The sequence below is a fragment of the Zingiber officinale genome, chromosome 4B, assembly GCF_018446385.1.
Source record: "Zingiber officinale cultivar Zhangliang chromosome 4B, Zo_v1.1, whole genome shotgun sequence".
In the NCBI taxonomy this organism is placed as follows: Eukaryota; Viridiplantae; Streptophyta; class Magnoliopsida; order Zingiberales; family Zingiberaceae; genus Zingiber; species Zingiber officinale.
In genome coordinates, this window is record NC_055993.1 from 88102596 (window position 1) to 88245745 (window position 143150).

General features: G+C 38.6%; 10 protein-coding genes across 14 annotated transcripts; 4 read left to right on the forward strand and 6 right to left on the reverse strand.

Annotated features, from left to right (window-relative positions):
* Positions 1-3477: 3477 nt before the first annotated feature.
* LOC121977692 (geranylgeranyl pyrophosphate synthase 7, chloroplastic-like) lies at positions 3478-4615 on the reverse strand. Its single transcript, XM_042530140.1, has one exon. It carries the CDS (start codon positions 4589-4591, stop codon positions 3554-3556), a length of 1038 nt encoding a protein of 345 aa, XP_042386074.1. The 5' UTR covers positions 4592-4615; the 3' UTR covers positions 3478-3553.
* Positions 4616-26488: 21873 nt separating this feature from the next.
* On the forward strand, positions 26489-31417 carry LOC121975426 (4'-phosphopantetheinyl transferase HetI-like). Of its 3 annotated transcripts, none has more exons than XM_042527062.1 (8): positions 26489-26684; positions 27271-27446; positions 29073-29137; positions 29234-29335; positions 29442-29597; positions 30432-30542; positions 30759-30888; positions 30962-31417. In XM_042527062.1, the coding sequence occupies exons 1-8, from the start codon at positions 26596-26598 to the stop codon at positions 31069-31071; spliced, it is 939 nt and encodes a 312-aa protein (XP_042382996.1). In that variant the 5' UTR covers positions 26489-26595; the 3' UTR covers positions 31072-31417. The 3 variants fall into 3 exon arrangements, with proteins under 3 accessions (XP_042382996.1, XP_042382997.1, XP_042382995.1); XM_042527063.1 differs by having other exon boundaries at positions 26506-26684; positions 29068-29137; XM_042527061.1 differs by lacking the exon at positions 26489-26684 and adding an exon at positions 26765-27124.
* Positions 31418-46018: 14601 nt separating this feature from the next.
* On the forward strand, positions 46019-46366 carry LOC121978372 (zinc finger protein 2-like). The gene has a single exon (XM_042530726.1). The coding sequence runs from the start codon at positions 46019-46021 to the stop codon at positions 46364-46366; it is 348 nt and encodes a 115-aa protein (XP_042386660.1).
* Positions 46367-47034: 668 nt separating this feature from the next.
* LOC121975428 (26S proteasome regulatory subunit 4 homolog) lies at positions 47035-52340 on the reverse strand. Its single transcript, XM_042527064.1, has 7 exons — positions 51778-52340; positions 50769-51014; positions 49280-49449; positions 48974-49190; positions 48724-48864; positions 47755-47866; positions 47035-47305 (listed from the first exon to the last, which is right to left on the reverse strand). Exons 1-6 carry the CDS (start codon positions 52255-52257, stop codon positions 47783-47785), a joined length of 1338 nt encoding a protein of 445 aa, XP_042382998.1. The 5' UTR covers positions 52258-52340; the 3' UTR covers positions 47035-47305; positions 47755-47782.
* A 674-nt stretch (positions 52341-53014) lies between these two features.
* LOC121975429 (AFG1-like ATPase) lies at positions 53015-84007 on the forward strand. 2 transcript variants are annotated; one of them, XR_006110325.1, is made up of 16 exons: positions 53015-53185; positions 53436-53578; positions 53665-53914; positions 54096-54184; positions 54273-54373; positions 54485-54607; positions 76241-76310; positions 76464-76550; positions 76644-76709; positions 77028-77120; positions 77201-77257; positions 77338-77466; positions 77545-77635; positions 77852-77940; positions 83348-83501; positions 83687-83828. XR_006110325.1 is itself a non-coding variant. In XM_042527066.1 (16 exons), exons 3-16 carry the CDS (start codon positions 53683-53685, stop codon positions 83883-83885), a joined length of 1620 nt encoding a protein of 539 aa, XP_042383000.1. In that variant the 5' UTR covers positions 53016-53185; positions 53436-53578; positions 53665-53682; the 3' UTR covers positions 83886-84007. The 2 variants fall into 2 exon arrangements, 1 of the variants encoding a protein (XP_042383000.1); XM_042527066.1 differs by having other exon boundaries at positions 53016-53185; positions 83308-83501; positions 83687-84007.
* An 848-nt stretch (positions 84008-84855) lies between these two features.
* On the reverse strand, positions 84856-86705 carry LOC121978373 (cocosin 1-like). Its single transcript, XM_042530727.1, has 4 exons — positions 86372-86705; positions 86045-86313; positions 85520-85984; positions 84856-85448 (listed from the first exon to the last, which is right to left on the reverse strand). The coding sequence occupies exons 1-4, from the start codon at positions 86703-86705 to the stop codon at positions 85050-85052; spliced, it is 1467 nt and encodes a 488-aa protein (XP_042386661.1). The 3' UTR covers positions 84856-85049.
* A 2468-nt stretch (positions 86706-89173) lies between these two features.
* On the forward strand, positions 89174-91431 carry LOC121975431 (endoglucanase 16-like). Its single transcript, XM_042527068.1, has 4 exons — positions 89174-89536; positions 89609-90022; positions 90114-90368; positions 90687-91431. The coding sequence occupies exons 1-4, from the start codon at positions 89294-89296 to the stop codon at positions 91338-91340; spliced, it is 1566 nt and encodes a 521-aa protein (XP_042383002.1). The 5' UTR covers positions 89174-89293; the 3' UTR covers positions 91341-91431.
* Positions 91432-94572: 3141 nt separating this feature from the next.
* LOC121975432 lies at positions 94573-97482 on the reverse strand. The gene is made up of 3 exons (XM_042527069.1): positions 95912-97482; positions 95749-95815; positions 94573-95631 (listed from the first exon to the last, which is right to left on the reverse strand). Exons 1-3 carry the CDS (start codon positions 95963-95965, stop codon positions 94775-94777), a joined length of 978 nt encoding a protein of 325 aa, XP_042383003.1. The 5' UTR covers positions 95966-97482; the 3' UTR covers positions 94573-94774.
* A 153-nt stretch (positions 97483-97635) lies between these two features.
* LOC121975430 lies at positions 97636-103880 on the reverse strand. Its single transcript, XM_042527067.1, has 4 exons — positions 103729-103880; positions 103372-103548; positions 98465-99880; positions 97636-98052 (listed from the first exon to the last, which is right to left on the reverse strand). The coding sequence occupies exons 1-4, from the start codon at positions 103744-103746 to the stop codon at positions 98020-98022; spliced, it is 1644 nt and encodes a 547-aa protein (XP_042383001.1). The 5' UTR covers positions 103747-103880; the 3' UTR covers positions 97636-98019.
* A 29854-nt stretch (positions 103881-133734) lies between these two features.
* Positions 133735-139926, reverse strand: LOC121975433 (protein TIC 21, chloroplastic-like). Of its 2 annotated transcripts, XM_042527071.1 has the most exons (5): positions 139563-139926; positions 137856-138113; positions 136993-137193; positions 135101-135258; positions 133735-134026 (listed from the first exon to the last, which is right to left on the reverse strand). In XM_042527071.1, exons 1-4 carry the CDS (start codon positions 139863-139865, stop codon positions 135145-135147), a joined length of 876 nt encoding a protein of 291 aa, XP_042383005.1. In that variant the 5' UTR covers positions 139866-139926; the 3' UTR covers positions 133735-134026; positions 135101-135144. The 2 variants fall into 2 exon arrangements, with proteins under 2 accessions (XP_042383005.1, XP_042383004.1); XM_042527070.1 differs by lacking the exon at positions 133735-134026 and having other exon boundaries at positions 134997-135258.
* Between the last annotated feature and the right edge of the window lie 3224 nt (positions 139927-143150).

Below are 143150 nucleotides of genomic sequence, written 5' to 3' on the forward strand. Positions count from 1 at the left end.
CCTATATAAAGAGGATGCGGCCTGGAGTAAAGTATCAACTCACGACTACGTCTTCTGATGCTTGTGATCCTACTCTGTGCTCTTGCGACGAAGCTTCTCCAACAACGCACTAATTTTTTTTTCCTTACTTGTTGTCAGTATTTCATTTATTTTAGCATTTCTGTACTTCAAATTTTGTAATCATCTTTTCGAATTGCTAGTGGATTGTCCAACGAAAGCACTCGACAAGTGCGGGCCTTGGAGTAGGAGTCGACCAAGGCTCCGAACCAAGTAAACGGTTCATGTTAGCATTGTGATTCTACTTTTCCACTGCTTACTCAACGATAATTTTTTTTTTAATCGATATTCCCCCCCCCCGCCCCCCCCGGCCCCCCCCTCTATCGACTTTCACGATCCAACAAAGTCAATATATGGCTTGAAACAAGCACCAAAGTTGTGACATGAGAAATTTGATAATATCATGAAGGAATTTGGACTCAAGATTAATGAATGTGATAAATGTGTCTACATAAAATCACAGAGAATGACTATGTCATTTTGTGCCTATATGTAGATGACATACTTATTATTGGGAGTAATGATAACATAATCAAATCCACTAAAGATATGTTGAACTCAAGATTTGACATGAAAGACATGGGCTTAGCTGATGTGATTCTAGGAATCAAAATTCTTAGAACAACAGAAGAACTTGTTCTTAGTCAGTCTCATTACGTGAACAAGATTCTTGAGAAATTCACCAAGGGTGATACTGTATTGGCACGAACGCCGATAGATACGAGTCAGTATTTATCAAAAAATTAAGGCGAAAGTATCTCTCAGATAGAGTACTCTCGAGTGATTGGAAGTATGATGTACTTGATGAGTTGTACATGACCAGACTTGACCTACGTAGTAATTAAACTGAGTAAATACACGAGTAATCCCGGTGTTGAGCACTGGAAAGGGATAACAAGAGTACTGAGGTACTTAAAATATACTCATGAATATGGACTGCGCTATATAAGATATCATGCTATGATCGAAGGATACAATGATGTGAGTTGGATATATGATATAAAAGACTCCAAATCTACAAGTGGATATGTATTCACTCTTGACGGTGCAACTATTTTTTGGAAATCTTCTAAGTAAATCATAATAACTAGATCCATGATGGAATCTGAGTTTGTAGCTCTTGACAAATATGGTGAAGAGGCTGAATGACTACGACAATTCTTAGAAGATGTTCCACGATAGCCGAAACATGTGCCGACAATTTGTATACATTCGATAGTCAATCAGCAATTGGTCGGGTACAGATCCATCTGTATAATGGTAAGTCTAGACATATACGTCGTAGACATAATACCATTAGACAACTACTCTCAATGGGAGTTATCACTGTTGACTATGTGAAGTCAAATGATAACCTAGCAAATCCGCTAACTATAGGGTTAAATCGAGAGTTAGTTGCAAGCTCATCACGAGGAATGGGCTTGATGCCATTGTCAGCGATAAGTGCAGAGGAAACCCAACCTATGCTGACTGGAGATCCCAAGAACTAGGTTCAAAGGGATAACTAATCTGCACTGACTAGACACACTGTAGGGAATATCCCAATGAAACAGTGACTATACCAGGATAAGTCGATGGACTTTTTAATGATCGAGAAGAGTAGATGACAACTCTTGAGGGATCACCTATGTGAGAAAGAAGTAGGGCCGCTTCGAAGAGAATTGGAGGCACAATTCTTATAGCTTCTCACAGAACCAGACGTGTTCATAGCCAAGAACGAACATACTCATGAGAACTGAGTTGTATCAGGGAGAGTCTTGGGTGAGATTTGTCACCGCTTACATAGACGACAGTATAGTTCAAGGACATCATGTCTACTATCAGCTAGTAAGTAACCAGATCTTCACAAGGGAAGGTTCAAAGGGTAAAACCTACTTATCCTATACTTGACTCAACTGCTGAATGCTATCACATACTCTATCTCCATTCATGTGTGGGATTGTTGAATATGTGCCAATGGAGAAGAGGTGGAAGAGAATAGAAGCTCCATTGTGAATGAGACTTTAGTCCCATATTGAGAGTTTCATGATATGTTGGTTGGTTTATATTGATTTACATGCATTGAGGATATGAACAAATGCATGGGAGAGGCTCTCTCTCACGCATGGGTGCGCAGGGGGTGGGGGAGCAAATCCAGGGCCCGGATTGTATTGAACCATGTTGACTCGTGTGTGGGCACGACCTGCGCGCGCCGAATGCCGAACCAGTCGGGGTAAAATTTGTGCAAGTGGAATAACTCGGCAGAGTGCCCATGATAGCAATAGCAATCGGGTGCCACTCAGTTCCCGTGACCACCAGTGTTGAGTGGGGATCACAGTCAACCGTTATATCCTGGGAAACAGATGACCCAAGTAAGCCTCGAAGCACAGCCAAAGGTGGGTGAATCTGTTTTAAGGAAACTGTGTCAATCGCAGGCCTCGGTCAGCTCGCCCAATCTCTTTGTCCGCTGGTTGGCCTCTCGCTCGGCCTGTCTGTTTCACCCGACCAGCCTATCACTCGGCCTGTCTACTTCACTCACTCGGCATGTCTGCTTCGCCCGACCAGCCTCTCGCTCGGCCTGTCTGCTTGCCTGACCGGCCTCTCGCTTGGCCGGTCTTCTCGCCCGACCGACCTCTCACCCAGTTTGCTTTCTGTTTGGCCGAACTTGCTTGGCCTTACTGCCTGATGGGCCAATCTACTGATTGCCTGCCCGATCATTAAGTCCATTCAGAATTTGCTGTTCGAACTCGAAGTAAAACAATCCCAGTTTGAGATTATCCGTTCAAGTCATCTTGACTGTAAATTGAATATAGATAGAGATGAGACTTGGAGCTCAAAATGAGTAGTGTCATGAATTCATTTACCAATTTAGAGCCCGAGAGGAGTTTGGTAGACTTGCATTATAAGCTTAGGAGGATATTGGTAGCTTAATTAGATCAAGTTACAGTTGTCCAATCCACAACTAATTATTTCATCTAAAAGTTTTGATGGGTAATTTCAACTAGAAGAGGTTTCATTTTCAACTTAGAGAGGACCCCAATACGATTATAGTAATTCTCGGATCTTTGGAAAGAAAACTCCTTGATGGTCCTATTAAAAAATTTGTTCAAAACTATTGATAGCGATATTAAACTTAGATAGACAACCCAAAAAGATTATAATATTACACATGTATTATGACAGATAAATAATATATATACTAAATAGGTCTACCCATCAATTTTATAATATCAACTTTGAAGAAGTTTGGATAAAAAATTTTGATGAATTTTTTAAAGCTCAAGAACACTACATTATTATTAATAATAATAATAATAATAATAATAATAATAATAATAATAATAATATCATTCACATTAACTGCTATATTATGAACAAGCACAAGAAATCATGACAAAAAAGAAAAAAAACACACAAATTTATTGATTTTATTAACGGACATTTAACAAAAAAAAGGCACAAAATTATCATTTTTAGATTTTAATAATCGAAGGATTTAATCCAATTAGGGCATAATTCAGTTGTGGCGGTGGGCGATGAAGCGGGCGAGGTGGCGCAGCGGCCGCGCTCTGTTCCTGTCGAACCCCTGCAGTTCCTCCTCCGCCTTCGCCGCCAGCTCCTCCGCCAGTAATCGCGCCTTCTCCAACCCCATCAGCTTCGGGTACGTCGTCTTCCCTTTCGCCAAGTCCTTCCCGGCCGTCTTCCCCAGCTCCTCCGACGTCCTCGTCACGTCCAGCACGTCGTCCACCACCTGGAACAGAAGACCCACCGTCCGCCCGTACCTCCTCAGCCTCTCCACCTCTTCCTCCTCCGCGCCGCCAATGATTCCCCCGCACGCCACCGCGGCCTCCAGCAGCCTCGCCGTCTTGTGCAGGTGGATGTACTCCAGCACCTCCAGTCCCACCTCCTTACCCTCGCACTCGATGTCCACGACCTGCCCCGCCAGTAACCCCTCCGCCCCCGTCGCCTTTCCCAGCTCCGCCACCGCCCGGAGGACCCGCATCGGCGGGACCCCCGCCGTGGCCTCCGCCGCGTGCGCGAAGGCGAAGCAGTGCAGAGCATCGCCCGCCATCACGGCGACGCCCTCCCCGAAGACCACGTGGTTGGAGGGGCGCCCGCGCCGGAGTTCGTCGTTGTCGATGCACGGCAGGTCGTCGTGGACGAGCGACATGACGTGGAGCATCTCGACGGCGCAGGCGAAGGGCATGGCGGTGGATTCCTCTCCGCCGACCAGCTCGCAGGCGGCGAGCGTCAGCACCGGGCGGACGCGCTTTCCGGGGGCCAGGAGGGAGTAGCGCATGGAGGCGAGGAGCCGCTCCGGGTGTCGGAGCGGCAGCGCGCGGTCGAGGGAATCGTCCACGCGCCGGGCCTTCTCGGCCATGTACCGCTTCAGGTCGAACAGGTCGGTCTCGTGAGCCACCGCCTCAGGAGCAGAGGAGGCGCATCTGACTGCCGGCAGGAGGCGGCGCGGGCGAGCGGCGACGCCCCACGACGGAGACGAGCAAGAAATCGTCACCTGAGCAAAAGCCGGGAAGCAAACAAAGGCGTAAGCCATGATCTGATACCGCTCCTCGATCACTTCCGCTATGTTCAGATGGAGGAGCCTGCTGACGAATATATAATATGAAACCCCTTCTTCTCAATTAATAAAATAAAAATAAAACAAAATAAAAAGATAATTCAATTTTTTTAAAATAAAATAAAATGTCTCGTAGCTCGTGATTGGATACAATTGTAAAAAATTAAAGCAGATGGAAAATGAGAGGAATAGTAAATAAAGCACTGTCTATTGCAGAAAAGACGTAAGCCACAATTTCCCAATCTAAACGCTCTCCAGGCCGATCCATGTTCTGTAAGGTAACGCCAAAAAAAAACTGCTACATCCAAAACTGAACATTTTCAAGATAGTCAACGCAAGAATTTTAAACACAAAATTAAAATAAAAATGACTTAGAGATGACAATGAGACGGGGCAGAGATGAATTTGTCATTTCTATTACCGTCCCATTTTTATTTTTTCAGATTCGAAGATTCCCCAAATTTGAATTTACGAGGATCAAATCCCCATCCCCGTCTCCATCCCCATCCCCGTCTCATTACCAAATTTAATTTATATTATTATTATTATTTAATAATTATTATTAATGATAATATTAATATTAATATCAATATTAATAATAATATTATTATTATTATTTTCAAAAAAATTTAATATTAATATTAATATTAATACTATTATTAATATTTTTTAAAAATATATATATATTATTATTTATTAATAATAATAATAATAATATTCGGAGTGGGTTCGGGAATGGGGATAGTATTCCCATACCCGTCCTGAACCCGCCCTATCCCCGAAAAATCGAAGATCCCTATCTCCATTTCGAATTTTCCCCGCGGAACCCCAAACTCACAGGGAAAATTGTCATCCCTGTTGCAGACTTCACTTATAAACTCCGTCGTCCACGGTTCTTCCACGGCCGCCTATTCTGAGAAAGAATAAATCAGTTAATCCTCTCTGAAAATCCGAGAGATGACATGTTACATAGGATAGATTGATTATTGACTGAGAGATTTTTTTTTTCTGGGAGCAACTTCCATTTGATGTTATACATGAAGAGATGAGCTAATAAACTGTTAACATCTAGAAATCAAGAGGAGATTTTGGTGAAAATCTTTCGACACTCAAGTTAATATAATTTCGACTGGGTGAATGAAGAATAGTATGAATGTACATATAAAAGTATATTACAGATATTCAGATAACGTACATTTTCAAAGGAGAGGACTCATTTTATATACCACCTTTTATAACCTCTGTAATCATGATATGACAATATATGTCAAAAGTTGTTAGGTAAAGGAAATGGTACAATCTAGGCAATGTGCAATAATTGTCGGACCAATCTTTCATTTATCCACATGTATACCTCTTTTGTCGTTATAGCTTGCGTCATTGCTGAGGTTGTTGAAGGAATATGCTGTCATAAGTGGTCTGCTGAGAAGAGATAATAATCGTTGAAGAAGGTTCCAAAAGAATATTCTCTAACATATATAGCAATTATTCTGACAGGTTGTTAAAATTTTCTGCTCATGCTATCGGTTAAGTATATCTCGGTCAGTCTCGAAGGTCGGCCGTCTTTATGTATGTCCTCACATTAAACTGTTTAGTTATATTCTGTATAGTCTGATGAGTTATGTATTATGTTGTGTATATCTCGGTCGGCCTATAAGGTCGACCGTCTTTTATATCTATCCTTGGATTAAGCTATATAGTCACGTTCTACATAATATTAACGACCTGTTCGAAAAATAATATGATGCCCTGAGCATGCTAGAAGTCCGTTCAAGAAACCGTATAATGAACTATGTATGCTAGAATTCCATTTGGAAATCAATATGGAGCTAAGTGTCTTAGGCCCGGCCAACCTTTTATTTGACCGGATATTCTTATAGAGAGATTTATGAGGCTAAGGGCTTTAAGCCCGTTTGACCACTTATTTAGCCTAGCATGTATAGGGAGACTTATAAGGCTCACAGAGACTGACCCTTATCCTAGCCATATATATAGCTGATTGATCGTAAGGTGGGTCAAACATTCCGGAGGGCCCCTAGTGCTGGGCGAACAATCAAACCGGGTAGGGAATGCTCACGTCACCTTGACTTTGACCATCACATCACCTTGGCTTTGATCGTCACGCCATTTTTTGGGTCCACTTGTTACAACCCGTATCACCTGACCGACCTTTTATTTGACCGGATATTTATATAGAGGATTTATGAGGCTAAAGGCCTTAAGCCTGTCCGACCTCTTATTTGGTCGGACATATATAGGGAGACTTATACGACTCGCAAAGACTGACCCTTATCCTAGTCATACATATAGTTAATCGATTGTGAGGTGGGTCAAACATTCTGGACAACCCCTAGAGTTGGGCGAATAATCCAACCAGGTAGGGAATGCTCACATCACCTTTACTTCCGCATCACTTTGACTTTGATTGTCACGTCACCTTCTGGGTCCGTTCATTACAATCCGTATCACTAGTCTCCCCTTCAAGTCTAGTCGAAGGAGGTGTAGCCGACTGACTGGACTCAAGTTTAACTCTCATCTGTTCACCTTTCTTTGTTAAGGCCGCTTGAAAATTCATGTTTTCCTATGTGCCTTGGACACAATAATTTTTTTTTTCAAAAACTACCTGTTAGAGGTGCTTTGTTCAGAAGAGAATACCAAGGATGCACGAAGAGGTGCTTTGATATCAGAATGATTTGGTTGTCACTTCCATCATACATGCCCATTTATAGGTGGATGTCATGTGGCTCCACTCCTAGTCTTCTGAAACGACTTCTAACGCACGCTTCTTCGTATGGCTCAACGACACATCTTTCTCTACAAATCAACGATCCTTGGTGTGTTTACTATTTGATCGAACGATCGCAATTAAATCATACGTTATAAAAACCCTAAATGACACATGCTCTCAACACTTTGTTTTGTTTGTCTTCTCCGATCCCTTCTCCACCGAACTCTCTTCTGCAACTTTCTTCTCTCTTGCGCTCTAAGTGACCTAGTAAGTTGTTAGTTCTTTGAGTTTGCATTCTCTTATGGCTCAAGAATTCTTCGCCCCTGGTATACTTTTACCCGCTCTGATTTCGATAATTCTGATAGTGCTTACATATGCTCTCGATATGGAATCCCTAGGAGTTATCATATTGTCATTCCTTCCTCGGACGCCCATCCTCATTACCCTCTTGCTAACCACATTATATTCTTTAAGGACCAGTAGGTTTACGTTTTCCCCTCCCTCTCTTTATGTCGAAGGTGAGTCAATACTTCAATATTTCTTTGCAACAGTTTGCCCCAAACTCCTTTCGATACATGTGTGGGGTATTCATATTGTTCCACCTATTCGGCATCCCTCCTACCCCCATGCAATCTTTTTCTATTTGCTTATCCCAAAAAATTAAAACTAGGGGTCTTCCTTTTTCAATCATGCCTAAAGTTTGTTTTCTTTGAGGATATGCCCTCTTCGAATAAGGGTTAAAAATCTCACTTTTTCTTTCTAGAGATGCCTGAACCTACTATCTGGTCAGTTGAATGATAATTTTCTTTTCCTCCTCTTTTCGACCTTGGAAAGTTTAAGCAGGATCCCATTTTTATTTCGTATTCCACTAAGCTGAGTGACCATCATTTTAAAATTCACAAATGGTTGTGCGAAGGCCTTCTATACTTGTTTGGCTTGAGACCTCTTCAAAAGAAGCTTCCCTGCTCTTTTGGTAAGTTTTGATAACTTGGTCATTGCATTACCACTAACTAAGGTATTTTTTATTCCATACAATGGACGTCATTTATGAATCTTTGGTTGATACCGAGATCACCATAGAGGAAGAGGAGCTCCTTAACAAGGAGCAAGGCAGAATCTAGCGAGGCCACTGCTTCTGGGGAGTTATCTTCAGGCCCTCTCTCAGTATCTGAGGATTCCCCTATGGAAACTGATGTCTTCCCACAAAAGAGATGCAAAAGGCGTAGGCTTATCCACGCACATGTCCCTGAAGGATGGCCACCTTCCATGAAGTGTCATCTATTGAAGCACCCTCCACACACTTAGTTCCCGCCCGGGAAGATCCCGTCAGGGAGGAGGTGCCCGAGCAATCTTCCAAGTGAACTTTGTCCTCCCTTCCTTCTACCAAGCCAACGCCGACGACCATACAAGGAAAGCAGGTCACCTCTCTGTCTGACAACTCTTCAGCTCTTGTTTTCCACTGGACTCCCCATGGGAGGACCTATCCAATCTCTACCTTTGCTACACCGAAGAGGCCTTACCAATTTTCAACCACCTTTGATTTACCATTCGCCCGAGCTATAATCTCTACATTGGTCGTGTTGGGTTTTTCGGGCCGCAAAAACCGTATTTTCGCGTCGCAAAAACCCCGAAAGCCCCAAAGCCAACGGATCCGTGCAAAGAAAAATTTCGAAAACTACGAATACGAGTTTCTACCGAGATCTACTCCTAGATCTACATGGAAAAAGGGTTATACCTTTGAAGCGAAGCCCTTCGCGTTCCCGCTCGTCCAAACGGTGTCGGATCTCAAGAGTATCAAAATAGATACTCCTCTAAAAGTATCCACACGAACTAATTAGGTGGAGAAGACCTAAACGAAGGTGTGCTAGCACCTTGATAGGTCACGACAAGAGAGGAGAAGAGGGAGAGGGAGAGCTTGAGAGGAAGAAGATGGATTGAATTAGAGTTGAATGAAAATTCATTCCCATTAACCCTCTTGTGTGGCCGGCCACTTGAGTAACTCCCACTCATTTAATGTGGTCGACCACATTAATGGGAAAGGAGGCTTGTAACCTCCATGAGGTGGCACACCATGATGATGTGGAGCATCATCATTGGTCCACATCTTGCCATCTCACTTATGATGTGGCAATTAGTCAAGTCAAACTTGACTCTTCCTCTTCCTCTCAAGTCAAGTCAAACTTGACCAAATCTCTTCCATGGTTGATCTAATCTAACCATTTGATTCAAGCCAACTTAATATAATGAATCTAATTCATTAAATTAAGTTGATTTAATGAGTCATAATCTAAATTAGACTCATTGAATACATGAATCAACTTGAGTCCAACTCAATTAGCGCAATTTGGATTACTCTTAATCCAATTAGATTCATCAAATGAATCTAATCCTCTTGGTTCATCATATGAACCTAATCTCCATCTAATTGTCCTTAGTGTGTGACCCTATAGGTTCTTGTAACGTTGGCAATGCCCCTAAACCCATTTAGGAGCATAAGTAATGAGCGGTATCTAGCAACACATCATTACTACCCAATGTTACAAGAATGTTGAGATCCAACATCACCTTGTGACTACTAATTGTGACTCCTCACAATATATGACAAGTGTCCTTCTATCCTAGACATCTAGATTGATCAATGTGAGGCATAGACCGTGTCATCCTCTGATCAATCTAAATCTTGAACTCCAAGTAGACTCACTAAATCAAATGAGCTCAATATCTTATATTGACTCATTTGGGCATGGTCATGCACTTCGTGGTCTCACTCTATCAAGAATATCGATGTCTCTCCCGTCATATAGGAGGGATAGATCCCATCTATATGACTCACATCCCTCCGCATAATTTGTTACATACCCAGTAATCGCCTTTATAGTCCACCCAGTTATGGGTGACGTTTGACGAAACTAAAGTACATAACTCCTTATGTAGGGAACCATGGTGACTTCAGGTCTAAGGACTAGTAGTCATACTAATAGCCACATGAGAAAGTATATGACACTCATATAACGATCCATGATACTTTCTCATAGCGGGTCATTCAGTATACATTCTCTAATGCATACCCATGTGTCAACTTGATATCTCTATATCCATGACTTGTGAGATCAAGTCATCAAGTTGACTTACATGCTAGTCTTATTGCATTAACATTGTCCCTGAATGTTAATACTCGACTAGGAATGATTAAGAGTAGTGTTCCTTATATCATCTCACTATCGGTTCAGCTAACCGATTGATATAGGTAAGAACCTTCTACTCAAGGACGTTATTATACTTAGTTTATTTGGCACAAATACAAGTAAGTATAATAACCAAAAACCAAATACCTTTATTTATATAGAATATGATACAACAAGTCTAAAATACAATCATCAAATGATTGGCTCCAGGACTCTAGCTAACAGGCCGCCCCTTCACTTACCGATCATATACTACTAAGGGGCCATTTAACAAACTCTTGGGATGATATAGGAAACTAGCTCTGCAAGCTTACTCCTGTGGAGTTGGAGAACGAGTATTCATATGAGATAACCAAGGTAATATAATTTATTTATTGTTTTCCCTACTGCATATTTCCAACACTGTTTGTTTTCCAGTGCTGGGCAATTGGGATGAACCTCGCACAAAAATTGTCCGCCTTGGCTCAAGAAAATAAATCCTTGAGGCAGCATGTTTCTGAGACTGCTACTGTGCCCTCTTCTGATTAGTTGAGTTGGCTAGAGACCTAGCTCCAAAAGGCTCAAAAGCTGGCCAAAACCGAGCTTGAGAATGTAGCTAAATTAAAGACCATCCTAGAAACCTCTGAAGACCAACTCTGATCGGACACAACTGTAAGTACCCCGTAATAGTTTTGATGTGATCAACCAAATCAAGTTAGGTCCTGTTGTATTCTGGCACTTTATGTCTAAGTGTGTAGGAACTTAGGAGCACAAGAAGTCGAGCGAAAGAAGCCTCCAATGAGAAGGATAACACAGAAGAGAGTTGACGGGCTCGGTGTGTTCGAGGGATGAGGAACTACGGAAGAGCATGTTGGTGTGGTTTGCACTAATTGTCTAACTCGGGTTTTGATGAATGACAAGTAAGTTAAGTTAGACTTTATTGTGATCTAACCACTTAATTAAGTGTGCAAGAAATCCAGCTAGGTCAACGGGTCGACCAGATAGCTAGTATGAAATCCAGCTAGGTCAACGGGTCAACTAGATAACTAGTACGAAATCCAGCTTAGTCGACGGGCTGATCGGATAGCTGGTACGAAGTCCAACTAGGTCAACGGACCGATCGGATAGCTGACACGAAGTCCATATAGGTCGACGGGCTGACCGGATGTCTGGCAAACTAGTAAGTTAAGGTAAGTCACTGGAGGAAAGTGACCAAGTGAGGGCGCGTCCTAGTTAAAGGGACAGTAGGTGTCGGTCCAGTTTAGGTCCATTTGGAATCCCTAAGCTGAGATCTTGACTAGTTCCTGGTCCTAGAAGGACAGGAACTAATTACTACTCTATATTATTAAATTGTCCTAATACTTGTTTTGTAGGGTATTTTTGGACTAATATTGTTTTGCAGGGAAAAAAGAAGAAAATTGCCTTCGGATGAACAGTGTCTGAAGGCACCTTCAAGCAGTGAAGGTGCCTTTGTACTATTTATAGAAGGCGTCTTCCATGGCTATGGAAGGTGCGTTCCACAGGATAAACTTTTGGCGTCGCAGCGGATAAGTCCCGGGCTGGTCGAGATCAAACTTGCCTCATTGGAGGATGTCTCGAGAAGGCATTGAACAACAACTACTATACAAGCTACTGCACGTTCTTTTGAGGTTCTGATTGCTCTGAGCTCCTGCTACGACTCTACTGTAAAGCTGGTGTGCCCGATGACTGCTCCGAGGACTTCCAATCGCGACTGGTAGACCAATATCAACACGAGCTCTCCCACTTCGATCTTTAGAAGTGTCAGTATTTTTTTAATTAATTACTGCAAAAGGACAAGTGCAGTGTGTTGCCATTGTTCAATTTTCTTTGTACTCGATTTCCTCTTCCGGAGGTACCGGAAGAGATTTTTAGTGGATTACCCATCGATAGGTCCACGGGACCTGGGCCTTGGAGTAGAAGTCGTCGAAGGTTCCGAACCATATAAAACCGCCCATGTTTTTCTTGTGTTCTTTATTTTCATTCTCTTTTTCCACTGTGTTTGTATACTTTGATTTCAAAATGATAAAATGAAGTTTTAAAACCACGTGATTCACCCTGCCCCCTCTCACGTGCATCTCGATCCAACAAGTGGTATTAGAGCAGATTTTGCTCTGATTTAGTGCAACCACTAATCAAGCCAGGGGAATTGCAGTTTTTTGTTCTATCTGAATTGGTAAAACATTACCTATTCAGATAATGGTTTTCGTTTGATTTTAGTTTGATATTGGTGCAACACCTCTCAAATTTTGCTACATTTTTTATATTTTAAACACTGCTAATCCAAGGCCAAGTCTTGGTAACTCGTTTTAGTTTTTCTTTATACAGCTGTGAAATGGCACAACTTGAAGGGTACAACACCGTTCGTCCTCCTCTATTCAACGGTGATGACTTCCCTTACTGGAAGAAGCGGATAGAGGTATACCTGAAGACCGACTTCGACCAGTGGTTCAGTATTACCAGAGGCTACAAAGCTCCCGTTGACAATGCCATAATTCCAATGGACCCAGAACATTGGAATCCAAAAATGAAGAAAATGGCGTAGATCGACTTCAAAGCTCTCAACGCAATTCAGTGCAGGCTAATGAAAGAAGAACTGAACCGCGTCGGCCTACACGAAAACACAAAGAAACTTTGGGACAAGCTCATAGAACTGCATGAGGGAACCAACGACGCTAAGGTAACAAAGAGAGATTTATTTTTAAATAAATTGTTTAATGTCAAAATGTAGGAAGGTGAGACTGCCAGTCAGCTACACGCTAGGATAAAGGACATCCTCAATAGACTCCACACAATCAACCACCAATTAGAGAACCGTGATTTGATAGGGTATGCCTTAAACGCATTTCCTCAAAATGCACTATGAGCATCCATCATGGATGCCTATAAGATTTTGAGGAACTTGTCAAAATTAAAACTAGATGAATTATTTTGTGAACTAGAACTGCATGAACAGACTAACGCCAAATCCGAGAAAGGTCTTGCTCTTATTGCAGGGTCATCAAAAGACAAGTCCAAATCCAAATCGGAACCAGAAGTCAAGTCTGACCTAGACTCAGATGATGAAGAACACCTGGTGAACCTGGTAAGAAAAATATTCACCAAGAGAAAGAACTTCATCAACAAGGACTTGTAGAAGATCAACTCCATCTCCAACTCTAACAGTAGGAATGTGACCTGTTTTGGATGGAACAAGAAGGGACACTACAAGACCAACTACCTGAATATGAAAAAGAAGAAGGCTCTTAAAGTGACGTGGGATGAATCGTCAGGAGAAGATTCAGAGAGTGAAGAACCGAAGCACTCCAACTACCTCTCACTGATGGCGTACGAACCAAAATTGGAAAGTGAATCGGAAGACGGGTCCGAACCCGAATCAAGCCACGAGTTCGCACTCATTTTTGAAGGTTCCGACGAGGTATATTTTAGTTTAAATAAAAAGTTCTTTAAAATCATTGCATGCTTAAATAGGGAATTAACTACTTATCAAAATCAAATAAACGAACTAACAAAAAAATGATAAAATTAATGAACAATTAGAACTGAACTCAACAACTGAACCAATTTAAACTGAAATCCCAACTCAAGTTGCAAAACTTGAGGAGGATAATTTCAGATTAAAAAATGAAATAGTTAAACTAAAGGAATTACTTGAAAAATTTACAACTAGATCCAAGTACCTTGACATGATACTTGGATCACAAAGAGCTATGTACAACAAGTCCGGACTCGGATATAAGCCCAGCTCAACCAACAAATCTTGTATATCTTTAGTTAACCAAAATAAAAATCAAAGTAAAGCTTGGGTTCCAAAAACATGTCTAACCATGTAAGTATGACTCAATCAATATTACATTCCTAAAGATAAAATTTATTATATAAATTAAAATAAATCATCTCCTTTAAATTCTAAAGTTAAATCTTCAAAAATAAATACAAAAGAAAAGAAAAAACTTAAGTTATTCAAACTTAACTTAAACAAATACAATATAAACAAAAATTATAATCAAGTATATTATAATTATAAAAGTAATCGACATAAACTCAAAATGATCAATAATTCAGGGGAAGGCTCCAAATTAGTTAGCACCTCCAAAATAATAACTTACTCGGTGAGGTAATTAGAACTATCTAAAATAGGAACAACAGTTTAACTTGACAAAAGTACTGTTGAAGTTTCGGATGATAGTATGTTAAGGAAACTATGTCTATGCATGTCTAGTAAGATATGACTTCGACCTAATACATTTGGCTTAGTGAAACTAATTGAAGCTACCCCTTACGGATCCTAATTAGTTAGACCAAGGTTTTATATTAAGTTCAGTGGATAGGACTATTTGGAAAACTTGGACATCATTCCAAGTGACTCACCATAGTTCAGAAGTTTATCCAAGAATGTCTATTTGTTGAGCTCAAAATTAAACTTGAATCTAACACAAAGTTAAACCCAACCCTGAAATTGAACTTAATTCATCTCACAAAATCATATGATTCCCTGATTGAAAATATAGATCGAGTGAGATGACTAAAGAATTTAAAATCAAAATGATAATTTAAAATTAAATTAAAATTAAAAATTAAACTTAAAAAATAAAAATTAAACTTAAAAATTAAAAATTAAAAATTAAACTTAAATATAAAATAAAAATTAAACTTAAAAATTTAAATTTAAAAATTAAAATTTAAACTTAAAAATTAAAAAATTAAAATTAAAATTAAACTTAAAAATTAAAAATTAAAAATAAAATTAAAATTAAAAATAAAAATTAAAAATTAAAAATTAAAAATTAAAATTAAAATTAAAAATCAAACTTAAAAATTTGGAATTAAATTAAAATCAAACTCAAAATTTAAATTAACCATAAAATAAAATTAAAATTAAACTCAAAATTTTAAAAATTAACCATAAAATTAAACTTAAAATTAAAATTAAATTCAAGATTAAAAAAAAAAAATCTTGAAAGGCACCTCCTGAAGGAGCCTTCGACACCATCGGAGGGACCCTCAGGAGAGGCGGGAAAATTCCCGCCTAAGCGATGGAAGGCGCCTTCAGCCGCTTGAAGGCGCCCTGCATAACCGATGGAAGGCGCCTTCCATGAAGCTTGAAGGCGTCTTCGACCTTTTTTTTCAGCGAACAGAACCATGTTTTGTTCGTGATTTCGACAGCAATAAGGCGCCTTCTAGCCCGGATTTCTCAACCTTTTCGTCCCCAAAACCTTAAAGATGCCTCCTAAGTATATCTTACTTCAATATATCTCTTTAATCCTTGGTTTATATGTTTTTCCCCTTTATTCTTATATATGTGTCTAAAATTAGGAAAAGACATGCTATCCCTAGGCCTAGGAATACTCCATCTACTGATGTCAGATTCCCTACTGAGCAACTTAGATTATCCTTTTTACAACATACATATGTTCCTTTGAAATTTAGGTACTTGAATAGAACCTTTTTTACCCAGTATTGCGCTCCTATCACACAGGTCATTGAGCATTATCAGTTAGATAAATTGGTTTATTGTAGTCATGCAGTAAATCTCGATTTGTGTGCTCAATTCTATAACAACTAAGAAAAAATAGATGACCTGACCTACTCCACCAGAGTTGGTAGAAAGGATTTTCACTTTTCCCCTACCTTATTATATGATAGTTTAGGACTTAGGAGGTCAGCATGCTCATTCTTGTGTTACCCTAGTAGGGATCTGCCATTTGACGAGCCCTACTCCCATATTGCATTAGACACTATCTATATATACTTTTTTAGGGAGGAGAGACTACCTACAGTGACTAACTTTAGGTCACTCTCTCTTAGGGTCTAGGACTATATTCTATATCGAGTCCTGACAACCTGCATTTTTTGATCACATCCTACGACGTTGCAATGATGCGACCCTCCCATTGCTTCTTTTTGTATGCTCTTTGTCAGCGTCTAAATATAGACATCGCATTACATATGTTTCATAATATCATACATGCATCCAGTCTCATTACTAAGCGTCAGGTGCATATGCTCTATTGTCACATCTTGACATACATATTTTTAACCATAGGAGTATATATTACCCAGGGTACGTCTAGCTCCCTTAGTGCATATGACGAGTTTGGTCAGCATCAGCTAGCCCTAGTGCATATAGACATCACTGCTCAGGGGGTTCTAGCCTGGAGAGGTGGGTCACAGTCAGCCATGCCAATCGAGGCCGGGGATGACTTCCTATTCCAACCGAGGGAGAGGAGTGGCCAAAGTTTACGGCTGAGGAGATATTTGGGTATGCTCCAACTTTAGACCAGCCTTCGACCTCGACTCAACCCTCGACTTCTTTATCTATCAAGGATCAACTCGCTCGATTTCAGGAGTCCTCCGCACAACTTCGACAATCAGTCTCGGATGGATTCAGCACACTCCGGGGGGAGATGACCACTGGATTTACTTCCCTCTGAGATGACATGACCATCAGATTTGAGCAAATTCTTTAGGCTCTACGCGCTCCTGAGCGACCCCTACCACCACCTATTGACGATGATCAGACCTGATCATGTTACATTCATTATTATGTATTGTATATGACTTGACTTACTATTTTTAGTTAGTTGTTTTTCAGTCTGATTGCTAAAATTAGGAATGTGTTTCATACACTAGGATTATCATTTTCAAAATTACTTCAAAAATTTTAAAATTCTAGGGAAAAATTCTTTATTTATGTTTCTCAAAATTTCCTATTTTTAGAATTTTCAAAATCAATTTTAGCCTTAGTCTAGATTGAACACATATAAAGCATGCTCTTATAGATTTAGGACTTGAGCATCTCACCAACACATTAGGGCTATTTTGTTTATGTATTCCAAACTTAGAGAGGGGTGATATGCATAGGCAGCTTGTCTAGACTTAAAATGCTTATATCAGTGCATCAACTTAAGTCTGGACATTAAATATCAAATTTATAGTAATTGGGTTAAGTAATCCAGGTTAGTCAAATGCTAACTGGATAAAAAGACTTAACCTAACTAACCAAGTGAACACTGCTATTTTCTGATAGTTAGTTAGTAACCAACGGTTAGACAGTTAAGAATGATTTATAGCTGATTAGATTATTTTAAAGTACTCTCAGATTCAGGGGAGGATAAATAACTCCACAAAACTTTAAAAACATTTCGTTTTACTTTTTTTAAAATCCATTTTTAAAATTTTTGCATGTTTTTTTGAAAACGGTCTCAATTTTTTCAATTTTTAATTTTAATTTTTGTCTTGGAGAACTTTAACCTTAAATCTTTTAAAGTTTTTTTTTTTTTTGGAGAACTCATCATTTTTAAATTTTTTCTGGAAAACTTCAAAGTTTCTAAAGTTAATAGATTTTAAAAGTATTTTCAACTTTATTTCTCTTATGACAATACTAATATACGATTTTTTTAAATGTCTTTTAAAAAAATCTTTAAAATCTGCTTTACAAGATGTCATGAAAACACTTTGAAATTTTTTTTGAAAAGGTTCTTTTCAAAACTTATTTTTTAACTTTGAAAATTTCCAGTTGTTTTCTTTATCATTTTGAAAGGCTAAGTGGTTTCAAAACTATCTTTAAACATATTCTATAAAATATATGTTTTACATTTTTGAAAGGCTAAGTGGGTTATACATTTTTTCCTTTCCTCCCTCAAAAGAAATCCTGAGAATTATTGTAAAAAGGTTTCTTACTTTCTCTAAAATTTTTTTTTGTCTATTCATGGTTTTTTGATGAATGCCAAAGAGGGAGGGATAAAGGGTTAAGTTGAAACAAATTAAAATCCAAAAAACTTAAACCATATCATGATTGCATTTTTTTCCCTAACTTAACCCAAGTTGTCATTGCATCAAAAATGGGGAGATTATTGGTGCGGTTTGCACTAACAATCTAACTTAGGTTTTTATAAATGACAAGTAAGTTAAGTTAGACTTTGTTGTGATCTAACCACTTGATTAAGTGTGCAGAAAATCTAGCTAGGTCGATGGGTTGATCGGATAGCTAGTACGAAATCCAGTTAGGTTGACGGGCCGACCGAATAGCTGGTACAAAATCCAGCTAGGTCGACGAGCCGACCGGATAGCTGGTATGAAGTCCAGCTAGGTCAATGGGTCGACCGGATAGCTGGCACAAAGTCCAGACAGGTCGACGGGCTGACCAGATGTCTGGCAAACTGATAAATTAAGATAAGTCACCAGAGGAGAGTGACCAAGCAAGGATGTGTCCCTGTTAAAGGGGCAGTAGGCGTCGGTCCAGTTTAGGTCCATTTGATATCCCTAAGCTGAGACCTTGACTAGTTCCTGGTCCTGGAAAGACAGGAACTAATTACTACTCTATATTATTAAATTATCCTGATACTTATTTTGCAAGGTATTTTTGGACTAACATTGTTTTACAGGACAAAAAGAAGAAAATTGTCTTCGGATGAACAATGTTCGAAGGCACCTTTAAGCAGTGAAGGCGCCTTCCATGGTTATGGAAGGTGCCTTCCACAGGATTAACTTTTGGCGTTGCAGCGGATAAGTGACAGGTTGGTCAAGATCAAAGTTGCCTCATTGGAGGCACCTTCCATGGCTATGAAAGGCGCCTTCCATGCCTTTTATAAGGATGTCTCGAGAAGGCATTGAACAACAACTACTATACGAGCTGCTATGTGTTCTTTTGAGGTTCTGATTGCTCCGAGCTCCTGCTACAACTCTACTACAAAGTTGTTACACTCGACAACTGCTCTAAGGACTTTCGATCATGATCGGTAGACCAATATCGACACGAGCGCTCCCACTTCGATCTTTAAAAGTGTCGGTATTTTTTTAATTAATTACTGCAAAAGGACAAGTGCAGTGTGTTGCACTTGTTCAATTTTTTTTGTACTCAATTTCCTCTTCTGGAGGTATCGAAAGAGGTTTTTAATAGATTACCCATCGATAGGTCCACGGGACCTGAGTCTTGGAGTAGAAGTCGTCGAAGGCTCCGAACCAAATAAAACTGCCCATGTTTTCCTTGTGTTCTTTATTTTTATTCTCTTTTTCTGCTGCGCTCGAAAACTTTGATTTCAAAATGACAAAATGAATTTTTAAAATCATATGATTCACCCCCCTCTCACGTGTGTTTCGATCCAACAGAGTACACTGGCGGACAAGAAGGAAGCGCATGGTGGTTCCGAGGCACGAGAAGCCGGAGCAGAAGGTTGCTCGAAAAGGTCGAAAAGTGGGTTCAGGTGAGCCCTATTCCGGATGGTCGAAATCACCCAAGCAAGAAGAGCCGGAGCGAAAGACTTAGACTAAAAGTCAACACTGAGTTGACTCGGGTCCGGGCACCTAGAGTTATTCCGAGTGCCCGGACCTGGTTCGGGTGACCGGACCACCGGGGCTTGCCAGGGTGCCCGAGGCCGCGCCCTGGTCGAAAGCTGGCTCATCTCGGTCTGGGCACCCGGACTTGGTCCAAGTGCCCAGATCAGAAATCTTATCAAAATGACACCTGTTGTGATCCGTTACGTCATGGATAAAATTCTATCCACACCCAGGTGCCCGGAACAGTGCTATAAATACATCCTTGATCACAGTAGTTCAACACAAACCTTATAAACGATTCTCTTTCTGTTCAATTTTGTATTTGAATGCTTTAACTACTGTAAGAGGCTTCTTCGCTTGAAGGAGATTTGTTAGTGAGGTTTCAACGTCTTGGATTAGTAAAAGATTTGTCTCTTCTTTCTTTTTGTTAATTAGTTTTTTTACAAGTGTTTGTATTAATTAGGCTATAAGTCAAGAAATGTTTGAGTTTATTTGTGTAGGGTAATTCACCCTCCTTTTGCCAGCCGCAAGGGACCAACAAGTGGTATCAGAGCCCAACCACTTTCTAAACGACGATGGTCGGACCGAGCATCTATCCGCCAAAGTTCGAGGAGGAGTTCGCAATTTGGAAGAAAAAGATGAATGTATTTTTTAAAACTGACTTTGAATTATTAATAATAATGAAGTATGATTTGTTAGCACTAAAGGACAAAGAATAATATCAATGGACGAAAAAGGAGCAAGTCGACTTCGTGGTAAATGGCAAAGCAGAATTTCATCTACTAAGCATCTTACCACCTTAAAAAGTCAACTGGATCAGAGCCTATGAGTCAACCAAGGAGCTCTGGGAGAAATTCTTGGAACTACACGAAGGGTCTCAGAGGCAAAACTCGCAAGATGGAACCTACTCCAGAACCAGATCAGCAACCTCCAATTAGAAGAAGGTGAAATTGTCGTACATCTCCACTCAAGGATCAAAAAACTCATCACCGGACTCACGAATGTTGGAGAAAAGGTAATCAATAGAGATTCGCTAAGGTACGCGCTTAATGCATTTCCTAGAACTCCTGAATAATCAACCCTAGTAGATACATATTTCATCTCTAGGGATTTAGAAGTAAGTAATTTAGAGGAAGTGTTTTCGACATTTGAAATTCACAAATTTATATATGCAGATCTAAAGACGATGACAATGTAGAACATTGTCCTAAAGGAAAACATAGATGAACCAGAGTCCGAAACATCCCTTGACGATGACGAAATGATGTTCATGGTAAGGAAATTCAAAAAAAAAAATTAAAACTAATAAGTTTAATCAAGTGTAGGGTAAAAGAAGGAAAAAAAGGTAAAATGCTACCACTGCAATAAAAAAGGATATGTAAAAGACAACTACACAAAATTAAAGAGCAAGGACAAGGACAAGGGCAAAAGCAAGGATAAAAGACCAATCCAGAAAATGCACAAGAACCTAAAGGTGACATGAGATGAAACTTCATCAGAATCAAAAATCAAACCCTACGTTGGACTTGCACTGATGGCAAGTCACCAAGAAGAAGAAGACGAAACAAGTTCATCCGTAATGAGCATCGAGAGCATCAATGAAGGGAGAGCAATGTTAGAAGAGAGCAACTCTATAAGGGGAGTCTTATATGATGAGATTGATAAGGTAAGTCAGGTACGATTTCTTCCTCCTGATAAGTTATTTAAATTTATAAAAATATTATCAAAAAATTCTTGTAAATTAGAAAATAATAATATAAAATTACTAAAAGAAAATAATAAATTAAAAGGAACCTTAGCTACATCTTTTAGATTCGAAGATTTCGATAAAATAAAAATAGAAAATGAAAATTTTAAAGAACAAATACAAAATTTGGAAAATTCTGCATATTCGAATGATATTTCTTCAAATTTTAGAAAATTTCAATGACTCAATTGACATCTTAGATATCTGAAGGGCCAAATTAGAAAATTATCAATAAAATATATCCCTAAGAAAGTTTTGATTAACCTAATTGGAAGGAACCTATATTGGGTTCCAAAATCATACTTAAATTAAATTTTTATACATGTCGTACTTTTAATTGATTTAATTTTTGTTATTTGCTTAGAATTAACAAATAAATTATTTTACATAATTTCTATTAGAAATTAATTATAATTGAATTTTTTTCGAGAAAGAGGATTTCATTACTTATCTATAGAAAAAGTTTTCAAAATTTTTAACTATTATATTATTTTTCTATGAATTTTTAACAAAATTCATACATCTTAATTTAAAATTATTTCGCAGAGTTATTTTTACAAACTTTATTTTTCTGTGAAACTTTATCATCTTCTCTATCTAAAGAAATTTGACTGAAATTTTTTTACTGTTGGTGAATTTTCTATTAATTATTTATCTAAATATAAAAATTTGTAAAAATTAAATTCTTGAAAATTTATTTTTTCTGTAAAAATACATGTTCTATTACATTTTTAGAATTTTTTTCATGATTTTTTAAGCTTAGAAACTATTTTTAATTTTTTTTTTAAAATATAACATTTTGTAGAAAATATTTTATTTCTGCTTAAATTAATTTCATAATATAGTGAAATTTTTTCACAGCTTTGATTATATCGGTTTTACCACTATAAAAAAATTTAGAATTGTTCCATAATTAAAAATATTTTTCAAATTATTTTTTTCAAAAATTAGTTTATAAATTATAAAAATCCAGATTTTTTGAAATTTAAACTTCATGATTTTTTGGATGATAATCATTATAGTGTTGTCCCTTAGACTCTATTTTAAATTTATTTCAAGTTATGTTAATAACTTACTCCTATTTTTAATATGATCAAAGGGGGGAAAGTATAGGTTAAGTCTAGGAGGAGGGTAACATTTTGATTTTTGCACATTTTTTTTAAATACAAAATATGTACTTGCTATTTTTACTGCTATTTATTTATTTTTATCCTAACTTAACTTAGGTTGCTCACATAAAAAAGGAAGAGATTGTAAGTACCCCGTGATAGTTTTGATGTGATAAACCAAGTTAAGTTAGATCCTGTTATATTCTGATGCCTTATGTCTAAGTGTGCAAGAACTTTGAAGCACAGGAAGTCAAGTGAAAGATGCAGCTAGTGAGAATGATGGCACGGAAGAGAGTCAACGGGCTCGATGCGTCCGAGGGATGAGGCGTTGTGGAAGATAGGGCTGTAAATGAGCCGAGCTTTGAAGTGTTCAAGCTTGTTTAATAAGGAAACCGAGCAGAGCTGAGCTGAGTAAAATGAACCAAGATTTTGAAATGATTGTTCAAACTTAGCTTAGTTTATTTTCTATAAGCTTGAGCTTGTTTGAAGCTTGGCTTGAACTTGGTTTATTTACATGTTATCGAGCTCTCAATTCAAGCTTGGCTTGAGCTTGGTTAGAGCTTGACTTGAGCTTAGTTTGAGCTTAGCTTGAGCTTAGTAAGCGCTATCTAACTCGCAAAACTCGGATATGCATGTGTACAAAAGAGAATCTAGAAACTGAATGCTTTAAAAGAAAAGCTGCTCATGCTCATCTAATAGCAAAGGAACCGAAATCAAAGAAATCAATACTGCAAAGCTAAAGGACCGACTGGTCATACCTATCAAGCTAACAGAGGAATCAAAACAGACTGAAATGCTAAACATGTAAGGTTGCTCATGCTTGCAAATAGTAGTAAGAAAGTCTAAACAGCATGCTAGAATAAAAGAGCTAAACTTGCTGGTTTTTTTAAACCTATGTGAAGCTTATTTCATTTATTCCCAAATTTATACTCTTATACTTCAAAATAATAATCTCTTGGGCTCAGGCTTAGTACCATTGCGCGTTCCCTAACAGAAACTGAGGTAGCGAGCCACCAGTCCTACGAGGGTAAAGACCTTCGTCTTACCAGGGCCAAGACCTCGGAATTGGTCACCTGGATTTATTTAACGACAACCTCGGAAGTCGGGTACTAGCCTTTTCAAATAAAATACATATTATCTTTAAATACTCCTAAAATGAAGTGCCTCGGCATTTCTTCAAACACTTGGTGTATGTTTGATCTCAAATTCTGGAATTTGGGATTAAATTAAATCTTTGGTCTTTTCTTACTTATAACTACTCAAATATGTGATCTGTTCATGCTCGATCACTCAACACGAACTAAAAACAAGCAAACTGGGATGCTAAAGGAACATCTAAAACTGCATGCTGGAGCGTAGGTAAGGTTGTCCATGCTAATTGGAAAGCAGAAAAGGTCTAAACGGCATGGTTCAAATAAAGTTGTTCTTATTCATTGCAGTAACAGAGCAAACCAACATGGTATACTTAAAACACAAGCTATTCATGCTCCCTAAATCAGTAACAAAATTAAAAACTGAAATACTAACATGCGCAATCAAGAAGCAAGAAAACTCAACTAACGTTCTAAGGGTAAGGGGTTGTTCATATCCCATAAATAGCAAAAGAAAATCTAAACTTACTGGAATTAGACTTCTATTAATTGTCTATTGAAAAACTCAAACTAAAGAAGGAAACAAGGATCCGAAAACTACTCCTACTGCAGGCGAGAGCACTTACCTATGTGTTCTTGAACTTACAGCCGAGAAGAGAAGCTTCTAGGGTTTCAGAGGCTTGAAATCTCGGCCTCTTCTTCGTGTCTACGGGTTCTCCTCGACGAGAGGGTCTCGAATTTGTGAAGAGCTCACGGAATTACCCCTTGGCCGGCCGTCGGAGACGAAGCCCTAGCTTCGGCTTCGTTTTTGCCCGAGCAGCGCCGTCGCACACGAGAAAGGAGAGGATGAGAGGGTTTTGGTCGTGAGGAAATAACCCGATTCCTTTTTATACCAATGGGTATTCTCGGTTTCGATTATTACTTAAATTTATTTCGCCATCACTTTGATCACAAAACACCTGCTTGAGCGCTTGGCTATCGCGCTTCACTTAAGTCTTGGATCGGGTCGGAGGTCGCGGGTTTGAACCTCTTTATTTTTTGCAACTTCTTTCTTTTGGTAAAAATACCAAACGAACTCTGAAAATTTCATAAAAATACTCTAAAAATTCCTAAAAATCTCTAGAATATTCCTAAAGCATTTCTAAATATTTATAAGCACTTTTAGAACTCCAAACAATGAAATTTGGGGTGTTACACCTTATATGTACTAGAAGAAAATAAGACACAAACAAATATATACAAGATGTAGAATTTGTAAAATAATAAAATATCTTCTTCTTCTTCAACACGATTGGCATAAAATTTAAGCAACTCCTTAATTCTTGATCTGGTAGCTTCTTTTTTATTTGAGAAGTAAGTTAGAAAGAGGTCACCCGATGCTTTAGTCGAATTTATCGGAACCGAGGCACCACGGTTTGCAATACCAAGCAATAATAAAACGTCTCTTTTTGTGAATGCAACCGGTACACCTAAATATCAGACCCAACATTATATATGATAATATATTATATATGATAATATCATGGCAAATAAGAGTCTGAAATGATTCCATATCAGGCCCAACGTTGGACCTAATATTCAGTCATATCATAACCATATTGGGTCTGATATGAGATCATTTCAGGCCCTTAGTTGCCATGATTTACCAATAACCAGGGTTACTAGTGGACCAACATAAATAAATATTAAGATTTTCAAACTATTTTATTTTAATAAACTACTACTTCGTGCTTAAAATTCACAACTATAAGTTGTACCTGAGAATCTAAAGGTTTGAAAAGTTGAATCTCAATTTTTAAATATATTAACCAATATACCATGGATATGCTGCATATCTTGTATGTTCAAGAAAATAATAAAGGGGGAATGTTTGATCATGACTACATGTCGATCATGTAAAATAATACATCAATGATGTCTTCCTTTCTTTGTGGATTTTTCAAAAAAAAATGTTAAAGTGACCTGACGCGCTGTTCTAATATAGTTTATGTCCAAATTGGTTCAGGCTTTGCAAATCCGATGGTTTCAAAGGTGATACCTTTATGGATAATTTAACAGCAGAGGATGAAACACTCAGCCCACTTCGTTCTGCCATTATGAAAGGAGAGTATTGACAGACTTCACTGCAGAGATGGGACCAGTGTGGATTTTCATCGAAAACTCTTGATGTCGCTTGACGAACACACGAAGACGCTTACGTACTCTTTCGTTGGGGGAGGGGGGGGGGGGGGGGGGGCGCGATCTCGCAACTAAAAATATGTGAAAGTTTTTCGTAATCGGAGAGTTAGAAAAGTGCGAGGCTTGCACGCGTTGAGAGAGGGAGGGAGAAAATGTTGACGTGATCAACATCCTAACCATCAATGAAATTTTTAAATCTAAATAATTCAAATGTACTTCGGACGCCTTGAAAAATGGGATAGTAAAAAATGATGTTAACGGGAGGAGTATACAAGGACTTTCATATTTATTAATACATCTTTTGATAATTATAAAATCATAATATGTCTTTTTGATAAATATGTAATTCTATCTATGTCTTTTTTACCAAAAGCTGAAAATAGATTGATGCCTCTGTTGTGGCTCGTTGAGGGTAGGGTTAGGATTTTGAAGGTGAGAAGGGGGAACGCGCATCCGACGGTTGGTGTTGCAGCCGGCCCATAGGAAATTGGGCCGAACGTGGCCGAGCATACGTAAACCTAATAGGGCTTTTCCAGATTTATTTTCTCGATCTGTCTCCTGCCCCAATTCAAGTGCTTGAGGTTTGAGAGGAAGCTACCAGTCGGTGGCTGGAAGACCAATTGGGGATCAGGATCGAGTAGGCGCATTCTTTTCGCTCTGCCGACTATGTTGCAGCTGCCATCCAATTTGGTCGCTCGACGTCTCGTACCGTTCGCTCTTCCGTCTTTGCCATCAGCGCCGCTTCCTTCTCCGAGGTTATCTTCACGACTTTCACTTTTTTAGCCTTCAGTTGAATCTACTGTGGTCAATTTTTATAGCGATTCTTATATTGCAAAGTAAAATCTTACATTCAGGACAACAACTTTAACTTTGGTCTATTATTTGAAGGAATTCACTCTGCTAATGTGAAAATCTACCAATTGCCTAGTTTTTGGATGCCTCACTTTCTGAAGGTCTATGTTTTGATCATACTCTCACATATAGCTTTGCTTTGTGAACTTGTGAACTTGTTAATTTTATCAATAAGACAATGGTTTGAGAAACTTAGATAAGGCTTTACCTGGATTGTGTGGAACAGGATGGATGAATGTCAGTTGTTAAGAATACCAAATCAGAATTCCTACATTTTTCCTTGTTGGAGAAAAAAGATACAGTGGATGAGCTTATTTTCAACAACTTTCTCAACCTGCATGCAGTATATTTTGATCTTTTATCACATTTCACTTTTGGCTATTTAATCTTTCTCCCTTCTTTTATTGATTAGTTCTTTTGATAACGCCAAAAAATGATACAAAAGTAGTATGCTGGTTTTATTATAGGTATTTTGTTCATTACTTGCAGGGAGGCACATCTTTGGTGTGTAAAACCTGATGAGCTGAAGGATGCTTCCTTATTGCAAGAGTATATGAAAATTCTCTCTCCATGTGAAAAGGAAAATGTTTTATCTGTAAAAGGAGAAGTGCTGCAAAAATGTGCTCTGCTTTCTCGTGTACTTGTCAGAACTACACTTGCAAGATGTATGCTTGATTTTCTTCATGCTATTTATTTATTTAAAGGTGTAAAAATCTCCATGCACAAGCTTCTTATGGGAAGATTTTAACAAAAATGCCATGGTAAAAAAGCTAGACAATGTGGTATCACTTCTTTATTTTCCAAGATTTCTCTAATTGAGGTCTAGATGTTATCTAATAAGTTGTTACTTGTAAGTACCTCTGAACAGGTAGTAATAGCTGTACTGAAGTAATCGTGGAAACCTGGTGTTGTGCTTCCACAAATTTTGTTTTGGCCTAAAATTTTGTAGTTGAGCAGAACTCAATTATAGAAGACAATTGCTCACAATTACTTTTTTGTTAGATTAATCTTATAAATGCAAGTGCCATGACAAATCATTAAGCCAAAGTTAACATCATTTTTTCCTTTACAAGTAATAACACTTACGATACCTGCCTAACATCAAAAGAAATCTCTCAATCACTAGTTTTAATGGTAGTTCTAATATGGTCCCCGAGCAAAAGTGTCTCTTCATTTTATTTTGTGAGACAAAATATTGTGGTTTTTTTTTAACTCAAATATGCTATATGATTTTGTATAATACATGTACTCACTGACTAGTCACTACTGTTTGTAGCTTGCTGGCTTACCTAGAACTTTTCAGTTTTTCTTCTTTTAATTTTCCCCTCTCCCTTCAATGTCAATTATCAATATTATATCTTTTTTTGTTGAAAATAGGTACAAAGTACATTTATTTTTTACTTTCAACAATTTTTTTAAATGGCTCTCGATTATTCATGTGTCACATACAGCTTAGGGATTGTCGACTTTGCTCAAGGCTGTTATGTGTCTCATCATGAATGGTTTAGTTTCAATCGTTTATACTAAGCTCAACATGGAATCACTCTGAAGCATAATGTATATTATCTATGACCATTTACTAGGTTTTTAATTCCAACATAGCCCCTATTCTAGTTTGGTGATCCTGTGGTTTCCAGGTTTATGGATTGAAGGGTTATCTTCGGTATCATTGTAGACATTTATTAGCACAATGTTTTACTTGCCAATACTCTAGGCAACTGAACTAACTATAACTTACAGACTCACCATTGCAAAACCAAATTGAAATATGTTCTTTTCTTGTTACTTATTCCTTGTTTTTCTCCTTTCGTCTTGTTTGTTTTTTTTTATTTTCTTCTTGTTTACACATAGAAGGGGAGCCTTGGCGCAACGGTAAAGTTGTTGCTTTGTGACCAAAAGGTCACGGGTTCGAATCTTGGAAACAACCTCTTGCAAAAAGCAGGGTAAGGCTGCGTACAATGGATCCTTCCCTGGGACCCCGCATAGCGGGAGCTCTGTGCACCGGGCTGCCCTTTTTTTTTCTTGTTTACACATAGTTTTCATAAATTCTAAAAAGTACCTTTTTTTCTTTTTGTAGATACTGTTCTCTCTCGTTCACAATATAAATTGTGTATCTTACATCATCATTGCTTCTCTGGTATATGCAGATTTCAAAACATAAATATGAAAATTTACATTCACTAGAATTCTAAACAGGTTGTTTCTTTCATGTTAGAATGGATATGTTGATTGGCTTTAAGTTTGTATTCTCTGCAATACTAAACAGGGTTGTCTCTTCCATGCTAGACTAGATACTGATTATCGAATCAATCCAAGATCATTCAAGTTCAAGAAGAATAGATTTGGAAAGCCTGAGGTAATGGATGAGTTGACTCCTGGCTGTCGTTGCTAAACTTTTTTTCATTGAAATCCATGTGTAATTAACTAATTGTAATTGTGAATTTCCAAACAGGTAGAATGGCAACATAATGATGTCGGTTTTCTGCCATCATTGCAATTCAATGTTTCACATACATCCTCCTTGATTGCATGTGGCATTACAGTAAATGATCCTGTAAAATTCTGATCAAATTCTCTTACCTTGTTTCTTTATCTCGAAGCTTTGGGTATTGTGTTTCTGGTCTTGTTAAGACAAATTGATGGTTGCTTCTGCATTACAGATTGGAATTGATGTTGAAGAAAAACAACGGAGACCAAATGCCAATGTTCTATCTCTAGCTAGCCGTTATTTTTCTCCTCCTGAAGTTCAATATTTGAAATCTCTGGTGGACTCTGATAGTCAGAAAATTGAATTTATTAAACTCTGGACCCTTAAAGTAAGACTTCTCTTAGTTGACTTTTCATCTTAAACATTATGACTGATTTTTTTTTCCTTCCAGTTTGCATGCGTTGCTTTTAGGGTCAATTTTAACAACTTGTCTTGGATCCTGCAGAAGTTTTTAGGGCAAGATGATCCTATTAAATTTGATTCGATGTTCATATCCAAAGCTTGTTAGAAATCAGCTTGATCTTTTATAATATATGAGTTTCGGATCATAGGGACCATCACCCATTGGCGTATTTTCTCTCTATTACATTAACTAAAACAAAATGCTAGATCTTGAAAGACTCGCAATTTGTAAATTTTCTTTCTTTTACAAATGTGAAGTTATAATTTTCTTCTAGGGCTTGCATGATAATATTCTCACAAAAGCTTAGTTGCTTAGTGTTTCCCTTTATGATTCAAATGAATTGCTTTTATGCCCAACACAGCTATCGTAGAATCTTAACGTATTGACATTAGTGGATAACTTTTGTCAACATGTTCTCTCAGTCAAGTTAGAAAATTTGCGGTCTTTGTTCTATTCTTAATGGCAACCAAAAGGAAAAAATGTAATATGTTTAAGACAGCACAATTAATTTGTTCTCAAAAGTTCAGATCTTTGTACAATTCTGAATGCTGTGTTTGTTTAGTGCATGTAATAACTGTCATTTTGCCCTCCGGACTACAGGCTGTATGCTTCATCTATTATTATGAAATATTTGAATGGTTACTGCTCTTGTTTATGTTTCATGTCAAACCTACAAACTGATAGAAATATCGAAGATAAGCATACAGTAGGAAAAAGTGCCGGGCATATAACTGATGGAATTGGTTATCTTACTTGCAGGAAGCCTATGTTAAAGCCCTCGGGAGGGGATTTTCTGGTGCACCCTTTCGGAAATTTACTATCCGGTTTGAAACAAGAGGAGACCTTGTTTCTGAGAAGCTGAAAACTGGAGTATGTGCCAATTATTCTATCTGCAAACTGCTCTTCGGTTTCTTATGCATTTAAAAGTGTAAACTACGTGAGAAACACAACAACAAAGCCTATTCTCTACCGTATTATTATTAATATTTAAATAAATTTTATCTTATTTTATTATTACTAACTTTTATTTAATCTAGTTTCATATCATCTAACGATCTAACAGGAAGATCTCTGATATTGTTTCAGGAATTCAGAATAGCTGTCGAACCAGTTTCTGATCATGAAACCCTGACTGCAAACTGGCACTTTGCGTTGGCTGAAATCACCGGATCACACTTCGCTGCAATTTGTATGGGAATTGATGAAAACGACACAGGTAAACGAAACACTCGAACAACTTCATGAACTAGATTTTTTTTTTTTCACTAGAAGGTTTTTTTTTTCTGTAGGTAAAGAGCATGATTTACTCAAACTAAAAGTTTGGAAGACTCTCCCTTACATGGAAGATGAATGTTTATCAGACTCGGAGGCAGTCATAAAAATTAGTGGATTGTCTTGATCATCGTTGTCGTCAGACTACGGCGCCGTCTTCGCCATCTCCTCTGTTCCCCTGCTGAGCTCAAGAACGTTCTTTTTCCCTCCACATCATCCTCGACACTATGATGCTGACAAACTCCAAAAGCTCTCCATCCTCCTTGCCATCCTTTTTCCAGGTAGTAAGGCGGGATCTCTATCTTAAGGTTCCTTTGCCCGATTCAGATGAGGGCGGCGGCAGAGGGTCTCTGACAGCGGCGGAGAGGGTGGTTGATTAAATGATACATCAATAAATTAAATGTGGTTAATTAAATAAATAAAAGCAAACGAAATGTGTCAGAAAAAATTCAATTATAATTTTGCACAATTCATTCCTGAATGCAATTCATAGAAAAGAAAAATTATAATACACTTTATAAGATAAAAATTATACAATGTATACCCTTCAATGGGTGTCAACTAATTTGTATGTTTGATTATTTTTTAAGTCAATTTTTATTACGATTATGTGTAATGGTGGTAACTCTAACTCTAGTCCTTCACAAAGAAGGAATAAAAGTATCGAAAACAGAGAAGTGGATGGACTTCTTCAAGACTCACAACCTTCATATAAGATTGTCAATAAAAATTTTATTTAATTTAATGAATCGATAGTTTTTTAATAATAATCTATCCGATATATTAATAAAAGGGGTATATAATTTGAAAATTTTGAAAAAATGAGATTTTTTTTAATTATGAGTTAATAAAAATTTTTAGTCAAAAATATCTTCTCATTTTTATATTTCGAGATAAAAATATTCCTAAAATTTTTATAACTAAAATTTTATTTTAAATTATAAAAAATTATTAATTTTTATAATTGAGGATGATACAGTAAAATATTAAATTACGTTATATATTAAAATATTCAAATAAATACATTTTTATTGTATTCCTTACACTCTGGACCAATAATATCATATTATATTTTATTTTTTATAATCTTGATTATATGATTATCTATTAATTATATAACTAATATCATATATAATAATTTGATCCAAGCACATCCTATAATATCCATAGCCATTGAATTACTTAATTTATTTCCATCATCTAAAACTCTATCAATCCATTCAGCTGTCTCATAGTTGGAGATGTTATGAAAAGTACAAATTAAAACTCCTAAACTTCTTTTCTTTTCACTCACTCATCCCCGGAGCTATGGTACAATAGTAGGATATTCAGGTTGTTACCTAATTACTCACGGTTCGAGCCATAGTTATGATGAATTTATAGGAATTTTTCTTCCAAATAAGACACGCAACTAAAAGATATTGGGCTCCTGAACTGTCCACTACGAACGCTTCTCGATTTATCTTGATGATCGATAAAAAATTTTCATGAAATCAAATTGATCATCCTAAACGATCAACATTATCCAACTTAATTAATATTTTTTTTCTTTTCATTCACTCGGATGGACTAGATGACTTTCGAACATACTGACCTCTCAATTCTCGATGAGTATCATGAACGGAGGAGGGTTGGGCAACATAACACTCTGTGTTGTGTGCTGTCCATTATGATTGGGACATCTTTATTTTTGCAACCATTTTAGGGATAAAATTATAATTCTTTTGCCTTGCAAGCAATGGACAGTTGAGGATGGTGCAGCTGTACGTGTACATATCCACCAGCATCTGAATTTAATTAACTGTCAAAGTTTTGTAGAAAGTTCTTGCACAGTTTTTAATATTATCAGAATGTCCTTAGATCTGCTACAAAGCGAAGTTAAAATAATCGATTCCAATATGATTTAAGAAATACTACTGAATGGGAATGTAAAATGGATCTTATCCATCAACTCATTCTGAATTAATCCAAAAAACATATAGGATTAGAATTAGGGGTTTTTGATTTTGAATTGAGTTAGGATTGGAGGTTTTTTAGATTGATTTAGGTTTGGATTGGATTGGGATTGAAACCTAAATTTAGGATTTAAAATTTTCGGATTGAATTCGAATTCAGAACAGATTCGAATCAAGATTTTTTTTTTACAATATTCGTTCCATCCAATCCAAACTCATATGATCCATCCACATTCCTTCAAGTAAATTTAACAAATTTTAATTTTTTTTATAAACTGGGTGTTAAAATTTCACCAAATTAATTTGTAAGTAGATAGTCTTCTCTTAGCATATGATCATATCTAAAAGTAGTGAAGTCCCTTCGGATGGGTCTAGTAGCTAGTGCATTAGGTGTTACCACAATGAGGTCTGGGGTTCGAATCTCGACAAAGCCGAGGTAAATACCTCCCTTATGTGCTAGTCACTATTCCAAAGGCTAATAGCCGCCAGTGATTTACCTCCTCCGTGTTGGCCCTGGGACGGGTTGACGGGGGCGCTGGGGACGAGCGTATTCTCCTTTTGCCACAATATCTGAAAGTAGTGAAGGTGGCTAGTTAGGAATGCGACTCTGAGCTATCTAGCATAACACAGAGAGCATTAGTGTCAGGCCAAGAAAGGGGTCTCCCACGTTAGCTCTCCAACGCTCAAGTCAGTGTCAGTGATTGAGTCAAGTAGATGAATAGCCGAATGAACAGTAGTTATGAGCATGTAAAATTATATAACATCGTATACTTCCGCCTGTAAATAAAGATCTCTTTTTATAGTGTCATTATTATTTCTATGCACACATCTCAAAAAATTTACACGCTTTCCAAAGCACTACTGAAAAAGGATAAGTCATAACGTGACTCTGACACTTACTTTAAATAAGCCTGCAAATCTTTGTGATTTGATAGGATGGAAACTTTGGAAATACGATTTGTCTGTAGGATATTGTCTTTCATGGCACAAACTTCTAAAAAAGAGTATGAAGACATTAGGTTTGGGGCTCACACTGGGTCGACCGGCCACCATTCAAGAGTGCTAATAGCTCGGCCTTGAATAATATGGGCATTGACCCGATTTGCATTCGACCTATACAATGGCTTCAAAGGAACGCTATGTCCGATCGGCCACAACCCCGATCGGCAGAGCAGTTGGTCAAGTTACTTAATACTTAGCAATGAGGTTTACCCGATTGTCCCGGGTTGAGGCACAAAAATAGACCGATCTGAAGGTCCGGTCGACCAGGTTCTCGCTACTCCGTGCACTCTACCTACACGTAAGATGATATGTGCTCAAGCTTCAAAGCCCGATCGGCCACTCGTGCCCAATCAACAATTCAAGGCCCGATCAGCCACGCATTCAACAAGCAGTTCAAGACTCGATCAACCACGTGGGCTTTCAGGCACACCCCTGCTCTTGTTGGTGGCATTGACCATTTCTTGACTTTGACTGCCACATCAGTCGGTCTTTCCTACCTTGACTTGCTTTTTGGATATCTATGCTGAAACTAATAGATAGAGGAAAGAAATAGTGCAGAAAATAATTCTTTGATCTGTAATTTACTAAAACCAATAGACTTATTTATACAAGTTATCCAAATAATAATGAAAAGATTAAATATGACATACAATTATAAGCATGCAATAAATATAATAGATTTGGGAGTATTATTTTTGTTATTTGATTCATGTCGATATTGATTGTAATGTTGATCTTGATTGTAATGTCAAATATAATAAATTTCAATTGATTAAAATAAATTCGAGATTATTTTTCATTATTATCATTACCCCCAACAAACTCAACGGGAGTGTCTTAACGTTGAGTTTGAGTGCTAACTTTGTAAAACATTATTTGGATAATGGTTTAGTAAATATATCAGCAATTTGATCTTCACTAGAGATGTAAGAAATTAAAAGTTGTCAAGTTGTCATACGCTCATGAACAAAATGAAAATCAGTCTCGACATGCTTAGTACGAGCATGAAAAATAGGATTTGCTGTAAGATAAGTAGCTCCAATATTATCATACCAAATTTTGGGTGTAGCAGTTGGGGAAAAGTGTAATTCCAAAAGAAGATATTGTAGCCAAATAATTTCTGACGTCGCATTAGTTATAGTTTTAAATTCAGCTTCAGTACTTGAGTGAGAGACTATAGGTTACTTCTTTAAAAGCCAGGAAACAAGATTTCACCCAAGAAATATGGCATATTCACTAGTAGAACGTCTATCTTCGGGAGATCCAGCCTAATCTGTATCACTGTAGGAAATCAATTCTTGTGAGGACTGACGATATAAAAGAAGACCATCTAAAACTAATATCTTTGAGATATCGAAGAATTCTCTTAACACATTTCCAATGGTGTTCAGTAAGAGTATGCATAAATTGACAGGCACGATTGCAGCGAAAGCAATATTGGGTCTTGTAATGATGACATATTGTAGGACACCAATAATGCTTCGGTAAATCTAGGGGTCAGTCATTGAAGAGGATGATGAATGTGCAATGAAACCACCTTCAATGATTGGTGAGGAGATAGGATGTGCACCATCCATTTTAGCTCGTTGTAGAAATCTAGTAATATATTTACTCTAAGAGAGAAGACAACCTTCAGAATGTAAGAGAAACTCTATGCCAAGGAAAAAATGAGCATTGTCAAGATCTCGAATAGGAAACTCTTGACACAGAAAATTGAGTAAAGTAGTAATGTCATTTTGATCACTACCAGTTATTAAGATATAATCCACATAAATCAGAATAAATATTGAAATTCCTCATTACATTTATAAAATAGGGAAGAGTCAGTTTTTGAGCTAGAAAATCTTTGAGTATGAAGCCAGGTAGATAAACGATGAAACCATGCATGAGGTGTTTGCCGAAGATCATATATAGATTTCTGAAATTGACACACATGTGTTGGAAGTTATGGATGGATGAATCTAGGTGGTTGCTCTATAAAAACAGTTTAGACGTGCATGATAAGAAAATTTGTCTGTGTGTTCCCCAACAAAGGTTTTGAGAGAGGTGGGTTGAAAATGATAAAAATTATTTTTTGAGTCCCCATAGAGTTTAATAGTTCCTATCACAAGATCCTTCACAAGACAATGATGAAGATGAAATTCAAAAAATATATTATTATCAAGAGCAAATTGACGTACGGAAAGTAAATTTTTAGTGATAAAAGAAATATGAAGAATGATGCGTATGCGAAAAGTATGACCACATGAATGAAGGAATGTATTTCCAATGTTGGATCCATGACAAGGCGAAACTTCTATAATACTCAGGTGTAACATGATGAGTCACTCTAGATCCAAATGTCATCTTGAGGTTTCAGAAATTAATGACGTTACATTAGGAGGGATGAAGAGTGAGAATGCTCCAGAATGAGATGATCAAGTACGAGATTGCCAAGATAAGGGAGGGGTCGATTTGATAATACAAGTCCTCCTCAAAAATTTAAATCACATCTTTTATAACAATTTTGAGCATAATGACCATAAACGTTGTCAACCTCGACTTCGGCCTCTGAAACCTCAAATCTGATTTTGATGACCATATTGGAGAAGAGACTGATTATATTAATCAAGTTGTAGAGCTTTGCTAATCATGTGTACTGATATAGGCAGAATCTGACATCCTTTGAGATTGTATTTGTAAAAGCCTTTCATGAGAAGATAGCATACTGATCCTGTCCGAAAATGAGAGGGTGGAAAGTTGGGGATGTGGCTGCTACGCTACCTGCTGTAGAACGTGCTCCACTGTAGAAAACAAGTAACGTCAGTGCCGAGCTAGGGAATGGATCTCTAGCGTTGGCCCTTTGACGCTCAAGTCAGTCACCGGAAGTATAGAAGGAAGCGGAGCAACAGTAACACAAGCGTAAATAGTAATCATGCGTACCTCCGTCGGTAATGGACCCCTCTTTATATACAGCCCTGGTGGGTGACATGCACGCTCCTCGAGGCGTGCATACGTTCTCTAATATGTCCTATGAAGGGACCCGTCAGGAAAGTACCTCTAACACCAAACCTTAACAGGGCATGCATATCCCTAACAAGACAGTAAAAACTTCCATCGTACGATCTGCCTATCGACCATGCCTCGTGTCAGCGGCACTATCTCTCATAAGGATATCGAGAGATACGACAATGGTCCCGCTACTTGGCCGAGCGGGGTGGCCGCTCGGCCGAAACTCCTCCGCTCTGTTGGCTTCAGAGAGATGATAAGGGTCACGCTTCTTAGCTGAGTGAGGTAGTCGCTCGGCCGGGATCCCTCTGCTCTGTCGACCTCAGTTGCTCTTCCCTGCAGTGATTGAGTGTAGTAGCATGCCCTCCCCGTTCGAACAAGCTCTCAGGTCTCCTTAACGTCCTGTTGCTCCACACTAAGCGTTTGGCTGTCTTACCGTATTATCCGACCTAGACAATAAGCCCGCCCTGACACTTATTGCTTGACCGACTTTTGTAGCCTCTTGCCGATTAAACCCTGATTACCCCGACCGACCGTTGTAGCCGGCCTCCTCTCAGCCACCGTAGGCGAGCCTTTTGACACCTTCGCGTTGACCACCTTGACTTTGGCCTCCACCTCGGCTGTTGACCCGTGCTAGGTGAAGAGTTTCGAGTGATACTTGATCCATCACATTGAGAACAAAACTATCATATTGAGGACCCAAACCTGTAGGAACATGCATTAATAGTTCTGGATCAGAGACCGGATGTCTAGTTGCAACTAGTTTGTTGGTAATAGTCTCGACTAATTACATATAGTCATTGATAGAGACATATGCTCATTGCACATATTATAATTGTAGACGAAGTTCGAGAATCCGTGCTTGAGAGTGGGATCAAGAGCTTTCCAAACTTGACGAGAGGTGTTGAGGCCAATGACCATAGGAAGTATAGACTCAATAATTGATGACATTAATCAAGTCCAGACTAATTGATCTTTCTTAAACTCAATAGTAGAATGAATCATATTTTTAAGGTGGAGATGAAGTACTATCAACATGACTAAATACGTCATGAATATAAAGTAGCAGAAGAAATTATAATTTTCATAGTAAATAATTATCAGGATCAAATTTAATAAAAAAAATTATATGAAAAGGGAAAGAGGTTTTTTTTTTTTTTTTTATGGTGCAAGGATATCCGTAGAATTCAAAGAAGATGTTTTTTTGTTTTGGCACTCTGTTTTTTTGTCTTTTTTTTTATTGGTTTTTTTCCTGCGTTTTTTTTACAGAACGAAGATGGAGAAGGGGAAAAAAACAAAAACGAAAAAGGAAAAAACGAAGAGATGAATAAAGCAAATAAATAGTAGCTATGTCTTACCATAATTAACGTTGCTAAAGATATTATTGTCGACGAAAAGAGTTATTAATGAAAGGAGAAGAAAAGTTGTTGCTATCGAAGATATTGTTGCCATCGTCGAAATTGTCGAGGTTGTCGTACTATAGATAATGGTATCAAATTAGCACGTAGAAACTTTATAATTACTGTAATAAAAATTCTATAAAAAAAATTAGAAGGAAAAGAAATGACTCTAATATAGACCCGACCCCGGGCCGGGTCTGGCCCGGACCCGGCCTGGGCCCGTAATCGGGTCAACGGGCCGGTTGCCCGTTGACCCGGTTCGCCGGGTCGAACCGGAACCGGCCCGGCAAACCGCCGGTTCAGCCGCAATTTTTTTTTTTTTTAAACGGCTTGAACCACCGGTTAACCGGCGGTTCATAGCCGTTGGAACCGCTGATTAACCGGCGGTTCGTAGCTGTTGGGAGAATTTTTTGGGTATTTTTTTCAACGGTTAGGATCATTTGATCGTTTTTTGATCAATGTCTATGATTTAGTGTCCGTTACTATCAAAACTCTATAAATAGAGAGCTCATTTCATCATTTTTCACACACATCTTCTCTACTCTTAATCTCATTTTCGTATTCTCTAATCTCTACACGCTTTCGTTTTTAATTTTTAATTACAATGGAAGGAGGCCGCGGAGGTACATCATCTCGAGCTCGGAAGGGAAAGCAAATAATGAATCCGCGGGAGGAGGACCCCAACATTCAATCCACCGATGATGAGATCGAGCATCTTCCGAATCCGACACCCGAAACACAAGGAAGTACCGATGCAATTACTTCTAAGGTTCGGGAACTTCCTCCTCTAAAGTCTTCTATTTTTACTAAACATTTTGAGAAGGTCACTCTTCCGTCGGGAGAAATGCGTGCAAAATGTAAGCACTGCAATGCTCCCTACAAATTCCAAGTCGGCGGCGGCTATGGGTCGTTGAAACGACATGTAGAAACGAAGCACCCGAAGGAATATGGACTCGACCGTTCTCAAACACAATTATCAAGATTTTCTTCAACTAGCGGTAGTACCATTTCCGGTTTATTTTTATATTCGAATAATAAATTAAGAGAATCATTAGCTAAATTTGTTTCCGTAGAACATCTTTCTTTTAGTTTTGGATCTAAATGCACATTTGAAGATTTTTTGTAAAGAATCTCTTAATCCATGTGCTAAACGTGTTCCTAGGACTACACTTACTCGTACAATTAAAAAATTAGTAAAACAAGGAAAAAATAATTTAATTGATGAATTTAGTAAATTAGATAATAAAATTTCTTTATGTTCCGATATTTGGAGTGATCATTGGCAAACACATTCGTATATGGGTGTGACTTGCCATTGGATCGATAACTCTTGGAACCTCCAAAAAAGATTATTAGCTTATAGAGTCTTTGATAAATCACATAATGCCCATAATATCGCACAATTATTATGTTTAATTTTAGAAGAATATGGCTTAACTCATAAAATATTTTCAATATCATTAGATAATGCTAATTCTAATACCGTTTGTATAGATGATCTAAAATTTGTTTGTCAACCTATTATTGGAGGTTTATTTTTTCATATTCGTTGTGTATGTCATGTTTTAAATTTATGTGTTCAAGATGGTTTAAAAATTTTAGAAAGTTATACTAAACCAATTAGAATTGCAATTTCTTATTTATGGTCTCATCCATCTATAATGAAACAATGGGGTAGGTTTTGTAAAATTAATGGAATGAGACCTAAAAAATTTCCATGTGATGTACCAACACGTTGGAATTCAACATACCAATTATTACAAGATTCATTTCAATATAAAGAATTATTATGTTCAGTTTTTTGCACAAAACACTAATACTAATATATATTTATTTTCACAACAATGGAATATTTGTAGTAGTATTTGTGAAATTTTAAAAGTATTTAATGATACAACCGAACAACTTTCCGGTGTTTATTATCCCACTGCTCAATTAGTTTTAGAAAAATTTTCTAATATAGTATTAGTTTTAAATGAACATATTAATAATGAATCTTTATCTCCTTGCATCTTAGCTATGAAAACTAAATGGGAAAAATATTTTTATTTAATTCCTGAAATTTATTTAATTGCATTTGCTTTAGATCCTAGATTTAAATTAGAAGTTTTACAAGAAATGCTAACTTTATATTATGACGCTTTAATTCCAATTAAAGATTCTTCTTACCCTGATCCAGTTAATATTATATATAATGTTAGAATTTATTTATATGATATTTATAATCAATATTATGCAAAATATGGAACATAAATTAATATTTCTGAAATTCAACAAACTACTAGTAGTAATTTAAAACTTACAAAAGCACAACTCTTATTAAAAGAACGGACAAAACGTCCACGAGGATCCTCAAGTTCCACACAGGAACTTGAGAATTATTTTACGACTTCTTTTGATTTTAATGAAGCAGATAGCGAAAACTTCGATATCTTAAAGTGGTGGTCACAGAAGACTCAAAGTTTTCTCGTTCTTTCGGTGATCGCAAAAGAAATTTTAGCTTGTCCAGTGTCAACTGTTGCTGTGGAGCAGACGTTCAGTGCCGGCGGCAACATATTAGATGAACGACGATCAACTTTGTCTCCCGACTCATTGGAAGCCCAAGCATTACTGGACGATTGGACCAGAACGGAGAAAAGAATCCAAGGAATGCAACTTTCAGATGACGAAGTTGAAGATTTTGATACTGAAGGAACAAATACGACAAGAACAGGAAATGGAAGTGAATGAAAATGTAAAAGGATAAAAATATAAAAGAACTACGTGGGCTTTGATTCCCCTAAAGAGATACGTAGACAACTTAAATAAGTGCAAGTCCTTTTTTTAATAAATTTTAATTTCTAATTTTTAATGTTTAATGTTTAAATTTAAATTTTTAATTTTTCTTAACATATTAATCTTGAACCGTGGCGAACCATGACGAACTGTGAACCGAACCGTGAACCGTAACCATCTTGGGCGGTTAAGGTTAAGGGTCGACCTGCCTGGAACCGTCGAACGACCGGCGGTTCCGAACCGTCGAACCGTCGGTTCCGAACCGTGGTCAGATCTACTCTGATACCATAATAAAACTAAGAGATAGATAAAAGAAATAAGAGACCTGTTTTTCCCCCCTCCCGTGACACATCACCTCTCGGCCCCACCCATTTTTTTTTTTGACCTTTATACCCCTTATTAAGTGTCCACATTTTTTTTTACAAATTTTTATTTCTTTTTAATCAGTTTTTATCAAATTTTTTTTAACAGTTTTATTTTTTAAAATCCGTTTTTATCAATTTTATTCTTTTTAAATAAATTTTTATCATATATTTGTAATATTTTAATTATTTTTAGTGGTAGATTTTCACATTTCACACACTCTCTTCCAGCTCCATCATATTATTTACCTTTATACTATTTTTTATTCTATTTATTTTTTTTTAATTTTTTTATTAAGTATTTTTTCCACAAGAATATCATATTGTTTTTATATTTGTAATATGAAATCGAATCCTATGTCCTCAATTTTCTCTCTCCCCGTGTTCCACTCGTCGCCTCCAACCCACTACCGACGACCTCTGGTCGTCGTCCCAATCAGAACTATACCATAGGGGGAAGGTAAACCGAGGGGGATCGCCATCGACACGATCGACATCTGAATTTGACCGAATCTGAGCAGGGACTCAGATCGATAGTGAAGGAAAGTCTGCTCAGATCCGGCCAAATTTCGGCACTAATCGCGTCGATGCGACCCCACTACGTTCATCTTCCCCCTAGGATATAATTCTAATCGAGGCGACGACCGAGGGCCGCCAGTGGTGCCGCCGACGGTAAGCTAAGGCAACGAGTGGAAACAGAGGCAGGTGATATTGGAATTAGGGGTGAGCAGTCAACCCGCCAAACCGACCAACCCGCTTATACCGACCCGAACCGAACCGAAAAAACAAAATTCGCCGGATATAGGGCCGGATGTAGGATCATGATATTACATTATCCGATCTAGTAGGGCCGGATAGTTTTTTATCCCAATAACCGAACCAACCCGATCCGCGATCACCCCTACTTGTAGCAACTACTGCCGATAAGTTGTTACACGTTATAGTAGCTACTGCGGATAAGCTGTTACACGTTGTAGTAGCTACTGTCGATAAGTTGTTACACGTTGTAGCAGCTATTGACGATTAGCTACTACAACGTATAATGAGTAATGTCTATTATCATTTTAAAATATTTTATTTTTTATTATTTTATATTTATATTTTATATTTCATTGGATATAGGGTCGGATATCCAAATAACTGACAACCCGTCGGATATTTAATACATAATAACCGCCGGATATAGGGCCGGATGTAGGGTCATGATATTACATTATCCGATCTAGTAGGGCCGGATAGTATTTTATTCCAATAATCGAACCAACCCGATCCGCGATCACCCTTAATTGGAATAGATGATTAGATCTCTTGTAATTTTTTTTTAATAGTAAATTTTAGGGGTTATTATTTATAAAAAAAATTAAAAGTAAAATATGGATAAAAAGAAATTGATGAAAAAATAATAAACAAAATTTATTAAAAGAAATAAAACTAAAGAAGTAAATAAAATTGAAAAAAAAAATTAAAGAGGTAAATAAAATTAGAAAAAAAATAACTTATTATTTAAAGAAAGAGGGGTTAAAAAGGTCATTTAATAAGGGAGAGAGATGGGATGTTCGAAGGGGTGGGAAAAGTAATTTACAAGAAATAAAATAGAGAATAATTCTTTGATCTATATAATATACTAAAATTAATAGATTTATTTATACAAATTTATTATGTTAAAACTAAGAGATAGAGAAAAGAGATAAAATAGAAAATAATTCTTTAAAAAGGTACTTCGGTACACGAAGCTCCAGTCTTACCTACTTTTTATAAGAGGTTGTTTTCAAGATTTCAACTCATGACTTTTTAGTCATATGATAATAATTTTATCTTTACGTTAAGATTTCTTTTAAAATAGAGAATAATTCTTTGATCTATAATATATAAAATTAATAGATTTATTTATACAAGTTGTTTAAATAATAATCAAAAGATTAAATATGAAATATAATAATTATAAGTATAATAATAAATTTAAAAATTTTAAAAGTATATATATATATATATATATATATATATATATATATATATATTTGAAATTAAAATTTCTGGTCCTCGTGATATTTCTTGGAGGCAAAAATTTAATTTGAGGGACAGAGGGGCATGTTGGGATATGCCTTGCACATGCATCTTTTTGTTTAGTCCAAAATGCCAAAGGGCACATGACACAGATCCTGTCCGGCTCTTTGCCTACAACTTTTAATGATCGACATCTCTGTGCATTGCATATTTCTGTGCATGAATCCATCCACACCTTATTAAAGCATCCATTTGGGTATCATATAATCAATTGCATCCTCTCTCTATATTTTATATATATATAATCCAAATTTACCATTGCACGGATCAATATCAATGACGAAGCTTGTCCAGCGATATGGTCAGACCTACGTTAATCAACACATATTCGAAGTTTTCCTTAGTATGGCTCCTCTAATGTTTAAGTCATCTAGGATCATGAAAAATAGACTAGTATTAAAAAATATAAAAGAAAAAAAGACTAAGAAAAGGATTCAAACCATATAAAGATTGCTCATGCCATGGACTCAATATTTATAGAGAATTGTTGTCCAATAACTCTAATGAGTTATTAGATCTATCTCAGGGTTACGAATCGTGTATGAGTCACGCCCAATTTTGATCTGGAGTAAGGTCGTTCGCATGTACTTGATTTGTTGAAGTGGTGCCGGTGGCGACAGTGTATTGCAATAGAAGGGGATTATTATACACATCATAATTTCCAATAAATTTAAATTTGTGTACATTATCAAACCATGGATATTGCATTATTATATTCTAGAATTAGCTCTACTAAAAACTAAGTTACTAACTCAATTTAAGCCAATTAAATTTGTGTAATATGTTTACATTTCTCTACTCTATAAAGGATCTAATATTTGTAACTATTAGTCTAATTAATCAATCTATTTATCCATTGTGTGCCTCCACATCATCTCAATCATAAACATCCAATTACACAAGGACTAACAATATTACAGAAGGGATGTTTGTTTGGAGGGTTTGAAATAAGAATGGAATGAAACTTGATGCTTAGTTTGGGGAAATAATGGTGCGATCCACGGATTCATTCCTCTAAATATAGGAATGAACCATTACTGAGTAATATAGGGGTATGAGAATAATTCCCATTTCATTAATATTTACAATCATTCATATTGTCATTCTCATTCCCTTACCTGAACCAAGCGCCCCCTAAAATTTCAAAAGGACCGCATGCTATCAGGAATAGTCAACTATAAATTAATCCTACAATTTATTTTCCTTCACATAATCTAGAGTCGGACATAATCTAGAGTCGGACTATAAGGGATGCATGCGCATACTTTTGTTACAATAAAATTTCAAAAGGACTCGATTTGATTTTTTTATTTTTTTATTTTTTGATAACTTATACATTGATTTCCTTAACACAATAAATTAAATACAAGAGTAACTAACTAATTTCCATTAACAAAGAAACAAATACACAATTACAGTTCATCTTGTTCGAAAATCTTGGAAACGACTAGCTGAGGATGTGACTTCTATATTGACTGGATGTAGACTCTACTCTACTCTGTAACACAAGAAACGTCAGTGTCGAGACAGGGAAGGGGTCTCGACGTTGGCCCTCCAACGCTCAAATTAGTCACCAAAACAGTAAAAGAAAGCGGAACAACAGTAAGCTCAAGTATGAATAGTGAATAATACGTACCAATGCATGGACCCCTTTTTATTTAGCGCCCCAACGGGCGACGTGTACGCTCCTCAAGGAGTGGTACATTATTCTCCAATTTGTTCTATGAAAGGACATGTCAAGAAAATGTTTTACACCATACCTTAACAGGACATGCAAATCTCTAACGAAACAGTAAAAGCTTTCGTCGTGCGATCCGCCTGTTGACCATGCCTCGTTGTTAGCGCCGTTATCTCCCAAAGGGATATCAAGAGATATGAAAGGGGTAGGCCACTGTTTGGCCGAGCGAGGGAGCCGCTCGGTAGGGGGTCCCCGCCCGATGGGCCTCTGCTGCTTCCTTGCAATGACTCAATTCGATAGATTGTTTCTGCACGACCAGACTAACGATCTAGTCGTCTCAATGTTCCTCTACTTCGTGATGAGCGCCTGATGATCTTGGCTGTACGAGCATTCTGCTTGGACTAGCTCTTTGTCGGTTGGGCGTTTCATGCCCGATCGACCACTGCAATAGAACTCCGCTCGGCCTCCTTTGATGGGTTCGTTGGTTCTCTAGCGTTGACCTTCTTGATTTTGATCTCCATATTAACTATATATTGTCTCCGTCCTTTGACCCACACCTGATAGGCCTCTTTTTATTACCGCATCAACCGTCTTAACAATGTCAAACTCAAAGACTGAATAATTATATATATATATATATATATATATATGAAATTATGAGAGAAGTGATGGTTCGGACACAGTTGAATTATGAAGTTATCTACCATCCATAAACATTGAAAGCCACTGCCACCATTGCAGTTCCTGCTCTATATATACTCTTGCAATATGCACTTCAGCTTTTATCTGAGCTTCTAAAGCAGTCTTCATCTTGATCGAGATATATAGATATACATATCGCTAGCTGTGAATGGATAGGTATATCTTGGAGGGAGGAGGGGAGGAGTGCTTGAACCTGGAGCTGGGGCTGCTGCCGTCGTCAGCGCCAACGCCGGTGCCGGGGTTCACCTGCACGTACTGCCGCCGGAGGTTCTTCAGCTCGCAGGCGCTGGGCGGCCACCAGAACGCCCACAAGCTGGAGCGCAGCATCGCCCGGCGGAGCCGCGAGCTGGCCGCCGCCTTTGCTGCCGTGAGGAGCGCGCGGACGGGACCCCTGCCGCAGATGCCGCCGGCGTTCGAGAGGAGGGAGGAGGTGGGTGAGGATAGGAAGAGGCGGCAGCCGGCGGAGCAGGATATCGACTTGTCTCTCAGACTGTGACACAGTGGCTAATTAATTACTAATTAGTTATATGCATAATTAAGTGGCAGTTGATTAGTTAATTAACTACGCGCATGTTGCTAATTATATTAATTAGTAGAGGTTGATCGACTTAAATGTATTATGTGCCCTAATAATATTGTTGTGGATGAAACTTTAACGGTGTGATCAATTCAATGTATTATATTTACTAAGTATGTAATCAAGGTTACAAATAGATAAATTCAAATTAATAATTTTAAAATTATTATATTATATAAGTTATTGAAAGGTTGAATTAATCGAGATAATGAATATTTATAAATTTTGTATAGTTCTATTAATTAGTTACCACATAATGAAATTTGTTTACATAATTTTGTTAGGAAGCTGGTGCATTTTTAAATATATTTTCCTAAAAAATTTATACGATTATTTTATTAATATATTTTTGGGCCCTTCAGTTAATTCTTTAGCTAGTTAGCTATTATAATATTGATTTACTGGCAAAGTTTGCTGCTCGATCATTTAAACAATACAGCAACAGCAAAACAGCAAAACAACAAAAGAACTTACAATTAATGGCACAAATTAAAAATAGAAGAAATTTTGTGGATTAATTCATTTATTTATTAAGGCAGATGTTTATTTATCATATAAAATCTATCCCTGAATTCTACAATATTATCTAAAAACAAGGAAAACTATAGAATCTGATTGAATCAAATATCAACAGCCAACAGCAGTAGTTGTCGGTAGCACAGGTTAATTGATTCAGAAACAAAATTTCCAACATTCATAAAGTTGTGCAAGTGTCAAAGTTGAGAACAAACAAAGAAAACCATCGAGCTCGGAGGTCCAATGAAAAGGCAGCTCTTAGCGTGTATCGTGAATCGATAGACAATACTTCTGTAGGGAAGAATTTTCCTTTCGGAGATTTGAAGCAATGCGAAATTTCACCTGACGCCATAAGAAATCGAGTCAATGATAATAAATGAACATTGCTAATCAGGGACAGTCCCCCAAAATGATTAAGAGACAACAAAAGTAACTAGCATGTTCCCAGATACACTTAAAATTAGGCATTCTAACGATGGAGTGGTAATGTAGCTTGCAAACTGTTTATGAAACTATCTATTATAGGAAGAAAGGAGTTTGTATTTGGATTAGAGATTCCAAGAAACTAAAACCAAGTCACCCATACTCTTTAACTTTATAATAGACAAAATACGAGATCAATTTGCCTAACATTGCCATTTATACTATTTATCAGTATTTTTTTTTTAACCTTCATGCTTGTATCATTTAGCTAATGTTTATTATTGTCATATGCTAATAGAGAGATACAAAAAAATGTTTAAAGAGGAAATGACATAATCATGACATTAAAATTAATAAATAAAGTTAACCTTCAAGTCAAAAGATTGAAGATGAAAGTCACATGTAGAGTCCCTCAGGCACTCCTTGCTTCTTCTTATACATAATTTTTTCTTTGGCCTTTTTAAAGTCTACATGAGTTACCTGTACAGAGAAAAATGTGTTCAATTATATGCCAATTGAAACAAAGTCACAAGGAAATGAAAAAAAAAAGAGAAAAAACTTCAGATTTTTGAAACAGATTAAAGTTCTCAATCCACTCGAGGTTTCAGAAGTGTCGTGACAAAGATGTAGGACAAGAAGAATAAGATTTGATCCCAAGGAGAAACAAATTCAATGGAACAAATTTCCACTCTTCTTTGATGAACTCAATGACTAAAGGACACAAATAACCACATAGCACCTAAGCTATTGAATGTCTATTTCCTAAACTTCAGTTTCAAATTAAAAAAAGGAAGACATGATATATTGGATACGTTTCTTGATGCAAAATAGGTTCCAAAATAAAATAATGCTTCTGTCTGCACTCAAAGGAACAAGAACACTGGATCACAGTCCCCATTAGAGGTTTAATGGGAAATATTGAAGGCAAAAATTGGAATCAGCAGACTATCTAGTTACAGAACTGCAGCAATAGGTGTTATGAACAACAGAAGCAATCAACAGAATGGAGTAAATAGAGCTACTACCCACGAGATAAACAAAAATTTACATAGATAAGTAACCAACAAAAAAACGTCACCAGCAATAGATCTTAGCTGTTCAGCATTCAGCGAGTATAGGTCCTTTAATATGTCACAGTAATCAAAATTAGTATCCTTTAAAAACTGAAATCTATTACAAAAAACATGCCATTGAGAAAGGCTTGGCATCCTTGAGAAGAGTATGATTAACAATTTATTCTATTGCCTTTTCCCTTTTCTTTGGGATGTATAGTGCGCGGATCCCTAAGGGAAAGAAATATACATTTAGCAATTTGACAAAAAAAAAGTTTTAGTTACCTTCATCCTACGCTCTCTCAAAGCAAGCAGGCCAGCTTCAGTACAGATTGCCTTGATATCAGCTCCAGAAAACTCATCCTTGGTCATGACAAACTCTTCTAGGTTGACATCATCAGCCAGAGTCATTCTGGATGTATGAATCTTACCAGAATATTTAAAACAAGAGAAGATTTAGCGAGAATCTACTGAGGCTAATAAAATTACGATCTACTAAATACAGTCCTGAATCTATTCATGAAAAATAACATACCTGAAAAATCCGTCTTTTTGTCTTAATGTCAGGCAGAGGGAATTCAATCTTTCTGTCAATACGGCCAGGCCGAAGCAAGGCTGGATCAAGGCTTTCAATTTTGTTGGTTGCAAGAATAACTTTAACATCTCCCCTTGAATCGAAACCATCTAACTGGTTCAGCAACTCCAACATGGTTCTCTGTATTTCACGTTCACCACCTGAATGAGCATCATATCTGGAAAGAACCATGATATTTTCTTCAATAGGATTAGTCATGATTTACAACATGGAATAAGGTGAATATCATTTCTCATTGTTTAATACCTTTTGGTGCCAACTGCATCTATCTCATCAATAAATACAATTGAAGGAGAAAGTTCATCTGCCACTCTAAACAATTCTCTCAGCAGCTTAGGTCCATCACCCAAGTATTTCTGGATCAACTCACTTCCAACAACACGCAAGAACGTTGCAGAAGTTGAATTAGCTACAGCCTGATAATAGAAAAGTAATCAGAAAAAAAAGTGTTGTACATACTAGTGCAGCAGTCAGTAATCTAGTGAACAAAATAATAAAGGAAAGAAGGTATAATCTCAAAACTACAAGAAAGATAATTTTACTACTACTAAATGCAGTCAATGATCACTTAGCCAAAGCGCTCATCTAACACAGCTATTAAAAAACATGAATTGGTGTAAACACTGAATATATTTTGTTGAGCTTGATATCTATCTAAAATAAAATATTGTTTCTATATGCCTAACAACTTTAGAGATCTACTATGTGAGGTAACATTTTCTATCCTTGTTACTAAGAGATAATTGAGTGTCATATCTATATCACTTGTGACTTTGTTTCATGAAGATGGATGAACATGAAATTCTTGAAAGTAGGACTTTGTTAAATATCATTCATATATTAAACAAGGAGGTATTGATGAAGATATTATTAATAGGATAAAGGTGAATGATTAAAATGGATGGAAGCTTCTACTTGTGACCTTTAGGCTAGAAAGAAAATTATATAACATTGTGGTCCAATCAGCCATTCTTTATAGATCAGTGTGCAGAAGTTTAGGGGAGAAAACACAAAATGCTAATTTAAATGTGTTGGATTACTAGAAAAATAAAATAACAAGCATTACTATCTAGGAGTAGGCTGATAGCTTAAATAAATGATAAAATGAGAAAATAGATTGAGATGCTATGGACATGTTTACAGGCAATCAACGAGTTGAATCAATTAGAATTGAAGTTGAAAAGGACGGAAGAAATCAAAGATAGCTCTAATAAATATCATCAAAGGTGATTTAATTTAATACTGGTGTAGAATCCTACATGGAGTTCAATGGAAGGATAAGATCCAACCTCAAATAGCTAGGACTGACACAACCTGATGATACTTGTGACTTTATACGTTAAATGGCATGCACATAGGTATATTTACACGCTAATACTATATAAGTAAGTGCTCCACTTTTTACTAATTTCACACTTGTAGTTACAAACCTGACTTCTTAAAGCACAGTGCTCAAAACTGATAACCAAACCAATAATCACAAATATCTGAAAAGATACAGATATTTATAGGTATATGCTTATGAACATATGCATGGTGATAATTTTTTTGATTTCCAGATGTATGTTGTTTAAAGAAGTTTATATGACTCAGAATATAGTCAAATTGACAAATATCCGCAAAAAGAACAAGAGGCAAAAAAAAATGTAGAAAAGTTAATGTTACAAAAATTCATATGCTAACATCACATTTACATTTATCAAAATCAACAATGGTGAAATAAAAATGCTCTCACCTTGGCAAGTAAAGTTTTACCAGTTCCAGGCTCACCGTATAATATTACTCCCTTGGGAGGCCTAATTCCAATATCCTCATATAACTCAGGATGAGTAAGTGGAAGTTCAACAGCTTCTTTAATTTCTTGGATTTGAGCATCTAAGCCACCAATATCAACATAAGACTCCAAAGGAGCCTTTTCAACTTTCATAACAGAAACCATAGGATTCACTTCATCCTGAAGTATTCCAACAACAGATAGAACCTGCAAAAGATTTAGCATAATCAGCAGTGTAAATTGTAAACCACGTTATACAAACTTTGGAAATTTTCATTACAATAAGATAAAACAAGAAGTCCAACGCAAAAATAAGACAAATAAAAAAGGATTAGAAATAACATAGACATGAAGATAACAGAAGGAAGAATTAGATACAGAAAAGCAGATGCGAAAACAAGAAGAAAGGGCAGGAACACATTCTAGAATGGAGTCAAATATGTTGCTCGAGAATAGAAGGTAAAAATTCTAAAGCAAAATTTTTTCTTCTTTGAAAAATAGTGAGGCAGATGTGTTCTAACAGCTTTCTTCTGCCACATTCATGGACAGACTACATTGCATATTGATTCTGTCAAACAGACAAGTCTAAGATAGACAAATGCTTTGAAAGCTAGGAATAGAAAAAAGATGAGAGAAAAGCAGGCAAACAGGTGCCAACAAGCTACATGAGAGACCTCTATCTGTTGTATCATTTTCTCCAGCAAACAGACAAATAAATCATTGGTATCCTCGAACAAAATATAGGGCTGAAGGTAACATAAGCAAAACGCATGAATGAAAACATTTGGACACGCGGACAACGATACCAGGAGCAACAAGGAATACATAGAATTATAGATGACCACAACCAAGATTACGATCTGAGGAGCCATAAGGCTTCTCCGTTTCTGGTCGTTCAACCGCCCATAGCAATATAGCAATTAGAGCAACACAAAACACATAAGAAATAAAGGGAAAAAAAAACGATCACCTTGTTGTGCATGAGGATTGCGCAGCCCGGTTCCAACTGATCTTTGTCAACAAGCGACAGTATACCAACATAGTACTCCGGACCAACCGAGGAAGACACGATGGCATGGTTCTCGTCCATGAGCTCCTTAATGTTCCCGACGCTCATCGGCGAACCACGGAGGTCGTCGAACTTGGATCGGTCCTCCTCATTCTTCTCCTCGTGGGGGCGTAGGCGCTCCTGGTTAGCGACGAACTCCTCGTCCATGAGGAGGTAGTCCTTGATGCGCTCCAGCTTGAGGAGGCGAAGGCGGAACTTGGAAAGCGGGGTGACGGCGGGAATGCGGCCGGCAGCCTCAGGTCCCTTCTGCTTGCGCTTCTTCCGGCCGACCCGTGACGGCGGAGCCGCCCGCTCGAACTTCTTCCCCTTGTTGTCGCCGTCCTGCTTGCGGTCGCCGGGGAGCTCCTGCCACCCCATGCCGCCAGGAGTACCCTGCCCCATGGATCCTAAAATTTGGAACAGGCGAAGAGACCGAGTACAACAATGTCGGGGAAATGATAGTCCCTGCTTCGTGCCTTCGTAGTTGAACGGTAGGTAAAAGCAGAGCAAGCTTCCTCGGTCCTCTTCTTTTATACACGCAGATCACAGGTGACTTGAAGAACACGATTCACACGAAGCTACAACGGCCGCTGTGCTGGGGATGCCATCTCGGATGACCCACGGGGTCTCAATCTTATTTATCACGCTGCAAAGGTTGGAACCGCCAACCCAGCGGCCCCCTCAACCCGGCCCCACAAGTATGAGAGGGAGTAAATCACGGTGAATACGGGCCCGGCTATGACATGGTGGTCTTAGGCATTTTAGCACGGACAGATATTGATGTTACCACATGCTCTTATCACGCTGCAAAAGGTTGAAACCGCCAACCCAGCGGCCCCCTCAACCCGGCCCCACAAGTATGAGAGGGAGTAAATCACGATGAATACGGGCCCAGCTATGACATGATGGTCTCAGATATTTAACACGGACAGATATTGATGTTATCGCATTTGCTGCCACATGCTCTTATCACGAATCTCTCCGAGGAGGAGAGGGGACCTACGCAAAGCTCTCCTAGTTACTTGATTAGTTTAAATCATAATGTCGCGTAATCTACACGAAACACTGGATCCTGTAAACACCCCGTATACATTAAGACCACTGCTTCAGGATCAAATTTTAGCCGTTCAGTTAAGCACAGTCAGTGGCTCCCGCATGATACCGTATCCGTGTGATCAGACGTCCCTCCTCGTCGTACGATATCATGTCGTATAACAGACACTGTACGCGAGTACTCGCCGATAAATGGAGAAGCTCGAATCTGGAAGCGACGTCGAGTTCCAGTGGCTTCGGCCCAGTTCCTGTGCAAGTTGACACGGCCGACCTCAAAGTAAGAGTAATCTTGATCTTTTCTCTCGTTGCTGTTGGGATTCGGAAGTTTAGACATTTGGTTGGTAGTATTTTGATTGGTGATGATTAATTTTTGCAAGTATTTTCATGACATATGTCAAATTTCAGTGATATTGTTGCGTTCCCTACTTTATGGGAAGTGGTTATTTGTTTTTAAAAGTTTGGATTTTTTGTACTCTCAGCAAAACTCGATCCGTTCTGATTCATCTTGTGTTTGCTCGATTGCACAGGAGAACCCATAATCAGTCTTTTGGGGGTTTCAATATTCTGAAATTGGGCGGATAAGTTCATGGTTTAGATCACTGAAGAGTTCGATTCTGCTTTTGCCTTCTGGTTTATTTCCCAGTGGCTTTGTTATTGCTTTCTTTTCCAGGTTATTGTTTTTCTTTGGAAAATCTGGATTTTCTTTGCTTTCTTATTTTAATGTTCTAACTCATATTTTACTCGGTGTTTTTGTAGCTGAAATATTTTAGATCAATGAGGAATTCAGCTCGGCCTCTTCAACAAATCCGATATCTTTACTGTTTTTACCGAACAGACATTTCATTAAACAAAGCAGGGAAAATTGATAAAGCTTCTATTTTTGTTAACCCTATTGCTTGTCATCCAAATGGGGTCATTTATGGTAGAGAAAACAATAAAGACCTGACTTACAGTATGCTGTTTTCCAGGGCTTTATGCTCTACCTCAGAAAAGTTCTCTATCAGAGGTTTACTTTTATCGTCATTGTTTATTACCATGCAGAAGAGCCTTATTGTTAGTCATAGCTGAAATTCTGTTTTGCCTTTACCTCAGCAATCATAGTTGTATACTAATTAATGCTATATGAATATACAAAGTATGGATTTTATTTATATTTTTTATTTTGATATACTGTGTACTTGAAATAGATTCTTCTAATGTTGGAGGAGTTGGTCCTTTGTTGGAGTATGAAAAGAGAATTGTCATGGGAGAGCTTGTTGGTGGAGACAGCTTCCAGGTTTGGGTCATTGCTCTCTTGTATCAATGGTGCCTCTGGGCTGACAGTATCATTGGGTGATCTGAGATCTCTTTGATTGTGACCACAGATAGAATCACTTCGAGCACTACAAAGGCTTTATGAAGAGCTCGTGGAGCATGAAGATGATTACCAATTGGATAGGTATCTGTCATCAAAAAAATCTGGGAGGTAAGTGAAATGCACAATCTATTAGTGGGACATCTCGTTGAGCTTCTACTCCAATCTATATTTATATATTGTTTAATTGTTTTTTAATGTGTGAGTGTGATTATTGTGCAGGAGTAGGTGGTTGTGGTCTCGTCTTATGCCTCGGTCTAATTATTCACCAATCAAAGGACTGTACCTTTATGGAGGAGTAGGCACTGGAAAGACAATGCTTATGGATTTGTTCTACAATCAGCTGTTTGTCTCCTCTAAGTTCTTTGTTGTTATGATTCGGAGAATTCATTGCTTGTAACAATCTTTTTTAGTATATAACCTATCAGTTGATTATAGGAATCTACTTGTATATATATAGAGAGAGAAATGATAGCTTCCACACCCTTATCCTGCACATTCATGGGCAACGCTCACAGGGCGCCCGAATTCTCAAAAGTGAATCGGAGCACCCAGAAGTGCCTTCGGGCACTCAGACCTATGAGAGTCGCCCATGATGTGCAGAATAAGGGTGTGCGGGCTAAAAACTTCCTATATATATATATAGTTGTCATTTTTTTAGTAGGTTGATTTTCACTTATGAGGAACCTGTTGGTTGGTCCAAGGAAGATCGTACCGGTTCCACTGTACAAAAATTTTGTATAAGTCCTGAACCTTTCCTAACAACCTATTGTGTTATTTAGAAATTAAATTCGGAATCGCAAACGGAACTTAACATTATTGATTCCAAATTTAACTTATCTGTTCTTAATGGTTTAGACTTGGATCGCAAACGATGCTTAACATTATTGATCCAAATCCACCTATGCTATAAATTCAATTAAATATTAATTTCTATTTCCAGGACTGCATGGCGAGACACTAGGCCTTCTTAGGTATGAGATCATCCACCACTGCCTAGACAAAGCCTTTTAAAAAAACTTAATATTTAATTTCCTTATATAACTCTAGGTTTAACCAAAAAGAGCAATCGAATCACAAATTCGAAAAAACAAAACAAAAGAAACACAACTTCGAATATCTAATCCGAAAATCTAGAATCACTAGCCTCTTGTGTTTGGAATTCATACAAAGAAAACTACTATGATGCGGAAAACAATTACTAGTTATACCTTTCTTTGTAAGCAATAACCTCTTGATCTTCTACCATATTCCTCTTCTTATCTCAGACGTTGTGTGGGCAACGATTTAACGAGATGAGAACCACCAAGCCTCCTTTCTTCTTAGCAAGATTCGGCCACCAACCAATGAGCTCCAAGGGATGCAAGAGCAAAGCCTCCTTTCTCTCCTTCTTCTCCTAGCTAGAACCGGCCACCAAGGACTCCTCTTGTGTTGATGCCGCCGGCCATCAAGGAGGAAGAGAAAAGGAGAAGAGCAAGGACTAAGAGCCGGCCACCACCAAGGAAGAGAGGGAGGAAAATAGAATAGAGTTGTGTTTCATGAAGGCACCCCCTCCCTCTCTTTTATAATCCTTGGTCTTGGCAAATAAGGAAATTTTAAATAAAAACTTCCTTATTTTCTTTGCCATGAAAAGGAAAATTTAATTGATTAAAAATTATTTCCTTTTCTTATATTAAGTGGTCGGCCACCTCATAGCTCCAAGCAAGGAAAGTTTTAATAACACAAGAATTAAAACTTCCTAATTTGCTTCCGAAATTTTAATAAAAATTTCTCTAATAATTTTTTCCTTCATGGTTGGTTATAAAAGGAAATTTTATAAATTAAAATCTCTCTATTAAAACATGTGGATGATTTCCAAAAAGGAAAATTTTCTCTAAAATTAAAATCTTCCTTTCAATCTACAAATAAGGAAAGATATCAAATATTTTCTTGATCTTTTGTAGAGACTTATAAAAGGAAATATTTAATTTTAAAACTCTCTTTTAAATCATGAACATGGTTACAAAGAAGGAAAGTTTTATCAAAAATTAAAATCTTCCTTTTAACTACAAATAAGGAAAGATATCAAATCTTTCACTTAATCTTTTGTAGAAGGAAAAAATTTAAATTTTAAACTCTCTTTTAAAACCATGATATCCACATAAGAAAAGATTTTAAATAAAATCACTTTTATTTTTCTAGTGGCCGGCCACCTAAGCTTGGGATCCATGCTTTGGCCGACCACCTTAAATTGGCTCCACCCTTAGCTTTGGCCAGCCCTAGCTTGGGCTCCATGCTAGCTTGGCCGGCCACCTCAAGGTGGGTAGAAAGGTGGATATGCGGTGGGTATAATTCTCTATATACAAGAGGCTACGATAGGGACCGAGAGGAGGAATTGGTTTTGGTCTCCCGATGAAATTAAGCTTCTCGTGTTCGCCCCGAACACCCAACTTAATTTCATCAATAATAATTCATACCACTAAAGAATTATTATTGAACTACCGCACCAATCCCAAATTACATTTTGGGCTCCTTATTATGAGTGTGTTAGTCTCCCTGTGTTTAAGATGTCAAATGTTCACTAATTAAATGAGTTACTGACAACTCTCTTTAATTAATATCTTAGTCCAAGAGTAGTACCACTCAACTTTATTGTCATGTCGGACTAAGTCCATCTGCAGGGTTTAACATGACAAACCTTATGAGCTCCTCTTGGGGACATTATCAACCTAGATTACTAGAACACAGTTTCCTTCTATAATCAACAACACACACTATAAGTAATATCATTTCCCAACTTATCGGGACTTTTGATTTATCGAGCTAAATCTCACCCTCTGATAAGTTAAAGAAATGAATACTAAATATATGTGTTTGTTATTATATTAGGATTAAGAGCACACACTTCCATAATAACTAAGGTCTTGTTCTTCTATTAAGTCAGCACAAAAAGAACTTACCTTAAATGGTCCTGCTTAATAACTCAGAGTGTACTAGTGTAATGTTGGATCGAGACACGCTCGAGGGGGGGTGAATAGCGCTCGCGGCTTTCACACTTTTCGAATTCGTACGAGTAAAAACAAACGCAGCGGAATTAAAGAACAAGCAGATGAACACAATGGATTTACTTCGTTCGGAGCTTGTGACGACTCCTACTCGAAGGCCCGCGATCTTTGATCGCTTTCCGTGGGCAACAACTATAAGCACGAGAATTATTACAATCTACGTACAAATTAAAACAGTAATTAAAAATACCGACAACACTTAGAGAATATGAATTCTGGAGCTCAGGGTCGTCGGAAAGTAGTCGCAGCACTTCGGGAACCTTTCGTTAGCAGCTAATCGCGTATAGGGATCGCTTGGAATACTTGTGATGAGCTGCTGGTCGAGATCCCTTATAAAGGGTGTTCAAGGCGCCTTCCACTGTTCACCAAGGCGCCTTGAATGAGCCGAGTCAGCCGCGGAGATAAGGGCTGAACTAGTCGAACCTTATCAGGTTCAACGCGCCTCCAGCCTCTCCAAGGCGCCTTCATCAAGCTGTCCAAGGCGCCTCCACGCTTGCTTCGCAGCCAGTTCAGGTTTTGCACCCGAGGCGCCTCCAAGCTCCATGGAGGCGCCTCGGTACTGTTCATCCGAGGCCAATTTTGCACTTTGGTCCCTGCAAGATATGTTAAACACAAAAATACCCTGCAGCACAAAGTTAGCTCATAACACATAAGTGATAGTATAAAAGAGAAAGTTTGACAGTCTCCGGACTGTCCGAGTCTGACTTCGGGTTTCCACCCTGAAACCCTAGGTCGACCCGACGCCTACTGTTCCCTCTGCGGGGAACGCGTCCTCACCTACTCCACTAAGGAGATTTACCTGCTGCCAGTGCGATCCTCCAGATCGACTGGACTTTTGCTCAGCACTCGAAGCTTCCGGATTTCTGCTGGACATCCGCTTCCTGGCTAGTCCAGTCTTTCACCTGGTTCGCGACACCAGGACTTTCCACCTAGGGTTATCACCCCCTAGGACTTTTGCCTGAAGCCTTCGACCTGCCAAGACTTTCCGTATAGTGTTACCACCCCCTAGGGTTTTTACCTTGCCTAATCACAGTTAGGTCTTTTCCTGAAACGCTTAACAGATTTGTTAGATCACTAAACATCTTAACTTTGAATCCTTTGACATTATCAAAATACGAGTTCGATCGTCGGATGCTTCCCGCACCAACAATCTCCCCCTTTTTGATTATGGCAACTCAAATTCAAAGTTAAGTAAACAGATATGCAAGTAAAGCGAGCATAAAGAAAAAGATTTTTAAGGCGAGCAAAAATGATCTTCTAAAGCTCCCCCTTAAGTATTACTCCCCCTTTAAATAATATTTTGCGATTAATTTTGAATTGGCTACTTTTGAATGGCTTTTTGCTACTCTCCCCCTTTGCCATATATCAAAAATAAGTAGTGGAATACTTAGCTTTGGTAGAATAGACAATGATTTTCCAAAAACAATTGTTTGTTAGAAAGATAGCCAATAGATTTCTAAAGAGAGAAAGAAAATTTTCAAAAACGCTTAGCATTTTATAAGTGATTTCATCGTTTAGCTAAGTGAAACAGGGATCTTAGGCTAAGTGAAACAAAATGAGTAAGGGAGATTGACTTAGCTTAATGTTGAAAACACCTTTTAAACAATTAAAAATATTCTTCAAAATTGACTAAAGTATTTGCTAAGAGATTTGAAGTTACTTAGTTAAGTCTTTTGCAACTGTGTTAGTTAAAAACATTGAATTTTGGATAAAAGACAAGTGTACCTAATTTCTTTTTGAAAGAATAAAGAAATACCAAAACTACTTTTCATTTTCAAAATTGTGAGTGAAAATATAAGTCAAAAGAGAAGTTTTTGAACTAAATGATTTTTGAAAGAAAATTTTGAAAGCTACTTTTGCTTAGCAGAAATTTTTAAAGTTTGCAAAAATATGCTTTTTAATACTTTTAAGTAACGAATGATTCTGTGAGAAGCCTTAGCTTAACAAGTTTAAAAAAAATGAAGGTTGCTAGGTCTTTTGCAAATATTGAATTTTGAAAATATAGCTTAAGTTTTTTAAAAAAAACTTAGCTTAACTTGAATAACTTGATTTTGAAAATAGGAGCAAAATTAAGAATTTTAGAACAAAGAGGGAGTAGCTAAAAATTGAGGTTAATTATTCAGTTGGTCCTTAAGTCCAAGCATGAGTCAAATTATCGAATATGATTTGGTCAGGTATCAGAGCCCTAAAGTGCAAGCATGTTTAACCTTAATAGATCCATTTCCTTCACCAACTGTCTAACCTGTAGCTACTTGCTGATTGCCTAGAGGACAACAGCTTTCACTTGGTTAGTCGAGTTAAGTCATTTAGTCCAGTTAAATTTGACTAAGACGGGAAGACTTAACTGGATTACTGTTAATAAAGTATTTAACGCCCAGACTCATATTGATGCACAGAAATAAGCATTCTTGAGTTCAGGCTGTACCCTATGCATCTCACGTCGTTCTATGTTTTACAAACACAAGCAAGGTATACCTAGGTGTTTGTCAGATGCTCTGGCTTAAGTCTAGGGGAACATGATATCTAGGGGGAAAGCCTAGTCTAAGTTCAATTTTTGAAAAATCTAATAAATTGGGATTTTGAAATAAATATTTTCCTAGAATTTTTTAAAATGATAACAGTTTTGAAATAGGACAATGAGTTTGAAAAGCAATTTTTATTCTACCCAACACATTCCTATTTGTCTTCTAAGTGAGCTGAACTCAAGTTCAGGTAAGGGCTTTGTGAAGATGTCAGCTAGGTTTGATTTTGACTCAACATAGTTGAGTGCAATATCACCCTTAGCTACATGATCCCTTACAAAATGGTGCTTCACTTCTATATGTTTAGTTCTTGAGTGATGAATTGGGTTTTTCGTTAGATTTATTGAACTTATATTATCAATTGATATTTTTGTTTTATGATATTCCAGTTGATAGTCTTTAAGAGTATGCATCATCCATAGCAATTGAGATGCGCATTCACCTAAGGCTATATATTCAGCTTCAGTGGTAGATAAAGCAACACAGTGTTGCTTTCTACTAGACCAACTTACTAGGCATTGTCCTAGAAATTGACAACTACCGCTTGTGCTTTTTCTATCTAGCTTGCATCCGGCATAGTCTGAGTCAGAATAGTCAGTTAGGTCAAGAGTGCCAGATCTAGGGTACCATAGTCCTACATTTAGAGTTCCTTTAACGTACCTAAGGATTCTTTTGACAAGGGTTAAGTGAGACTCTTTTGCACAAGATTGATATTGTGCACACACACCTACTGCGAAAATTATGTCTGGTCGACTCGCAGTAAGGTACAGTAGACTTCCTATCGCACTTCGATAGTATTTCAAATCTACTGGTTTACCTTCTAAGTCTGAGTCAATTTTAGCATTAGTAGCCATTGGTGTATTAATTATCTTTGAATTCTCCATGCCAAATTTTTTAATTAATTCTTTAGCATATTTAGTTTGATAAATATAAATACTATCTTTAGTTTGCTTAATTTGTAAACCCAAGAAAAAATTTAGTTCTCCAACCATACTCATTTCAAATTCATTTTCCATTAATTTAACGAATTCTTTTAGAAATTTAAAGTTAGTTGAGCCAAAGATTATATCATCAACATAGATTTGGGCTATGAAGATGTCTTTTTCTATGGTTTTTACAAATAGGGTCGGATCGATGTTACCTTGTTTAATGCCTTTGGATATTAAATAATTGGATAACCGTTCATACCATGCTCTAGGGGCTTGTTTAAGTCCATATAAAGCCTTTTTCAATTTAAATACATGACTAGGATAGTCTAAGTCCTCAAATCCTGGGGGTTGGCTTACATAGACCTCTTCTTTAATAAACCCATTTAAAAAGGCTGACTTGACATCCATTTGGTATAGTCTAAATCCTTTATGTGCTGCATAAGCCAGTAGCATCGTAATGGATTCAAGTCTAGCTACTGATGCATAGGTTTCATCATAGTCCAAACCTTCAACCTGACTGAACCCTTTGGCCACTAGTCTTGCCTTATTTCGTACTATATCACCCTGATCATCCAATTTGTTCCTAAATACCCATTTGGTGTCAATTATGGACTTATCTACTGGTTTAGGTACAAGTTCCCAAACTTGGTTTCTATCAAATTGGGCTAATTCTTCTTGCATAGCAATAACCCAGTCTGGGTCAGGTAGGGCTTCTTCTATAGTCTTAGGTTCAATTTTAGAAATAAGGGTAATCTGACTCAGGTTTCTATAGGAGGATCTAGTTCTGACTCCTAGGTTTGGGTCACCCAAAATTTGGTCAGGTGGGTGAGAGGTACTTACTCTGTGGGTCAGAAACTGGTTCTTCTGGTTTATTAAGGTTAGGTTGGATTTCATCATCTTCTATAGTTCTTGGATTGATGTCAATATTTTCATTTATATTAGGTAGGTTGTTTTCTTCATCAAATATTACATTAGTTGTTTCTTCAACTTTTAAGGTATTTTGATTATATACTCTAAAGGCCCTACTGGTTGAGGAGTATCCTAAAAATATTCCTTGGTTAGATTTGGGTGTAAATTTTCCTAAGTAATCTATAGTATTTAAAATGTGAACTTTACAACCAAATACTTTTAAATAGTTTAGGTTGGGAATTTTATGATAATATAGTTCATAAGGTGTTTTATTGTGAGGTTTGTTAATTAGAATTCTGTTTTGAATATAATTTGCCGTATTTATTGCTTCGACCCAAAATTGATGATTTAAGTTATACTCATTTAGCATGGTTCTAGCTGCTTCTTGTAGGGTTCTATTTTTACGTTCCACTAGACCATTTTGTTGGGGGGGGGGGGTTATAGGACATGAAAATTCATGTTGGTATCCATTTATTTTACAAAATTGGGTAAACCTATGATTTTCAAATTCCCCCCCATGATCACTTTTGATACGTTAAATTTTAGTATCTTTTTCATTTTTTGTTAATTTGCAGAAATTACTAAATATTTCAAAGGTTTCATCTTTTGTTTTTAGAAATTTTACCCATGTGAATCTAGAGTAGTCATCAATTATAACTAAGCAATACTGGTTCTTGCTTAGTGACTTGGCTCCATGTGAATCAAATAGGTCAAGGTGAAGGAGCTCAAGCACAGAGTTAGTTCTTTCTAGATTCGTTGACTTGTGTGTTGATTTGGTTTGTTTTCCTTGTTGACAAGCATTACAGATTGAGTTTTCAATGAATTTTAATTTTGGCAAACCTCTAACTAGACCATTTTGACTCATTTTAGAAATAAGTCTAGTGTGAGTGTGACCCAGTCTTCTGTGCCACAGTTGGATTTCCTCTTGTTGTGTCATGAGACACTTTATTGAGGATATTGATAGGTCAATTGTGTAGATGTTATTTTTTCTAAGTCCTTTAAGTCTGATTTCAGGGTTTTCGATGTTTTTGACTAAACACCCAGATTTGTCAAAATTGACTAAGTATCCACTATCACACAATTGACTTATACTTAGTAAATTAAAGTTAAAATTTTCAACCAATAAAACATTTCGAATAATGAAGTCAGAATTAATTTCAATATTACCTTTTCCGATTACTTTCAGTTTACCGTCGTTGCCGAATGCAACCGATCCTAAATTCTTGTATTTGAGTTTAGTAAACTTCAACTTATCTCCAGTCATGTGTCTGGAGGATCCACTATCCAACATCCATTGATCCAATTCCTACACATGAAGTAGTTGAATTGGTTTCCTTTTAATGGATTCAAAGATAGCTTAATTGAAGTAGACTCCTTAGTTTTTCTATCTCACCCAATCTAAGTTAGCAATCAATTAATTCTATGGGTGTTTGTGAGATGTTTGATTAAATTAATGTTTTGAAAAGTTTTGGAAAAGGTTTTAAGTTAATGATTTCTAACAAATAATTTTAAGCTAATTAGGTTTTGGAAATAATTTTAAGTTTATTAACTTTGAAATTAATTTGAGAATAATTTTAAGTTAATTAATTTGAAAATAATTTTAAGTTAATTAATTTTGAAAATAATTTTAAGTTAATTAATTTGAAAATAATTTTAAGTTAATTAATTTTGAAAATAATTTTAAGTTAATTAATTTTGAAAATAATTTCTGTATTCCCAATTTAATTTGACTTTATGTTTTATTCCAAATTTAATTTTAATTAATGTTTATTCTAATTTAATTTGAATTAATTTTTATTCTAATTTAATTTGAATTAATTTTTATTCCTTAGTCATCTCACCTGATTTAAATTTTCAATCAGGGTATCCTATAATTGTTGTGAGATGAATTATGGTTGAATTTTAGGGTCTGGTTTAACTTTGTGTTAGATTCAGGTTTAGCTTTGGGTTCAACAAGTAGGCATTCTTTGGATAAACTTCTGGGTTATGGTGAGTCACAAGGAACTCATTAAAGTAACCATGCCTTCGAGGTTTTCCAAATAGTCCTACCCATTGAACTTAATACTAAACCTTGGTCTAACTGGTTAGGATCCATTTAAGGGTAGCTTCGGTCAGTTCCACTTGGCCAAATGCACAGGTCGAAGTCATATCTGTTGGTGCAACATCCCTCAGGTCAAGGTTGACCTGGTTAACCAAGCTGAGTCTTGGTTTGGGTTTAGATGTTTGACAATAAGATATTGATCGAAGAAGAGTCAAGTAGGTCAAGGTTGACCGGATACTTGACTGGGAAGTCCTAACTGGCATGTTAGGCAGGTGAAAATCCTGGTGAGTGAAGCCAGGTGAAAGTCCTAGTGAGTAAAGCTAGGCAGAAGGAAATCCTGGTGAGTGAAGCCAGGTGAAAGTCCTAGTGAGTGAAGCTAGGCAGAAGGAAATCCTGGTGAGTGAAGCCAGGTGAAAGTCCTAGTGAGTGAAGCTAGGCAGAAGGAAATCCTGGTGAGTGAAGCCAGGTGAAAGTCCTAGTGAGTGAAGCTAGGCAGAAGGAAATCCTGGTGAGTGAAGCCAGGTGAAAGTCCTAGTGAGTGAAGCTAGGCAGATGGAAAACCCTAGTGAGTGAAGCTAGGTGAAAGTCCTAGTGAGTGAAGCTAGGCAGATGGAAAACCCTAGTGAGTGAAGCTAGGTGAAAGTCCTGGTGAGTGAAGCCAGGCAAGGAAGGAAATCCAGATGGATCAAGGATGATCGGACATCTGGTGTTGGGAAGTCCAAGTAGGTCAAAGGGATTGACTGGATACTTGGCAAGGAAGGAAGTCCAGATGGGTCAAGGTTGACCAGACATCTGGTGGAAGTCCAAGTAGGTCAATGGAGTGACCGGATACTTGGCACGACGAGTAAAAGTCCAAGTAGGTCAATGGAGTGACCGGATACTTGGCACAACGAGTAAAAGTCCAAGTGGGTCAAAGGGATTGACCGGACACTTGGTGGGGAGTCCTGGCATGATGTACCAACAGGTCAAGGTTGACCGGATGTTGGTGAGGGAGGTTTGGGACTTGGTTTTGGGCAAAAACCAAGTGCTGGATCGATCCGTGGATCGATCCAGGCTGTGGATCGATCAGTGGATCGATCCAGATTCTTCCCAGCGAACAGAAAGCTTCCAGGGATCGATCCAGAGGTCCCGATCGATCAGCCGATCGATCGGGACGATGCTGCTTCGCGCGATAAGCACTGGATCGATCCGTGGATCGATCCAGGCGCGTTTCCAGAGCACAGAGGCGCTCTGGATCGATCCGTGGATCGATCCAAAGTCTCCCCGATCGATTCGGAACATTCGAATCGATCGGGTTCCGACCGTTGGCGTCGATTTAAGCTGCAGGCGTGCGATGGCTGCGGCATCTCTTCACGATCTCATCTCAGCTCCTCGCCAGCTTCTCCACAGCTCTCTACAAGCACGTGATCGCCAGTTCTTGAAGGATCTTGGAGGCTTTCCAAGTCAAGAGGCGGATCTATTGCAAGAAGAAGAAACTAGGGTTAGGGTTTGCACTCATTGTAAGCTTGTAAGCTTCTATTTCTTGTACTCTTTCCCTTCTTCTTGTATTGAGTGTTGTAGGGCTTCTCCGCCTTTGGTAGTTACCATAAAGGAGTGTTATTCATAGTGGAGGGTGCGTGTGTGGTGTGGATCCTTGGATTAGTCACCTCCTTTGGAGGTGGATACCAAGTAAAATCCTAGTGTTAGCGTGGTTGTATTTGTTTCTGTATTTTCCGCTGCATATCCTTGAAGAAACAAGCAACGCCAAGCGACGAGTACGCGACGAGCTATTCACCCCCCCCTCTAGCTACTTTTGGTCCTAACAAGTGGTATCAGAGCAAGGCCGCTCTTCACCGGAATCATCGCCGGAAGGGTCAAGCATATCAAGAAAAGCTAGAGGGTGAAGAAGTTGGAGCAAATTCTTCAAGTTCAAGACCTCATCAAGCTCAACTTCAAGATGCAATTCCAAGATGGACTTGGATTTGACACAAGGGTGGCTCCACCATACACTTCCACAAGTTTTGATTCTTGGAGATCAAGAATCGAAAACTTCCTTATGATGGAGATAGAGCAATGGTTTGCTCTAATGGAAGGCTTCAAAGCTCCAACGAACTCCAAGGGCAAGCTTCTAAAGAAAAGCAGATGGAGCTCGGAGCAAATTCAAAGGGGCGAGGCAAATGACAAAGTGACCAAGCTTTTGGTCAACTTATTGCCTAGCCACATCTTGGCTCAAGTTGGAGAATTCGAAGATGCCAAGGAGCTTTGGAGCAAATTGGCCAAGCTTCATGAAGAGATCCCCTCCACTGTACGAGATCAAGAAGAATCCAGAGAGGGAGACTCTTTGGAGCAAGACCAAGAGGAGGATTCCGAGGTTGAGAGATGCTCAACCTCCGAAGAAGAGGAAATCCAAGAAGCTTCATCCTCAAGGGAATGCAACGAAGGGAACAAGGAGGGAGCATACTCCTTGTTTCATATTCAAGATGATGAAGCCTCCACCTCTAGGATTGAGGGGGAGCAATCCTTGGTGACACCGGATCAAGAAGAAGAAGAAGCTTCTACATCCGGGTCAAAAGAAGAAGAGGAGGAAGAAGCTTCTACCTCCACAAGTCAAGAAAAATCAAATGGAGGAGAATCAAGGTCCGATCAAGAGGAAGCTTCTACCTCCGGATCCAAAGAAAAAGATGTCACTCCTACGAGCAAAGGTATAAATATTTCAATTAATAATAAAAATCATATTATATGCTTTAAATGTAGGGAACATGGGCACTACAAGAGCAAGTGCCCTAAATTAGCCAAGAAGAAGGGCCAAGTGGCACAAAAGGGCAAGGTGAAGCCCAAGGAGACCATCCCCAACACAAAGAAGAGCAAGGAGCATATTATATGCTTCTCTTGCAATCAAAAGGGGCATTATCGTAGTCAATGCCCCAAGGGGAAGAAGAGGGTCAAGGCTCAAGGAGGCACTAGTCAAGGGGGAGCCTCCAAGGTAAAGAAGAAGGTAACATTTATTGAGCCTACTCCTTTACATTATGGTAAAAAGCATGATAATTCTAATTTTTATCATTTTAATGCAATTTACCATAAGAATAGGAAGCATGAGGGCTTTAAGGAAAAGCATGTGGCCCTACATGCCAAAACTACTACACCTAAGGCTAGGAATGTAGGTAAAAGTCTAGGCAAGAACTCTAAGGATTGTAGCTACAAGTCTAGAAACAAAAATGCTCATGAACTTAATGAAAAACCAAATTCTAAGGATTTAATGATAGAAAATCAAGTCTTGAGATCAAGACTTGATAAAATGGAAAAGACCCTAAAAAGGATGGAAAATATCCTAAAAGGGCAAAATGAGCAAAACCTAGGGCTAGGAAAGTCAAAGCCATCAAATAGCCATAGAGGTTTGGGATACAAACCAAAGGCTAAGAAGGATGTGCCTAGTTATCATAGGGTTCCATATAGTTATGGAACAAACCCTAGGTTTAGTGGTCAAGTCAAGAACACTAGGGAAGTCATCCCTAAGAGTATTTTTGCAACCAAAGTGACTAAGACTTCTAAGAAGTCTAAGAAAGTCACTAACAAGGTCACAAGGGAGGCTGTCCCTAGGGTTGACCTAGAAAATGTGACCAAGGCTTCTAAGAAGCCCAACAAGGTCACTAGAAAGGTATCTAGGGAAGTTATCCCTAGTGAGTACCTAGAGCATCCAAGGAGCACCAATAGGTGTTGGGTTCCTAGGAGCATCTTCTCTACCCCATAAATGGGTAGAGAGTGTCAACTCCAATTAGAAGGGTAGTTAACCCAACTTTGAGGAAATTGACACTCAAGGAGCATTTTCAAGGTTTTGTTAACCTTTGAAAATGAAATGGAACTATTATTTACTCCTTGAAAGAGTAAAATGTGCCTAGTGGTGAAAATTTGATTTTAATCTTAAAAGGCACATATTGGGAAATTCATAAGAGCTACCAAGTTGGGATTTTGGTATGTTCTTAGGAAATTTAAGGCAATCCGGGCCTTAACTTTAAAGTGCTACTCTTGTGGAAAAATGAAATATGCCAACATTTAGGGAATATGCGCAATTTCAATTGGCATAAATTAATCAAGGGAATTAGAAATGTCAATTTAGACTTTGGCATTTTCTTGAAGCACTTTAGGGCAATCTAGGTTTAAGTTGTAAGTTTAGCTAAGGTTTAAGGATACTTAGATAGTTAATCTAGGTATATTTTATTTATGCTAAATCTTGCCATGATTGTTTGCCCAATATATGCCATGACATCATGTTTATTTTTGCATTCATGACTTATTATGAAAAATACAAAAATACCATGTCATGACATTCATACATCATGTAGCTATAGGATATCTTTCTTTTGAAAGTTATTTTATTTTGATGTATGCCATAACATTATCATGCATTAGTTTAATTCCTTGTAATTAAGGACAAATGGCATTTAACAACACTTATTAACAAGTGACATCCTAGGTGGGTGTCTAATATCTCCAAAATGCCTAGATAGATATGCATGATCCCTAGAATAAGGCAAAACCAAAATCTTACATCTCACAAGGACTATAAGATGACTTGTATGTGTTTTAGTGCACATTAGATACAAGTGAGATGTTAGGAAGATGAACAAAACTCAAGATGTTGATTTAGTGCATTCTTTTGAGTTTTAGGTTCATCAAAACACATAGTTATGTGTTTTCCCATCATTGGGAAAGCTAATGTACAAGTCATGTGCATTAAGCCCAAGGAATATGGTGGGATATTGGTTTTGAAAAAGTTTTCAAAATGATTTTGGAAAACCTTGGTGAAGGCTATCTGTTGATAGTAATCACCATTGTATAGTTAGACACAAACTTGAAGAAAACACTAAAGTTTTTGCAAGTTTTCAAGTTTGTGTCAATCTTTGAAAATATGATGTATTTTCATAGAAAACTATTTTTCCTTGATAATATATGCCCTAAACATTGTCTACACGAAATTTCATAATTTTTGGATTTTTGTAGAATTTTCTAGGGGTTTCTGAAGTTGACTGAAATGGAATTTCAGCAACTATCAGAGCTCCGATCGATCCATGGATCGATTGGAGTGCCTGAATCGATCCATGGATCGATTCAGAAGGCAAATCTCGCGAGCAGTAGCTCGCTGGATCGATCAGCCGATCGATCCAGGTAGTCTGAATCGATCAGTGGATCGATTCAGAAAGGTTCAATCGATTGGAACCCAACTCCAATCGATCCAAGTTGCTGATTTTGGCTGGGAAAGCCTGATTTCAGCACTTTGAACCTATTTTAGTCTAGGTAACCATTCCAAACCCATAAAATACATTTGTATACATAAAAAGGGTGTTTTCGTGTTGAAAACAACGATGGAATGGTAAAGGAAGACTTCATTGAAGTTTAGGTTGAGGTTTGTTTCAAATTTTGAACATTTGAACCTCAAAACTTCTAAATCTGGGTTTCCTAAAGGTTTAGGGATTCCAAGTCATTGTTGGTGCAATGACAGAAGTTACCACCATGTCTTTAGGGGGAGGGACTCTTTAAAGACATGAAAATTATTTTTCATGAACCTTGGAAGGTGGTTAACCTTCTGTTGTGAACTTGCTCAAGGTTGAGCATTTAAACTTGAAATGGGGATAAATGGGGAGTGGATATCCTCATCATTTCAAGTGGCAACCCAAGAGGTTGAAAATGCTCAAGGTTGGGTATTTGTCAACATTGAGGGAGAAGTTAAGGATAATGAAGGGTATGGGACCTTCAATATTGAGTTGATCACAATGAGTGAAATTGTGATCACGATGAGCAACTCTTCAGGGGGAGAGTCTTCAACAAATGGAGTTGTTGAAGTGTGCCCAAAATTGGAGCATAGGTTGATGTGTTTCCAAAGACGGGTTGATGTGGTTTATTCGTAGGAGGTTGATGTGTGCCAATAGGGGGAGAATGAAAGGAAGTAAGTTAGGTTTTCATTACCTAGAGGGAGTTTGCCCTCTTAGGGGGAGAATGAAAAGCTTAATTTATAGGTTCATTACCTAGTGGCATGAAGAAGGAGGCTATAGGATTAGCCTAACTTACATGTGGGATTGTAAGTGTTATTGTGGTATTGTCAAACATCAAAAAGGGGGAGATTGTTGGTGCAACATCCCTCAGGTCAAGGTTGACCTGGTTAACCAAGCTGAGTCTTGGTTTGGGTTTAGATGTTTGACAATAAGATATTGATCGAAGAAGAGTCAAGTAGGTCAAGGTTGACCGGATACTTGACTGGGAAGTCCTAACTGGCATGTTAGGCAGGTGAAAATCCTGGTGAGTGAAGCCAGGTGAGAAAGTCCTAGTGAGTGAAGCTAGGCAGAAGGAAATCCTGGTGAGTGAAGCCAGGTGAAAGTCCTAGTGAGTGAAGCTAGGCAGAAGGAAATCCTGGTGAGTGAAGCCAGGTGAAAGTCCTAGTGAGTGAAGCTAGGCAGAAGGAAATCCTGGTGAGTGAAGCCAGGTGAAAGTCCTAGTGAGTGAAGCTAGGCAGATGGAAAACCCTAGTGAGTGAAGCTAGGTGAAAGTCCTAGTGAGTGAAGCTAGGCAGATGGAAAACCCTAGTGAGTGAAGCTAGGTGAAAGTCTTGGTGAGTGAAGCCAGGCAAGGAAGGAAATCCAGATGGATCAAGGATGATCGGACATCTGGTGTTGGGAAGTCCAAGTAGGTCAAAGGGATTGACTGGATACTTGGCAAGGAAGGAAGTCCAGATGGGTCAAGGTTGACCAGACATCTGGTGGAAGTCCAAGTAGGTCAATGGAGTGACCGGATACTTGGCACGACGAGTAAAAGTCCAAGTAGGTCAATGGAGTGACCGGATACTTGGCACGACGAGTAAAAGTCCAAGTAGGTCAATGGAGTGACCGGATACTTGGCACGACGAGTAAAAGTCCAAGTGGGTCAAAGGGATTGACCGGACACTTGGTGGGGAGTCCTGGCATGATGTACCAACAGGTCAAGGTTGACCGGATGTTGGTGAGGGAGGTTTGGGACTTGGTTTTGGGCAAAAACCAAGTGCTGGATCGATCCGTGGATCGATCCAGGCTGTGGATCGATCAGTGGATCGATCCAGATTCTTCCCAGCGAACAGAAAGCTTCTGGATCGATCCGTGGATCGATCCAGAGGTCCCGATCGATCAGCCGATCGATCGGGACGATGCTGCTTCGCGCGATAAGCGCTGGATCGATCCGTGGATCGATCCAGGCGCGTTTCCAGAGCACAGAGGCGCTCTGGATCGATCCGTGGATCGATCCAAAGTCTCCCCGATCGATTCGGAACATTCGAATCGATCGGGTTCCGACCGTTGGCGTCGATTTAAGCTGCAGGCGTGCGATGGCTGCGGCATCTCTTCACGATCTCATCTCAGCTCCTCGCCAGCTTCTCCACAGCTCTCTACAAGCACGTGATCGCCAGTTCTTGAAGGATCTTGGAGGCTTTCCAAGTCAAGAGGCGGATCTATTGCAAGAAGAAGAAACTAGGGTTAGGGTTTGCACTCATTGTAAGCTTGTAAGCTTCTATTTCTTGTACTCTTTCCCTTCTTCTTGTATTGAGTGTTGTAGGGCTTCTCCGCCTTTGGTAGTTACCATAAAGGAGTGTTATTCATAGTGGAGGGTGCGTGTGTGGTGTGGATCCTTGGATTAGTCACCTCCTTTGGAGGTGGATACCAAGTAAAATCCTAGTGTTAGCGTGGTTGTATTTGTTTCTGTATTTTCCGCTGCATATCTTTGAAGAAACAAGCAACGCCAAGCGACGAGTACGCGACGAGCTATTCACCCCCCCCTCTAGCTACTTTTGGTCCTAACAATATCTTCCTAGACATGCGATGCCCAAGCTTCCCTAACGTACTATCATCCAAAAACTTCACCAGTACCGTCGGTCAAGTTAAACCTAGCCCATTTTTTCTAACCTTAATTATCCAGTCGCTTCACCAGTCTACTCTTGTTTACCCATTTCGGGTAGATTAAGTTCGGTCACCCAGTCGGGTAGTTTAGTTAGGGGTGCCAGGTATTCTGGATCCTCCTTCTCAATTTGATTGAATTTTTGAATTTTGATTTAATTTCGAATTTTTAATTTAATTTTAAATTTTAATTTCGAATTTTTAATTTTTAATTTTGTATTTTGTATTTTGAATTTTGAATTTTGAATTTTGAATTTTAATTTAGTTTCAAATTTTTAATTTAATTTTGAATTTTGAATTTTAATTTAGTTTCAAATTTTTAATTTAATTTTGAATTTTGAATTTTGAATTTTGAATTTTAATTTAATTTCAAATTTTTTAATTTTGAATTTAATTTTAATTTCGAATTTAATTTTGAATTTTTAATTTAATTTCGAATTTTTAATTTAATTTTGAATTTTTTAATTTAATTTCGAATTTTTAATTTTAATGGTTTTTCTGTTAACTCCCCCTGGATCATAGCCTCGATATGGCCTATCGAGGTAGTATATTTGATCCTTCGGGACCCAGTATTGACCAAGTCCAACTTGATTGACCAATTTGGACTTGGGGACCCATGCTTGGATTACCTTATTATTTGGTTTGTTTATTAAGAATAAATAAGATTTATATTTCTTTTTGGTTTTGTATCCTAGCCCGGTTCTATTATAAATGACTCTTTGTGTCCCAAGAATTAAGTCAAGATTCTTGGAACCTAAAGAAAACCGTTCTAAAGTATTTTTTAAATTTTTGACCTGATTTTTCAGACCAGAGTTTTCTTCCTCAAGTTTTTGAACTTGAGTTGAATTTTCAGTCTGAACTTAGTCAGGTAATGATTTAGAGTTAGTCACTTCTTTAAGAACTACTATTTCCTTTAGAAGTGACTTGACCTTAAGGTTCGACTTAGCTAGTTTGCGCAATAAATAATTGACTAGATTATTTAGACGAGGGATACTTACAGCGGGATCTGGCCCTTCGGAATCCGATACGGATCCGTGGCTTCGCTCGGACTCGGCCTCCGACTCACTCTCGCTCTCGGATCCGTCAATCTGGTCCCTGGCCATTAGAGCAAGTAGGCTTGTCTGATCAAGTTCGTCGTCGTCGTCTTCCGAAGAAGATTCGTCCCACGTCGCCTTCAGGGCCTTCTTTCTTCTCTGCTTCTTAGCTTCCTTTTGATTTGGGCAGTTGGCCTTGATGTGCCCCTTCTGGTTGCACCCGTAGCAGATAACTTCGAACTTACCTTTCGAACTTGGTTGAACCTCCTTAGTTTGTACCACCTTCTTTAGATCTTTCTTGTTGAAGCCCTTCTTCTTCTTGTAGAGCTTCTTTACGAGGTTCACGTGCTCGGTTGTTAGTTTGTCGTCTTCGTGTTCCGAGTCGGGATCTTCTTCCGATTCAGGTTCAGTTCTTCGTCGTGATCTCGGTTCGCGCGTTCGACTAGTACCTGCAACCAAAGCAAGCCCCTTCTCGGTTGGCTGTGCATTAGTCTGCTCGTGAAGTTCAAACTCACAGAATAATTCATCTAATTTAATACTAGATAAATCCTTAGAGACTTTGTAGGCATCTACCATTGATGCCCACAATGTGCTCCTCGGAAACGAATTTAATGCGTTCCTTATGACGTCCCGATTCTCTATCTTTTGCCCTATTCCGTGGAGAGAGTTGAGGATGTCTTGTATTCTTGCGTGTAGAGAGCTTACCGTCTCACCTTCCTGCATTTTCAGATTATATAGTTTATTAAGTAGTAAATCACGTTTACTCACCTTTGTGTCGAAGGTTCCCTCGTGAAGTTCAATCAGCTTTTCCCAAAGCTCCTTTGCTGATGAGAATGGACCAACTCTGTTAAGCTCCTCTTTGGTCAGTCCACACTGGAGGGTGCAGGTAGCTCTGGCGTTGGCTTCCACTTTCTTGATGAGGGAGGGTTCCCAGTCTTCGCAGGGAGTAGGTTTGCCATCAGTGTCAGTCGGTAGTTGAAATCCAGTTTGGATGATCATCCACATCTCGAACTGGATCTTTAGAAACGTCTCCATTCGTCCCTTCCAGTACCCGAAATCTTCTCCGGAGAAGAGCGGGGGACGGACGGTGCTATAACCCTCTTGTTGGGCCATCGAGATAATATGCAAAAGAAAAATAAAGAAATATGTCCCAAGACTAAGTCTTGGATTAGTAGTGCGGGAGTAAAGAATTGAAAAAGAACTAACTCGAGTGGTGTTGCACCAACTTCGAGCGAGATCGATACGAACGAAAAAAAACTGGAATATTAATAATACTAATTTCAGTTGACTCCGAAAAATTTAAAACACCGCGAAAAATTGCGTGATTGGTGGTTGCACCAGATCAACGCTACCCCGCTCTGATACCAATTGTTGGATCGAGACGCGCTAGAGAGGGGGGGGGGGGGGGGAATAGCGCTCGCGGCTTTCACACTTTTCGAATTCGTACGAGTAAAAACAAACGCAGCGGAATTAAAGAACAAGCAGATGAACACAGTGGATTTACTTCGTTCGGAGCCTGTGACGACTCCTACTCGAAGGCCCGCGATCCTTGATCGCTTTCCGTGGGCAACAACTATAAGCACGAGAATTATTACAATCTACGTACAAATTAAAACAGTAATTAAAAATACCGACAACACTTAGAGAATATGAATTCTAGAGCTCAGGGTCGTCGGAAAGTAGTCGCAGCACTTCGAGAACCTTTCGTTAGCAGCTAATCGCGTATAGGGATCGCTTGGAATACTTGTGATGAGCTGCTCGTCGAGATCCTTTATAAAGGGTGTTCAAGGCGCCTTCCACTGTTCACCAAGGCGCCTTGAATGAGCCGAGTCAGCCGCGGAGATAAGGGCTGAACTGGTCGAACCTTATCAGGTTCAAGGCGCCTCCAGCCTATCCAAGGCGCTTTCATCAAGCTGTCCAAGGCGCCTTGGCTTCCTTCAAGGCGCCTCCACGCTTGCTTCGCAGCCAGTTCAGGTTTTGCACCCGAGGCGCCTCCAAGCTCCATGGAGGCGCCTCGGTACTGTTCATCCGAGGCCAATTTTGCACTTTGGTCCCTGCAAGATATGTTAAACACAAAAATACCCTTCAGCACAAAGTTAGCTCATAACACATAAGTGATAGTATAAAAGAGAAAGTTTGACAGTCTCCGGACTGTCCGAGTCTGACCTCGGGTTTCCACCCGGAAACCCTAGGTCGACCCGACGCCTACTGTTCCCTCTGTGGAGAACGCGTCCTCACCTACTCCACTCAGGAGATTTACCTGCTGCCAGTGCGATCCTCCAGATCAACTGGACTTTTGTTCAGCACTCGAAGCTTCCGGACTTTCTGCTGGACATCCGCTTCCCGGCTAGGCCAGTCTTTCACCTGGTTCGCGACACCAGGACTTTCCACCTAGGGTTACCACCCCCTAGGACTTTTGCTTGAAGTCTTCGACCTGCCAAGACTTTCCGCATAGGGTTACCATCCCCTATGACCTAGGGTTACCACCCCCTAGGGTTTTTACCTTGCCTAACCACAGTTAGGTCTTTTCCTGAAACGCTTAACAGATTTGTTAGATCACTAAACATCTTAACTTTGAATCTTTTGCCATTATCAAAATATGAGTTCGATCGTCGGATGCTTCCCGCACCAACATGTAATTTTATAGTTAAGATAAACTAATATCAAATTACACTACGACTATTCCAATGGTTTGTTCCTATCCATCTTAGTCGTGAGCTACTGTTTATAATTTATAAAGAACTGATAACATGATCTTTTGTGTGTGACACCACACACCATGTTATCTACAATATAAATTAATTGAACAACTACACTTAGGATATAAATGTAGACATTTTTGTCCAATGTGGTTCTTTATTTCAAAATAAATGTTTACAAAAGCTAGGCTTTTAGTATACACTCTAACAGAACCATGATGTAGAGTGATTTACCATTTGAGAAGCTAGTATTTGTTTAAGTTATTATTTTTAAACCCTTGCCATTATATTTTTTTTTTTTGAAAAGTGAAAAAAAGTGAACAGCTGTTCACCGGTGAGGATTTGTTAGGAACTGATACAGTCACAGCACATTCCAAAATTAGAATGGAGTCATCAACAGCAAGTTTTGCTGCTATTACCTCCAAGACCATGAAAAGATACGGCCAGAATCTAGCAAAGAACAACATATTTACACCTTCAGCCATTGGCCAATCCTTTTCCTTAAGGGCCATCCTTGGCAAACATTTTACCCATTAATCTCCTTATAAATGCCCAATAGTGTGTTGGTGATCTTATCATCCAAATGCTAGTAGCCATTGAGGTTTTCTTTCACTGCTCAAAGTATTTTATTTATTTTGGATAGCAAATGGAAACATCCTTGGCACAACGATAAAGTTGTTACTTTATGACCAAAAGGTTACAAGTTCGAATCCTGGAAACAACCTCTTGCAAAAAGTAAGGTAAGACTACGTACAATGAATCTTTCCCTGAGATTCCGCATGACGAGAGCTTCGTGCACCGGGCTGCCTTTTAGCAAATGGAAACTTTTTTGCTTTTCAAACCCTTTTGTCTTTGCTTAAGCTGTCCACTTTCTTTCACTTCTGTATCTAATTCCATCTTTATTTGTATAGGCCATCATATTGGAGGAAGAAAAGGATGCACTTTCATGATTTTATGTTGAATGTGCATAGAAGGCTGCAGGTGAAGTTGGGTTGAAATTTTTCATTGATATATTTTTATTAGGTTAATGATCATTCTAAATTTTTGTTTTCTTGAACTAGTCCCATGGTATTGCTGTATGCTCATTTTGACTTCATATATGTACAAATTCTGTCTTAAAGAATATATCTGTAGATGCACAAAGGTGTAGCAGATCCACTTGAAATTGTTGCTGCTGAGATATCAGATGAGTCCATTCTGTTATGTCTTGATGAATTCATGGTATGCTTTGATTTTCAGATTAGTTGTTATTCTTTCTACTTTTGGGATTATTGTATTTGACGATTAAATAACTGTCAAAACAAATGCTTGTAGGTAACTGATGTAGCAGATGCATTGATACTAAACCGTCTTTTCCAACATCTTTTCAGCAATGGCATGGTCTGTGTTATTTGATGCTTTTTGTACTTCAATTTTTTTTAAATATATATAAAGCTGATTATTGAAGTGAAGTCTTGGCGCAACGGTAAAGTTGTTGCCGTATGACCTGGAGGTCACAAGTTCGAGTATCGGATATAACCTCTTGCAAAGTAGGATAAGGTTGCGTATAATAGACTCTTCCTCAAGACCCCGCATTGGCGGGAACTTCGTGCACCAGGTTGCTCTTTATATATAAAGCAGATTATAATGTGTGATTTATTCTTTGGAAACTTTGTTCACCTTTTTATTCCTTTCCTGGTGCTGCCCATTCTTCTTCAGGTTCTTGTCTCTACTTCAAATCGTGCTCCTGACCAGCTTTATGAAGGTGGTTTGCAAAGGGACCTATTTTTACCTTTTATTGATATCTTGAAGGTAATGAATGGTTTACTTGAACCTGTAGCGTATCTTAGTATATATTAACTTCTAACTTACCTTGTGTCACTTTGAGAAAGGAAAGATGTGTAATTCATGAAATTAGCTCATCAACCGACTACCGGAAGCTGGGTTCTGTAAGTTTTGTACTTTATTCATCAATCAATCCATTCATACTTGCACAATTCCCTTAAACAATAAATTGCACTTCTTGCAGGCGGAGAAGGGCTACTATTTCATTGAGAAGAAACCCACTGGACTTCTTACAGAGATGTTTAATCAGTTAATAGGGCCTGAGAAACCTTGTCCTCAAGTTGTTGAAGTTGTAATGGGTCGGAAATTGCAGGTCCTATTTCAATTAATTGGATTCTTCAAAATTCATACTCTTGTTGGAAATAAGTCCAGCATTTCTGTTCTCATTTAGGTCCCACTTGGAGCTAATGGATATGCGTATTTCACTTTTGAGGATCTCTGTGATAGACCTTTGGGGGCAGCAGATTACCTTGGATTGTTTAGTAAGTTATTTGTACCCTTCTGCATCAACTACATCCAATCTGTATTTCTACGCCATTCCATGTCAAATGGGAGTGCAAGGAATTCTTCTCTCATATCTTTTGGATCGATGCAATGATTTTGATCTATCAAATGAAAGTTATCCAATAAATTCCTTATGAAAAGCTGTACATGTTTTCCTATATCTTGTTTTTATGATTTCCACTATTTTTATGCAGAGAAATTTCATACACTTGCACTTGAAGGAGTTCCCAAGTTTGGGATCCACAACAGAACTGCTGCATATCGGTTCGTCACATTGGTTGATGTGCGTCTCAAACTTCCCTGAATTCTTGTCATCAAAAATTATATAGGCATAGACTGTTCTAAAGAATAGTTATTTAGGTAGTATCTTTTGATGCCTTATTCATTCTGCCTTAATTAGAGGCAGGGCCGGTCTTGACTTTTGGGGGCCCTTGGGCAAAAAGAGAAAAGGGGTCTCTATAGGATTTTTTTTTTTTATGTACAATTTAAATATAGTTTAATAGAAAAACTTAAAAATTAATATATTTTATTTAAAATATGATAAACTCCATACAAAATATATTTGTCAAAATTTTTCAAAAAGTGCAACACCGTATAAAATATGTTTTCTAAGTTTCTCTAAAAAGTGTAATACCTACAAATATAAAAAAAAATAAGTATGAAATAATCATTGAAAAAATCTATATCTTCTAGAATTTTGAGAAGCAAAATCATTAATAAGGTCTTCAAAATTAAGTTTTTCTAACACCTCATTTTCGATATATAGAATTATCAAGTCATTTACATTCAAATCATTATCATCATTTTCTCTTAATTCTTCCTACTCATTCGTTGAATGATTATGATCATCATTTTCTCTCAATTCTTCCCGTTCATTGATTGCATGATCATTTAGTTTTTCTTGATTACTCAATTGTTGCTCATTTGTTGCATGATCATTTAGTTTTTCTTGACTTTCTTCTTATAATTCATCAACTGAATCTTTAAATGAAGAGCTAGTTTTAAAAAACTTATGAAGAACATCTTTATGAGTTTTAATAATCTGTTTCACTACTATTCTTTTATTTCTTTTCTTCTCCAAGATTAATATTTCTTTGGAAACATATTTATACTATAAATTTCAAATGTAAAAATAAAATACACAAAACCATTAACAAAACTAACAATGAAACAAACACAAGCAGTGAAAATAATAGTCAAAGAACAATAAAGCTTAGTTTGTACTTGAAGCAATCGATATAATCATTATATGATAATTAAAATTGGGATGATTTATTTAAATTCTTTTAAATCTATAAGAAAAAATATAAAATGTTGGCTCCAATATAATATTAAAAATTAATATTGAATATTGACAATAAGAAAAAATATAAATAAGTAGATAACTTACGTTGTAAGTTTATATATTGATGAATGATGAAATTAAAATTTCAATTGGAGAATAAACTTTTCTGATTTAATTAGAAGAGATTAAAAGGAAAAGAAGAGAGGAAATTAGCGTTCAGTATTCATACTTTACTCTTTGGAGTCTTATATAACTTATGTAAACAAATTAATGAATAAAGAGTTGTACAATAAATAAAATATTAGAAAGAGAACAAAGAATCGTTTACCTTCTTTTTTCTTTCTTTTATTTTTTTAGATTTTTTTCTTAAATTTTAATAGAAAATATTTTTTTTTGACCTTTATTAAAATAATTTAACAATATATATATATATATATATATAGACCTTTATTAAAATAATCCAATAAAATATATATTTTTTAGGTTTTTATTAAAATAATTTAATTATATATAATATATATTATATATGCATATCAAATTTGGAGGCCTCTAAAAATCGGGGGTCCTTGGCCGTCGCCCCCGGTGACATGTCTCAGGACCGGCCCTAATTAGAGCTATCTGAAAAAATAATTTCAATCATATGAAGCATGGATGAGGTAGATGATCAATTATACAAGAATATAAATATGCATTTACATTGCAATTAAGTTAGCCAGTAGTGCTAATTTCAGCTGGTTTGTGATAGATTTGCAATTAAGTTCAAGGCTAAATATTTTTTTAGTTTATTAATTTGAATAATATAGCTGACACCAAAAATTTGGAAATGATGGTATTTTGTTATTGATGTTTTTTTTAAGAACAGAAGCAAGCAATTTCATGTATATTATGTTTCTCGTGTAAAGGTTGGTTGGTTAGAGTCCTAGAGAACAGGACATGAGTATGGCTAATATCTGATGCTCCTGATGATAATGCATGAATTTTTTTTTTTGTAAGGGTTCAGTTCTTGCATTAAGTTAGGTTTTAAAGTTTTTCATCCTTCTTTTTTGTAGTGTTGGCCATTATATAAACTATTAAGTTGTTTAAATATTACGTTTTGCATCTCTGTTAGATTTCCTCTTAGTTTTTGCACACCTTTTCACTTGAATGATGCATCTCTAAATGAGATTTGATGAGGGGAGAACTACTGAGACAGGGAGATGGCAGGCAGGACTTCTTTTTGCCCCGTCTATTTTTTTGTCCAACTTAAGCTCTGCGGATAACTAGAGCAGTATCTAATTTAGTGTTAACAAAGCAATGATATGTTGCGTAGAAAATTTATGTTACCAGTACTGGGACTTTAGTCCGTATTCTCATAGTAACATTGCAAATATATGGTGTTAATTAGCTATTCAAATTTCAGTCAAAATGTTTATCACTATATCCATTCTAGCCTTGCTAGGTGGACAAAAGCCTTAAAATTGACCACTTGTCTTAAACCTTGATGTTGGTGCTGGAAATTGATTATATGATGAACATTATGTTTGAACGCATTTTGTTTGAGGCCACAAGAAGTCTTATTCGAATTGTTTCTTAATCATTGTTGCCGATGAAGAATTTCTATGATGAAAACACTTTCTCAGAAGATAACTTATTGAGGATGCCGATTATTGTCTATTGCTTTCTGAATGCTGAGCTTTAACAGCTCTCGTAGTTGGCATACATAACCTTCGAATCTTTGTCTGTGTATGTTTAAGAAATTAATGTCTATCAAGTTTTCTTGAGCAATTAGACAAGATTCTGAAAATTTACCACAAGTGACATGATATAAATACAACTGTTAGATGGGAGAAGGTAGAGAAATAGAAAGAGATGAATTAGTTAGGTAGCTTTCTGTTGAAATACAATACATAACATATAAAAGAAAGAATAGATAGACAACTAAAGAAAAGACAATTGTTTCATTATTATTGATGATTGTCATAGACCAACAAGCCTATTTATACATATTGTCAAAATAATATATGTAAAATATAATGATAAGCATGATAATATATTATACTAAATATGGTAATAATAAATATAGAAATATTAATAAATATGATTGCGATTGAAATTCATAGTAATTGAAACCAATTGTTGGAAAGATATTTTTGTGGGAGATGTTGAACATTGAGCTTGGTTGCCAATTTATTGGAACATCTTCAATTAGACGACCAATCAAATCATCTAAAACAATGGCCACTAGTAAAGAAAGAGTTAAAAGCTATAGTTTTGCTGCTGCTGAATTTCTGGAAGAGGCAGAGAACTTAGTGACTTTGGAAGAAGAAGAAGAGTCACAACTGCAATTCTGATGGTTGGAATTTGCTGGAGCAGAGGAAAGGAAGAAAATCTGCTGTTGTGCGCTAAGCAAAACTTGAAAAAGCTTGCTATTTGGCCGGTTAGAAGATGACTAAAAAGAGACAACACTCAATGGAGGAAAGATTGGGGCAAAGCGGCTACTTTCGGAGAGGAAGAGGTATAAGAAGAAGAAAGGGAGAGGAAGACAACGAGAGGGAAGTAGTTTGTTGTCCTTGAAATTAAAGAGAAGGAAAGTGGCATTGCTCTGGCTATGGGAAAAACAGGAAGTGGAAGAGTAAGAGGAAGAAAATGCAGTTGTGATTGCTGGAATCATGGTTCTTGAAAGAGGAAGAAGTAGAAGAGGTGGAATGTGTTACTGCTATTGAGAAGAGAAAGAAAGAAGGTCGTTGCGAGGAGAAGCTTCGACGTGTGCCTGGCGTTGGTGGTTGAAAAGAAAATACAGAGGAGTAATAAGGAAGCGGTCGACGGCCAGAAAAGAGCAGCAAGGTGCTGCTATTACAGCTATAAAGAAAAGAGAAAAAGTACTGCCGGAGAAAAAGAAAAAGCATGAGACTGACCTCTATAAGAGAGAAGAGTTTTATTGATGGAAGAAGGTGAAAGTAAAGGGAAAAAAAAGGAGACGTAGTTGTGGTGGCAGGATGAAAAAGAAGAAAGAGAAACTAAATAGAGGAAAGAAAAAAGTAGAGCAACATAGAAAGGAGAAGATTGTTGTTGTGAAGAGAAAAAATAAAGAGGAGGGATAGAAGCATGCTTTCATTGATGAAGGAGCAAATTTTGATACCTAGTTAGCAGCATCTTGATGAATCTAAGACCATTGAACCTTGGCATGTACTTATCCATGGTACTACGCCCTGATCTAGATCCCAAAGCCTTTCTTCAATAATTTTGATTTCCTTCTAACGGTGGAGGGAGATGTCGCAGCAGCAAAGTATGCTTGCAGCTGGAAGAAGAAGGGGATAGAAAGCTGCTTGCTGGAAAAAAAAAAGGAAAAGAGCTGTAGGAGAGATCTATTTCTGGAAGAGAGGAAGATGGAGAGAAAAACTTTCATAGCACTTTGGGTGTAAAGACAAGATGAACATGGTGGTATGTGAGGGACACGCACTGATTGAAGTTAGACAAAAAAGGAAAGGGAGCGTCTGGGTTCGCCTAGAGAGCAAGGCAGAAAGAAATTAAGGTTGGGAAGCAATTGAAATTGAGGGAAAGTGCTTTTGATTGCTGGTGGTGGAAGAGGGGGAGCTGGTGGTACCTAGATGAGGAAGTAGGAGGTAGCGGCCAATTGTTTTTTGTTTTTATTTTAGGAAAAAAAAAAGCACATAAGAAAGGGAAAATAGGGGAGAGAAATCTTAAATCCTCCTTAGGGGAAAAAAACGACAAAGTGCAATGCGAAAGAAACAAAAAAAATGAGAATAACATTATAAGAATATGAAAGAAGATAGAAGAGCAAGGCGCGATGGAAAGGAGGACTACTGGGATGGAGAAGGGGAAGGGGAAGGCCTGTTGTTGTTGTTTGCTGAAAAGAGAGTGAAGGCTACAGGGGAAGATGCTGAACTTGCTATTGCTAGAAGTGGAGATCAGTGTGCATATGGCGGTGGGGCTGCTGCTGCGTGGGTGGAAGAGAAAAGGGGACAGAGAGGAAAGAGGAAGGTGTGAAGGATTGGCTTTGATACCATGTTAAAATACAAAACATGAACACATAATTATTGATGGTTGTCATAGACTAACAAATGTATTTATACATATTGCCAAAATATATGGAAAATATAATGATAAGCATGATAATATATTATGATGAATTTGGTAATAATAAATTTAGAAATACTAATAAATATGGTTGCGATTGCAATCCAAACATGGTAAATCATCGTAATTGAAACCAATTTCTGGACTGCTGTCTTTGTAATCATTATCCCAATCTTCGTAAGAATAATAGGTTTGCTAAAAGGACATTCCTGCATCCATTTTGCAGCTATATTCCCCAGGTAAAAATAGAAGATTCTAAGATTGTAATTGCAATACCTTTTGTAACAGGTAATGTATGAGAATAAAGCTGTATTATTATGCACTGCAGAGACATCACCTGTGGAGTTATTTGAAAAAATTGTGACAGTCACTGATGCCCAGAAAATTTCTCCTCGATCTTCTTCACGGTCACAGAGATATGATGATATCGATCTTTGTGTTGATAATGAGCTAGGATTTGCCAAAGAGCGAACCATGAGCAGGTATGACTGAGAAAGTAATTGAATGTATATATATTGAATCTATTGTTAAGTGATTGATGAACTTTATTAGGACCTTGAGAACCTGTGTAGTTTCATCCTTCAGACTTCTTTCTCCTAATTCAAACTTATGATTCTAGTGTTATTACTTTTACTGTGATCCTCTTTGACTATGGTGCTTCTGTCAGATTGACGGAGATGAATAGCAAGGAGTATTTGGAACAGCATGAAGTTCATCGGCTCGGCATTAGTGTGATTCTTTTTCCCACCATCTTTAAAGGTGTGTTTGGCATAAAATCTGCCCAAAGGAGTCGATTCATAAAAGTTCATTCCCTTCTTATTATCCCAGGACTCAAAAGTAGGCATTCCATCTGGCTTGTTCCATAAATTTCCTTGTGTTATATGATTATAAAAGAAAAGCACTAAATTGATATTTTATTACCATGATCTCTTACAATGTATGTATTTATATAAATTAAATAAATTACAAGAGTTAGTTTTGCCTATCACTGAATGATTTTGCTTGCATAGTTGCTGAAAGAGTAAATACTGCTTCAAGGAACACTCAGAAAGTCTGTTAGCATAGTTAGACTCCATATTCTCTGAATTTGTTGGTGTTGTATCAAAATTACCTCTTCATATCTTTGCCATCAATCTGGTACCTAGAATGTTAAGCAAGGTTTAAAATTTCGACTCATGTCGAGATTTCGGTCCTGTACCAGAACGATATGATTTCGGTACCGTATCATGTCGTGTCGATATAGTTTCGGTATTTTTTAAATATAAAATATATTAATTAAAAATTAAAATATTTAACATAAATATTTAAAAAATAAACAAGATAAAAAAATAATCTTTAAAAAAAAGAAAATAAATGAAAATAGATAAATAAATAAATAAATAATTTATTATAATTTTTTAAATTAAAATAAATAAAATATAAAATTAATTAGATAATTTTATTAGGGTTTAATAAAGTCTCTTTAGATTATTTCCATCATAACTAGGAGTTGATTAAAAAAATTAACTTAAGTTTAATTAAAAAAATCTGAAATCTGACATTACTCGCGAACCCGCACGACTTCGGTGTTGTCGCAAGTTGTGCGACCAGCCATGGCCGCTGGGATTGCATGACTCCTTTGGCGCGACCCCTCTGCAGTGATCGCAGGATCGCACGATACCTCCACGGCAGCAGCGGAAGGATTATGCGACCTCTCCGCTACTGTTGCAGGGTTGAACGACCCCTCTACTGTGACGACGGGGTCACGCAACACGTCGCACATGTCGTGGGTCTGGTGCCGGGGTCGTACCGGTGCTGATTGCCGAGTGGAATGAGACATTTCGTCCGTTTCGATCATTTCGATATGACACTTTAAATCATGATGTTAAGTTTGTCGTTTAACCCACTAAGGTGAACAGGTTCAATTTATTTAGCAGCACACAGTAGTACAACTGATCGATCTCTTTGACTGCAAGCTTTATTCCTCAAGGCTAAGATGGCTCTCAGGTTTTATCTGTAAAACACAAGCCTTATTTAAATACTCTCTACTCTCACTGGGAAGCAACAGCTGCTTCCCTAGTGAATCTTGGTGCAAAAAGGCCAATCTCATTGCCCCTATTGAACTTCAACCTCATCGCCTCTTCTCTAGAGACGCGGTAGGAGTTCATCAGCACCTCCACAGGCATGCCGCGCAGAGCCGATGTCTTCCCCACGACATGGCTGACCATGGCGTTGTCGTTCGTCTTGAAGGCCACCCACTCGAAGCTCTCACTCTGCGCCTTCTTCATTGCCATGTAGTGCTGTGGAATCACAATCAACTGGCCCTGCCGAAGCTCGCCGTCGAAGACAGTTCTACCATGAGGTCCGACCACCTGCATCCGACAGCTTCCGCGCACGACGTACTTTATGCTGTGTGCGTTTATGTTCCAGTAAGGCGCAGTTAAAGCATCCTGCAATTATATTATGATTCCTGTTGAGAAATAGTTTGATAACTAACATGTTTTGCAGTGATTCTACGTACCCGACGAAGAACTCCTCGCTCGGCGCTCATCTGGATGAATCTGAGAATGGGAAGTTTTTGGCTGTTGAGGGTGGTCATCGTTCCGGCTCGAGGGTTGTAGTAGTCTGCCAGTGTGGTGACTGCCATGTTTTGCCTAGCTTTCATGGTGCAGAAGGTCTCGTCTAGTCCATTACGTTCACACCGTTGACCTTCTTGTTTCTCCTCCTGCTGCTGCTGCTGCGTTTGCTCTTCTCTCGTTTGGGATGGATGCAGGACCTGGAGACCCCTCTCCACTCGAACGATTTCTCCCCTGTTGTCGTCGAGATTCTGCATCCTCTTGACCAACTCCGGGTCGACGCCTAAAGCCTGGGCGAGCAGCTCGCGGTCGAAGCCCATGAGGAGATTCTTCCCCATCCTCTGCTGTTCTCTCTGTTCTGGCTCGAATGGCTGCTGGGCTTGTCGTTCTTTTCCGGCCAGTAGGAACTCCTGCAGCGAAGTCAGGATTATTTCCACCACTAAGTTTTGTAGTTAATTGAGTTGACTAACTCTGTGTGTGCGATCTAGCTGGTTGGCGTTGCTGCCGATGTCGGTGACGGTGACTGCTACGACGGGGACTTCGCCGTAATTATAGCACCAATGAGCTACTCCGGCGGGCATGGCGATGACATCTCCCTCACGGAAATAGTGGATCCTTTGGTGTTCGTCCCTGAACCTCTGGCTTTGGCTTGCCTCCTCTCCCATTTGTTGCTCCGTTTGTCGGAACGATTGGTACGTCTCAGGGCAACCAGGCATCACCATTCCCATCATGCCCTTTCCTGTATATTGTTCGATTAGTCATAAATATAAGCAATGCGGGTGAAGTGATCGATGAACCTTGGAGGATGTAGACGAGGCTGGGGGCGCTAGAGAAGGATGGCAGGAGCAGGCCTCTTGGCATGATGGTCCGCCGGTGCGCGGTCACGGCGGCGCACTGTAACTGCTCATTGTTCTGGTCGAAGTACTCAGTGAAGCCGGCCTCGGAGGGAACGCGCCGGGTGGGCTCGAGGGCAGTGAGCCTCTCGAGTTGGCATTGACTCCGGTAGCCAAGGCGACGCATGCTACTGAACGGCTGGCCCATGGACTGCTGGTCGAAGCCAGGCTGAGCCTGAGAGCCATAAGAAAGGTGGAGCACGAAGAGCGCAATGAGGAAGATGGTGGATCTCGCCATGACTACGTTGCTGTTGCTCTGAGTGGAAGTAACTAGTTTGAAGATGAACGGAGAGGAGAGCGTACGTGTAGGTATTTATAGGACCATGAGTTCGGAGGCCTGTGGAAGGTTTGGTGAGTGGTTGCAAGGCTTATCGAAAAGGGCAAGAAGCGTTGTGTGGTTTGGTAAGAACTGGACAAGGTAATCTGTTGAGAACTTGAAGAACAGTCAGCAGCGAAGAACATGTGAGGTTAGTTTTTTCATTTTTATTTTTACTGTGTAAATTCATTTTCAAAAATTTGTAAAAGTTTTAATTAATTTTTCAAGTTAATGTCATTTGATCACTTTTTTTTCCTTACCCCAAGCTACTTCAAGAGTTTGATGATTTTGTTGATTTCATATTGTTATTTTGTAAATATTTGTTAGAAAAGAAATAAAATATAAAAAAATTAGAAACAAAATTCAGCTGAATTAGAGAAGTTTTAAAAATATTTAAATCATGTACTCTAATTTTAAAAGTATTCCAATTCCATGTTACCCTTATTACTGTCCCAGTTCCATTTTAGCAGTCAAACTGATAATTATTATTATTTTTTTTTAAAAAATAATCCATAGAAGTGTTTACAGATAATTTGATCCTTGAGTTTACAATGCTCGATTGAAATGAGAAACACCACTGTTTATTAGGTGAAGGCTCTAAATAAAATCAAACACCTCACTTGGTTAAAACTTGTACACTGATTTGTTGATCAAATTTCATCATAGATGTTTTAGGCCAGTATTGTTATTGTAGATGATGTCAATTTTCCTTGAGCTTAGAAATAAGGACAAGTAATTCAGTTCCTTAGTTTGGTCTTTGATAGTTTTTTTTGTGAAGGTGCTTTTATTTTATTTTCCCATGGTACATAAAACCATCTCCATTAACTCTTTACTTCAAGATGATGACAAATCATTTGTAAGCTCTTAGAGATTTAGCTCAGTTTAAATATTAACTATTACTCGCTGCTGCAATATTGATATGACCTCGAATAGGTCAAGAAGCTTTAATTTTGTTGATATATATATCTATGTTTAATACAGATTCTTGAAAATGCTTCAACTGGTCCAGTAATTTGTCTGTATATATATGAGTAAAATTACCAGCATACGTTCCCTATTCATACATGCATAAAGAGTGTTGTTCAAGGGCCTTGATAATTGTTCATTCATAAAGAATGATGAATGTATTCATCATACATGCATTCTGTGCTTCCCTATGAGAGACTTAGCTCATTCTCTCAGTTGTATGCATACTCTCTAACCTTGAACTACTTCAAAAAAATTTCAAGGTTAAAGGGCCTTATGGGGATCAAGTTCACGAGTTTCATGATAAGGCCAGTGCCAATTTTGAATTTCAAGTTCTACAGAGTGGTCTTCAACAATTCTGATATACATGTTAGCCATTTCACGCACAATGATCAAACATGCAAAAGAAGGTTACCTCCATTTTATTCTCTTTATCTGTCTCTGTCTGTGAATCGCGATGTATTGATGATGTTTTCTTATAGCATTTGACCCCTTTAGATGAAGCTCTTTACAACATAAAGTTTGTGCAATACTTACACTGTTGGATGTCAGTCGTTGGCCCCGCTTGATCTCCATCAAATGCATCCATCTCGTAGAATGGCATACAGATTTCTGTGTCAATTATTATTTGTTCTGAATCCTTTTGCAGGTTAGGTTAGCAGATGGATACTGCATCCTTCTTCCAATAATATGAGGCAGAGTTTGAAGAACTGAAGCTTCCCATAGCCACCACAGTCAACATCGTACCCGACATCCATGTTTTCATTTCATCCCTTTCAAAGATAATATCACTCATAATGTTCAAATCTAGAGGTAGGCATATCGATTTGCCTTTCTAAATCAATCCATCAAACGCAGTCTGTTCCAGTCTGATTTCATTGACACTGTTGTAAATAAGAAACCAGCAGATGAGAATCACAAGACCGAAGTCAACCTTTTCTTCCCCGCTGCAAGAAATGCAGAGTCAAACATCAGTTTCTCTAAGACAACCAACCCAAGAACCCAACTTGGACTGCTAGTTCTTTCACAAGGAAGCTTGATTCCTCAGGCATCATACTTCTTCCCAAACTCCTAAATTATATTCTACACGCCATCGTAGATCTCTTGACTCAACAAAGGTATTTCTTAGTTAGTTATCAAATTTGAAACATATTCATGCATCATGAAGACAAAGGTTTGGTTTCAGCTGACTTTATTTATATATATATATATAAACGTCTCCTTTAAATTCTTACAATGTTAGGCATGGCTTGGAAAACTGAAGCTTCCTATTTGGCACACCCTGACTTTGTATGTTTTTTGTAACCTTTTGCCACTTGGCATTTTTCCATTTATCCCATGCATCATTCATGTAGCTGATATCTTCAATTATATAACTAATTCCTCATACCAACTAATGATCGAAACTGCACGTTGAGAATGAGTTCTTCATTTCCTTGGTCAGAAGTCCATGAGTCAATGTGTGAGAAGATGTATAAGTAGGCTTAAGGATCCATTCTTGAACTAAAATTTTCATTTAGGTTTGTTAGATAGATTGTGTGTGCATGGTGATGGAAAAGAAGGGCTTGATGTTTAGTTGTAAGCTTGTTGTGAAATGTGTGATTTTTGTGGTTTTGTTGATGAACGATACTCTGTTTCCGAGTAGTGCCTTTGCTTCGTCGGAGTACAGGGAGGCGCTTGCCGAGAGCCTTCTGTACTTTGAAGCGCAGCGCTCCGGCCGCCTCCCGTACCACCAGCGCGTTCAGTGGCGCGGCCACTCCGGCCTCACCGACGGGCTCGAGCAAGGAGTGCGTTTGATTTTTCTTATTGGAGTTTTGATATGGATTGATATTTACAATTGGGGTCGACGATTGCTGCAGGTGGATTTGGTGGGAGGATACTACGACGCCGGCGACAACGTCAAGTTCGGCCTGCCGATGGCGTTCACGGTGACGATGCTGTCGTGGGGGGTGGCGGAGTACGGCGGGGACATGGCGGCGGCCGGCGAGCTGCGGCACGCGATGGAGGCCATCAAGTGGGGCACCGACTATTTCGTGAAGGCCCACACGCAGCCCCACGTGCTGTGGGCTCAGGTGGGGGACGGCGACACCGACCACGGCTGCTGGCAGCGGCCGGAGGACATGACGACGTCGAGGAAGGCGTACAAGGTGGACGCGGAGCACCCGGGGTCTGAGGTCGCCGCGGAGACGGCCGCGGCGATGGCCGCGGCCTCGCTGGTCTTCAAACAAACCGACCCTCACTACTCCCACGTCCTCCTGCACCACGCTCAACAGGTTAATCAGTCAATCAATCAACCAATCAATTTGTTTTTTTTTTCTTTGGTTTTTAAATCTTAATTCGATCGCTGCTTTTAATTTCTTTCAGTTATTCGAGTTCGCGGACAAGTACAGGGGGAGGTACGACGAGAGCGTGGAGTCGGCGGCGGAGTACTACCCGTCGGAGAGCGGGTACGGGGACGAGCTGCTGTGGGCGGCGCTGTGGCTGCACCGGGCGACGGGGAAAGCGGAGTACTTGGACTACGCCGTCGACAACGCGCACGCCCTTAACGGCGCTGCGTGGGCCGTGGCCGAGTTCAGCTGGGACATCAAGCACGCCGGCGTTCAGATTCTTGCTTCCAAGGTCTCGCTAGCTACGCTTTGATCATCATTACAACCATTTTTCTACTGATCGATCCAAGTTTAGAGTCTCGTGTTTGATCGAAAAGTCTTTTCGGTTGGCCTTGTCGATCGGTTGCGGAAATGACGAGCTTTAGGTAGGCAAGGAATTGACTTCAGGTTTGTTGTCATGCGTAGTAAAATGCTAATACTCACGGCGAAGTCAACATGTTTGAACTTTAAGATACGATCACCAAATTTTGCCTTGGTTTTGGAATTGCGTAATTTAATGCGGAGAATATTTTGGAATAAAAACGTTGACTAAGATTTTTTTTTTTTTCAGATATTGATGGAGAAAGGAAGGCAATTGGAAGAGGAGCAGGTGAAGACGTTAGAGGAGTACAGGTCCAAAGCGGAGCACTACTTGTGTGCCTGCTTGAGCATGAACCTTGACGACGCCGACAACGTCCGCCGCACCCCCGCCGGGCTCCTCTTCGTCCGCCCCTGGAACAACATGCAGTACGTCGCCGGCGCCGCGTGGCTGCTCACCGTGTTCGCCGACTACCTCTCGTCAGCGGGAGGATCAGGTCTCCGCTGCGCCCGGGGCCCGGCGGGGCCCCCGGAGCTGGCGGCCCTCGCGCGGGCGCAGGCGGACTACGCCCTCGGCGCGAACCCGGCGGGGATGAGCTACCTGGTGGGGCACGGGCGGAGTTTCCCGGCGATGGTGCACCACCGGGCGGCGTCGAGCGCGTCGCAGCGGGAGGCGAAGGCCTTCGTCGGGTGCGCGCAGGGGTATGACGAGTGGTACGCACGCCGCGGTGCCAACCCACACATTCTCGTCGGGGCGGTGGTGGGCGGCCCCGACGAGAGGGACGCGTTCGCCGACGGGAGGGAAAACTACATGCAGACGGAGGCGTGCACTTACAACACAGCGCCGTTGGTCGGAGTCTTCGCCAGGCTGAGTCGCCTCGAAGGAGATCAAAGGGACAAGACATGAATGCAACAGAATAGTTTCGATTGTTGCTGTTCATTTTTGGGATTCTCGTGGAAACTGGAAATGTAAATTATTGTTTATTTTCTTTTTTCTTTTCCTTTTTAAAAAAACATGTAAAATTAAAAGACGACACACACACGAAAGTAGCAAATACAAAATGGAAAGGATGTATTTTTATTGCCTTAAATATATTTCAAAAGTTCTTGCAAGTCGAGCACCTTGAGAATTAACGAATTATGAAGTAGCATATGAAAAGACAGAAGCTTCCCATTGATTCATCAGCAAAATGAAGTGTTCAAATACTCTTATCACATAGAGTGATTTCTTAAGATAGAACAGACTCAAACAGGTGTGCATGGGCATGACAAGTAAGATCTTTGGCTCTAATAAATTCTAAAAGCAATTAAAAGTTGCAAAGATAATCATCAACATGAATAACAATTGTCCGCTGGAATGAAAACTTCCAAGGGATTACACTATGCATCAAATCGTACCTTCTGAACGGCAGCTGAATTAGCAAGGCCTGCTTCCTTAATAATAAAAGTCATTAAGCTGCTTAGGAAGAAAATAAACACTTAGGTTGAAAAGAACTTGACGATCCAAGGCGTGATGTGTACATATGGTAAAGCGTGACCTATGGTGAGAGAATATTACCAGATGTAGGTAGCAGTAGCGCCAGTGACTTCACAGAGAGATCGGTCCAACCCGACGATCCATTTCCTGGTGTCTAACTGCAACTTGAGACAGATTAGGAGTCAGAAATGGACATAATCAGGCCAACCTTGAGTTGAAGTTCAAAATAGTGTTGGAACAATTGCATCTCCTTCCAATTTTGGAAAGGATTATATGCCAAAATGTACTTAGGCATCAAAAGATCACACAGGTACATGATTTATTTGTTTATCACCTTTTATTCTTTTAATATAAGCGACAAGGATTTAATATGAAATAACTGTTATCTATCATATTCATAACTTCGGTAACGGAATTATATTTCCACTTTAACAAATTGAATGAGACATACTATACAAAAATTGAACAAATTGAAACATAATTTTTGTTAAAAGTAAAAGTATCTGATAGATGACTAAAATCTTAAATGTGAACGACATATTTAGCAATTAACTCTGACGTAATAACATGTTTGCAGATTGTATAATAGTGAATGCCAACTTCTGTGGACAAGTTCTTAATCTCACAGCACCAGACAATGAAGTCAATCAACATCTGGGCTGAAATCATGGTTGTTCAGTTTAAACTTACAGAAGCAACAATATCGCTTACCCAATTTGATAGTTAAATGGGTATTTCAAAATAGCTACTGTGGTGAATCCACAACAAGAAAAATATTAAAAACAAGTTTCATAGCACTTACCTGAGGAGAACACCTTCGCGCCGACATCAAGACCAGCCATGTAGTGCCCCTCGTTAGAATGAAGTTTGTAATATATCATCCCAAAATAAAGCAGCTTGCTTCATCACCAGAATTCAACTTTCAAATGATGCCTCTTAAGTCTCTTCTCTTCTGGTACTTTACATTCGGCCAATCTGTTTCATGAAATTTGCTCCAGACTTTCCATACAAATGCAGTTCATCATCAAATGGTGACCAGATTGCTCACCAGATGCAAGGTTGTACTTCCCAAAATAAAGCAGATTGCTTCATCGCCAGAATTCCTCTTGCAAGCAATGCCTCTTTAGTCTATAATTTTCTCTTCGTGTACATAACATTCGACTACTCTGTTGTACGAGAATTATTCCAAATTTCTATACAAATGTAGTTCATCATGACATGGTTGTCAAAAAAACTTCAGCACCATTCATGATGATCCTATAACTGGAAATGTTGAATACTCAAAGAACCTTGTGATGACCAACTGAACAAACCTCAATAACCAAGGGAAGAGCCGCCTGTGGTTTCTCGTTAACTCTTATCGTCAAACCAAGTTGACATCAACTACTCTTTTTATAAGGTAAGGCATAAGGATGGCAAGAAATTGAATATTACTGCCAACACTTGAGAAATCAAGATGTTCTTAAATACCATGATGATGGAGAGGACCAGTAGCAGCTCAGGAACTTTTGAAACAATAATCCAAATATAGAAAATACCTTATGTTTTGCTAATCCATCAGCACAGATAGCTCAACACTTCTCGCAAACATGCAATCTGTAGGATAACGAAACAATGGTCCATAGCGAAGATGAATGTTATATTACCCACTTGCAATTCTATCTGCAAATATCTCAAGAAGTCTCATAAGATGCAGCAATATACAATGCCAAACAAACATAAAAGATTTTCTTGTAAAGATAGATGCTCTTGGCTAGTTTACGATGTCGTTGAGGATGCTCTCAGTTAGTCTATTATCTTGTTGAGAAATATCAGAAAATGGATGACAGAAGTTCACTCAATTCGCCAATCAGAAGCAAAATGGCATAGTTGAGCTCCAACTATAACTGAAACACCACATTGTATTTGGAGAGATTTCTCCCAGAATTGCCCCATGGATTGAGATCCTCCCTATGGCACAAACTTCAGTTAACTTCGCATTAGCGTACAGATCAATTCAACATTCAGATTTTATGGTCAGAGGTAGAAAGAAAAATACAGACAATTTTCATAGACTAGCACTTAAACTAATTATGTCCCCTTCCAGTGTAAGATCTTCAAAAGTCAAGCTACATAAGTTCATTTGAGCATGTAAAGGATAACAAACTCTGAAGCCAAATGTGTAACCATTGCATATGCCATAAATCTGATGAATAAATCTCTTTTGACAAAAAGAACTTGCATGTGATAACAAAATTATATGGAACATGATGAATAGCACTTGAAAAGAAAGGTAAATACAACAGCCATTGAAGAAAGAAAAAAAATGTTAAACATCTCCAAAATCAAAGATGTGCGTAAGAAACTTCTTTATGAACTCTTCAAATACCCTGTATGTAAAATCATAGTGGATTCAAAAGATCATTACATAAACCAATATATATGTTCAGTACCATATCTACAGTATTGAATAAAGAAAATTCCTTTGCCATAAAAAAATGCAACAAATACTACCTTATATGCTAATGGTAAGACAAGAACCCAACTTACAATTAATGACACCAGTAAAAGCAAATCAAATTTACAATAACACTTGAACTTTGTCCTATGTAACAAATTTGCATTAACATAGTGCTAACTTTCATTCATTATATGTCTGCCTGAGAATGCACTCATCCATACATATGAAGAACACATTCCCCCAAAATTAAATTACCAAAAACAGTTCTTATACACTTGATACCTACACATATACACACAATGTTTTTCTTGTGACAAAATAATATAAGCTCTATATTAATGAAATGCAAAAGACACAGTTATCCTCAGTTAAGAAACAGTCACTGGATGAAAAATGAAAGAAGATAGCAAGTAGATCACTCTTCCTAGGTTCTTGAACTCATGCTACAAGATCGAGAGAGGCGAAGAGCCAAGGTTGGTATTTCACTCATAATGCCAACCTCGCCACCTGCCACAGGAGCATAATGCTTCCTGCATCCCGGGCAGCGCCCATCTGCCTCAAGAATTCGCTTGTGGCAGAACAGGCAGAGGCGGAAGCCACAATTGCAGGGTAAGAAGCTTGAGTCCGTTAGATCCAGATCCTCACAGCAGATGGGGCACGGAGTAGAGAGGATGTCACGCTGTGCCCACCCAGATGCTGCGAAGCGATGTGCCATGCTAACAGGGAAACTCCGCTGCTTTGAGAGGTTGGGCAGACTCTGGGGTCGGAGAGTGTCATCTGGCCTCCAAGCCCTATTGACTGCCTGCTTAGCCTCAGGTTTTTCCAAACTCTCCTGGTTACCCTTGTTAGTGCGACCCAATTCTGCAGTAGAATCAGGCAGAGTGGCTATAGGGTTCTGATCAGGCTGACTGTGGTCATCTGCTAACTCATCCGCTAAGGTCTCCCAATCGTCAATTCCCTCATCTCCTCTCTCCTCGTGGTCATCTGCTTCCACTTCGGCGTCGCTGAGGCTTCTCGATGACGATGCAAAACTGCTACCGCTACTAACACTATTAGCAGGGCATCCATTTGCATTGCCCCCATGAGTCGGAGAGCCTCCCTCGCTGTCGTGTGAACTGGATCCATCACGCTCCGTCGAAACCCGAATTTCCTCCTCCTCTTCCTTCAGTCCGATATTCATCTTCTTAGACAGCGCCGGATGAGGGGGCGACGACGACGCAGGAGATCTACTTGCAGACACCAAGCAATCCTTGTTCTTCACTGCAGATCGGGAACAGAGACCTGTGACAAAATCAAATTTTTAAGACTGCACAACGAATCAAGAAAACCCTAGAAAAGAAAGACCGAGAGATCGGAAAAATCAAACAAACAGAATCCCACCCAAAATCGAGCAAGTACCTTGAGAGAGCCACTGCTCGCGCCGAGCGTCGAGTTTGCACTGCTTCAATTTCGCCGACCGGTGGGTCTAATCCGAGAATAGAACAGCGTCAGGCACGCAACTTGCGATCGAATTGCATGAATTAACGAAGAAGGATAAGAAAAAAGGAAATCGAATTCTTACCTTCTTTTTCTTGGCGATGGCAACGGCGCCTTCAGACACGAACTCGGAGCCCATATCCTGTGGAAATCACGTAGAGAACAGCCTTCTTCCGGAGACGGAGACGGAGACGGAGCAAGCAGAGTACGAGGAGGAAGCGGCAGAGAAGACGAGACCGAAGCGAAAAGGATAACAGGACACACTTGCGGTTTTCGCTTTCGTTCCATTTATCTTCAACCCGTAGGTTCGTCAAAGAGAGTCAGTTACCAAAATACCCTTAAGGCCATGTTTACTAGAAAGGAGAATAGGTGAAAGGAGATAGGAGATAGGAGAAAATCTACCTTCCCTGGTTTACAATTTTAGAGAGGGGAAGATTAAAGGACGAATTTACCCTCACACACTGTCAATCTCTCGTGGCTAACCCTTATCGGTCACATATACACCGGTCACATATATGTGTGACATTGGTTCTGTCTATTCACAATAACTTGTACTTATACACACCTATATATGATGGTAAAAGATAAATACGTTCGTTTTCAACATCCCCATTAATTTATCTCAAGGTTAATCGGGAGAAAGTAAAACATAGACAATTATTAATCTTTGGAATAGTGACTAACACATAAAAGATCATTGTTCAAGATTGATATGTCTATCAATTCTTTTAGCACTTTTATGATATTTAAAGTATCCGGCTATGTGATTAGATCTATCACAGTGAACCAACGCGTAGTTAACATTGTTAGATCAAATTCAAATTTATCCCTATTGTAGTAACAAAGACGATTATATTCATTGTAGATCCACTTCACAATCCGTTCTCAAATTATATAAAGAAAAATAAATCACGAAATAAGATTTATCCCTATTGTACTATGGGGAATGGATTTTCTGACTTTGAGTCCATCCTTTTTCTATAGCGGACCAGGTGGATTTGGATGAAGATTTTGGAAGGGGTAAATGTGGAAAAGTGGTTTGTTTGAGACGAGTATTAAAATGATTTCTTTCAGTCGCCTAATAGATTTTTGTTGACAACCATTGTCAGCTATTGTTTCTGTTCATTTCATTTGAGAAACAATTGGCTTTGCCTATTTATTTTATTTCACCCCTCAAATTTTATAAAATACATTTTGCTTTCTAGCCTTTGCAAACCTCTAACAATGTTGCTTTCACCCTATAATCTATCTCCTCTTTTACTAAAATATCTCTCATAATTCTAAAATCACCAAAAAGAAGTCTTTAGTATAAATCATAATCAATTTTGTAATTTAATTAGGAATTCTCTTGTATTGACTTTATTATCTTATTTCTGCCTTAAGAATATACAAAAAAAAAACTATAAGGGTATGATTTTGTAAAAGTTAAAGGGGTGAAATGAAAAGGTTAGCAAACTCCAAGGGCCAAAATGAAATGAACTCTTTCCTTTTAGGGGGTTTCGTTGGATAAGATATTTTTTGCTTTGCGAGGCAGCTGAGACTTGAGATGATCAGATCAGAGCATGGTGTAAGACATGGCACGTAGGCCGTAGGGAAGAGATGTGGTTAGTGTTGCTTCTGATGATGTGTTCTTTGGAAATGTAGAACATGTTTCAGTGATCAGAATTGTACATGAGAATATGAACCAAAAAGTCCTAAATAAATGAAATGACAACTCTGTTCTTTTGTTTGTCTGTTTGTTTCCTACAGGTCAGTGCAGTGATATGCCATTAGGGATTATAATTACAATTCTGCATGGTATTGAATCAATTAAAACAAAAGTGCCTCAGTTCAGTAGAGATCTGCTAATTGCATTTCATTTTTGTAGAGCTTTGACAGCCAAAGTTTGAGCATGAGTTAGAAACTAAAACAGAAAAGAAAGGAAAGGAAGATACTAAACTGTCTTCATATGGTGAGGGGCTTGGCCAAGTGGAACCAGTCGAGATCACTAAAATTATAAATAGCCAACAGGAGGGGAAAAAATTGCAAATGTTGCACTTGAATGTATAGCATTGTTTTTGCCTCATCGTTTTGCTCATTCAGTTGTGCTACTTGTGTTCTTTGTTTATCTTGCAGCAAAAATGCATGCTTGGAGGATAAATACCTGAACTCGGTCTTCAAAAAATGAACTTCATTTTGGATATAACAGTAGCTCTACCACCGTCTCCTCTCAGACAAGGAAATGAGCTAAAAATGAATGAAAAAGAGATTAAATCCCAACAGTTTCAATATATGGTGAAATCCAGCAGCCTATACAAAAAAGTCTAGTATCTTCAAATCCCCTATATCAAACTTGTAGTAATGAAATCTCTAACAGTAGTGGATCAATGGCAAAATCTAAGATGATTTAAAAATATCAAAAAAAAAAAAAATCTACTTTTATACAAACCTTGTTATGATATCTAGGGAGTACGTACTAGAACCAAACTAGGTTTCAATTGAACATTTAACCTGTTGTTTCTATTCTTCAGATTTGCTAGAAATGATTAAGCACACAAATCCAAGTAGTAAAGCATTTCAATAGAACGTCAATCGATAAAATCCCAGTTTGTAGATTTCCAAGCAGTAAACTAGAGACTGATAAGAAGATTTCACTAACCTGCCGAGCAACCTGTGCCATCCTCCTGCTGTCTCTCGATGATTCAACAACCATGCTAGATTTCTGGTTCTCCACCAAAACATTATCATCATTTTCCATCATTCTTGTAGAAACATTTTCCTCATTATCTTTAACCACATTTCTCGGAGACATGTTCTCTTCATTACCTTTGTTTGTCTTTTTCTTAGGCACATGCTCCTCCATAGATTTGAATTCAGCTTTAGTATCCATGGATCCCCTCTTCCGCTTCCTCTGAAAAGTGTATTTGAGTAATTTGGCACCTCCAACTACTGCATCTGGTTCAGTTAATATGCAAGGTTCATCTTTATGATCATCCAGTGGTGCATTAGTTGTTTTTTTAATTTCTTTTGTCACAGGAGTACCAAGATCCTCTGCTACTTTACAATATGATTTCTCTGACATTTCTTGTTCTGTTGTTATGCCAGTTTTACCATCATCATCAATCACCACACTTGTACTCATTATGAGTGGTTCCTTGCGACCATTTTCTTGGCAAGTGATTCTGCTCGAAGTATAGCTTCTAGCAATATGATTCTCAGGAGTAGAGTTGCATGCCTTTAGAATGGTTCCTCTTTTCATTACTCCATTACCATCCAAAAGCCCCAAGTTATTCTCCCCGAAAGACGTGTTCAAATTAGACTTCTGATTTTGTATTGATTCGTGGTTCTCTCCAGACACTTGAGCTGAGCACTTTGGAGAAGCCATACTGCCATTCCTGTTCATATCTTCATCAATATCACTTTCTCTAACCCTGGAATAACTAGACTCTAATAATCCGCAATGATGCATGTCATGTAGGGTATCAGAATTTGTGGGCCATGCAATGAATTTTCGTCGTCTCCTATGTCTTCTTCTTATCCTTTTTATGGTGGTACCAAACTTCTGAGGAAAGGCCCTTTCAGCCTTCTTATTCACACATGTGGTTGTGGGATTTGATTTCTGATCATGGACTTGTTTAAATGCTTGTGCCCTATGAATGCAACCATTTTGATAAAACTCTGGCTTTTTGTTGTTTGGTGTCATGGATGCCAAGTCCAGATTACCACCAAAATGATTTGACCTGGCGAAATTTCTCATGGGTTCATGTCTCATCACATCTTTGGTAAAGCAGCGGCTAGAATTCTTTATAATTTCATGCTCATTGGGAAAGTGCGGGTATGAATCAGACTTGTCTATGTCCTCCTGAATATTATATTTCATGCAACTTATGTTGCTACGAGGTTTATTCCCATCTAAAAATTTGGCTTCAGTATCCCTCTTATTGCCCAATTCAGAATTCAGTCTCCTTATTTCAGATTTAAGATGATGTATCATGACATTTGCTTCTCTGAGTTGAACTTCAAGTTCTTCAATCTTTCTTGACTGGGACAAATTTTCCTTTTCTGATTCAGTGATCTGTGGAACCAACACTCTGTCAGCGAAATGCTTCAGCATGTACTTCAGTAGAGGAAATAGGTATTTAGCAAATGGCACTAGCAAAAGAACTAAAAGATACCAAAAAAATAAATTAACTTGGAACTGAAATGAGTATCGTAACTACTCTACACAAACATTCACTAATTGGTATTAATTCAGATCCTTTCCTTGCATTTCCCTGCAAGCTACAATTTCTGACTGAAGATGAATGGAGCTATTGTGTGATACCTAGACAACAAAGAATGGGATGGAGCCATTAGTAGTGCTAAGATGTTTTATTTGAATTTCAACAACCCACAATTATGATAAAACATACTTTAGGGGAAAATATATCTAAGAAACAGCATTGCAACAATTAATAGAAGTTAAGGTGGCTTACTCTGCCTACTGCAGGATCATTGAGGTGTATACAACTGTCTAGATTGACAAGGATAAGTAGTAAGTGCAAAGAGGTATAAACCAGGTTTTTCTATATGTGTGTGTATACAACAACAACTACTAAGCCTTGTCCACTAGATGGGGTCGGCTATATGGATTGCTAGACCATTGGACTCTATCCTCCACTAAATCATCATCTATATTTAAATAAATTTTATCTTGTTTTATTATTGCTAACCAAGCCCTTTTTTTTTTGTCTCTTCCTCGTTTGATTTTTTTTCTTTTGTATAAGAAAAAAATTACAAAAACAATATTGCAAAGTAACCCCAGAAAAGTCCAGTCTGGCCCAAGGCCTAAACCCAGAAAAGTTAATCTAAACACATCAACTGATTCACAGCAGATTGAACCTGAAGAACTCAGAAATACTAACCTGGCTCTCTATTTTTTCTTCCTAAAAAAACACTTTTTTAAGCAATGCGATTGGCTAGTTGGACTATAAAACCCATAACTGGATGCCTTGGTCTATTTGTTTACCAGTTCAGGTTTAAAAATTAGCCAAATTGCAGATTATATTTAAAATTCAAGTGAAAAAAAATGACACTGATCCTGGGTTTGCTAGGTTATAGCCAAGATGAAGTTATAGACCAACCATGCTCATATAACTGGTATATGTATTAGTAACAATAAGTATTTTATTGTATTTAAATCTCCAATTTCCTTGGTGATATATCTGTTTAGAAGCTCATTAAGAAAACAAAAGTTGACTTAATTCAGAATGTGAGACAATGGTTGGCAAACAGCCGGAAAAAAAGGATATCAAAAACTATATTATCTTGGTTCTATTGTTGAATAAGAAGGCAATGGAATGTTTTCACTTCAATCTGTTTTCAAAAGAAAAAGGAAAAAATGAAAGACTAGGCAGGGAAAGTTAATGCTCATGCAATTCAAACAAGAGAGGTTATATGGAATATAGTGCATGATCGCCAAGTACATTTTAAATTACAAGGAATACCTTGTCACATCGCCTATTGTGCAATATGCTATTGAATAATTAAAATGCAATATGTTAGGTGCTAAAGCAAGGTTGTTCCATGAACATACTCTCACAGCATCAAGTATGGGCATCTCATGTGTATTTATAATAAGGGGGAATTCCCTCACAAGTGGCTAGTCATTTTGGGACAGATTAGGCTTTGCCCTACTTGAGCATATATCATAGCTTCTTCAACCTGTACCTCTAAACTAGAAATATCCAACAGCTTAAGAAAACCTCATGAAGAAAATAATCGACTAGTAGAGGTTTCCATTGTTCCCTGGTCAGACAATCTAATTTCTGGTTATTAAAAGAGGTTTGTTTATTTCGTATTTATATCAGTCTCCAAGACATTTCGTCTTTCCATTACATTAATGGAAAAAAAAGGAGAGCTAGTCTAATATGGCATGATTCAGATTACACTCGATTAGGAAATATTTAGAAGAACTAAGGAAGTAGCTTAGACTTAATCCTCATTTTAGGACCAGAATAGAATTGTGTAATAAGCAACGGACTTTCACTTAGGAAACTTCTGAGAGAAACTATAACAGCAGCATAACAAGATGTAGTTGTCACTACCAATGATCCTTAGTACTTGAACAGGCTCCGTCAACCATTGAACCAATTTTTTAGGGACTGGGTTTTGTCAAAAGGATAAAAGGATAAAGATAATCTAAACATTTAAGTTTGAATAAATGTAGCTTGAACTTTCAATTTTTGCATTTTGGTGCATTGAACTTCTAAATTCGATTCAATTGTAGCCATTAGTTGATCCATTGTTAAAGTATACTATCTTGTTCAGTTGGCATATTCTTGCCAAAGCAATCTCAAGGACTTAATAACACTATACATGTCTACCTCAAGCCCATTAAGTTGCAGAAGGAAGAATGATTCCAGTTTCTCCTTCAATGGCATCCATTGCAGAATCAGCTTTGCCCTGTTATCCAAGGACTTCAGTCCCCCCTTATCTGCTTTGTTAGGGCCTGACCTATATGCCACAATCACTAGAATGCGAAAGTTCAACCCTTGCCAAGGTGCGCCCCTCTCCAAAAGATGGAAAAACAAGATAAAATGCTATATATACAGAAAATTCAGTAGAGACATTCTTGAAAACTCCAACAAAAAATTATTCTGTAACAAGTGTCCTTTATAACATCAATATAATTGCTAGATACCTTCCAGTATGCCAAAATACTTCACTGTACCTTAAACTATTCTACTGATGGGCCAACAGACTAAAGATGATGGCAATCCACAGTTGGAAAATGATGGAGAAGAAGATTAGCCTTGTTATAGTATGCTTCTCCTCCTACTCTCTTTCACCTTATTTTCTTCTCTCTTCCTCAAGCTATGAACAAAAACACTACCAGACCATTGATCTGATGGGAAAAGTGTGTTGATTCAGTCAGTTTCTCTGGATTCAACCTTTATTATCTTCAAGTTTTGATTTTTTATGTAGACCATACAAAATATATTTGACTACTTAACGATTTCCAATTGGTCCACCGTCAATCCATCAAATAATTTAGTGACTAGAGTTTGTTTGGGTCATTGGCTGACTCAAATCTAAATAGTTTAGTTTCCAACTAAATTCTGCAGACTTTCAGTATCATAAATTATAACCTTTCTTTAATATTTAATTCACTTAAGTAATCAACAACAGTGTAAGCCATTCAACTTGTTGAGAACTTGAAAAAGAAGTTAGCATTAGGATAATTTGTCTCAGGAAATATAGTTATGGGCATAAGGCTCTTCGGTTGCTTCAAGTAGTTGGAAGTAAAAGAAGGGTGGAAATCACGACTTGTAACAACAACATCATCTCATCATCTTTTCTTATAATTAGAATAACAAGCATTTGAGAGAAGGCACAAGAGAAAACAGTAAAACTCAGGCTTTAATGGAAAAAAATAGCAAGCCAAATTTGACTTGGAAGGTGCATAACCGAAAATATTGAGCATCTAGAAATGAAATTCAAACAAGAGAGATCTTGCCCAAAAACGTAACTGGAGAGCACTACGCAGTTAAAGCAGTGTGAAGCAGAAAGAGATAAAGGCAGCACCTTTGCCTCCATGATCGCTTTCAAACGGAGAAGCATCGCCAACGACTCTTCCTTGACTACCGACAGGTTCTGCTGCAGCTGGCGTGCCCTCCGCTCCGAGGCCAGAATTCGAGTCCCTGACTCCTTCGTTGTATTCAAGATAATGTCCGCGTAAGCGCTCTTAAGCGCCGCCATTCTCTGACGGATACCGCGGTAAAGACAAGTATAATAAGAAAATTCAAAATCGTTGGCAAACGATCAAACGAAACCACACGAAAACCGGCATCAAGGAGGGCAACCAAAGAGGAACCAACCAAAGAAAAGATTGAGCGAAAAGGCGGGTGCTTTTTTCGTGATGTAGCAACAGCAAGGTCATACCTGGGCCTCGTCGGACATAGGAGGCGATTGGCAGTTGAGAGAGGCGGCGGAAAGTTAGCAAAAGGGAGAGGAGGAAGCGATGGCAGAAATGACTGCTGCGGGTTTCCGTTCGCCTCTTCTCTTTCCGTTTCCTTCCCTTGTCTGTTATGACGCGGAATGGGGAGCCGAGGCGTTATTTACGCTTTTGCCCCCGGCGTTTGCTTCGGACTAAAATATCCTACTGCATTCTCTCAGACAGCATACAGCTTTGCCCCCAGTCGCTCCAAGTCAGCCCCACCAGGAATGCCAAGGGTCGTTCTCCTTAGACGATTCCAATTGGACGATGAGATTGGAACGTGTCCAAAATTTGTTCTCCCAAATAAATGCTGTAACACGAACCGGTGGCGTGAGCGCAGTGGGTATAAACTTTGTATTCTGTCTTAGCCGTAGAGGCGTCGCTGTCGGTTTCCAAAGGACGAAGATGGACCACGAAAATTTTTGAACTTGAAGCCGTCCCGGTTCGGGCAGACCGCCATGGGCCGGTTTTTATTGGCTGGCTCATCATGTGAATTCCCTCGTTCGAGTGGCTAAAGTTATCTAGAACTCGAGTTTGATCAGGAACTAGTTGGCCTTGGTCATTGAGATTAATTTATTTAACCATTAATGGCCTTGGTGATTAATGTTAAAACTAGATCTTTAATATTAGTTATGTTAGATCGGTAGCATGTGAAAAGGAGATGAATTATATGATTTTAAAAATTTCGTTCTTTTTTATTTTCAAATCGACATGCGAAGTTAAGAAATATGCGAAGTAAAAAAAATCATGAAGGATAAAAACTTGACAGTACAAAATTATTTTCAAAATTATTGCAAGAGGAAGTTTAGAAAAAATTTTAACTTTGACAAAAGATTTACTTAATCTTTTCAACGTTTTTTTGAAAACATATATGAAAGTGATTAAAGTAGTTTACAAAGCACTTGAAAAAGAATTTAATTCCTCCAAATATTTATTTTGAATGAGTTTCAAAATTTTTGCAAGAAAAATTTTGAAAGAATATACTCGATTTTTTGAAAGTTAGCTTTTGCAAAAGCAACTTTTAAAGTCCAAGATAATTTTAAGATAAGTTTTTAACTATGTTAAAACTGTTATTAAAGTGTTATCGAAAACATTTTTCAAGTATGTTTAAAATAATTTTTAAAATATTTGTATTTATTTTTTAAAGGGAAAGTTTGAAAAGTACTTTGGAAAATAATACTTCTTAGATAAATAAATTTTAAAATAAACTTTTTTTTTTAAGAATTTCAATATAAGGAATTTCAGATTATTTTAGATAAGAATTTTGAGATATTTAAAATACTTCAAACAGGAGTTTTGAACTTAAAAGTTTTTAAAATAATGTTTTTTTTAAAAAAAATAGTATTATTATTCAAATAGATGAAATTATTATTCAAATATGCTCCCCTAGATATGATATTATTTAAAAATAGTAGACATCTATAAATTATCCTTAAATGTCTAATCGGTAGTTAATAATTAACTAGCAGTATTCACTTGGTTAATCAAATTAAGTAATAGTATCCAGTTAGTGTTTGACTAAAATTAGATTATTTGATTTGATCACTGTATTGTTTGATATTTTACTCCCAGACTTGTGTTGATGCACTGATATAAGTATTTTAAGTCTAGGCAAAAGGTCTACGCATCTCACGCTATTTTAAGTTTATGAATACATAATCAAAGTACACCTAGTATGTTTATGAGATGCTCAAGTCTTAGATCTATAGGAGCATGCTTTCTATGAATTTGATTTAAACTAAAGCTAAAATCAATTTTAAAATTCTAAGAAAATGAGAATTTTAAGAAAATAAAGATTTTTTCCTAGAATTTTTAAATTATTTGAAGAGTGGTAGTTCTATTCTATGAAACACATTTCTAGTTGTCGTTGCAAATTGCTAAATTCACTCTGAGAGAGAGGTTTGGTAAATATGTCGGTTAAGTTTGACTTACACTCAATGTAACTAGTTCAATGTCGTCTTTAGTTACATTATCCTTGATAAAGTGATGTTTAATTTTGATATGTTTAGTTCTTAAATAATGCATTGGATTTTTTGTTAAGTTGATTGAGCTAATATTGTCAATTAGTATGATCCGGCGGTAAGAACAGGGGACCCCCTTTTCGAGAAGTCAACGCCACGTGGAGGTCAAAAGGTTAAAAGGATTATCGGAGAAGGGTGGGCCGACCGGCCTACCAGAGAGGGTTGAACCGACCGGACGACCAGAAAAGGGTTGGACCAACCGGCCGACCGGAGTCTAACTGAAAGCAAAGACACCCCAACGGGAGTCGGGGTTCCGACGCTCATGTTGAACAAGGTCGTATGGCCGAGCGGGTGGCTCGCTCGGCCGAAGGCATAAAGTAGCAATACTGCTAATAGTCCACGGAGCACACTACTGGGATTCTCCCGAGCGGACCGACCGGCCGAACGTGATGGAACTGCCGACCGGCCAGACACTCGGCATGAGGTAAGAAGAGACAAAAGGACAAGGGAACATCTTCTTACAGCAGGCATGTTCGACGAGCAGGCCATACGCAGGATTTTATGACAGAGGGTTCCGCTATCCCATCAAAGACGTGCTCGGACTGTAGCAGTATGGTGTCAGGTAAGCTTTTCTGACAAGTCCATACTACGGTATGGGCTGAGGACACGTATTAGCCTCGGTGTGTGTGCGTGAGCCCTTTCCCAACTCTATATAAGGAGCCTCACACTTCGCCGGAGGTACGCATTCTGGCATATTCGGAGCCACTTCTTTGTGGTCCACTTACCTGACTTGAGCGTCGGAGGGTCGTCGCCGGGAATCCTTCCCCGGCCCGACTTCTTTGCAGGTTCGCCGGAGGTCCGTACGACCGGTCGGAGATCTACGTCAGCAACTCGGGAGAGCGTCACGTGCCCAGCGTCCGTTGATTCAGCTTTCGGACAGGATCAATTTGGCGTCGTTTGTGGGAACGCTCCTGAATCCGATCGGAAGTAATGGACGAGGCTGAACGACCACACTCGGTGATGCTCTCCACAGATGAGCTCGACGCTTTGATCGAGACAAGAGCTGCTAAGCTTGTGGAACAAAGACAAAAGTCGCAAGCCGAGCGGATTGAGCAGCAAGCAACATCAACATCAGGTGGCCGAGCGGAAGCACCGCCGGCCACAGTTCCATTCCATCGAGCCCTATTCCGCACTCCTGAAGCCGCAGCAGTTAATCGTGATCGAGGATCTTCTTCAGATGAAGTACCAAGACGAGACAGCAGAAAAGGCAAAGCCCCCCGAGCGGACGCCTCGCCCGAACGGATCAACCGTCAATTCTCAGAGGCTATTCTACAAGACCCCCTGCCAAAGCACTATGTGCCCCCGACGATCAGTGAATACAATGGAACTACCGACCCGGATGATCATTTGGGTAAGTTCGACAACACAACTACCCTTCATCAATACACAGATGGGGTGAAGTGTCGAGTTTTTCTAACCACCCTCTCGGGATCGGCTCAACGGTGGTTTCAGAAATTGTCGGACGGATCTATCTCAAGTTTCAAGGACTTCCGCACGGCCTTCCTTCATCACTTTGCAAGCAGTAGGCGCTATCAGAAGACTAATGTGAGTCTGTTTGCCATCAAACAAGAAGCCCGCGAATCGCTCCGAGCCTATATCCAGCGGTTCAACAGGGTGGCCATGGATATTCCAACGGCCTACTCGGAAACCATGATGAATGCCTTCACGCAAGGCCTCGTGGACGGGGACTTCTTCCGATCACTCATTCAGAAGCCGCCCCGGGACTACGACCATATGCTACACCGAGCCAATGAATACATCAACGTGGAGGAAGCCCAAGCGGCACGAAGAAAGGAAACTCCCACTGAGCGGGCTCCCCTTGCCGAGCGGAAGCCGCACAATGCTCATCAGCCGCCCAGAGGACCGAGGGCCGAAGCAATCCGCTCCCCCCAGGCTAGGTCCCATGTACAAGAAGTAGCTGCCGAGCGGCTCAAACCAAAGAGGAAGGTGTGGACCCCTATGTTCTGCTCTTTCCATCGAACCGACACGCACAATACAAGGGATTGCTGAAGCCTTCCTCTGATTGCCCACCCCGTGCCCCGGGGTGGCCACCGCCGATCGCCATCATCCGACAGGCGACAGAGGCCTCGTGAAGCCGATCGGATGGTAGCCGACAGGCGACAACAACAGACTCCCGAGCAACATCACACTCCGAGGCGTGAGAATCCCCGGATGTCTCGGGAGCGACCCCGACCGTCCGCTCGGGAAGAAGAAAATAGAAGTAACACTTCCCGAGGCGAAATCAACATTATAGCTAGCGGGCCGACTGGAGGTGACTCTAACCGAGCAAGAAAGTTGAGCGTCCGACAGCTCTAGATCCATGCGGTCGGCTGCAGCCAGGAACGGGCGAGCGGACCCGAAATCAGCTTCGGGCCCAAGGACTTGGAGGGAGTCGAATTGCCGCATGACGATGCTCTCCTCATCAAAGCGGTAATAGCCAACTATACTATTCACCGCGTTTTTATTGTATATTTAAAAAGGCCTTCGACCAACTACAAATTGATCGAGCCGAGCTACTGCCCATGACAACCCCCCTCTATGGGTTTACGGGCAATGAAGTTCTGCCGGTCGGACAAGTCCGATTGACCATTTCGCTAGGAGAGGAGCTGCTCAGAAGGACGCGGACCGCAAATTTCGTCGTGGTGGACTCTCCGTCGGCATACAACGTAATATTGGGACGACCGGCTCTCAGTGAATTCCGATCTTCCACCTTCCAAGGAAATCAAGTTCCGTTGAGGAGACAAAGTGGGTGCAGATCGACTCATCCTTCATCCTCGAGATGATCCGAGCAGAAGCCAATTCCGCTCGAAAGACGCCACGGATCGAGGTGAACGCTATAACTGAAAAACCTCCCTATTTGGTTTATGAAGAAAAAGAGGAAGTGCAGATTCACCCGACCCGATCGGAGGCCACCACGTTGATTGCGGCCGATCTGGAGGCAAGCCAGAAAGAGGAAGTGATCAAATGCCTCCAGAGAAACTGTGATGTCTTCGTCTGGACGACGCATGAGCTGCCCGGAATTTCACCGAGTATAGCGCAGCACGAGCTCCATGTCCGACCGGACGATCAGCCGGTGAAGCAGAGAAAAAGGGACTTCAGCGCCGAACAAAATGCAATCATCCGAGCGGAGGTCGAGAAACTTCTGCAGGTCGGCCACATACGTGAGGTCCAGTTCCCGAGCTGGCTGGCGAACGTGGTACTAGTCTCCAAGCCGGGGAACAAATGGAGAGTGTGCATCGATTTCCGGGATCTTAACAAGGCGTGCCCAAAAGATTTTTATCCTCTGCCCCGGATCGATCAACTGGTGGACTCCACAGCTGGCTGCGAGTTGATATGTATGCTCGACGCTTATCAAGGCTATCATCAAGTGCTGCTCGCCCGAGAAGATCAGGAGAAAGTTAGCTTCGTTACAGCCGACGGTACTTACTGCTACAATGTGATGTCGTTCGAACTGAAGAACGTGTTGGTGCGATTAGCACTAACGATTTAACCCAGGTTTTGATGAATGACAAATCAGGTTAAGTTAGTTTGTCGTTGTCTGACACTTTGATCAAGTGTGCAGGAGAAGTCCAGACAGGTCGACGGGCTGACCGGATGTCTGGCACGAAACCCAGCTAGGTCGACGGGCTGACCGGATAGCTGGCACGAAGTCCAAGCAGGTCGACGGGCTGACCGGACGCTTAGGTACGAAGTCCATCTAGGTCGACGGGCTGACCGGATAGCTGGCACGAAGTCCAGACGGGTCGACGGGCTGACCGGACGTCTGGCAGGTAAGTGAGGTGAGTCACTGGAGGGGAGTGACTGCGAGGACGCGTTCCCGGGAAGGGAACATTAGGCGTCGATCCGACTTAGATCCATTTCGGATATCTAAGTCGAGATCGTGACTAGATTCCGGTCTCGGAAAGACGGAATCTAAGTCATACTCTTTTCTATTACATTGTTGAACTTTAACTGTGCTAACAAACTGTTTTACAGGATTTATATTTGCCTCGGACTAACTCTATTTTGCAGGAGAAGGAGTTCCTGGAAATAGGAGGTCCGGGCGCCCTGAGGTAAGTTTTATCCAAACTTACGCGTCGCCACGTGGAGCTTGCTGGTTGGACCTGCCACGTCCCACCAGGGCGCCCGGAAGGGATCCGGGGCGCTCCGAGCCTCATATAAAAGAAGGGTCAGAGGGGAGCTTCAGAACAACAACGAAAAAGAAAGTCTTCTACTGCTTGCTCTACTGCTCTGCGCTCCAGCGACGCTCCAACAATACGCTTCTTTCCTTTTCTTTAATTCTTGTCGGTATTTTCTTTATTTTGCTAAGCATTCCTGTACTTTAAATTGTAATCATCTTTCGAACTGCTAGTGATTGCCCAACGAAAGTACTCACGGAGTACGGGCCTTCGAGTAGGAGTCGACACAGGCTCCGAATGAAGTAAAAAACACCGTGTTCAGTTTGTTTAAGTTTTTTTATTATTCCGCTGTGCTTAACTCTTATTAACGCTGTTTTTTGAATCGATATTCACCCCCCCCTCTATCGACGTTTCACGATCCAACAGAACGCTGGAGCAACTTACCAGCGCTTGATGAACAAAGTGTTCAAGGAGCAGATCGGACGTAATTTGGAAGTATACGTGGACGATATTCTCATCAAATCCGTCCGATCGGCAGATCTCTTTAAAGACATGGAGGAGACTTTCCGAATGCTGAGGAGGTATGGAGTTAAGCTCAACCCTCAGAAATGTCTGTTCAGAGCAAAGGGCGGGCGTTTCTTGGGCTACATACTGACCGAGCGGGGCATCGAGGAAAATCCCAGCAAAGTGAAAGCACTACAAGATATGCCGCCCCCAAGAAATCTGAGGGAAGTGCAGCGCTTGACCGGTCGGATAACTGCTTTGTCCAGATTCATCTCCAAGATTGTCGACCGGAGCCTACCGTTTTTCAAAATCTTGCGCAAAGCCACTAAGTTTCACTAGGACAAAGAATGCGATCGGGCGTTCGAAGATCTGAAAACATACTTGAACTCTCTGCCTGTGCTAGCCAAGCCAGCCATGGGTGAGCCACTTTGTATCTATTTATCTTCAACTGAGCAGGCAGTCGGCTCGGTACTAGTAAGGGCGAGCGGAGAAGAACCTGTATATTTTCTAAGCCATATTTTAAAAGATGCTGAATCTCGCTACACTGGACTCGAGAAACTGGCTTTCGCTTTGGTCCTCGCCGCTCGGCGCCTCCGTCCCTATTTCTTGGCTCATACTATCATCGTCCGGACGAATAGCCCATTGGGAAGAGTGCTGTTAAATCCAGAAGCGTCCGGGCGACTCATCAAATGGACAAGGGAGTTGAACGAATTTGACATTCAATACCAGCCCCGTTCGGCGATAAAGACTCAGTCCTTGGCAGATTTTATCACCGAAGTGCAAAGGACAGAACCCAAAGCCATGTGGAAAATATTCGTGGACGGATCGTCCACTCGGCTCGGAAGCGGGATTAGCGTACTATTACTCTCTCCTCAAGAATAAAAGATGCACTTATCCGTCCGGCTGGATTATAGAGCTACAAATAACGAAGCAGAGTATGAGGCCCTTATAGTCAGCTTACAGGCCGCCCGCCATGTGGGAGCTGGACGGGTGACGCTGCATTCAGACTCTCAGTTGGCCGCTCAGCAGCTCTCTGGTACTTTTGAGATTAACAACGCTCGGCTCAAACTCTACGCTGAAGCCTTTGAGAAGCTTAAAGCCAATTTCAGAGAAGTCATTATCCAGAAGATACCCCGAGCAGAAAACCAGGCTGCAGATGAGTTAGTCAAACTCGCAAGTTCAATAACGCCGGTCGTCATCCAGCAGCCAATTGAGCAAGTATCTTTGGTGGCGCACGTCGATCGGATGGAGGGCCTCGAGTTTCCGAGCGACTGGAGAACAACCATCATGGAGTTTCTTCGATCGGGGGCAACACCATCTGATCGGGAAGCAACCCAGCAATTAAGGAGGAGAGCCGGTTGGTTCACGCTTATTGGAGACCAACTCTACAAGAAGGCTTTCTTCCGCCCGCTGTTGAAATGCGTGAGCTCGGAAGACGCAGCGTACATCCTCCAAGAAGTGCATCAAGGATCGTGCGGAGGGCATCCGGGCGGACGATCGCTGGTTAAGAAGATCCTGCTGGCCGGATACTTTTGGCCAACTCTACAAGCAGACGCCGCTCGGACCGTTGCGACATGCCTTTCTTGCCAAAAATATCATAACTTCTCCCACCGACCGGCGAAGGAAATGAAGGCAGCTACCGTGTCCTGTCCGTTCGACCAATGGGGAATGGATATTGTGGGTTCGTTTCCTATGGCGACCGGGCAGAGGAAATTTCTACTAGTGGCGGTTGATTATTTTTCCAAATGGGTGGAGGTCGAGCCACTGGCCAGGATCACCGAGCAGATGGTCAAGAAATTTATTTGGCAACATATCATATGCCGGTTCGGCATCCCCCGTCGACTCGTTTCCGACAACGGGCGGCAGTTCGCGGGAAAGTTGCTCGAAGATTGATGCAAAAGCTATGGCATCGAGCAACACTTCACGTCCGTGGCATATTCCCAAAGTAATGGTCAAGCCGAAGTAGCCAATCGGGAAATTCTTCGCATTTTGCATGCTCGGTTCGACCATTTGGGAGGAAGCTGGGTGGATGAAGTGTCGGGCGTCCTATGGGTCATCCGAACGACCCCGAAGGAGGGCACGGGCGTGATACCATTCCACTTGGTGTATGGTGGCGAAGCTGTTATTCCGGTTGAAGTCAACGTCGAGTCCGTCCGGATCTAGAATTATGGTGATGATAACGCCGAGCGGAGGAACATGGAGCTGGATTTGGTCGATGAAGAGCGAGCCAAGGCGTCCGTCTGGCTGATGGTGTACCGGCAACGGATGAAGCAAAACTACAACCGGCGCATAATCCCCAGAGCATTCCAGGTTGGCAACCTCGTCTGGAAGAAAGTAAAGTCGGTCGGCGACGTCGGCAAGCTGGAGGCTCCTTGGGCGGGCCCCTTAAAAGTCATCGAAAAGCTCCGCTCAGGTGCTTATTATTTGGAGGATGAAGACGGTCGACGGCTAGAGCGACCATGGAGCGCGAATCATCTCTAGCCGTACCGAGCTAGGTGAGAGGTGCGCTGATGTAATTTTATGTGTTTTGGTCGCCTATGTCCTTGTAATACAGGAAGCAGAAATAATTAAAGGATGGCAGATAGCTTCGCCGAACGGCAGTGTCAAAATTAGCCTTAATGGCTGTCGAGCTCCGACATTAAAAATTGAGAGACGAGCCGGCGTCTATAAACCCTCCGAGCGGAAGACCGTCGAGCTCCGACTTTAAAAATCGAGAGACGAGCCGGCGTCTATAAACCATCCGAGCAGAAGGCCGTCGAGCTCCGACGTTAAAAATCGAGAGACGAGCCGGCGTCTATAAACCCTCCGAGTGGAAGACCGTCGAGCTCCGATGTTAAAAATCGAGAGACGAGCCGGCGTCTATAAACCCTCCGAGCAGAAGGTCGTCGAGCTCCGACGTTAAAAATCGAGAGACGAGCCGGCGTCTATAAACCCTCCGAGCGGAAGACCGTCGAGCTCCGACGTTAAAAATCGAGAGACGAGCCGGCGTCTATAAACCCTCCAAGCGGAAGACACGTTAAAAATCGAGAGACGAGCCGGCGTCTATAAACCCTCCGAGCGGAAGACCGTCGAGCTCCAACGTTAAAAATCGAGAAACGAGCCGGCGTCTATAAACCCTCCGAGCGAAAGACCGGCGAGCTCCGACGTTAAAAATCGAGAGACGAGCCGACGTCTATAAAAAAGGCAAGTTTCATGAACTTTCCTCCTTCTTCAAGATATAAAGATTATGATGATGCATTAAGCAACATAGAAGAGGTTAGTTTACCTGCTGCTGGTTTTGTCATTGTTAAAGACGCAACTAATAAAGATATCAATAGACAAAACAATACCATTATAAACTTGCTTATCAGAATAAATATAAAGCTTGATCAGCTATTGCAGAAGTCTATTTCCAATAACACTGAGCAGGTATCAAGCCTTATTAAACAGTTGGAAGGACTGCATCTAAGCAAGGAGAAGTCAGTTAAAAGAGATCCTTTCTACGTATATCAAGATCCCCTGAAAATTTTTAAAAAGGAAAAGGATAAATTGAAACTGAATGGCGACAAGGAGTAGGCCTGTAATCTCTGAAACAATAAACAGACCAACAATTACTGAAGAAATGGAACCAGTTACTTCAACACAAGAAGATCAGATAAGAAGTTATAGGAGGATGGCAAGATTGTGTTATGAAGCTCAAAGAAGGCTAAATAATTCAAGAGGAAGAACCCTTGAAAGGCAGTTAAACCCTGAAGCAGAATTAAAGTTATCTCAAAGGCAGCGGGCTTCATTGGTACCTGCAGAAACTCTATACTCAACAAACTGGTCGGAACCCCGGCACAGGGTTTATCAACATTACTCTGAGACAAGAATATTGGTTATAGGGGGACAACAAAACCTCCCTCTAATTAACCAAGAAAGTTTTTCCAGAATAAGACAGGAAGGTATGCAGCTTATCCACCTTGGGTTAGTAATGATCAGAATACATGCTTTACATCGCAGGAATGCAGGAGTAAATGCCTTAGTAGTTCTTCGGGATACTCGATGGAGGGATGATAGATCCATTATTGGAACTATGGAGATAGATTTAACGGGAGGTACGCAGTTAGTGTATATTGCTCCCAATATGCTATTAAGTATTGAAGACTTCTATAATCATATTGAACTAGCAATCCAAACACATGGTTATGAAGAATGGAATTCTGCAGAATCTAATTTATTAATAACCAGGGGATTAATAGGAAGATTGACAAATACGAGTTATGCTGGCTTCCGATATAATGTTCAGAATGTGGCAGATTATCTAGCTAGCACAGGAATACATGCAGTAGCAGCATCCCCAAGATCTATAGCAGAATTGCAAGGCATGCGATGGATATTGCAACCTCCCGCAGGATCACAAATAAGAAATCCTCAAGAAGTAAGAACTTCAACCTTATTAGATGGTTCTGTTGCACTAACATTTCAAGGATATAAAGCAACAAAAAGGCAGGAGCCTAGAAGAATTAGTAGTTTTGATACTGAAAGAACTACAGATGAAGGAGAAGAAGAATTTGCGGGTGTATTAGTAGGAGAATTGTCTTTACCATCAGAAACTCCTTTACATGAGTACCCAAACTGGGATACTGATGATGAGGAAGAAGAAAGACAACAAGTCAGGAGAAGAAAGAATAAAAACATATTCAAAGAAGGACGATGGGATATCCTTGGTGAACCAAGCGGTAAGTATGATTATATGGTTAGATATGATATCCCAAACAGTTTCTTTGAAACAGAAATGCCACCACCTACGGGATGGGAAGATAATGAAGCAACAATACCCAAAGTAATAATATCTGAAGCAGTGTTTCCTAATATCTGGGAAGATACGCCCTGGGAAGATGACCCAGAGTTTGAACTGGAAGATTTACCTACACCTCCTAGAGAAGAATATTTCCAAGAAAATGAAGAGGATGATGATGACCGAGAAGCTTATTTTCTAGGTCTGGAAAACTTAGAAAATGAATACCCAAGTTTATCTCCTACAACATTTTTACAGCAACCACAATGGGATGATGAAGATGGAGCATCTGATGAATACTGGCAGAATGTGGTGGAACAAGTTGAAAGAATTAAAGAACACTATGAAGCAGAACAAGCTATGAATAATGAAGTCAGAAGACTTTCTATTCATGATGAAACCACGTCACAGGAAGGTAATGAACCTAATGATTGGTTACCATATGCAGGACAAAGTAATGAGGCAGCTCATATGGGAACGGATTCTATTATGGAGCAGCTTGAAACCCTCGATTATCCAATCCTAAGAAGTATGGTTGAACAAGCAACGAATGAGAATGTCCTAGCAAGTAGCAGTGCTATATCAAGATATAACCCCCCTCAGGAACCATTGATGGGGCAGGTAAATTATCCGCCAGGACAAATTGAAAACAGGACAATACAAGTAGAAGCTCCAGCTATAAATGGAAGATTCAAGCCCAGAGGAATTAATCATCAACCATGGGCACTTCCCTCAGCTCAAACAAATGACGGAGCTATATTAATTCTCCCAGAAGACATAGGTCAGTATTCTGAAGTCATTTCACGTTGGGAATCAATTACCAACAATTTAGTTAACCAAAAAACCTGGTTAGATAATGCTCAGAAAGTTCAATTTATTGAAAATCTATTGGGAGAAAATGAGAAGAAAATGTGGATACAATGGCGTATGGCCTACGCCGCAGAGTATGAGGCTCTGATCCAAATAGCTGGCGAAACACAAAATATCTTGTCTGCAATTAGAAGGTCATTTCTATTGGAAGACCCATATCAGGGTTCAACAGTAGAACAAGACCAGACATATATTGACATAGAACGCCTCACATGCCATAATATGAAAGATATTTTTAATTATCTTAATGATTATAAAATTTTGGCTGCAAAATCTGGAAGAATATTTATAAGCCCTGAATTATCTGACAAGTTATTCAGGAAAATGCCACCAATAATTGGAAATGAAGTCGAAGCAGCATTCAAAGTAAAATACCCGACAAATCAGGTTGGTGTTATTCCCCGAATACATTTTACATACCAATATTTGGCAGAAATATGTAAGAAAGCGGCCATACAAAAGAGCATCAAGGATCTGGCCTTCTGCAGTAAAATACCTATTCCTGGGTATTATAACAAATAAAAGAAATACGAGCTTCGTAAGGCAAAGACTTATAAAGGTAAACCTCATGATTCTCATGTCCGTGTATTTAAGAAAAAGAAGGCAGACCAGCAAAAGAAGTGCAAATGCTTTATTTGCGGGGAACCAGGACATTTTGCTCGAGATTGTAAAAAGCAAACAGGAAATATTGCTCGAGCATCAATTCTGGATCAGTTAGACTTACCATCAGATTATGATGTCCTCTCAGTGGACTTAAATGAAGCAGATTCAGATGCTATTTGCTCTTTCTCAGAAGGTGAAACTGGAACAGGTTATATTAATTTAATTCTTGATGACACTCCTTGGATACAGGATACTATCTATATGTTAGGAGCAGAAAATTGTGGATGGAGAAGTCAAGTCTTCGTTGGAGATAAAATGAAAAATTGCCAACATCAATGGGAGGAAAATCAAGTTATTACTGACAGCAAGTACCTCTGCTGTACACTCTGTAAGTTGATCACAACTGATACTATGAGAATTCATTGCTTAATTTGCAGGATGACTGTATGTCCTGCATGCGGCCCCTTTTATCTAAATAGAACATTGAAGCTTAAGACTGAAGTTATTCCACCATATCATAAAGAAGAGAAGGTTATCCAGGAATTACTTGACTATACATCTTACTTGCGTAGCATTGTAAGCAAAGAACCGCAGCAAGAAGAAAATCAAATTCTGAAAGTCAAATGTTTAACTAGTACAGCAAAAATACCTGTGCGAAAGACAAAAGGAGCAGCTGGTTATGACTTGTTCCTAGATGAAGAAGTACACATATTACCTTAACAACAATACATGGCTAAAACAGGTATTAGCTTGGAATTTACAAATGGGTACTATGCACGTATTGCACCACGATCGGGCACAGCTCTTCGTCTTAATTATATAATCAATGCTGGTGTCATTGATTCGGATTTCCGGGGAGAGGTATGTGTGGTAATTTATAATTTTTCTACAATAACCTTGTCTCTTGCCCATGGTAGTTCAGTAGCCCAGTTAATTTTTGAAAAGATTATGACACCACCGGTAATTGAAGTCACTATCTTGAAAATACTGAGCGAGGAGATGGAGCATTTGACTCAACCGATGTATTAGCTGCTCAGATTGAACCAGGATCAAGCACGCAGGAATTGGTATTTTCTGCCTCCAAAAAATCCTTAATTAACAGGCTTTATAATATGGACGTTATTCTACAAATACCAGGTATCAGCAACACAAAAGTACAAGCAATTCTTGATACCGGAGCAACAACGTGCTGCATATGTAAAAACGCAATGCCAAAAGAAGCCTTCGAAGAAATTAATTATAAGGTTCTATTTTCCGGAATTAACTCTCAACAGGAGTCTTCGAAGAAATTAAAGAATGAGTATATGACCATCGGTATTCATAAGTTCAGAATTCCTTTCACATATCAATTGGAGATGAACTTAAAGGATGACATTCAGATGTTAATTGGTTGTAATTTTATCAAATCTATGGCGGGAGGACTCAGAATTGAAGGAACGGAAGTAACCTTTTATAAGGAAATCACGACCATTAAAACCTCTCCTGAAGTTTGCATTTCTGCTAAAGCAATTCCTGAGCTTGATGAAGATGAGTATTTAAATATTTATGATATTTCCCCACAATACTCTCTATTTAATATTGATTTCAAAGCTCGATATTCTCCCATATTTCAAAGATTGAAGGAGTCTGGTTATATTGGCAATGACCCTCTCAAATTCTGGGCAAACAATAAGATATTCTGTACATTGGATATAATTAATCCTGATCTAACAATACAGGATAAACCATTGAAGCATATAACGCCTTCCATGGAAGAAGCCTTCAAATTTCATATTGATTCACTTCTCAGTTTAAAGGTGATTCGTCCTAGCAGGAGTCGGCATCGAACAATGGATTTTATAGTCCAGTCAGGCACAACGGTGGATCCAACCACGGGGAAAGAAATTAAAGGTAAAGAGAGAATGGTTTTTAATTACAAATCCTTAAATGACAATACATATAAGGATCAGTACTCTCTGCCTGGGATTAATTTAATCCTTAAGAAAATTGGTAATGGGAGAATTTTTTCTAAATTTGACTTAAAGTCGGGATTTCATCAAGTAGCAATAGCAGAAGAATCAATTCCATGGACAACTTTTCTAGTTCCACAAGGACTATTTGAATGGTTGGTAATGCCATTTGGTCTGAAGAATGCGCTGGAAACGACGTGGTTTAAACAAGAGGAAAACCTGAGTCTAGATCCGTAAGGATACTTGAACCCAGGAAATTTTTATTTTTGGCACACTTATAGTCAATATAAGTCCATTTTTCGTCCTTCAAACTGAATGTGCCCAGCGTCCGTTGATTCAGCTTTCGAACAGGATCATAGTACTTTTGTATTTTTAAGGTTTAGATTAAAATCTTTTAGGATGTATATCATCCATAATAGTTGTGCAACACAAACTCCTATTGCTATATATTCTACCTCAGTAGTAGATAATGTGGCACAGTGTTGCTTTCTACTAAACCAGCTGACAAGTGATGGTCCATGTAGATGACACCCAACACTTGTACTTTTTTGTCTAATTTATAGCTGGCATGATCTGAGTCAGAGAATCATATAAGTTCAAAATTGATCGTTCTAGGGTACCACATACCTACGTTGGGCGTTCCTTTTAAGTATCTAAAAATTCTTTTAACATTAGCCAAGTGTGACTCCTTGGCAGATGTTTGGCACCTCGCACGCCTACTAACTACAAATAGAATGTCAGGTCGACTGACAGTTAGGTACAGTAGGCTTCCTATGGCATTTTTGTAATATTTGAGGTCTATAAATTTTTCATTTGGATCACTGTCTAGGATTATATTGGTGGTCATTGAAGTTTTAATTTCCTTGGAGTTTTCCATACCAAATTTATTAAGTAATTCAAGTGTATATTTTTGTTGATAAACGTAAGTTCCTTCATTTATTTGTTTGATTTGTAGACCTAGGAAAAATGTTAATTGTCCTACTATACTCATTTCGAATTCTTGTTCCATCAATTTTATGAATTCTTATGGAAGTTTTGAATTAGTTGACCCAAATATTATATCATCTACGTAGATTTGAGCTATAAAGAAATCTTAATTAATTGTTTTGATGAATAGGGTGTTAGGATGTATACTAAAAGCCTAGATTTTGGTATAAACATTTATCTAGAAATAAGAATTACATTGGTCAAATGTCTACATTTATGATAAATGTAGTTGCTCAATTAATTTATATTGAAGATAACATGGTGTGTGGTGTCACATACAGAAGATCATGTTATCGGTTCCTTATAAATTATAAACAGTAGCTCACGACCAAGATGGAAAGGAACAAATCATTGGAAGGTCGTAGTGTAATTAGGTATTAGTTTATCTTAACTATATAATTACACTAGTACACTTAGAGTGTATTGAGTAGGACCATTTGAGTTCATTCCTTTTATACTGACTTTATAAAGGAACAAAGACCTCAGTTATTATGGAAGTGTGTGCTCTTAATCCTAATATAATAACAAGCACATATATTTGATATTTATTTCTTTAATTTATCAATGGGTGAGATTTAGTTCGATGAATCAATAAGCCCGATAAGTTGGGAAATGATATCACTTATAGTGTGTGTTGTTGATTATAGAAGGAAACTGTGTCCTAGAGATACTAGGTTGAGAATGTCCCCAAGAGGAGCTCAAAAGGATTGTCATGTTAAACCCTGCAGGTGGACTTAGTCCGACATGACGATGAAGTTGAGTGGTACTACTCTTGGAGCTAGATATTAATTAAGTGAGTTGTCAGTAACTTACTTAATTAGTGGACATTTGTTATCTTAAACACAGGGAGACTAACACACTCATAATAAGAAGGAGCCCAAAAATGTAATTTGGGATTGATGCGGTAGTTCAATAATAATTCTCTAGTGGAATGAATTATTATTGATAAAATTAAGTTGTGTGTTCAGGGTGAACACGGGATGCTTAATTTTATCGGGAGACCAAAACCAATTCCTCCTCTCGGTCCCTATCGTAGCCTCTTGATTATAGAGTACTATACCCACCTATACCCACCTTCTTACCTATCCTATAGGGGGCCGGCCAAGCTAGCTTGGAGACCAAGCTAGGGCCGGCCATGTTTTGGTTCATGGGTGAATTCATGTGGCCGGCCCTAGCTTGAACTCAACCTTAGGTGGCCGGCCCTATTAAAATAAAAAGGAATTTTATTTTTTAAAATTTTTCTTATGTGGATAACATGATTTAAAAGAGAGTTTAAAAATTTAAATCTTTCCTTTTATAAGATTCTACAAAAGATTAAGAGAAGAGTTAAATCTCTTTCCTTATTTGTAGATTAAAAGGTTGATTTTAATTTTGGTAAAAACTTTCCTTTTAATCATGTTCATAATTTAAAAGATAGTTTAAAAATTAAATATCTCTTTTATAAAGCTTCTACAAAGATTAAGAAAAGATTAGATATCTTTCCTTATTTGTAGATTGGAAGAGATTTTAATTTTTTAAAGATAATTTTCTTTTTATCCACATGTTTAAAAGAAATATTTTAATTTATAAAATTTCCTTTTTATTAACCATCATGAAGGGAAAAAATTATTAGAGAAATTTTTTATAAAATTTCCGGAAACAAATTAGGAAAGTTTTAATTCTTGATTGAATTAAATTTCCTTTGCTTGGTTTAAAGTGGCCGGCCACATTGTTGATGAGAAAAAAATTGTTTTTAATTAAATAAATTTTCCTTATCAATGGCAAAAGAATTAAGAAAATTTTTATTTAAATTCCCTTATTTGCCAAGGCCAAGGATTATAAAAGAGAGGGTAGAGGTGCCTTCATGGTTAATAACTCTATTATTTTTCCTCTCTCTTTTTCTTCCTTGGTGTGGCCGGCCATCCTCTCCTCCTTTCTTCTCTTTGATGGCCGAACCTCATCCTTCTTGTGGAGACTCATATGGTGGCCGGATCAAGTTTAGAGAAGAAGAAGAAGAATGAGAGAAAGAAAGCTTTGTTTCTAGCATCCCTTGGAGCATGGTGGTGGTGGCCGAACCTCTTCATCCTAGAAGATGTTTTGATGGCCGAAACTTGCAAGGAAGAAGAAGGTGCTTGGTGGTTCTCATCTCGGAAGATCGTTGCCCACACAACGTCCGAGGTTAGAAGAGGAATACGATAGAAGATCAAGAGGTCTTTCTAAAAGATATAACTAGTATTTTTCCTTTCCGCATCATACTAGTTATTTTTGGAAATAATACCAAATACAAGAGGCATACGATTCTAGTGTTTCGAATTTGTTTTCGATATAGTGTTCTTTTGTTTTTTCTTTTCCTTGTGATTTGATTGTTCTTTTCGGTTGACCTAAAGTTATTTTAGGAAATTAAATATTAGCTTTCCATAAAAGGTTTTGTCTAGTCGGTGGTGGTTGCTCCCATATCCAAGAAGGCCATGTGCCTCGCCACGTCAGTACTGGGAACCAATTATGGAAATTAATATTTAATGGAATTAATAACTTAAGGTGATTTGGATCAAACGTGTTAAGTTCCGCAGGAGATCCAAGTCTAAACCTAAAAGAACAAATAGATTAAGTTTTGGATCAAACGTGTTAAGTTCCGCAGGCGATACAAAATTTAATTTAAAAGAACACATGGTAGCTAGGAAAAGGTTCAGACCTTTGTACAAAATTTTTGTACAGTGGAACCTCTAGGTTTTTCGAGTAGCAACTAACATAGGGTTGAGTCTACTTGACCTTGTTTGAAGCTTTTTGAGATTAAGTATGTGGTTAACCTTTCATAACACGCTCTAGGAGCTTGTTTTAGGCTATAAAGAGCTTTCTTTAGTTTAAACACATAGTTAAGGTATTCTAGGTTTTCAAACCTTGGAGGTTGACCTACATATACTTCTTCCTTAATCAGTCCATTTAGAAATGCTGATTTAATATCTATTTGATATAATTTGAAACCCGTATAGGCCGCATAGCTTAATAACATTCTAATTAATTCAAGTCTAGCGACCGGGGCATATGTTTCATCATAGTCAAGTCCCTCAACCTGACTAAAGCCTTTTGCTACTAATCTGGCTTTGTTTCTAACAACTTCCCCTTTTTCATTTAATTTGTTTCTAAAAACTCATTTGTTTCTATTAATTTTTTAGGTTCCAATAATGGAACTAGATCTCATATTTTATTTCTTTCAAATTGGGTCAATTCTTCTGTATAGCTAAGATCCAATCTGGATCACTTAATGATTCTTCTATTATTTTGGGTTCGGTGTTAGAGATTAAAACTATTTAGCTTAGATTTCTAAAGGCTGATATGGTTTGGACTCTTCGGTCTGGGTCGCCAATTATTTATTCAAGTAGATGGCTTGGGTTAACCCTTATTATTCTAGTTGGTTCATTTTCTTGTGGTTGATGTTCTTCTTCATATTCTAGACTTAGGTTTTCACTTGCTCCCCATTAACTTGTGCTACCTCTTATAAAATCAATTGGTTGAATCTGAGTTTGTTCTAAGTTTAGGGTAGATTCCTCAAACTTTACATTTATAGTTTCTTCAATTCTTAGTGTATTTTTGTTATAGACTCTGTACCCTCTATTGTTTAATGAGTAACCTACAAAAATCTCATTTTCTACTTTTGAGGTAAATTTACCTAAGTGTTCTCTTGTATTTAATGGTGGTGCGGGAAGCACCAAACGATCGAACCTATGTTTTGATTATGTCAAAGAGTTCAAAATTAAGATTATTTGTTGTCTGACAAGTTTGAATGAGATTGCAGGAAAGTCATAAGTGTTCTAAGGCAAAAGTCCTAGTGGATTCTAGGCAGGTGGAAAATCCTAGGGGTGGTAACCCTAGGTTCTAGGGGGTGGTAACTCTAGGTGATGAAAAGTTCTAGCTACGGTTAGGAAGGTGAAAAATCCTAGGGGGTGGTAACCCTAGGTGGAAAGTCTTGACGGGTCGAGCACTTCGGGCGGGTTGTGGAGCGAACGTCCAGCATGAAGGCCGGAAGCTTCGGACGCTGAGCAAAAGTCCAGTTGATCTGGAGGATTAATCTGGCAACAGGTAACTTCTCCTGAGAGGAGTAGGTGAGGACACGTCCCCGAAGAGGGAATAATAGAGTTTGGCTCTACCTAGGGGTTCCGAGAAACTCGAAGTCAGAACTAGACAGCCCGGTGACTGTCAAATACTTGTATTTATCTTATATTATTGTGCTAACTTGGTTTTGTAGGATATACTTTGTTTGTGGGATAATATGCCTTGCATGAATGAAGTTGCCCAAGGGATACTCAGATGAACAGTGTCCGAGGCGCCTCCGGGCTGTTGGAGGCGCCTCGGGTGCCATGGCTGCAATTGTGCAGGGAGCAGGGCAAAAGGCGCCTTCCAAGGATGCTAAAGGTGCCTTGGATACTGGATGGAGGGCGCCCTCCATGGAGTTTGGAGGCACCCTTTGAGTGGATAATCAGCGACCACAACGGAGCTTATCGACGACCGAGATTGGGGGGATAAGAGTTCGTAAAAGGCGCCTTCTAAGGAGCTTGAAGGCGCCTTCTAAGGAGCTTGAAGGCGCCTTCAATGACCCTATATAAGTAGGTCACGAATTGATGCATAGCACATATCTGAAACTTGCAATCTTTCTTCCGTGTGCTGCTAAGAAGACGATCCTGCGAAGTCATAACACTCTCCGACGACCAAAAGCTCTCAATTTAAACATCATTGTTGTCAGTATAATATTTGATAACACTTTAATTATTGTACTCGTTTGTAATATTTCGGATTGATAGTGAATTACTCAAAGTAAACACTCAACGAGTGTGGGCCTTGATGTAAGAGTCATCACAGGCTCTGTGTAATACATCAAAATATAGCAAAGATTTAAAATAATTAAATGTTAATGTAATTAAATGATTTTAAGAGAAATAAATGGGTTTTAGTGGATAATATATCAAGAAGTAAGATTCTATGAATTTATAGAATTTTATGAAATTTTTCTAGATTTTAAATGAGACGTTTTAGATTTTATAAAGATCAACGGGTAGGATTTAAAGCCTGTTTTGAAATACCCTATTTAAAGGAGTTAATTGAGATAAAGTTAGGCTTTTCATTATTAAACCCTAAGTTCGCTAATCTAATCGTGGTCGTCTCCTCTCGCACGCGCACGACGGCACTGTGCACTCGACCATAGTCGCATCCTTCCAATCGTCCGCCGAGAACCCCTCCTCCAGCCATCGAGAGCAGCCCTACCCCCGTGAGCACCGGTGGTGGTTCGTCGCCACACCGTTCTCCTCTGCCGCTACTCCGCAGTGTAATCCGACGCTACCGCAGCGCCGTACACTGACACTACCCGCACCTCCACAGATGTCGCGTCTCGTTTGTTCCTGGTGATGACCTCCCGTCTGCCGACGTGCGATTACGCTGCCATCGTCGACGACGTTGTGCGATGACACCACTACTGCACATCTCGATGGACTGCCACATCCTCGAGCCATCGCGTCGCCTTCCATTTCCTGCCGCGCGACGTCTCAAAGACCACACCGCAGGTTGTTATAGCCACCGTCCTTCTCATCGGATGTCATCATCGGACGTTGCCAACCTTGTTCAAGTTGTGGCATGCTGAGCCACTTCTATTGTGACGCAAGCCTCTTATTGCCATTGCTAGAAGTAGCCATCACCTCTTGGTGGTCGTGGGGTGCCACCTCCACGTGCAGCCGACGCTGGCCACTGTAAGGTTGTCGTGTCGTCAATGAAGAAGAAGGAGATTACAGTAATGAGGTAAATTTGAGATGATTAATCAAGGTTATTTGATTAATTTCAATGATAAGCTAAATATTTAATTAGGTTAGTTTAAATGGTTGATTTAATTAATAACTTGTCATTGACTAATTGATTAAATTGATCTGATTAAGTGATTCATTAGTTAATAGGTAAGTTGATTAATTGATAGTTGATGATATAAATGTTTGGTTAATAAACCCATGCTTTGATTAATTGATAGATCAATTGATAAGTTGGATTAATTTGGATATTAATAAGTTGATTAATTAATCAATAGGGTTTGATTATTGTTTAATAAATTTTTAGGTTTTTTTTCGTATCCTTTAATTGTAGATGCAGGCTCGAGATAGACCTTTGACTAGAGATTGGCTGTATATTCTACAAATTAAATAAGGTGGGTACTTCTTACTTTGACTCTGTAGTTCTTTGAACTTGGTGCATGAACTATTTTGGATAAGAAACTGTTTTTACCTTGACTCCACTCTTATTTTCCTGCGCTTGATACTTCCACTCGATCTTTGAGATATTCGTCTCCATATCTATACAGTTTATCGTTGTTATCCATGATATGTAGCAGATACCAGATATCATGTTTGCATGTTTTGATTTTGGTTTGTTTATGTACTGTATTGAGTATGATGACTTCATGTAGCATACATAATTTCTGTTTACATGTATATGATGACTATTGTATTTTACGCATCATGTCATTGCATACATGTTAACGACAAATTCTCCCTTGCGGTCGAGAGAGTCGTTAACTAGGGTCGCACGCTCGGCCACTCGAGAGAGTGGTAGCTGGAGCAGATGTCCCTTGTCCTGTCGTGCTACACTCGACCACTCGTGGATAGTGGTAGCTGGAGTTGAAGCAGCAGGGACCCCCTTCGTTGTATAGCTAGTTAGCTACTCAGCACCTGTCCACTCGGTCACTCGAGAGTAGTGGCGGCCTTTGAGTGGTACAGTTGTTATCAATCCGGCCTCTCGACCATACAGAGGTCGTGGTGCAGAGAGGTGGGCGGGGTGACCATCTGTGCATACACTGTTATTATTATACCGGCTGATGTCGTTGCTTACTTATGCTGTTGTTGCTAGCTTATACTGCTGTTGCTTACTTATGCTGATATGTTTACATATGTTGAGATATATATATCTGTTGTGTGTGTTTGGATTGATTGACCTATTGGTAATGTATATGTCTCACATGTTACCCTTGTAGTTATGAGTAGCTCTGTAGCAAAGTTGTTCTACTCCTGATTTTACTAGCCTAGGATATGGTTACAGGTACGAACATTTATTGTGATTTTATTTTAGTATCTGTTATTTCCTTTATGAGACTGTATACTGTTTGCACTCTGTATATGTGTATTATGTTCATGCACTATCTTTCTTTTACCCGCTGAGTCCCAATACTCACTACCCCACAAAATAGTTTTTTCTTTCACCAGGTAGCAGGTAGATGAATCAAGGATGCTTGGGAGAGTCCTAACTGCCAGTCCCACTACACTCTCGAGGACGGATTTCTTTTCAGTCTTGTTTCTATTTGGTGGTATATTGGTTTTGCATTTTTTTTTTGTAAGTTGATGTGGGTTTGGAGTCTAGTCCGGTGGTTACAGGTTTTATGGTTAATGACTTTTGTTAGTCATACATTCATATTTCTTTGTGATTTCCGTTGTGTTTATTTCCAACCGTGTGGGTTGTTATTAACTGCGTGGTTGTTTATTTTGTTTATTTCCAGCCGAGTGGACTGAATATATATAACTGCGTGGTTGTGAATATATTCCAGTCATATGTGGCTGATGTATTTTGTATGTATGTATGCTTCAGATTGTCACCGGTACAGGGGATATGCTACCGAAATTTTTGTCTGGCAAAAACTCCTCTGGGGGCGTGACACTCCGAACCAAGTAAAATCAACTTGTGTCATTGTTTTTCTTTAATTGTTCTTATTCCGCTGTGATTTACTCGATTATTTTAAAATGAACGAATTAGCCACAAGTGTTATTCACCCCCCCCCCCTAGCACGCTACGATCCTACATGTAATATATAGACTGTACATCTGAATACTTTAAAATAGTTGATATTGGGTATGTTCTTATAATAGAGTTCAAATGAAGTCTTATTATTATTTTATTTATTGTGGTTTTGTTTTGTACATAGCAGACTATATTAACAGCTTCTGCTCAAAAATATTTTAGAAGTTTATATTCGTTTAGCGTTGTCCTGGAGGCTTCAAGTAGGGTTCTATTATTTCTTTCCACTATTCCATTTTGTTGGAGTGTTTTAGGATAGAAAAATTCATAATGATATTCATTTTCAAGGAAAAATTGATTAAAGTTGTGATTTTTAAACTCACCTCCGTTATCACTTCTAATTCGTTTAATTTTTTTATCTTTTTCATTTTTCAGTTTGTTTGCAAAAGCTACTGAAGATTTCAAAAGTTTTATCTTTATTTTTTAAGAATTTTACCCAGGTGAATCTTGAGTAATCATTTATTATTACTAGGCAATAGAGACTTCCATTTATGGATTTGATTCCATGGGAGTCAAATAGATCCAGATGTAGTAATTCTAGTATTGCATTAGTTTGAGTTTGATTAGTTGATTTGTGTATTGACTTGGTTTGCTTTCCTTGTTGACAAGCATTACAGATTATTAAATCTAAGTTGGGTAATTTTGGTAAGTCTCTGACTAATCCATTTAATTTTGTTAAGTTTCTAAAGTTGGTGTGGGACATTCTTCTATGTCATAACCAGATTTCTTCCTTTTGGGTCAAGTGACACTTAAGTGAAGAGATGGTTAGGTTAATTGTATAGATGTTGTCCCTTCTAAGCCCTTTGAGATTTATATTAGGGTTATCTATGTATTTAATTAAGCATTCAGAGGATAAGAACCTAACCTTATATCCAAAATCACACAACTGACTAATACTAAGTAGATTGTATTTGAAATTATCAACAAGTAATACTTTTTTAATAATAAAGTTAGTTTTGAGTTTGATATTACCTATCCCAATTACATTGAGTTTGTCATTGTTTCCAAAGGCAACTATTCCTAAGCTTTTGTATGTTAGTTAAGTTAATTTGATGTGATTCTCAGTCATGTGTCTGGAACAACCACTACCCAATATCCACTTGGCTTTCTACAAAAGGTAGGAGTCATTAACTACATTAAGGATTAAGCCTTTAAGTATAATTCTTAATTTATTTTCATTAATTTAATTTAATTTAATTAATTTAAATTAAATTTATTTTTTAATTAATTTTAATTAAATTTATTTTTTAATTAATTTAATATATTTTAATTAATTTAATTTATTTTAATTTATTTTAATTTAATTAATTTAATTTAATTTATTTTAATTAATTAAATTGAATTTAATTAATTTTAATTAACTTTAATTTATTTTAGTTAATTTAATTTTAATTTATTTTATTTTTTTATTTTTATTTTAATTTCAAATTCTTAATCATCTCACCCGATCTATATTTTCAATCAGGGAATCCTATAATTTTCTGAGATAAGTTTAGTTTAATTTCAAGAATGGATTTAATTTTGTATTAGATTCAAATTTAGTCTTGGGTTCAACAAGTAGAAATTCTTTGATAAACTTCTAAGCTATAGTGAGTTACCTGGACATCATTAAAGTAATCATGCATTCAAAAATTTTCAAATAGTCCTATCCACTGAATTTAATAACAAAACTTTGGTCTAACCGGTTGGAATTAGTAAGGAGTAATTTCAATTAGTTCCACTCAGTCAAATGCACCAGGTCGAAGTTATATCTTCCTAGACATGCATAAACAAAGCTTCCCTAACCTATTATTATCTAAAACTTTTTCAATACTGTTTATCAAGTTAAACTTTTATCTCTATTTAACTTAGTCCTAATTATTCAGCCAGACAAACTATTATTTTGAAGGTGCCAATTAATTTGGAGTCTCCTCCTAAATTATTGAGCTAGATTTAAGTTTTAGATTTGTGTCAATTTTTATAATTATATTAAACTTAGTTATAGTTGGAGTTTAGGTTAATTTTGGTTCTACTTAGTTTAGGTTGATTTAATTTTATTTGATTCCTTTGGTTTGAATTTATTGAAGGTTTAATTTTGGAGGTTGAGAATGAGTTATTTGATTTATTTTGATTGATATAGTAAATTTTGTTTGTAGGGACGTAGTATTGATTGACTCCTGCTTGCGTAGTTAGATACACTTTTGGAACTTAGACCTTAGTTTGATTTTTATTTTGATTTACCAGAGATATAAAGGTTTTGTTAGTTGAGCTAGACTTGTATCCGAGTTCGGATTTATTGTACACAGCTCTTTGTGATCCAAGTATCATGTCAAGGTACTTGGATCTAATTGTGAATTTCTCTAGTAGTTCCTTTAATTCAACTACTTCATCTTTCAATCTAGAATTGTCTTCTTCAAGTTTTGCAACTTGAATTTGGATTTCAGCTTGAATTAACTCAGTTGTTGAATCTGAATTTAGTTGATTATTAAGTATTTTATTTTCTTTGATTAGTTCGTTTATATGATCTTCAGATACAGTCAATTTCTTATGTAAAGCATGTAATAATTTTTTTAAAAAAATCTTTTGCTTAAAGTAGATTGTACCTCATCGGAACCTTCGGAAACGAATACGGGCTCATGGCTTGATTCGGGTTAGGACCCGTTTTCTGATTTACTTTCTGATTTTGGTCTGTACCAGTGTGAGGTAGTTGGTGTGTCTTAGTTCATCGTTGTCTGATTCCTCTGCGGACGATTTATCTCAAGTTACCTTGAGGACTTTCTTCCTTTTGAGATTCGGGTAGTCGATCTTGTAGTGTCCCTTCTTATTGCATCCAAAGCATGTGATGTTTGACTTGTTGTTGGAGTTAGAAGTGGAGTTAATCTTCTGCAGGTCCTTTTTGAGAAAGTTCTTCTTTCTCCTTGCAAATATCTTCCTTACTAGGCTCACTAGGTATTTTTCATCGTCTGAGTCTTGGTCAGACTCAACTTCAGGTTCTGACTTGGTTCTGAATTTTTCTTTCAATGTTTCTGCAATAAAAGCAAGATCTTTCTCGGGTTTGGCGTTAGTCTATTCGTGTAGATCCAATTCACAAAAAAGTTCATCTAATTTTAACTTGGATAAGTTCATCGAAATCTTATAGCATCCATGATGGATGCCCACAATGCATTTCGAAGAAATGCGTTTAGAGTGTACCTTATAAGATCACGGTTCTCCATCTAGTGGCAGATCATGTGAAGTCCGTTGAGGATGTCCTTCATCCTTGCATGTAACTAATTGGCAGTCTCACATTCTTGCATTTTTATATTAAATAATTTATTTAAATATATATATCTCTTTTCGTTACCTTTGCAGCGTTGGTTCCCTCGTGTAGTTCAATGAGTTTGTCCCATAGCTCTTTGGCGTTTTCGTATGGGTCGACGCAGTTCAGCTCCTCCTTTGTTAACCCACACTGGATTGTGTTGAGGGTCTTAAAGTCAATTTGGGCCTTCTTCTTCATTTCCGAATTCTAATTTTTCGGGTTTATTGGAATTCCGGCATTGTCAATTAGCGTCTTGTACCCTTTGGTGACGCTGAACCATTGATCGAAGTCAGTTTTCAGGTACACCTCCATCCGTTTCTTCCAGTATGGGAAATCGTCTCCGTTGAAGAGTGGGGGATGAACGGTGTTGTACCCTTCGTTTTGAGCCATTTAGAGCTATAGATAGAAAACTAAAGAAATGTACCAATACTTGGTCTTGAATTAGCAGAGTTTTAGAAGAAAAGTAAGAAATTCTGAAGAACTCGAGCAGTGTTGCACCAACTTCGAGTTAAAAAGTGAATGAGAAATTGTTATTTGAAAGGGTAAATTCTACCAATTCAAATTGAATACAAAAAACCAAAATTTGAAAACAATTCCCCCTGGTTTGATTGGTGGTTGCACCAATTCAAAGTAGAATCTACTCTGATACCACTTGTTGGATCGAGTCGCACGTGAGAGAGGGGGGGGGGGGTGAATCACGTGGTTTTGAAAATCTCGTTCTTTTCAGTTTTTAAATCAACATAGGAACGCAGCGGAATAAGAGAATAGACAAACGAAAAAACAATACGAATACAAACAGTTTACTTGGTTCGAAGCCTTTGACGACTCCTACTTCAAGACTCATGTCCCGTGAACTTATCAATAGGTAATCCACTAACAAACCTATTCCAGTACCTCCGGAAGAGGAGATCGAGTACAAAGAGATTGAAAAAGTGTAATAGACTACCGTTTTTGTTTATATAAATCAAGTACAAAAAAAAATTTACCTTGTTACCGACACGTAGAGATCAAAGTGAAAGTGCACGAGTGTCAATGTCGATCTGCCGACCTCGGAAGTCCTCGGAGCAGTTGTCGAGCGCAACAGCTTCACAGCAGGAAGTCGGAGCAGTCGGAACATCAAATAAATGCGTAGTAGCTCATATAATAGTTGTTAAATGAAGTTTGATCGAGACTGCCTTAAATAGGGCATGGAAGGCGTCTTTCATAGCCATTGAAGGCGCCTCAATATGGTAAATTTGATCCCTACTTCGCCATGTCTTATCTGCAACGGGGTCCAAAATTTATCCCTTGAAAGACACTTTAAGCCATGAAGGCGCATTCGGGTACTGTTCATCCAAAGGTTTTTTGCTCCTTTTGCACTGCAAGTTGTGTTAGTCAAAATCTAAAACATCTAACCTGCAAAGCAAAGTTAACACAATGATAATACGAAATAGTAATTAGCTCATGTCCTCCCAGAACCATAAACTAGTCAAGGTTTCAAATTAGGGATCCAAAATGGACCTAACTTGGACCGATACCTATTATCCCTCAATCAGGACGCATTCTCATTTAGTCACTCTCCTCTAGTGATTTACCTTTACTTACTAATTTGTTGTTGGTTGACTAGCCTCTTAACCCACCAAGTCTTCATGATAACTGTCCAGTCCACAGACCCAACTGGACTTCTACCGATTATCCGATCCCGCGGATCCAACTAGTTTTTCTGCCAGATATTCGGTCGGCCCGTTGACCTATCTGAACTTCTCACTGACTATCCGATCCCGCGGACCTAGCTAGATTTCAGCATGATATTCGGTCCTTCAAACTTGTCAATTGCAACACACTCGGTAAAGTAATTAGATCACAAAATACCTAACTTAACTCTCTTATCATTCAATATTTATCAAAACCTAAATTACACCGTTAGTTTAATCTGCACTAACAAATTACACTCTTTTAGCATGTACTTTACCTTTAACAACCCTATACGGCCCTAAAATCTTCATCTTAAATACTTGTTGCGACAATAATTCCTTTGAAATTTTATTTGTAAAATCGTGTTCACCTTGCGTATCATTTCTTAATGACAATTAAACAAGCCTATTTCGAAATTGAATTTGTTGATATAAGTTTACTAAGCTTGATTTGTCGTTCTAAGTCGTTTTCGCCTTACATGAAATCACGTGTCCAAATGCTTTGCGATGTGCTTAAGTTAGACATTATTTGTCGTGCAAAGTCGTGCAAGCATGACATGATTAGGCTCATGGCAAAGTTAGCAGTAGGCAATATAAATTACTCATAAGATATTTATTTCTTTTTTTTTCCCATCTATTACATTATATACTTATAATATTCATATTCATAAAAACAAAAAAGCAAAATATATGTTAACAAGAAATCGATTCTGCTTAACAAAATCAGTGACCATCTCCTGGACTCGGTCCTGACTTCTTTACTCCATCCAAACGGTACTTTACAAAAGTACAACCCTGGCTTCCGCTTTGACCTTCGATTTTGATCCCTTCGAGTAATTGGACACCGATCGAATGACCTATAGTGTTCAAAAGATCAACGTCTTCATGAACTTTAAGGGGCCTAGCTTGCGCCGAGAAGACATATTCACTCGCAAATAAGAGGAAGATGAAGAGCAAGACCTTGCTTCGCGCATCCATGGTTAGGTGACGATGGTAAAACCAATCACGCAATGGAAGTGGTATCTAAGCGATAATATTAGTATTGCGAAGTGACTACCAAGTGTTGGGGATTATATAGGGATCTACGGGAAGGATTTTATTTTGACTAATGAGTTATTCCAAGGAGGAAGCATCCAAGTTTGAGCATTAGGTGGAATTATGAGGGTTTGAATTGAGAGTTAAAATCAAATAAGGAAATGGGAAAAAAACAAAAAACAAAATTTGAATTTAGTAGAAGAGGGGGAAAATGGTGAGATTGTGGCAAGAAATTTGACTAACTAAATTTGGAATATGTTATTGAGAAGAATAGGCATGCATGCGGAATCATAGCGACACGTGTTAGAAATTAAAAGTATATGGATTAACATCTAAACTAGAAATTAATAAATGTGAAAAACAAAGTAATGATTTAAGTTATATTTAATTGTATTTCTTGACTCATATACAATTACAATTAACTATAAATTATGGGCATTGTCAATTGGAACTTCACAAGCCAAATTGATCACAAAGTTGGTCATACAAAACTCCCGTTTACCATCAACAACCACTCCAACAAAATTCTTTGTGGTTCGGTCAACCATCATGACTTGGATTTTATTTGCATTAAATTCCATCTCATCTTCTATTATCACGTGGCAAAAGGCAATCCCATCAATCCGTCCCTAAGGTCCATCAATCCGTTCCTAAAGTAACACAAAAGTAATAAATCATATATGACTATTAACCATTATTACATGTTATTAAGATATGAGGGAAGACATGCTCGAACGCACCGAATTTCGATCTCAAAACCTCCTGTAACAACATCTCATACCTCCACCATCACACCGCACTGCCCGAGGGGACCTCATCTTCTATTATCACAATGATGCAACCATTAGAAGACCCCACGGATCATCCGAGATGGTAAGTAATAGCATGCTTGTCACATGAGATCGCGAGGTCGAACCGCAGGGCTGTCGAGGCATAAATCCCCGGACCCTATGCAACTCACCCCACCACCACTTGCCCTCTTGACTGCCGTGCTTTACCTCCTCATGATAACCTAGAATCGGGTGCGACGGGAGCGCTGGGGGTGAACGATTTCGTCTTTTTGCCACACTATGCAACCATTAGAAGCATCAAAATTTGAATCCAAACCTCTATTCAACTTGCCTGCACAGCCTAGTTCATTGGCCTGCTTGGTCCAACATGTCTGCCTACCAAGTATAGTTTGTTCATTCATTCGATCTGATCAGGTCAGACAAGCCATTCGACAGGACCACCACGCTCAACCTACTAGGTTCGATCGACTTGACTGCCTCCGCAGCATGTTCAACTGGTCTGTTGGGTCCAGCAGCCAATTTTAGTCACCCAATTTCCTTGCCGAATTGTCTTGACAGGACCCACTCAAACCGATTGACTCATTTTACCTACCCAGCCCACTTGACCGCAACAGCCTAACCGATTGGCTTGACTCTAATATTTTAGGACTCATAACAAGGACTGTTATGAGTTTATCTTCCAATATATCTACTTTAGAATTATGTCATACCCTAATTCTAGAAATAGGATGCACACACTACATAAATAAATTATGAAATTTTAAGTTGCGGCGATGCTAAAAGGACGTAAGAATATCCATAAATGTCTGCAAATAACACGTAGACAGACTGTAAATGAATCGTAAAAGCGACGTTTGATCAACTTTAAGATTGTTCAACTCAATCAGCACAAAAGAGGTCAAACAAAAAAATAACTGGATCTAGAAGTAGTACCTACTGCAAGGAAGCACATCGTTCAGGACCAGAAAATGGCTTAGCTAAGCAGCTTTTGGAATGGGAACAGCCTCCAGATGCGGCAACGTGACTGATCGCAGTAGTTCCAGCGAGAACACAAGCCCCAAGAAATGAGAGAGGATCGTGTTGGCAGAAGCCTATTAAATGACTCATAAGATGAGCAAGCAGAGTAAACTTTTTTAGAATATCATTGTTTAGAAACTGTATTTGTTCAGTGAAAAAGCTCAAGTATAAATTTGTTAGAGGCATAAAGCAGGTGTTGACCTGATGCTTGTTGATTGTGCCTAAGAAATGCTTTTGAGTTTTCAAATGAACTAAAATGTGTGATTTTGTCCTGTAATTGAATTTGAACGCTAATATCTAAATTTTTATCTTGGAGTATATATGTGTACTGAAAACAAAATGAGAAAGTAATAGAGTCGCACAAGTAAACTCTTATCTAAATATTCAGCTACAGGCCTGAAGATTATCATTTCCACTTGACCAATAATAATTTTGTATAAATCCAGCAGAAAGGTGAAACTTTCTTGTTATGCTCTTCGATCTGGATATGAACAATACAATTGCTATATTAGCCGATTTATTGATGTACATGATAGTCCTAGAGCTCCATGAATATAGCCAAGATGAACCGAGTTGGAACATGCTTGTATAAGAATCAGCCAAAAGCTAAACCCAAGCTCAAAGATGAACTGAGCTTGAGCATGCTCAGTATAAGTATCAGTTAAAAGCTTAGCAAAGCTCAAAGATTCTGCTCAAGCTTGTTAGACAAAGCAGATATCTAGCTAGAGGATCTTTGAGTAATCGCCATTTTTTTTTTATCAAAAGTGCTAGAAACTTAATATTATTTGCATTTTGTTATCCATGGTGAGTTTAGATTACTTCTTAGAATTGATTGTTATTCTCAACTTGTTAAATTATGATTTTATGAATAGAATAATTTTAAATTTGTTGAAATAAAAATCGTTAGTGTCCAACTACTACTTTCCATGAGAATACCGACAAAATATTTTGTTGAAAACCTGGCCACCATTAACTTGATATACTTGGACATGACTGAAAATTTATAACCACAAGTCAAAGGTAGAAGATCTATCAAAGTTGCATTAACTAGCATGCTGACCAAACCCAACATGGGACTAAATAAGGAGTCACAATCTTCTTAATGTTAGGCTTGAATTGCTCATGAAGGCCCAAAGTTAACAAATAGTGAAATAAAATCGTACAGAATATCTAGCACCAAAAGCAGCCCTAGTACTGCCTATTAACTTAGCCTGTTGAGACAATCAACCCTTTTAACTATATTTCCCTGAGCCACAGGATGAAATATGTAGAAGTCAATGGTAAGCAATCCAATGAAATGTTTCCAAGAAGCTGGTTACGGTCGTGACTAAGATATCCTACCTCCCGTACGCTGATTTTTTTATGATTGAACCATCACCTGGCTCTTATGTGAATGATCAGATTGAACTGCTGTCTAGACCGAATTTAGAAACACTAGCCTCATCTAGGTCTACAACCGACACAACACAACTAACCCAAGTTTAATGAACCTAGTTTAACAATATTAGCTGCCGGGTATCAAATGGGAATATATCCAAGCCCACCTAGTGAGATAAGGCTTAGTTGTTGTATCAAATGGAAATATCTGCGGCATTTATGATTCATCTATATTATTGACAAGTTCTGTTCAGAAGCTATGTACATGAAACTCAACGAGCTTGTTCACCAATTAGCACTCATGTTACAGTGCCAAAATGTATGGCATATATATGAGAAGCATTTGTTTGGCATCTAAGTGGTGTATCAGTGCATGCCCTAAGAGAGAGATATGAGCTGAGTAAAAAGCCGCAAGGAAAATTCACTATTACCTGAACTAAGAAGACATCCAAGGCCAACACAGGACTCTGACCAGGAGACATCTGGTTGTAAGGAACTGCTGAAGTAGTAAGTGCTTTTGCAACCAATAACCCAACAGTTGCTTGCATGCCAAGAATTGCAGAACCCATTCCCAGAAGGTTTAACACAATGCCATTTTTCAAACTTTTCACTACATCAGCTCTTGGAGGAGCCTGGAAAACAGTCTCAAGAGTAAGTTAAATAAATGAACCAAAAAGAATATGATCTTCACTAGATAAAGCTCTACAACGCAAAGCGGGTATGATAAAAAGCAAGACTCCTTACTGACAATTGAATGCCATGTATCATATGGAGCTACTTATTAATCCTATTTTGCTACATCCTCTTACCATTATTACTAATGGCCTAGGTTTAAGTTACCTTAAAATTTAGTTTAAATTACATCTCATGCAAAGTAAAAATAAAATAAAATAAAAAATACATGCAACATTAATCACTATCCCATTTGAAAAATTGTGCATTTATGCTCTCGACTAACCAATTTGTATAGGTAACATTCAAAGACCTGAATACTGAGATTTTATTTTAAAAATAAAAGCAAAGGATATCTAATAGTCTTGAAGTTTTCAAGATGTAGAAAGTTGGAGTACTTATTTTCATCTTTCTTAAGACTATAAGTAAACAATGCAAAAGAACAAATATTGATGACGGAAATGCAATGAAGGCCAAGCAGGTATATCTCAAATCTAACCAGATAATGATCATAAAAAATCATTGATAAAACTATGGAATGAATATCAAAGAGATTAAGCTACTTTCCCATTATATGCAGGTAAGTTCCATAGAAAGAATTGAACTTTGTGAAAGGGATCACCTTTGCAGGATCATTTGCAGTTCTTCGCAGTCTTTCTGAAAGTCTTATGTAACCAAATGACCAAAAGACTGAAATAAATGCAGCTACAATACCACCAGCAGTGGTGTAAAATGTGACAGGTGAAGTAACCTTCCCAGTGATAACTAAGGAGAATGACAAAATAACAGCAGATACAACAGTGCATACTAGCTGCCCCCAGAATCCTAGACTCCCCAAACGCTTAAAATATCTAGATGTGTTCTCTAATCTCTTGGAGACCTGGTCAAGAATTAGAAGCAAAACAAAATATTAAATGCCATACTGTATGCAAAGTTAATCAAAGGCATTGTTATAAATATATGTTAAGAGTATTTTCTTCCGAATGAGTGGTATTAGAGAAGGGTCCTCTATTTTGAACCTGGCAAGTATCAACATATATCTAATATCCCCAGTTGTTGTCAGCTAAGTTAAGTAGGTCAACTTATTGGGCTTGGGTTGGTGCATTCCAGACCGATCACACACAAGTGAGGGGCATCCACGAGTAAATATATGTGTAGATCATCCTTTTCAAAATAGCTCAAGTTTTTTTCAATAAATCATCAGCCTGTCAAATTTCACATGCATGAAAGAAGTTGTAGGGGGACAGAATAAGAGTTCAAAGAATAATTGCATGAAAAAAATCAAATATGAATTATCAAAATAAAATGTTTCAGAAATCTAATTGTTCCTGGTTGAACTAAGCCCCATCAGTGAAATACCCCTCAATATCTTGTTTCCAGTCATTCTTCAAGTTTTTCAATTGATCAGCACCTCTAATCTACCTCAGCGCATAGTTTCTCATCTTCTTCAAATAGTTTAACCCATCAAAATAACCTCAAAAGAAATTATCTCAATTTATCATCAACCAAACACTACTCCAAAATAAAAAATGGTTCTAATTATCCAGTGTCTTTAGTAATAATAGACATCATTGTCAAGATACTCATATTTATCACACCAATTTCTTTAACTCATTGCTAGCAACATAATGATATCAAAATTGGGGCAAATCCAGTCCTGCAGAGGTCTCAATTTAATGTATGGTTACCTACACAGTTGCACTTGCACTCTAAGTCCATATTCCTCTTCATCTTGTCCAACTTTAATGTTACTATAATCTTCTCCATACGACTTCTTATTCGCAAACTAAGTACCATAGAGGATCTATTATTTTTTCATTCATGTACTATGGTTCCTCTTCATTCTTTGTCAATGCACAAGTTTTAGTTTCTCTGATCTCCATTTTGCCTATGACAACATTACTTGTTTCATATACTAGGATAGTTTGAAGCAAATCATCAGTTATTAATAGTAACCAACACAATGCCGATAAAAGGAGACAAACCTAATGGGTCAAATCTGACAATATACATAGGTTAGAAAGAGAAGACTAGTTCCTGTGATCTCTATCTTGCTACCTAAAGTCCTCAACTACTAGTTTCTACTTCATGGACGCATAAAAGCCACCTCCTCTAAGTATCCAAGTATCGCACCTCGACAAATTGTATAACAAGCCTAACTATCAACGAATAAAAATCATTTGCAAGTTTCTGTTTCTGTCTCTTTGTTTTTCACCAAGAATGGAGGCGATCTCGTGGTTAGAATCTTAGAATCCATCGAAAAACTTCACCTAAATTGATAAATCAAGATGAGATTATTCATTAGCAGGAAAGGAAAGCAACGGCGAACCTGCGCGAGCTTTGCCTTCTCGGATTCAGCATCGGACGAAGGTAGCCCCGCGGAGGCTCGCACCAAAATCCCGCGGTTGGGCTCGAGGAGCGGAGATGCGGAGCTTCGAAACGCGGGGGTAGCGGGAGAAAGGAGGCCTTGGAGAAGGGGAGGAGTTGGGAGATTCAGGCGGTGATAAGAGCGGCACGAGGTAGGGCTTAGGGCTCCGGGAATCGGCGGAGGCGGCAAGGAGGCGGCGGCAACCAGCGGCCGTAGCTGGCCCGCATTGCAGCGGGAGGGAATTTGGCACAGCAACGCTTGCATTTCTGCTGCCGCTGCTCCGTGCGCTTGATCCGATCTCGGGGAAAAGAAGGCATAGGAAGGTTCTAATACACAGGGGCGGAGAATATCAGACACTATCCAGTATCCACAATTAAAACATATAAACATATAAAAGTGGTATAATACAATTATTTAGTGTACAAAATAAAAATCAATGGTATAAATTAATATATTAAATAATATGATCATGTCCGAAGTCGATGATATAAAAAATTAGGATGTGACATTTACGTTGATCGTCTATAGACTCCGCTTAGATATGTAACACAGATTACGTCAGTGCCGAGTCAGGGAAGGGGTCCCGGCATTGACCCTTCAACGCTCAAGTCAGTAATCGACGATGAAATAGAAGGCGGAGCAAAAATGAATAGTAGAGAGCACAGTGTCTCGCGTATTACACACCTCCACCGATACTTGGACTCCCCTTTATATAGAGTTTCTGTAGTGCGCGTGCACGCTCCCCAAGGCGGTCACGCTTCCCCAAGTTTCCCCTTAAAAAACTTGTCGGTAAAGTGTCTCTGGCACAGTACCTTAACAGACCGAGCATATCTCTGAAGTGACAGTGGAAGCTTCCGCTATACGATCTTCTGTCTGTCCATGCCTGGTGTCAACGACACCAACTTCCAAAAGGATGTCGATGGATATCAGAGGGAGTGTACTACTAGGTCGAGCGGATGGGCCACTCGATCGAAATTTCACCGCTCTGGTGTCCTGTCCGGTCGACCAGAACCTCGCTACTCCTGTGCGTGTCCGCTCGACCGAAGTTCCACTCTGTCACTGCCGAGACTTGCTGCCAGACGAGCAGGGTAGCCGTTTGGCCGAAGTTGAATTCTGTCAATGTCGAGCTCTGTCGTCTGGCCGAGCGGGGTAGTCGTTCGGCCCGGCTTCTGCACCTCGTCTCTTCCGTTTGACGTCCAATAATTTATTGAGCGTCGGTCGTTTAACTCCTCCCGTGTCGAAGGCGGTGACAGATCGGGATCTTCTCCCCCAGTCGGGACATGCTTCGCCCAATCGGCTGATGCTATCTGTGCGTTGACCGTCTTGACTTTGACCTCCACCGTGGTCGCAGGATGGGGCCCCTCATCATCACCACATCACATGCCTCCTCCTCAAGTCTAGTCGAAGGAGACTGCAAGTCCGACTTGTTGGTTGCTACTCGGAAAACCTAATGGTTCCACTGTACAAAAAATTTGTACAAAGGTCTGAACCTTTTCCTAGCTACCATATGTTCTTTTAAATTAAACTTGGATCGCCTGCGGAACTTAACACGTGTGATCCAAAGTTTAATCTATTTGTTCTTTTAGATTTAGACTCGGATCTCCTGCGGAACTTAACACGTTCGATCCAAATCACCTAAGTTATTAATTTCATTAAATATTAGTTTCCAAAATTGGCTTCCAGGACTGCATGGCGAGGCACATGGCCTTCTTGGATATGGGAACAACCACCACCGCCTAGACAAAGCCTTTTAAGGACAGTTAATATTTAATTTCCTTAAATAACTTTAGGTCAACCGAAAAGAACAATCAAATCACAAGGAAAAGAAAAAAAACAAAAGAACACAACATTGAAAACAAATTCGAAATACTAGAATCGCATGCCTCTTGTATTTGGTATTATTTCCAAAAATAACTAGTATGATGCGGAAAGGAAAAATACTAGTTATACCTTTTAGAAAGACCTCTTGATCTTCTACCGTATTCCTCTTCTAACCTCGGACGTTGTGTGGGCAACGATCTTCCAAGATGAGGACCACCTAGCACCTTCTTCTTCTTCCTTCAAGTTTCGGCCAAGCACCAAAATCCAAGGATGAAGAACTTTTTCCACCAACTAAGCTCCAAGGGATGCAAGCTTTCTCTCCTTCTTCTTTCTTCTTCTCCAAGTAGTATCCGGCCACTACAAAAGCTCCAAGCAAGGAAGAGTTTCGGCCACCACAAAGAGTAAGAGAGGGAGAGAGGATGGCCGGCCACAACACCAAGGAAAAAGAGAGAGAGAATAATAGAGGTTGTATCTCATGAAGGCACCCCAACCCCCTCTTTTATATTCCTTAGCTTTGGTAAATAAGGAAATTTAATTACAATAAAATTTCCTTAACTTTCCTTGACAACAATTAATTAAGAAGAATTAAATAAAATTTCCTAATCAATTATATCATGGTCGACCACCTTAATAAGAGCAAACAAGGCAATTTCAATCAACAATTAAAATTCCTTATTTGTCTTCGGAAATTTAAAAAAAAATAAAATTTCCCTTAAAATCCCTTCATGGTTGATAAAAAGAAATTTCTATAATTTTAATTTTTCTACATGTGAATAATTTATAAAGAAGAAAAATAAAATATCTTTCCAATCTACAAATAAGGAAAGAGATCTAATCTCTTTCTTTAATCTTTTGTAGATCCTCTTAAAAGAGATATTTTAATTTTTAATCTCTCCAATAAATTATATCTTTCACATAAGAAAAATTCAAAATTAAAATTTTTTTTAATTTAATGGGGACCGACCACCTAAGCTTGGGTTCAAGCTAGGGTCGGCCACCCATGAACCAAGGCTTGGCCGGCCCTAGCTTGATCCACAAGCTAGCTTGGCCGGCCCCTATATCATGGGTATGAAGGTGGGTATAGGTGGGTGTAGTACTCTATAAATAATAGGCTACGATAGGGACCGAGAGGAGGAATTGGTTTTGGTCTCCCGATAAAATTAAGCATCCCGTGTTCGCCCCGAACACACAACTTAATTTTATCAATAATAATTCATTCCACTAGAGAACTATTATTGAACTACCGCACCAATCCCAAATTACATTTTTGGGCTCCTTCTTATTATGAGTGTATTAGTCTCCCTGTGTTTAAGATGTCAAATGTCCACTAATTAAGTGAGTTACTGACAACTCATTTAATTAATATCTTAATCCAAGAATAGTATCACTCAACCTTATTATCATGTCGGACTGAGTCCACCTGCAGGGTTTAACATGATAATCCTTATGAACTCATCTTGGGGACATTATCAACCTAGATTTCTAGGACACAGTTTCCTTCTATAATCAACAACACACACACTATAAGTGATATCATTTCCCAACTTATCGGGCTTATTGATTTATCGAACTAAATCTCACCCATTGATAAATTAAAGAAATAAATATCAAATATATGTGCTTGTTATTATATTAGGATTAAGAGCACACACTTCCATAATAACTGAGGTCTTTGTTCCTTTATAAAGTCAGTATAAAAGAAACAACCTCTAATGGTTCTACTCAATA

Excerpts from the sequence above, each read along its gene's own strand:
- LOC121977692 (XM_042530140.1), bottom strand. The coding sequence starts at position 4,591 with ATGGCTTACGCCTTTGTTTGCTTCCCGGCTTTTGCTCAGGTGACGATT.
- LOC121975426 (XM_042527061.1), top strand. The coding sequence starts at position 27,009 with ATGGATGAATGTCAGTTGTTAAGAATACCAAATCAGAATTCCTACATT. Across the intron at positions 29,336-29,441 it reads GCATTACAGTAAATGATCCT|ATTGGAATTGATGTTGAAGA; the intron begins GTAAAATTCTGA and ends TCTGCATTACAG. Across the intron at positions 29,598-30,431 it reads TTAAACTCTGGACCCTTAAA|GAAGCCTATGTTAAAGCCCT; the intron begins GTAAGACTTCTC and ends TCTTACTTGCAG.
- LOC121978372 (XM_042530726.1), top strand. The coding sequence starts at position 46,019 with ATGGATAGGTATATCTTGGAGGGAGGAGGGGAGGAGTGCTTGAACCTG.
- LOC121975428 (XM_042527064.1), bottom strand. The coding sequence starts at position 52,257 with ATGGGGCAGGGTACTCCTGGCGGCATGGGGTGGCAGGAGCTCCCCGGC. Across the intron at positions 49,450-50,768 it reads GTAAAACTTTACTTGCCAAG|GCTGTAGCTAATTCAACTTC; the intron begins GTGAGAGCATTT and ends TTCTATTATCAG. Across the intron at positions 47,867-48,723 it reads TGAGAGAGCGTAGGATGAAG|GTAACTCATGTAGACTTTAA; the intron begins GTAACTAAAACT and ends TTCTCTGTACAG.
- LOC121975429 (XM_042527066.1), top strand. The coding sequence starts at position 53,683 with ATGAGGAATTCAGCTCGGCCTCTTCAACAAATCCGATATCTTTACTGT. Across the intron at positions 76,710-77,027 it reads ATCTTTTCAGCAATGGCATG|GTTCTTGTCTCTACTTCAAA; the intron begins GTCTGTGTTATT and ends ATTCTTCTTCAG. Across the intron at positions 77,467-77,544 it reads TAATGGGTCGGAAATTGCAG|GTCCCACTTGGAGCTAATGG; the intron begins GTCCTATTTCAA and ends GTTCTCATTTAG.
- LOC121978373 (XM_042530727.1), bottom strand. The coding sequence starts at position 86,705 with ATGGCGAGATCCACCATCTTCCTCATTGCGCTCTTCGTGCTCCACCTT. Across the intron at positions 86,314-86,371 it reads CCTCGTCTACATCCTCCAAG|GAAAGGGCATGATGGGAATG; the intron begins GTTCATCGATCA and ends AACAATATACAG. Across the intron at positions 85,985-86,044 it reads AGCTAGATCGCACACACAGA|GAGTTCCTACTGGCCGGAAA; the intron begins GTTAGTCAACTC and ends ACTTCGCTGCAG.
- LOC121975431 (XM_042527068.1), top strand. The coding sequence starts at position 89,294 with ATGGTGATGGAAAAGAAGGGCTTGATGTTTAGTTGTAAGCTTGTTGTG. Across the intron at positions 89,537-89,608 it reads CCGACGGGCTCGAGCAAGGA|GTGGATTTGGTGGGAGGATA; the intron begins GTGCGTTTGATT and ends CGATTGCTGCAG. Across the intron at positions 90,369-90,686 it reads TTCAGATTCTTGCTTCCAAG|ATATTGATGGAGAAAGGAAG; the intron begins GTCTCGCTAGCT and ends TTTTTTTTTCAG.
- LOC121975432 (XM_042527069.1), bottom strand. The coding sequence starts at position 95,965 with ATGGGCTCCGAGTTCGTGTCTGAAGGCGCCGTTGCCATCGCCAAGAAA. Across the intron at positions 95,816-95,911 it reads CCATCGCCAAGAAAAAGAAG|ACCCACCGGTCGGCGAAATT; the intron begins GTAAGAATTCGA and ends TTCTCGGATTAG. Across the intron at positions 95,632-95,748 it reads CGAGCAGTGGCTCTCTCAAG|GTCTCTGTTCCCGATCTGCA; the intron begins GTACTTGCTCGA and ends ATTTTGTCACAG.
- LOC121975430 (XM_042527067.1), bottom strand. Across the intron at positions 99,881-103,371 it reads AAGCGATCATGGAGGCAAAG|ATCACTGAATCAGAAAAGGA; the intron begins GTGCTGCCTTTA and ends TTGGTTCCACAG. Across the intron at positions 98,053-98,464 it reads TGGCACAGGTTGCTCGGCAG|CTCATTTCCTTGTCTGAGAG; the intron begins GTTAGTGAAATC and ends ATTCATTTTTAG.
- LOC121975433 (XM_042527071.1), bottom strand. The coding sequence starts at position 139,865 with ATGCAAGCGTTGCTGTGCCAAATTCCCTCCCGCTGCAATGCGGGCCAG. Across the intron at positions 137,194-137,855 it reads CTGCAAATGATCCTGCAAAG|GCTCCTCCAAGAGCTGATGT; the intron begins GTGATCCCTTTC and ends ACTGTTTTCCAG. Across the intron at positions 135,259-136,992 it reads TGGATGTCTTCTTAGTTCAG|GCTTCTGCCAACACGATCCT; the intron begins GTAATAGTGAAT and ends GTCATTTAATAG.